The sequence below is a fragment of the Pseudochaenichthys georgianus genome, chromosome 3 (genome assembly GCF_902827115.2).
Source record: "Pseudochaenichthys georgianus chromosome 3, fPseGeo1.2, whole genome shotgun sequence".
Lineage (NCBI taxonomy): Eukaryota > Metazoa > Chordata > Actinopteri > Perciformes > Channichthyidae > Pseudochaenichthys > Pseudochaenichthys georgianus.
Genome location: NC_047505.1, coordinates 25,675,651 through 25,819,829, shown reverse-complemented (window position 1 = coordinate 25,819,829; position 144,179 = coordinate 25,675,651). Strand labels below are relative to the sequence as shown.

The window sequence follows — 144,179 nt, the reverse complement described above, 5'->3', positions numbered from 1 at the left end:
TCCGGATGTTCAGCACCCACTGGTCCAGCCTGTCTGGATCACAGAAAGGAAACCTTTATTCAAAAATACATGAAAACCGACCCAAAGACAACAGGAGGGTTAATGCCATATTCACTTAGTAACGCATGAACAACTTTTACAAATATTTCTATATAGTCTGTGTTGGTAAATGTAATCTAGGTTGTACATTTCCTGCTGAAATACATGCATGGGCCTACCAAGTTACTGCGTGGCACTTTGGTTTTGATAAAACAGTGTAGTTCCACTATATAAACGTTACATTCATAATCAAACGAGATAATATGCAAGATAAATAGCTATTTGTTGTTATTCTTAATGCTTGTCATTCACACGTTAATAAAATAAGTACCGATACATAGCAGAACAATTGTGGCGATGTTCAGCTTAATAAGCCTTGTTCAACATCATTTCTTTAGCTAATACTATAGCGGGCTGCAGGCGAACCAAGTCCGCGTTTCGCTGCATTCCTTGATCTCCAGTTATAACGCCGGGCTCCGCCGCTGGCCGAAGCTACCGGAGCCGCAAAGGGCTAGCTACGGCTCCGGTTAGCTTCGGCGGCGGACTCCGGCGGCCACCACTGGGATAATTGGGTCCCCTTTTAACATTTGCTCCCATTTAGCATTATGGGCGTCATAGCCATAGACTATAAAAGTCTTACCCAAGGCTGAATCATAAACTAAACTGTATATATATATACACATGCATAAAGGGTTACGTCCTTAGCTAGCTACATAACAAGCTAAGCTAACAAGCACACAAACACCTGCTAACGGGGTTAACATGTATAATATTATCATTTTACTCACCGAAAAAAGCTGTGAGTAGACTTCTTGGAAGTTCTGTTAGTACATTCAAGCGCACAGCACGACATCTTAATTGTCTGGTATATCACCACGAACACGGCTAAAGCTAAAGGGTCAAGTACTATGACTAACTAACGTTGTAGCCTCTATGGTTGTAGCCTAGCAGAGTGGACAAGTTGCTGTTAGCTGACAGTGAGGCACGTATCTGTCAATCAAAGTGACCACGCCCTAATGTATGCACAAACTTTAAGACCTAATATAAATAAAAGGGTCGCGTTAGAAAACAATTCACTCACAGATCCATAATCATGAAGGTGGAATCTAACTATATCGATAATAAAATGTATGGAGCCAGGGAGAGAAACATGTTTTTTTCCGCTGTAAAGTTGGGCATTTTAACATGGGGGTCTATGGAAATTGCTCCTTTCTGCAGCCATCGCCTATCGGCCAATATATGAACTGCAGTGTGTGGCACTTCCGTATTGGCTTCCCGGCTCTTCCCCAGAGTTTGCCGCTTGGTACACTCCCTTCTATTTATATGTAATGGTTTGGTCCTGCCTCCAAACGCAGTGCAGCACCGCTGGCACTTTCTAGCAGAGAGTGAGAGCATGTTAGGAGCAGGGATGCTAGTACTTACGTGTGAACCATGTCTCAACGACTCACAAAGTCAGGCTTTCAAAAGAGAAAAGAAAGGAGAGAAAGACAAGAGAGGGACTAAAGGGCGACAGTATGTCACCCAGTTTTTCAAAGAAACGGTGGGTATGGTTTATGAGTGGTGGAAATGTGTCTGTTATCTATGCGTAGTCCATTGTAAATAATAACGTTTTTTTTTTAGTAAGCTGACATTAAGTACTGTTAATATCTATACAGGTTTTTAATTTCATTCCTCTTTTAGCTGACATTTAGTAAATGCAGGTACATTTGTAGCAGCTATTCATACTAAATCAGTTGTCCCTCCCCCTGGTGCCAGGACCAACAGATCCATCTCTAGACTTAGCAGCCCTGTCCCCCCATAAGTGTTATATTTTCACAGCTCAGTGTCAGTAAATATTGTGCAGTTAGTATTGGACTACAAGATAGATGCAAGCCTATACAGGTAGAGTTATTTAAAGCATAAATTAGTCGGTTGGGTTCTGGAGGTGTGGTTACAGCAATTGTGCTTGGTTGGCGTGGCCTGGGCCTAGTGGTGGGGCCCAATGTGATATATTTCCATGGGGCCTAAAATCCCTGGTGTGTAGGGATTAAAATCGATTACCAAATTAGTTGCCAACTAATTCAGTCTTCGATTTGTTGGTGACGTCATCACGTGTGTTTTACGCGCCGTTAAGCTCCAACGTTATTGGTCTTTGTATCGGTACTGGAGACATTTAAAAAATATATGTCATGTATTATTGCTACAAAAACATTATATCGCAGTCTTAGTGTCGCCAACTCGTTTCTAATATGCAAAAAGACAAACAAATGCGTCTATGATGTATTTTCGATCAGACGAGATCTCTCTCCCCCGTCTGTGTGCGAGGGGCGGGCAGTTTACACACACGCAGCTGCTACATGCAGCAACCCTATGGCAGCAACACACTGCGGAGATGGCGGAGAGAACGCGCTCCGAGATGTGGTTAAACTTTACCTGTTCGATGTAGACAATGCTCGTTGCCAAAAGTGCAATAAGAGTCTAGCATGTAAGGGCGGTAACACGAGCAATTTGTCTAAACATTTAGCAAAAGTGCACCACATTCAGACGGAGGAATGCACCGGGTTCGACTGTCTTTCTAGCAGCTCTGTAGCCCCGTCCACGAGTAACGTTTCCACGTCAGGTGTTATGTATGCTAGCAGCAACACACAGAGCTAACTACATTATACAAACATGGGTTAATGAGGTAACTAATAGGTAACTGAGTTATTTATTTTGTTAAAGTTGCAGCTATTCTGTTTACAGTTCTGTCATCACATTATTTAATACGATTTGTTAAAACACTGTTGTTTCTTTTGATGTGAAATATTATGTATTTAATTTAAATAAAAAGTAATGTTAATTTTGTTCAAAATGTGTTTAGTTAGTTTAATAATATATGTATTTTTGAATCAAGTATTCATCTTTATTGTCTTCATTGTTAGTTTCCACATGCCTAAAACAACCTCAAGCTAAATCTAAAAGTTGATGGCTAAATAAGAGCGTTTGAGAAATTGTGCAAGGCATAATAGTCCGAATAGTCGATTAATCGTTTCATTAATCGATAGATTAATCGATTATCGAATTAGTCGTTTGTTGCAGCCCTAAACCCCAGTGACATACACTCACTCAACACTGCAGCACGTATTAGGTGGTTTGTAAATGAGGCTATTTGTATAATGATCCTATACATGTGATTAACCCTAATATCCTCTACAGTGGAGCCAGCGCTCTTCAGAAATTGGTTCATATTTGGTACATCAGTCTCATTAACATCTAAATTGGCCTTCTGTGTGGACCCGACTTCTAGATTCAACATCTACAGACTCCTTCCATTCCTCCCCCATCATCGTATCCCCCTACCCCTTCTCTTTTCCATTCAGTTTCCAGATAACGTGAAAGCATCTGCTATACCAACTTAAATCTGCGGACACAACCCACCCTGGCATGGGGACTTGGCATGAATATGAATGCAGTATAAGCTGGTATTGCTGAAGGAAACACATGGCCGACACAGAATACACGTAGAGACGAACAAGGAAACAGACTGGGGAGATGTCTCACACCGGCACCTGCTAAACTAGGGGACTGCTCATAGAGTCAGATTATTTTAAGATTTCAGACTGCTATACACTATTCTATATAATTTATACGACTCAAAATGACAACATGATTTACCCGAGTTTACAGTTCAGTTTTACTCTGAAGATCTTGCTCATTGTTTCATTACAAATCCTTACCATTGTCTACTTGCAAAAAGTATTTTTACACAGATCAAGAATTACAATTAATGAGTCTTTAAAAAAATTATATCTGCCTAGTTTCTACTCATCAAAGTGTTAAATAAAGAAAGTTATAAATACCCTTTCTATTTATTCTTTCCTTATTTTGGGATGAATTACATAATTTACAAATAACAATATGAGGCCTACCCAAATACAAAGAGGAACAGGATAAAAAAGACAAACATCTCTTAATGGTCATACTCCGGTAAAATATCCAGATACTTTCTATCTGCATCAAATCCAATACATTTTTTTAATGTATCTCTTTAAAAAATGCTGCTGAAGTAGTGCCATGTCCTAGCACTGACCCTTGGTGTACAGAAATTAGGACAAACCTTCGAGGGACTTTTGTTGCCTAACCAAATGGCAGCCACAGCTTGTGGACAAACTGTGTAGGGAAGCCCAGGCAGGCTGTGACAGATGGTCCGAGTGAACGGGTGACTGTGGACAATGTGTGCTGCGTCCAGGAACGCACATTCAGCAGAATGACACAGAAAGAGAAAAACCTGAAGCTTCTGTTGTGTCACTTTAGACAAACATAAACCACACGCACAATGGATGGAGAGAGACACTCAAGTGCAAAACGGCATAGAAAAAAAAGACAAGGCCAGCAGGAAAAGACAAGCGGGACACAGCATGGATTTGTGCTCACTAAAGACATGTTACACTCATACCTGCTCTCTCCCTTACCACAAAATCCTCTCACAAACATCAATCCCAGTGTTCACTCTGTTGTCTTTTTCTTTGTCCTGCTGGCTCTTCGCAATTAAGCAAATGGTTCATTCATTAATAGCCGCAGGCAACGGGACACACGAGGAGTTAATCAGACTGGATGGATGGACTGCTGGGAAAGGGCACGACACACACACACACACACACACACACACACACACACACATATATACACACATACACGACGACTTTCACAAACTATTGACATTTCTGAAAAGTGAGCCTCTGGTAAAGATGTGCATGAATAAAATGAGAGAAAATGGCAGGAGTTGATGAAAAGCAGCTTGATCATTCATTCATGTTGTCAAACTGCTGAGTGGCAGTTCCTTTTAGGGAGGAAACTTTGGTTGAAGCCTTGCCTCGGGCCGTCAACAGTCAGAGTAAGACAAGAGGATATTTTTCTAGCGTGTGATGATACACAGCTCAATCTTTCAGACTGCTGACAATTCATCTTCATGAAGTTTATGAAATACAAATAGGGCTATTGACGGGGGGAAACCACCCAGGGTTAGTGTTGGTCGGATTTAGAGTGAACAGATCGGTTTCATAAGCACCGGCCGGTCCCAGACAGGTGCGCCTCAGTGCTGAGACATCACTGTGGCTGCTGAGACAGAGGCTGATTGTGATGCAGACATGTTTCTCAGACCTTTTCTGCTTCAAAGGTGGGGTTCTCTTGAGGCACATAGAGCAGCTCGTTTTATCTTTCTCTGGCTCTCTCCCTGTCTTCTGAAGTGTGTGTATGTGTGTTTGAGTATTAAATGATGGATAGATTGGGTTAGGACTGAAGTAATTGCATGCACAAATGTTGGGAATGATTTAAATCTGTGCTGCCAGGAGAGAATACCAAATGTGCCCCCCATCGCACAGCAGGAAGGGAAGAAAATAGAGGTTAGATCTATTATTATCATTCATTTAAAAATAAATCGGCCTGCAAATGCCAATTCGTTTTATTATCTATTGTCTGCTAAATTATTTACGAAATGAATGGATTATGCAGTGAATTTAGTGAAAAATGTCCTTACTTATTTCCCAGATCCAAAACAATATTATTTGTACTTGCCTTTTTTGAATAAACAACAATTCCAAAAACTGAAATATTAAGTTTGCTGTCACATAAGATAAAGTAAAGCAATTAACGTTTACAAAGCTGAAGCAGTTGAATGTTTGGGGTTGTTGTTTGAAAACAAAGCTCCATAATCCAAATCCAAGAAAAATTATAAGCCATTTATGACCACCCCAAAACACAAAAGATACAGAACAGAGACCAAGAAATCAATAAACAAGTTGTGCTGATTTCTCACCTCGTCAACATAATGCTGTATTAACATTCATCCAGTAGATGGCAGAATTTAATCACTTCAACCCATTTGGCAGCTACACCAAACCAGTTCCAGCCCTTAAAATGAATTATAAAATGTACAAATAGATGTAAGGCCCATATTTTTCACCAATTGAACGGTCTTTTGAACCTTTTTGTGTGACGCATAGCCCTGTGACATCGCTTCCTTCCCCCGCCATTGATTCAGAGAGGAAGAGGTGCTTCTTCTAAGGACATCCTCTCTTTTCCTTTAACCTAACATGCCGGCTTGCCTGACCCCTTTGCTGGCAGCAAACATGTTAAAAGGACAGGACAGTGCAGGGCAGTATCGACAGCGACACAGGATGAGAGTTGTTTTGTCCGGTACACTCAGCCCTATCTGATCTGCCACCGGGACAACAAGAGGAAGGAAGGGTTGATGACATCATGCAGAAGCTAAGACTGGACAGACCTGAAATACTGCTGCTGTGGTATTATTATGCAAAAAATGTGAAGTAGACTTATCTGATTAGATAATGCCGCCCAAAGACTTAAACCCTGCTGGGAGGAAAAGGAGTTGTGACTGGTATACTCAATATTTGCATCTCATCACTGAGCCATTGAAACTTCAAGAATGTGGAGAAGGGGGGTTATTTACAGTGTGCCAAATACCCGTCAATAATCGGGGGGGTCCCCATCTCCCGTTTATTGCTCAATATACCGGTCGAAGATTTCTCAATATGCAGTAGGCCTATACAATATTTCATGGATGCAAGACAAGACAATCAGTAGTCTATAGCAGCGTTTCTCAACCGGGGCGCCGTCCTTCCGTCAAATAATTCTATATTCTGACGTTCATATGAATGAATTAATACGCGACCGTTAAAGAGCCGTCTGTTTTCGATTCTATGCGAGGAAATGCTTTTGCCAGCGAAAATAGAAGATATTTGTAAATTAATGTTTTGACTTATGAATACTGGACATAAGCTTAAAAACATGTTAGTGATGATTGCAAGTGACAAATACATATTATAATTCGAGACCCCCCTCAAATGTTGCTGTTGAGGCTTTCAGGGGGGCTCAGGTGTTAATCAGGGGGGTCGAGCTCCCCCGGACCCCCCCGTATTTCGCACGCTGGTTATTTATATCTCTGTAAGTAGTTATACTTACTTATTTAAGGGATGTATTTGCTTCTTACTGCACTTTAGTAATCAAGTTTTCACTCTATTCATTAAGATGATTACCTGGAAAGTCTGGGACAACAGAGTCTGAGACAAAACCAACTACTGTAATCTAATTACAAATACTTTTTTTCACTCTGCTGAAGGACAGACAGATAGACAGACACACATGTACATAATGCACATATATACACTTACTATAGCTTATATAACTTAGCCATTTAAGTATACAATCAGTGAAGTACTCTGTTTCACTATGGTTGGGTTTATTACTCTGTACTGTCCACTCAAGCAAGAAATTGCTCAGCACCTGAAACCATGAAATGATCATGGGACTGGCTTGTGACAACTTTTACCTTTGCTTGCTGGGACTGAATTTAAATCCATGCGAATAGGGACTTCCTCCACCAGGTGGAGATGCAGAGCTATGATAAAACATTTGCCGGGACAGACTGACACACAGCAAGGAACATGTGCCTAAAGCCTGAAGATAAAGCGCCTTCCTCATGTTTATTTAACCACAAACATAGCCCCACTTCTTATATTCTTTATTCAGTCCCAAGCCTCCGTGATTATACGTCACCTCAGAAAACACAAGATATTTACTGTGATTAGAGGGTAGGAGCAGATAAGCTCCTCGGCCACTACAGTAGTTAATTCCACTCTTTGATTCCTATCAGTAACTGAAGGTCAAGTGCAGTATTAGAGTACGTCCACAGACTTGTATGCCATTAAATGAAAACCTTCTGACTCAATTATCTCCTTAACAACTGCAATAAATCAAGAGGAGCACCACCGCTGAGCAGAGCGTGCCTCTAACCTAGGGCTCTCCAGGTCTTCCAGCCTGGCCAGTTAGTTCAGTATTGATTCTCTGTCTCGAAGTGATACCACTATAACCATCTGACCTATGAATGCTGAGCTCACAGCACTGGCCTGAAATCCAGTGCATATTGCACTCAGAGGGGAGAGGGAACACCCAGACCCAGCTCACGCTCTGGAAATCTACATCAGTGTTTATAAAGCAGGGGGTGTGTTTAAGGAGGTCCTCTTAAAAATGCGGAATTGTTTATTATTTATAGTTTAAGTCATTATAGAATTGAGTCAAATGTGAATAAGAGTCACAAGAGCGACTTCTCTGATCATAGGGTTCACTTCCTCAGCGGTTATCCATTGAACTGTAGTTGACAACTGTGTAAGTCTGATCTAAATCATATTAAACAACCAAAGTCTCTTTAGATGGAAGCCAAAACTATTGTTGATCAAGGGGTTCTTTTTTACTTAACACAAAATACATTCAGAGCCACTGTCTTAACTAATCTATTTTGTTAGGTTTATAGTCTATTGAAATGTTTTTGCAAAGCCACGATTGTCACAGACATATAACATGAAAAATAAATAGCCTAAAACAATACAAATTAAAATAAACTATGAATAAATGTATGCAATATCTCAAAGTAACGGTTCACTGGCGTCTTTATCTGCAGAATATATCATGATTTCTGGGGTGAAATTATTGTTAAATTTCATCTTGTTACTTAACAAAACAAAAAAGTACATTTCGTGAAAACTACTAGTCATTTAAAAATGTGTTATTTTACTTGGGCTAGGTAAAATATTTGAATAATAACTCAAGGAGCCTACTTTGCTACATTCCAAGTGGCATCCCTAGTGCTTTGAATAACATATTCTGCCTTCACTGCATGCCCTGTTTCTGTACCTGTTTTAAAACGCTCTCTCACAAAGCAGTGATACATTCTTCAGTCCTAGGGTACCTTGCAGATATTTTGAGACTTGACCGGATGTAAAAAGGAAAATTATTATCAGGCCATAGAGGACTATGACCTAAGAAAAACTGAAGGCAAGGCACCTTTTGAGTTCATATTGAAAATCTAAAATATCACACTTCATTCTGAATAAGTAAATAGTTTGTGTGAAATAAGTTAGTAGTGTGACAGGAATATCTAGTGCAGGTCAGGCCTAAGAATCCACCAGAAAGTTACACAAATGGACCTTGGTCTTGACAATATTGGATACTACGAACTCTTCAGCCCTCTTTAAAATGGATCAGTCCTAAAAATGACTCTTTTGTTGAAATGGTTAACTCATGTCCACAGTTTAGACATTATCTATGCTGAAGAATCACACACGACAGACATCACAGGCAGGTCATTATAAACACACATGCCCAAAGTACTTAGTGACTACAGCCTCACACAAATTCGAAAGAAGTCTTTCAATTTCATTACAGTCGTTACTGTGGGTGTACTTCTAAGACACAATGGAAGGATAATGAAAAATAATATTTCCATTCGATTGCCATCCAGCTGCATATCTCTGCTTGCTCGGTCATGCCCTTCTACTTATGTGATATGATGATTATCCAGCTCGAGCTTAAGGTGTGTGCAGATCGGCTCCCACCTGTGCAGAAGTAATTACTCGTCTCCCTGAGTCTTGGGGAACAAGAGCATAACTCCTAAAGTGAGACACTACTTAACTACACATAGACCTGTGTACTAGTGTGTAGTGAAACAAACCTGCACATTCACATTCTTCCACACTCAACATATTCCGCTTTCACACAGGCAGAAGAAACACCATTTTAACAAGCACATATGCTCATGAAGTGGGCCTCATTTTGAGGGATTTATTGTATTCTTATAAGCATCAATGTGATTTAATACAGCAAGAACTATTAATTTTTACAGAACAATTTAAGACTCCTGGAATCTCTCAAACAGTAGTAATAATGATTCAATATAGAAAAATATATCACGTGCCAGCAACCAGCATATCCCCATGAGTAAACAGAAAAATTAAACAATCCTTTTGCTTTATAATTGACAGAGGGACACACTTAATCATGGAATTGCAAGAATCTAAAGACGTGTTCCATAATGTACACATGTGTTGGTTCAGAGGTAGACCAGAGGACATGAATAAACAACATTCCAGATATTTCAAAGGAAAAACATGGAAGACCTCTTCAAGAACAACCATGTGTGCTTGCACATTCGAATCAGCTGTTGTCAGAAGTAAATGCCTCTACATAAAATATGGATAAACCTACTAACAGATAGAAGTTGACATGATTGATATATACATTTCAACCTGCATAATTTCAAAACCCATAACACAATTGCCCCTATCCGACAGTCATTTTTTGTAGTAATATCATCTTAAGTTGTTAGACCTTTATTGCAACATTAAAAAGAAAAGAAAAAAAGAAGTAGCTGGAGGCCAAGAAACTAAAGGACATCAGGTGATGTTTGTGACTCATCTCATCGCAGTGCAATGTGTGTCATACTGTATTTCCTGTTATGGGTGTATTCATATGAGTGTGTTTTAAATCCAGCCTGACATTCCAACATTGAAAATGAAAAAAAAAAAAACATACTGCAATTTAAAATAGAATAGAAAATAATTCAAATTGTTTGAATAAAATGAAATAAATCATGCTGGGAATTTAAAAGACACTGGTCAATTGTGAGGGAGTGTAAGCAATGTGAGCCAACAAGTGTTTTGTTATTTGGCTCGAATGTAAATAGGATATTCAAATCCTCAACTGCACTTCCTCCCTGGTCCGTGAGGAGCTGGTTTGTTTACTATGCAAAACAGTCATTTGACACCGGTATCACTCCACAACTGCTTAGTTTTCGAGAATCAATTCTAACCATCTCAAGGTCACTTTGTGAAACACCAAGACAGACCCCAAGAGAATGCAGCACCAAACTAATTACACGAGGGCCATTACCATTTTAAATCCTTGGGAATTTCTTTTGAAAATATATTAAACCTGCATTAGAAGATGAACATTGTTTCTGCTGTAGGAAAATGGGAGTTTGATTCCATAGTGATGGTTCAGTTTATCCCAGAAGACATTTCAAGCAGGGAATTTGACTGTGTCCCGGTAGGTTGCTGCTCTGTTTCCGTTGTTGTTGTTGTTCATCTTCTTCCAGCCTCCGAGTCTCCCTCGAAGGCACTGTTGTCATAGTGATGCCGAAGTCTCTCTGGGTCAGAGCTCGTTTGGTCAGTCAGTGGGACTTCGTACATGGGCTCTCCTCCCATCACTGTGATCACAGTGACCTCTGGTGGGGCATTGAAAGTAAGGCTCTCTTTTGTTTCCTCCTCAACTCCCAGGGCCTTCAGGATGTCGCACTTACACATGGGACAGGTCCTCCTCTCCAGCAGCCAGGGCTCGATGCAGGGTTTGTGGAAGATGTGGTCGCACGTAAGCACTGTCACCACTTCCCCTGCCTTGTAGGATTCAAGACACACGGCACACATGTTGGACTCAGAGTTAGTTTCCTCATCCCCTGACTTGAGTTTGCGTACTTGTAGACGCCCGATTGCCTTTTTAGCTTCAGACTTTAGCTTCCTTTCAGAGTGCCGGTGCATATTCAAATTGTAGAGACGATTTGCAGAGATGAATACAAAGTAGGCGATGGAGGCTGCTGTCACAATGAAGAAGGAGATGGACAGGAAGTAAAGCCAGTATGTGTCCATCCAGGGTCCATGATCTCTGCCTATATCAATTATCATCTGCACAACTGTCCCATTCTTCACCAAATTAACAACTTCCATTCCCTGAGAATTGCCAATCATAATAGCCACTATGCCATCTCCTTCTGGGTGTGACATCTGCATGGTGTTGTTGCCAGTGCCATCCGCATTATACACCACCACACCAGAGGCTCCTTGACGATAGGCAGCATTGATCTTTTCACTGAAGGTGCAGTTGCCTCTTTTTATCAGGGCTATCCAGGGCAGGGAGCTGCTGTTTGGATTGTAGACAGGATCTGAGCCACAGCCTTTGGGGTCTCCCTTGGGAAGCGTAACAATGCCTGAGGCTTGCTCCAGGGGAGAGTTACGACCAAACACCCCACACTCGCAGATTTTATCCACAGTCACATTGTTGCTGTTAACATAGCTTATTTCCACTTTGGCTGTCCAAAACGAGAAGGCAGCGGAGTAGTGAAAAAGTCCTGACAAACACAGCAAAAGCAGCAAGCAGTGTCGTGTCTTCTTACCCATGGTAACGCTCTTCTTAAAACAACAGGAAGCCTCCGTTAGCTTCTTTAGCTTCTTTAAAACTCCTTTGTTAGTCCCAGTTCCTGGTTTGTCCGAGCAACAGCGGTCTGAATACAGCTACAGTTTCACCTAGGCTGCGGTCTACTGTAATCTGATAGCCTTTAGTAACACAACACCAGCTATGCGTCAGCCACTCACCTATCGTTATCTTCCTGAACCTTGAACACTGAGCACTCCCTTCAGAGGGCAGGGTGCTGGTATTCAACAAGTTAGGTTACACAAAACACACAGACCTGTGCTGTTTTTCGAGAGCCAAGGAACAAAATCCGAGAAGTCAAGGTCCGATAAGCAAAACGATAAGGATAATTCCATGGACATAGGTCAATAAACAGAGCAATCTTGTGAGACTTATAAAAGCTCTGACTTTCCCTTGTGTAATGATGAGCAAAGCAAAGCGACCAGTTTTTCAAGCTTGACTCGTTTCCTTCCCCTTCTGTGGCTGAGATCACTGTTGTGAAAAGCAAACTGACAAGAATAACTACTCTACCTCATGGTTATTTAATTATAAAGACAGACAGTCTGCTGCGACAATTCATTTTAACAAAGGCACATGAAAAGTCACATGAAAGTGTGAGTCAGTTTACATTTGTGCACATCATACAGTATAATAAAGTTGTCCCATGTGTTTAGAAACATAGAGGCACTTCAGTTGTATTCCACACAGCTACATACCAGTGACAACTGAGATGGAACAGTGCATTATTGAGTTTCCATTGTATCTTCTTACACACAAGTGAAAGCACACACACACACAGAGGCTTCCAATGACAAAAGGCATGGAGGTGTTTTTTTGCCAAGCTTGTTGTTCACCTTTGTTCTCCAAAACATACACACACACAAACGTACACACAGCAGTAAGTTGAGCACACTGTTAACCCCTTAATACCGTATTAACTGCAGAGAAAAGCGTTTTATTTGTGTACCAAGTTGGTGTGAATTTAGGAATCACACTATAAGATATCCTCTAAAATATATTCTCTAAGACTTTTTGCTTCAATACTGGCATCTACTGGTTGGATAAGAGTCTGGTCAATGACAATGACAAACTGCTACTCTCACTCAGAAATAAAAGCCAGAAAACTCACAATCATGAGAGCTGATATAATATGTGCATGCAATGAATGCAGATGGTATCTCCAAATATGTTGTAATTGAAAATCTAACAGTAATTGGAGGGGAAATGGTGTTGTTGAATAAAACAAACTTTAGAAAAACTATACTGTGAAATAAAAATGATCTATAATTAACTGATATTGTGAAAAGAAGCAGGAGGAAATTTGTGGTTGAGTTTTTGATATATATAGGGGACATTTAACAATTTCATAGTTATCAGTGTTTCCCGGGGCACCCGCATTTTTTTAATCCACTGGAGCAGAGAGAGGAACTGTGGATTATTGTTATTGATATCGTACAGTAACAAAGTATTTGTACATTAAAAAGTAATAAAGTACAGTGTTACACTGTACTGTATTATTTTTGTTCAAACTGTATGCCCTTCTTATCATGTAGCCTACACTTCTTCCTTTCATTGATACATTTAAATCACCTGACTAACATACCTGCTGCAACCCTGTGCTGCTGCTTCTCTCTGCCTCATCCTCTATTGCTGGAGGCAGTTCCACCTCATCTGATCTCTGATATGAAAGCAATCGTGTTATGATCATATTGAGCTATTGGTGTGAGTCTAACATTAAACAAGCAGTCTGCTTGTCATACATTGCTGACGATACATTTTAAGTGGCAATTTGTTAAGTCACTGCCGCTAAATGCCGGTAGCATCAAGCTAGCAAATCCTGCATTAGCCTCACATCCAGGGGTCGGCAACAGGCGGTCCGCGGTCCGGATCCGGACCCAGACGCCGACCTATACGCCGGAGCTATAATCAATACATTAACTGCCCCCACACACGGCGGCGTGCGTTGCCGCTTCAACGCTTCTGCCCATTCACTTTGAATGGGGTGACGTCACGATTCGCCGAACTGCATTGTGGGAGCAAAGCGTAGCTTCTCTCGCAGTGCTCGCTGCAAAAGTAGAGCAATGTTCTACTTTTGCCGCCTCGACGGAGGCGTCAGCCAATCAAATCCCTCGTATGTAAATCTGACAGTACAAGCACTAGCCAATCAAACCGGGTGTATGTTGGGAGAGCCAGACCGCAGTTATTTCCCATATGTCAACAAAAGGAGGAGAAAATTATCGTGGCGGTATAGGGAATCACCCGGTACTCTATGACCAGTCCCTCTTTACATACAGGGATACAAACCGGAGGAGCCAGGCATGGGGGGAGGTGGCAGAGACAGTGGGTGAAACTGGTAGGTTTTCGCTTGTTTGGGGAGTTTATATCCAGTGTACTTCGTTTGAATGGACAGCTAGCAAGCATAGACAGTATATTTAGCCAGCATGGATGTAGCATGAATGCTTTGCTTTGTATGTCCGGGGCGGGACATTCATGTGATTGGTTGTTGGTCGGGTTGCTCGCGTTGACTCCCCAAGCTCAAGACACGCCCACCGCCAAGCGGCAACGCACGCCGCCGTGTGTAGGGGCCATAATACGGGATTTTTCGGCGCCTCCCGCTTTTTTAATGCTGATTTGGGTGACTTGTGTAATTCGTGGAGAACCGAAGAGTTTTCGTTTTTGGGGTGGGGGGTGAGGAGTCCGTCCGTCAGTCCGACTGACGGACAACTTCTCACTTCAAAAAAGAAGAAGAAATCTAGACCGCAAAAATAATTAAACAAGCGAGTACCTGTTTTTACTGGCCAAGGACAGGTTCCTTGAACACAACACAAGCGTAACGTGTCTTCATGTGGTATGTCTCGTCTGAAAGGAGTGCTGACAGAGAGCACCGGAACGCCGCTCCAGCCCTTCAAATATTGCAGTACCCATAAGGAGCCGTAGGCCTACACATGCCACAGTGTTTACGTGGCTGTGTCTTTAGTTGTAATCACAGTGGCGATCTGTTGTTATTAGCATCTGGTTAGCTAGCTATGCTAACGAATTTAAAGAGCAGCATTATAGCACAGGCCTTTGTCAGATGGTATATTACGCAGTTTTTTTTCTGCTTCGAATAGTTCTCTCTTTTTTCACCATACCTGTGTTTGCATCACTGTAACCAATGAGCACCTGCATGTGAATGAGAATGGCCCTGACACCATTTCAGCCCAGATTTACAAACTCCTGGAAGGACAAGCTCGAGCTCAATTCTCGCACTGAATTTAAAAAAAGTGAGTGAGGGACTGCAATATAAGAGGGAAATAAAGAGAAACTTTAAACGGTTCAATTGTTATGATGTGTAAAGACTGATATTGTTCTATAATCGTCTGAAACTGTCAAGTCATGATGTGAAACGGTTAACAAAGAAAAAGGGAAACTCAAGCTGCTGCTACACTTTATTTTATTTATCTAAAATTAAGCACTTTTAAGATGCACATATTTTCAAAAGCTATATTTATTTTCTCTATTTTATTTGTAAATGCCGCCAGAGAGGAACATTACACATATCCACAGTATTTACTGTATATCTGTATAGTTCAATGTTAATTGACAATACATATTGTTGTTTTTGAATTGTACTTTCTTTATTTGATTGGCAGTCAGTTGTTGATTACATGCAGACGTTGATAAAGCTACAGGTCACTTCAATATATATCACACTAATTCATAAAGCAAGTTAGACATTTTGATGTTCCGGACCTTTGCATGGGGACATTCTCTCTAACTGGACCTCCTTGAATTTTAGTTGAATACCCCTGCTAGACTGTATATATAAAAAGTGTAGACAGAACATCCAATTATCTTGAGCTAATTTACTGAATAAACCAACTCACATCTCCTGTCTTTTTTTTCACCCAACTCATTAGACCATTCTTCTGCTGGCGTTTCATTGTTGTTTTCTGTCAAATTCAATACTGTAGTTCAAAACCGCGGTACCTGCTCACCATCTGTGAGCTATTTTTAGATTGCGCACGCTACGTTCGTTGTCGCGTTCGCGCACGTCCACCTGGGCAGGCGGTGTGTGTCCTTCTCCCGTGACGATAACGGCTTGCGGTTACAAAATAATAATAAACTAATTTGAAACTTGGCGGGGGGGGCACAAACGGGCAGACAGCAAAGCTCGGCACAATAATGCAGATTTTGTTTGACTTTTTTACACTTTGTTGTCCTTTCCTCCGCTCTTGTCTCTGATCGTGAGTGTGTGCATTCGTGTGTTTGTGTGTGTGGGGGGGGGGGGGAGCGGAGGGAGAATGTGAATACGCAAAGCAGTGGACACTAGGGCTGTGCGATTATGGCAAAAATCATAATCACGATTATTTGGGTCAATAATTGATATCACGATTATTCATTGCCCATTTATTGAACTTTAAAACAAATAATATTTTACCAATAAACAAGATCAACAAATATGTTGGAGCGCACTTCCAAAACCATACTAAACATATATTATTAATATGATAAATACAAATAAATTATACCAAAATAAATTAAATCAAATATGATGCAGTGCACTGTCACAACCTACTGAAAACTCCTTAACATATAGCCAACATTTTGGTAAAACATATTCAACATATTCCACTCAGTTAAACGTTGAAGGCTGGCCAACCGTCATGGTCCAGAAGCAACAGGAAATAAATGTTGAACTACAATTTAAGACCAAATAAAAATGTTTAGGCCACCATGGCAAATGCTGGTAGGGCTGTTCATGTCATCTCTTAAAGATTTTTTGCAAGAAACACCAGCCTGTTTACATGGTCTGGTTTCAGAGATGAGCGCAGGCAGGTGACAATATTGCCACCTGTACTGAAGACCCTCAGCCACGCCCCGACACATGGGGTGACGCCGGCCAATCACAAAGCGTTGATGCGTTCAAGTGCATTATTCTGGCACAGGAAGATTATGTTACAGGACATTAACGATAAAACAGAATATTGTTGTTCTATTTTTAGACACATCTCGCGATCGACTGGTTGAGCACCCCTCGGCTAGACCATAGGTCTGTTGTGGTGGCAAAGTAGTCAGCTGAAGCCACATCTCTCTCAACTTCCCCATGGCATTTGTCATATAGTGCAGGCAGCGCAGACCTGCTGAAATAATACCGAGACGGCATCGCGTAACGCTTGTCCAACATGTTGACACGTTGCTTAAAGCCCTGGTTGCTAACAGTGCTAACTGGGCACATATCTTTAGCGATGTGAAATGTAATGGCACCTGTAATATCTCTGTCTCTGCGAGCTCGTCGCGCAGGCCGTTGCTCTGTACAATGCGTCCTGAATCGATGACTGTGATGATGTGGTGGATGAAGTCGAGCGGGCATCTGCTTTTTGTTGTATTAATGCCCGGTCGTATTGCACTTTGTGGTTGTATTTCAGATGATTAAAGAGATTGGTTGTGTTAGCGTCAGTGGCGACTGGTCATTAGGGGCAGGTGGGGCACAGCCCCACCTAGTGTCAGCAGAAAGTATTAAACAATGATTACAAAAAAATGCAAACAATTAATTAAAATATATATTAAATATATTTTAAGATCATGTTTAATCATCTGATTCGTTTGTACATTGCTGTTTTAGTCTGTGTTCTTCTAATTAGTGTCTATAGTGTGCCTATTGAGCTGTTTAGAGCCATGTGGGACAAAACCCGATCCTGCCCCTCCCTCTTACTGTCTAAGTCAATGGTGACTGTAAAAACTACACTGCGCATGCTCAGAATATTTTCCTATTTAATGTGTGTGGCAAAAAAATAATGACCCGAGGGGCATAGTGCTGCCATCCCCACCATACGTCATCTCACATCATTCAGAGCTGATTGGCTGTAAGTAGGTGTGCCGCGAAAAGTGTGGTGTGTGAAGAGGAGACGAGAGAGCTGCAGTGAGGCGTCCTAAAACCCGGAAGTAAGCTGCGCATGGCTTCCCTCGACAAAAAAGCAATGATATTTCTCCATAGGATTTAGAAAATAGATCCAAATAAGATCTGTGGGAAACAAACCTGTTAGATAAATGAACGTTTTGTTCAGCCGGATAATATCCACATACCCTACTTTTATAATTTTCGAATCATAAATCTATTGATTAGATTAGATTTATGATAGACTTTTGAAACTACAAGAACATAAGGAGGACTTTTACAAAAAAGTAATAGCGATTTTTGTCCAGAAGGATAGGCAAATGGACTTCATCTTCAAGTCAAGGACCGCAATTTTATTGAAAATGGGATCTTACTAAGAAAGAACAATTCAATATTTAAATGATAAAATTACATTTTTTGGGTATCCTTCTGTTGAACTGTCTGTTTAAAATTAATTGAAGCATCAGACAAAAAAAGCTTTTGAAAATAATATTATATTTTGATTTGATTTTGAAAATATAATATTTGTAAACCTGAAGAGTCAGTGCCAGTGCGTCACTACTAGCCATGAACCTCACTGCAGAAGCTTATATATAGACATCTAAGTTTGTTGTGCCCCACCACTTTTGTACATATAGAAACGCCACTGGTTAGCGTGTGGTGCCAACACAACCTGGTAACAAATCCTGCACTGTACTTTGTTTTGCTCCACGTCGGACTCCTGAAAGCCAAATTACTTCCAAATAGTGGAAATAGTTTTACCCTTCTTTTTAACGAGTTGCTGCTCTTGTTCTGACATCTTCGCTCGCGCTGAACACTCACAACACATGTCACTCCCACGTGGTCGAGTGGGCTTTTAGGGAGGGGCGAAAGCGCACCCAGCAAAATAATCGTATTTTGTCAATTATGCTGTTTTCATAATCGTTGCAAGCCATAATCGTAATCGCGATTAAAATACGATTAATTGCACAGCCCTAGTGGACACTGAAACATGCACATACATTGGATAAATAACATATAGGCGTTTAGTTTATTTAATAAAAGAGCACATGTTCAATGTGAAAAGTGACCGTAGATAGATTACTTCAGTTGCAATTTGGTGCTATATATTTTATTTTTTTAAATAAATAAAAAAACACCTTGAATTTCAGGCCTGGCGCGGGGCTCCGTTGGCAGGGCGCAGCGCCCGCCAAGACAAGGGGAAACACTGGTTATGTTACATATGTTGTCTGAATCTATATAGTGATCATTTATTTTATAGCCAACTTAAATATTGTTATCGATTTGAAAAATCCTCAGCATGACATCCAGGATGGTCACAAACAGCTACACATTTCTTTAAAGGTCCCATGTCATGGCCATTTCTATGATCATAATTCCATTGTTGAGGTCTACTATAGATTTACATTGTTCAATGTTTAATCCGACTCTTTTGGGGGCCCGTAATCAGCCCACGCAGATCATGCCGGAGACGGAACCCCCACTCTGAGTCTCCCACTGCACGGACCACAGCTCGTCCTCCCAGATCATCCCTTCACCCCCCTCATATCATTCCCATGTTACTTCAATAAACTTACAAACATCACCTTGTTGTGGCGTGGTTCCTGCTAGTGAAATGAGGTTAAATTGTTAACATAGGTTCAGGAGCATGGCCACGCCTAAAACTCCGCCTCGAACCACGGCCACCCCTATTTATATCCGGCAAAACTTCCGGCCACTGCTCGTCTCCATCCTTTCAAAAAATGGAGGGATTGACCAATCAGACAAGGCTCACGTCATGCCCCTGCCAACCTGTGATTAGTCAGGGCCATGCCAAGGGAAGCCAGAGGCGGCTGGCTTCCCTTGCCTCACAATCCAATCAAATCGCATCAACTTAGTGTTGCAGTGAGGCGTCGTAAAACCCGGAAGTAAGCTGCGCTCGGTTTCCCTCAGGTTTCCCTCGACAAAAAAGCAACGGGATTTCTCCATAGGATTTTGTAAAATAGCTCAAAATAAGGTCAGTGGAAAACTAACCTGTTTGATAAATGCACGTTTTGTTCAGCCAGATAATATCCACATGGGCTCCGCTCGAAATAGGATTGAAGTCTATTTTTCGGGCATCTGGCCCACCCCCCAAAACCGGTTCCTTCTCCTCCCCCATCCCTCCTCTGTAGTCTTTCCAGGAGAATAAAGGCCAGCGTTCTCCGTCCTCCTCCTCGGACACAGCCCGACTCACCAGCACCCCCTGGCGGCGAAACTCCGGAGTACTGCCGCGGCTGAGAAAAGATAAGGCTGTGTCTGTGTGTGTGTGTGTGTGTGTGTGTGTGTGTGTGTGTGTGTGTGTGTGTGTGTGTGTGTGTGTGTGTGTGTGTGTGTGTGTGTGTGTGTGTGTGTGTGTGTGTGTGTGTGTGTGTGTGTGTGTGTGTGTGTGTGTGTGTGTGTGTGTGTGTGTGTGTGTGTGTGTGTGTGTGTGTGTGTGTGTGTGTGTGTGTGTGTGTGAGTGAGGAGCTCCACAGATTGGTCCATTTGGACCTGGGCATGGTTACGTCACCATACTCAGGAAGAACAAAATGGAAAAATTAAAATTTCCAACGAGGCGTTCTGGGGCAGCATCAATCCCCCAGGAAGTGCGCCGGACTCTGAGGAAAATATTCATTACATGTCACTTGTTAGTGTGTTAGTATTCATAGTGGTCAAACGGCGGTACTACAATTTCCGTATCAGTCCGTAACGTCACTGGGCCCAGAAAGACTTTTTCCCATTGACTAAAGGCCCGGACATACCAATCTGACAACAAAGAACTGACACAGACGGACCCCGACTGTTGCGTTGCCTCGCGTCTCTGCGTTTTGGCCATGTGTCGCACTGGAACACACCTCAAAGACTTCAACCGACGGCCAAGAAGCATGTACGAACTGCGCATGCGTGAGTGGCAATCACTCTCCTTACCAGTAGGTGGCGGTAGTGTGTATTTGTCTTTCAAAAGAGGCAACAACCGGAAGACAGACTGCGTGATAACTGAGAGAAGAAGAACAGACTGCATGATATAAACAAACAACAAATAGTGTGTGCGTTCCATTTTCACTCTACAGAAGCTCATGGGGCTTTCCCGAACCTGTGTCGAGAGCTGGATCTAAATGAAATCTCAGATTTGCCTTCTTAATAGTTTGTTTGGGTCCATCACTTCCGTTTCGCTTCTCATGCACTGATTCGCTAGCTGAACAGCCAATCAGAGTGATTTATTTTGCCGGCACGGCTGAAAATACCAGACGGTGCGGGACACACCAATCTGAGTAGGGCGTATCGATGCTCATCGTCGACCTGACGCCCACCGAGGCCGATAATCGAGACTTATGTAAATCAGCGGATCATTTTTTTTCAACTAAATAAACTACCCAGTGTGAACTATTGTATAGCCCTTATTAGAATCATTAGGTCCTTAAAGTTGTAAAATGCACTAAAAGCCAGATTTATTTTCTCTCTCCATCTAGTGAGCCGAGAGTGGGAGCTCAGGGGGCGGGGCTTTAGGGGCGCATGCTCTATGACTGCACATAAGGGTTCTTCTGCTCTGACAGCCAGGCATGACGGCGGGTAATCTGTGACGTTTCGCTCTCTCAAAAGTTGGGCTCATGCACCAATGAGCAGCTCTCATAGGAAAGAATGAGACCCTGTATCCATGTCTTATTATACTTCCATGGGCAGCATAGACAGGTATTTTCTGTGTTAGAGTTTTACTCGCTACAGGGTGTACTTTGAGGCAGGGTTTCCGTTAGCCGGTAATTACCGGTTTTTAGATGGTAACATTTATTAAAAACCTGTAAATTCAAAACCTGACGGTCAACATGTCTGGTAATAATTAGGGAGGCTCCGATCGATCGGCCGCCGGTCATTATCGGCCGATATTCACTCTTAACAGTTTGATCGGTGCTCTCTATGAAGGCCGATCAGGAGAGCTGGATCTGATCGATATGGACATAAACGCGAGTGAAGTGTAACCGGACGAGAGAGAGATCAGATCAGCTGCTGAGTCTGACCGAGACACGCAGCTCTGCAGAATCACCTGAAGCCCCGCCCTCTGTTTAGCGAGCTGCAGGAGCTGCTTGAGAAACTGACGTCGTCAGGAGAGAGAGGAAAAGAGAGGATCCGTTTCTCCCGTGTTATTATTCAAATGTAATGTAAACTTTTGAATAATGTACGTTATCTACTACAAGTAGTTTGTTTGAATGTAATAATGATGTTGTTTGTTGTTTGTGGAATCATTTATTGAAAAATGAATCTGAATTTTTCGATCTGTTACGATTATAAACTGAAGCAATATAAAAATGAGCCCGTGAACTGAGTTTTAAACTGAAGCATATCTGCTCATAGTCCGGTAATTACCAGCTAACGGAAACTCTGCTACACAACTCTTATTATTATTGAAATATGACCGGTAAGTTTCAAATTAGTCCGGTAAAATAAATTCTGCCCGGACATTTGACCGGCGAGAAAAAATCCTAGCGGAAACCCTGCTTTGAGGGTCTGTGACTTTGCAGACCGTTTACATGCAGGAAAAGCTACATAACACACAAGGGGACGGGTAATAACCGGAAAAGCATGACATGGGACCTTTAATGCCAAAACATAGTAAAGAAGACAAATGTTTTACAAAGCCACAAAACAAATCTTGTTATACCACATAGGGGCGCCATTTACTCACTATTATATATTATTTGAAAGTATACAACAATGTTTTGACTCAATATTTGCTATTGCCAAAGCCACCAATGACAACAAGAGAAGCATGTTCAAACCTTATGTGTTGAGGTACTGGTGTAATGCAGTCAAAATGTAAAATACACTTAAGGGCATTCATGGGCTACAACTTGTCGATTTCAGCAAATGTAATATTCACAATTCAGTGCCAGGTCATTTAAAAAAATTAAATAAGCAAACAACATACCACTGTTTCGCAGGTCCATTTCTGCAGAGTATATATCCATCTGTTGAGTCTCCCCTGAGCACACACATGTCTCCTGGGGGGTATACTGCGAAGCAGGATTTTCGCTTAGCCGGCTAAATTCAGGGCAAACTCCGGCTTTCCGGTCCTACGAAGCTGGTTCTCTTTTTAGCAGGCTAGATCTCCATGGTAATATATGCTAAGCAGCTAACCTGGTCGGGACCAGGTTAGGTTGCAGGCTAAGAGCTCAACTCAGTGAAAGCACCGCCTGCTGACCAATCAGAGCTCAGTGTGCGGAGTTTAAAGCGATCAAGTCATATTACAGGAGAAAGGAAATACAGAAAAGCTGCCGTCGCAGGAAAGACGGCCGGCAAAAATCACCGACTGTGTGAACGTGAACATTAATAGAATATCACCTCCCATCTTCAGAGCAATCTGACTATTATAACATTAGCGTTAAGAAAGCTTACTTAAATATCGGCCACAAAATAAGTCACCGGATCAGAGTACATTAAGTACAGTCCGCGGCATATCACTTCATAATGTATCATATATTTTATTATCTGAGTCAGCTGAGCCGTATCTGGCCGTGCAACACTCACAGTGTCACATACTGTATGCAGAAGTATTATTTTAAGCAACACATAAGTTGACGAAACACTCGAGACAAATGTAATTGAAGTCAGATTGTGTTTTAGACGGGGCAGTGATATCATAAACCTGTTGATGTACGCATTCAAACACTTTTTCTTTTACCAGCTGTATTCACCTTGCAGGTGCAGCTCTGAGGCTTTTATCCTGGATAAAGTGTTTAAGTCATGGATGTTTAAAGTTTAACTTCTTCATTTTTGACTAGTATTAAAGTTCACTTTTCATTCAGGAAGTATGACGCTGCGCTGTCAGTGCGCTTCTCCATGTTTGTGATTGGTCGAATGCTCCAGATACCACCCCTTTCATGTGAACGCGCACTTAACTAGATAGGACACGGCTGGTTTGAGCGATCCACTTGATAACCAGCGTCGTAGGACAGTTTAGCGAGAGCGCGTATGTTTTGGATTAAGCCAACCGGCTAACTCAAACATATCCAGGCTAGGTTGAACCAGGTTCGCAGTATAGGCCCCTGGTCTGTGGATTTAGGGGAAACTTGGGGCATGTCCAAACAAGCCCGACCTCGTCATTCCACACACACCCCTGTCCCCATTTCATTCACAAAATGCCTCTTTTAAAGATTATAATAAGAGCCTTAATATAAGTAATTTAGTTGGAATAGGCTTTCAAAACAATGTCGCTGTAAAGTCACCTCGAAATCTACTGTAAGCTTATATTGTTATATATTGTCATATCAATATAAACTAAGCAGGGTTGGAAGAGTATTAGAATATTAAAAAGATGAACTAAAATACAATATTGTTTTACTTTTATTTATTAAAGTAAAAAAATAGGTTGGTTAAAATGTACTGTGAGTAAAAGGGAGGTGAGAATATAGTATATAATTATTTTTACATGATATACATCCGGTCAATTGATTCTGAAATGTTGTAGAAATATTCATTTTAGCAGTTTTAAGGAGAAATGTACACTGGGAACATTGGATTAGTAATGCCAAGGAGAACCAGTATGTTTTAATGTTCATCTTTAAATGGACCCTCCAATCATATCGAAAACAGCCGCTTCCATGCATGTGCAATGTAGTTGTGATGAATCACAATTAACAATGAAAGTAGGCAAAACAAAAATACAATTGCAAGGGGGAATGGAACCCTATATAGGCCATAAGGTGAACCCTGTTATCGTTTCAACCCCGCTCCACAGAAGTGGAACTACATAATCTTTAGTTCATAAAAAAGAACGAGTCATGCTTATCCACCAAAAAAAAGTTTGTCGCTAAAATTCCTGCCAATTCTTCTAGGCACGTAATTATTGGCTAAACTAGTCCCTTCAAAGCGTAATAATATATTGGTCCAAAGTAGTGCCACGGTTCGTCACGTGATCGTGCTATACCAATTGGGTAGCTGCATATTGTCAACAGAAGTGAAAGATGGCCGCCTACATGGTTGCGCTAAACCAGACCAAATGGATTCTAAACAGTGCAGTATGCTTGTTTTATGACATGTTTTGTCATATGTCTTAATACATCACTAATTCCGAGGTATTTGCGTTATATACGCGGTATTTGTGAGAGGTTTTACTATCTGGGAACAGAGTTGACCATCGAATCAACATTGACTAGCAGCGTTTATCAGCCAACTCCAGCTACAAACAATTTCCCCACGGGGATTAATAAAGTATATCAAACTCAAATGTATCAAACTATCATTCCTGGACTACCATGTTCGCATCGCTAGGTTCATTGGCTGAGCTCGTGGATTATTCCATTAGACTGAGGACTTTTTGTCTGTCTGTTGTTACCCTGTACACGTTAAATGCACTCTTAAAATGACTTGATTTCATACATAGCTGCGTCCAAGAAGAAGGTTAACTTGTTACGTTAAGTAATTTAGATCAATAAAAAGCAGTACTTCCAGGCTGAAGACTTTTCTTTTTGTCGCTGCTTTTAATTGAACTATTCATATCTTAGACTGCACTGTAACTTTTTTCCATGTATTTTTTCTTTTAATGTTTATTAGCTTTTCTTTTTAATGACTGATTTGAAATGCCATTTTCTTAATGTCTTTCATTTTTTGTAAAGCACTTTGAATTGCCTTGTGTTGAAAAGTGCTATATAAATAAACTTGCCTTGCCTTGCTTTTACCAATGTCCATTGATTCATTTATTTACTCATTCATCCCTCCACAAATGAAAACAACACTGATGAACCATAAAAACGAGATTTATTACAAATATAAAAAGGTATGACGTAGAAAACAGTACAAAACAGAATAAGGACATATAATGGAGTATAATTGATTGGTGTCAGGTGATCGTGATCCGCAGCCACGGCTGGGCGGAGCGGCCGATTGGTGCTGTGATTGCCTCAGCTGGTTAAATGAGTCCTGCTGATTATACTCTGTGTTCTGGTTGGGTTGTGAAGCCACACGGTGTTTTGACCGCTGCATTGCACTGCAGAGAAGAGACTATTTGTTTATTTAAAGGACGAACACTGTTTCAACCTCGTCTGGTAAGATACGATAACTTGGAAATAAATGTACCAAAAACAAACGTATCTCTGAGTGATGTGTGAGCGCGTCGGCCAGGCGCTAAAACCAAAAGAACAGAAAAGAGCTTAAGAAAGGTGGAAAGAAGGCTCTTTTATTCCTATTCCTCACTGTCAGGGCAGTCATCGTTCTCTTCCTCTGTTTCTTTTTTATTTGCACAATTTGAGCAACGACATAAGTCTGTGCAACAGAGTCCTGCAGAGAAGCATGAACATCTGCCTTTCTCACAGGCAGACTCTTTGCAGCTGCAGTGTATCACATGCAACACGCTGTCAGGGGCAGGACTTCTTGTCATCCAGGTGACGTGTAAGTTCCCATCCTCTATTTCCCAACCATATCCAGCAGGTGATGGAGCATTAATTTCTCTTTTGAGACAGGACCTCATTATTGCTGCCTGGTAATTTGCCCTTTTGCAGTGCTGATGGAGGGGGGGTGCTTAATTCTGGCAAGGTCGATGATGCCATACAGAAAGCCTTGTACCTAGCATCATTTACATCTTCTGCTGCTGGCTGATCATATAGGTGACATACATACCGGCAAAGAAGTGCTAATGTTGATTGCTCCAAGTCAAAGTTAGTACCTAAACTTCTAAAAGCCTTAAGGTAGTCATCTTTCTCACATGCAACAGCAAATGACTTTCTTTTACCTTTGCCATAGAAAGCGCTTGTGGAGTCACACCCAGAGAACGTGTGAATTCCAATCAATGCTGTGCAGCATGTTGGGCATGTAAAAACACCCGTGTGTCACATTCCTCATGATCACACTGCAGGTCTTCAACAACATCAACAGTGGTTGTTAAACTTGTGGTTTTCAGCCACCACGTTCCGAGAGTCTCCCTTCAAGCCGAGCCACCGTTGTAAGCTTGTCCTGTACGTATTCCATCTTGTATTGGCAAAATAATCAACCTGTTTGTGCTTCACAGACGTAATATGCATGTAACAATGTTTGTGTGTTGATAATTTTGACTTCGAGACTTTCTGGTGCGTCTGGAGCCTTCTTTCCACCTTTCTTAAGCTCTTTTCTGTTCTTTTGGTTTTAGCGCCTGGCCGACGCGCTCACACATCACTCAGAGATACGTTTGTTTTTGGCACATTTATTTCCAATTATCGTATCTTACCAGACGAGGTTGAAACAGTGTTCGTCCTTTAAATAAACAAATAGTCTCTTCTCTGCAGTGCAATGCAGCGGTCAAAACACCGTGTGGCTTCACAACCAAACTAGAACACAGAGTATAATCAGCAGGACTCATTTAACCAGCTGAGGCAATCACAGCACCAATCGGCCGCTCCGCCCAGCCGTGGCTGCAGATCACGATCACCTGACACCAATCAATTATACTCCATTACATGTCCTTATTCTGTTTTGTACTGTTTTCTACGGCATACCTTTTTATATTTGTAATAAAACTCGTTTTTATGGTTCATCAGTGTTTTCATTTGTGGAGGGATGAATGAGTAAATAAATGAATTAATGGACATTGGTAAAAGCAAGGCAAGGCAAGTTTATTTATATAGCACTTTTCAACACAAGGCAATTCAAAGTGCTTTACAAAAAATGAAAGACATTAAGAAAATGGCATTTAAAATCAGTCATTAAAAAGAAAAGCTAATAAAATAAACATTAAAAGAAAAAATACATGGATAAAAGTTACAGTGCAGTCTAAGATATGAATAGTTCAATTAAAAGCAGCGACAAAAAGAAAAGTCTTCAGCCTGGAAGTACTGCTTTTTATTGATCTAAATTACTTAACGTAACAAGTTAACCTTCTTCTTGGACGCAGCTATGTATGAAATCAAGTCATTTTAAGAGTGCATTTAACGTGTACAGGGTAACAACAGACAGACAAAAAGTCCTCAGTCTAATGGAATAATCCACGAGCTCAGCCAATGAACCTAGCGATGCGAACATGGTAGTCCAGGAATGATAGTTTGATAAATTTGAGTTTGATATACTTTATTAATCCCCGTGGGGAAATTGTTTGTAGCTGGAGTTGGCTGATAAACGCTGCTAGTCAATGTTGATTCGATGGTCAACTCTGTTCCCAGATAGTAAAACCTCTCACAAATACCGCGTATATAACGCAAATACCTCGGACTTAGTGATGTATTAAGACATATGACAAAACATGACATAAAACAAGCATACTGCACTGTTTAGAATCCATTTGGTCTGGTTTAGCGCAACCATGTAGGCGGCCATCTTTCACTTCTGTTGACAATATGCAGCTACCCAATTGGTGGAGCACGATCACGTGACGAACCGTGGCACTACTTTGGACCAAGATATTATTACGCTTTGAAGGGACTAGTTCAGCCAATAATTACGTGCCTAGAAGAATTGGCAGGAATTTTAGCGACGAACTTTTTTTTGGTGGATAAGCATGACTCGTTCTTTTTTATTAACTAAAGATTGTGTAGTTCCACTTCTGTGGAGCGGGATTTCTTTTCTAGAGGACTTTTCGAGATTCACCTTGCGGCCTAATAAGGCAAAAGAAAGCAAACAAATACAACTGAAAGGTCTACATGCACATCATTGCACAATGAGACATAATAACAACAGCACACTTCTGGATGCAACAAGCAATATTAAACCACATACATTACACGAATTGTCAACTCTTAGAATCAACAGCAAATTAAACCATTGTCAGACATAAGTAATAAACAATGTGGCACATGTTTTTCACACACACGCGCACAGACACGACGCTACGTTGCCTAGAGATTCTGACGTCCCCTCCCATGAATGTGTGCGTGTTGTTGTACTCACCTGTGTGTGTGCGTGTGTGACTGCAAGTCTCATGTTGTGCCTTGTTAAATCCTCCTCAATTTGCCTCCGGTCCAACTTCTCTGCTCGTTCATTCATTCAAAGTGCGAAGTATAACCAGGCCTCTCGGCATCTCTCGTCCCAACACAGCAGAAAGTCCTCCTCACACATCTCACTGAAGGCATAAGTTAGGCCGCTTGAGTTAACGTGTATCCCCGCATGTTAGCCAGGCCACCTGTCGATTCCCCGAGGTGTGTTTCATTTGGGCATTAACCTTTTGACAGCGGTTTGAATTAAGTCACGGCTTGATTAAGGTGAGCACACATTTTCCCAAACTGCTAGTCACGGTTCGGTTGCGGAACACGATGTTTATTACCCCGATGAAGGTTATTATTTTGTCTCGGTGTCTTTGGTTGTCGAGCAGCAGGTTTACGGTCAACTAGGCTACTGGTATGAAACTTGGTGAAAGGGTGGAGCACGGGCTAATACAATGGTGGTGCTGATGCGAATCAAGTGGGGGATACATGAGTGCTGCATGTGGTGTCGGAATGTAACCGCTACTTGGAAAATGCACGCACAGTTCAATCAATCAATCAATGTTTATTTATATAGCCCAATATCACAAATGTTACATTTGTCTCAGTGGTCTTCACAGTTTGTTTTTGTTGTTTGTTCACAGTTCATTCCTCGCATATTCTTCCATCAGTCCCAGTCAATGTGTCCAATTCAACTAAATGTTTTTTTGTGAGTGAAGGCCAGAGCTAAATTATTGTTTGATTGTGTAATTACAAGGTGAGAGAAAATAAATCCACATCCTCCTACTAAATGATTTTACTTTTCCCTGTTATAATAATACTTGTATTACAACATGTGCATGTTAAAATAGGCTATATGCTGGATATATTTCCCAGCCTTAAGGAAATACAATACAATTAATTGATTCATAATTAAAAAAATTGAACATTAGAGAACAATTTATAAATTAATAATGTGTGTAATATTTCAAATTTAAATATAAATTATTTGTCACAAAAACCTTTCTAAAATTTCTAAATTATAGTAAATTATTTAAAAATGTTTAGTCAATAAAGGTTTCCTGTCTAAAATAGTTGAAATGGAACGTAAGCTGATATTTTAATAAATATTGCAAAAAAGGGCTCCAAAAAAGGAATAACCTGGCCGGCTTAGCCAGTGTATTTTTTCAAGCACTACAAGATTCAGAGTTTATAAAGTACAATTCTTGGCCATTGATTGTTATTTCTCCAAACACATACAAAATGCCTGGTTTTGAAGCCTTCAAATGGTGCAGGAAAAGGACTTTACATTGTATTATACTTAAAGACAGGACTATTCAGTTAAGAGAAGAGAAAAAAGGAAAGAACATTGTTATAATGGGTGATGTAACATTAATGACATAATATGAGGTCCTTGGCAATCAGACTCTAGAGAGGGATCATTTTGTGATCATGGGGCATCACCCTTACGGCCGCCCCTTACGGCCGTGTGGACCCTTACGGCCGTGTGGACGCTGCGTTCATCAGGACAATATCATATGGAGTCAGACACTGGAAGTGTGCTGGAGGCGTTGACTGGGACTGATGAGACTGAAGAATATGCAAGGTACTAACTAGCGGCAGAGGCAATAATCATATATTAAAAGACAGCAGCATCATAAGAGGACAACAAGAGTGACAAGGCAAAGCTTCAAGGCTTTTTTATTGTCATGTGTGCATAGCAACAGTGTAGTTATGACAATGAAAATCTTAGGTCACAGGCTCCTCCAACAGTGCAACACAATAACACAGATAAAAAGTCAATAAAATAGAATATAATAGAACAGTGCAGAATAGTCTATAGGGTGTGTCACTTTGATGAAGCATAGTTTTTACCAGCTATCCAGGCCAGTCTCTAAAGACTATCCAAGGGGTCGGCATGTAAATAGTAGCATGACCTTCAAGAAGTAGAAAGGGGAGGTGGCTGAAATCGGATTGAGGATTAGGAATTAAATGTAACAATGAATGGGTTCCAGATTTCATCAATATCAATGGTTTGTTTTTTTATGCCGGCAGATCATTTTTCAATTCAAATTCCATAAGCAGGTTTTTCCAAATTGTGATATTGCTTTTTTGTCGTGATTTCCAATTCACGAGGTTAGTTTTTATTGCAATGATTAGGGCTATGGACAGAATTCTACTTAATGTAATGTTGATGTTCACATTGGAAATGTCTCCTAGTAAACAAAGGGATGGAAGAAGGGGGATGTGGCAGTCCAGCAAAAGAGAGAGGTTGTCAGTGAATATGCACTCCCATGTGGCATGCATGTAGGTGTCCGTGGTGTTAAGTGAGCAATGAGGACAGATGTCAGAATCTGCGAAACCCATTTTAAACATCCTCTCCCCCGTGTAGTGCACTCTGTGAATAATCTTATATTGTATGAGGTGCATGTTGGTGTTGGTTGATATGCAGAAGATGTTTCTGCAGATTTGGGACCAGAAGTCGGCATTGGGGGTGATCTGTAGATCTTTTTCCTATTTATTTGAAGGGATGGACATTGTTAAGTCTGCAGTATGAATTAATTTATATATTTTTGAAAACACTGTTTTTTTCTTGATTTGATTTTGAATATTTCTGAGGGGGGGATAAGAGTTCAACGTGTTGTTGTTAACTTTGGTTTGAATGGATGATTTGAGTTGTATATATTCTAAATATTGATGCTCCCTGATGCCGTACTTCTGGACCAAATCAGAAAATGTTTATTTACATAAATAATCTGCTCAAGTCAAGTCTGCAGAGCCAAAACAGTCAGCATCAGTTATGCACTGCAGTCAACATTGTTAGGCACGTGTACTTAACTACTTTTTAATGCTAGTTGTCCACTGCATTTATCTGACAAATAACGTTTTTTGCAAGTCAATTAAGGTGAAAAATGTGATAAGCTTCCAGAGAAAATACATTGTTCAATGACTCTAGTCTTGACAGACAATTAGTATCTCGTCGGCAAGTTGTTAGCTTAGTTAGTTTCACCAAATGAGATTCCCCTTTAAACTTCTCAGGTAGTTTCATTTGAATAACTGCCTGATGACCAAAGAAGTAAACAGACCAGTATTCACAAAGGAATCCTAAACAATTAAAAAGGTATTGTCCATTTGATCTTTTTTTCTTCTTCAATTAATCACCATATGTCTATTTTAGGATCCTTATGATGGGCAACACTGAACTACTTAACTGTTAATAGCGGCGTTTTGTGAAATGCTGTTGCGTTTTGTGAAATTCTGCAGCGTTTTGTGAAATGCTGCAGCGTTTTGTGAAATGCTGTTGTGTTTTGTGAAATGCTGTTGTGTTTTGTGAAATGCTGCAGCGTTTTGTGAAATGCTGCAGCGTTTTGTGAAATGCTGCAGCGTTTTGTGAAATGCTGCAGCGTTTTGTGAAATGCTGTTGTGTTTTGTGAAATGCTGTTGTGTTTTGTGAAATGCTGCGGCGTTTTCTGAAATGCTGTGGCGTTTTCTGAAATGCTGTTGTGTTTTGTGAAATGCTGTGGTGTCTTGCACTTCAGGGCCACCGTAAGATTAAGATTAAACACATTTATTTCAGATTTGGGAACACACACATATACCTATGGAGTTGGCCAGATGTGTAAATTACGGTGCATGGTCATTTGAAAACAAATGCCGGTGTCGGACACACACAAACACACCAAACTTTTTTCAACCGTTTCATATAGCAGAGTCAACAAATATTTTAAGAGGCAGTAATAAAACATCAACACGTTTAGTTTGTTTACTAATCCTGACAGTTAATTTGTAGCCACAAATCCAAGAAAATACATTTTGAGTTATCTCTAGAGTGATCAGATCAAGCATCAATGTATTATTGTAAGCTTTTGAACATGTAGAGCTTCAGCCTTCAGGCCTTTAATTTTTTGTAATTATTCAGAGGGATGTAAATTGGTGTTACCAGAAAGAAAAGAAAATGTTAACAGTATAATGTTTGTTAAGGTGGTGTAGAATGAGGCTACACCCCTGACGCGCCTCAGGCTGGAGCGTGTTCCAGTCGACTGGAATGAATCGCAACTCGTGATCCCCCATTCTCAGCAGCGCCAGGCCTTAAAAGATGCTTTCCCCCCAATAATCCCTCTCTCTCTCTCAGCAGCTTGTAGTGTAGTGTAGTGTTAGCTGCAGCTTCAGCCCATATTCACTATTTTGCAGGCATACAGTTTTAGAGTAAAGAAACATATGAGTCCTTGGAATAATTGCAAATTTAACTTCTTTTTTTTTAACAAAATTGAAAATGAATAAGGTTTCAGCTCTGCAAAAAAAGAAAAGAAAAGATTTTATACCTTACTTTCTAGGATTTGTAATATTTTTATATTGCACCGTCCATCTTGTATCATTTACAGCTCAAACTGCTCAGGAAACCCACTCTACCAGGGTTCGTCGGGCTCTTGGTAAGAAAATCTATGTATTTATATATATATTTGTTTAGCATACTTTTTTGTATTTTGAATGACCCTCATACTCCGGTATATCTTTGTTTTATTTTTCTAATCTGTGTGTACTCACAAATGTCACGGCTCATTTTCACATTTAAAAAGTGTGAGTAATCAATTTGTGCCTGGCAAATGTGAGAGTGTTTTTCTCTCTAGTCCTTTTGTGTTGTTGGCACTAAGTACCATGTAACTGCCATTAAGAGTTCAAACAATCTGGGTGCTGTACTCCAGCAACAAGCTAGTTGTTTTGGGTAACAGATTTTGTCAGTTATACGTGTGTTTCCTGCTCTTTTTTTTAGAGAACGAGACAGAATGTGTCTCACCACAGTCCTCTGAGTTTCCTGAGGGCTTTTTCACGGTGCAGGAGAGGAAGGATGGAGGGCTAGTCATATATTTCATGATTATTTTCTACATGTTTCTGGCTGTAGCAATAATCTGCGACGATTACTTCTTGCCTTCCTTAGAAGTGATCAGTGAACGTAAGTGACATTAAAATAATTTCATCATAACATGAACTGTAATTATGGGAGTAATAAGGATTATAAATTATTACTAGGCAAACTTCACAGGATTAGGCTGCTGAGAATACTCTAAATACGTGGAGAGAGTTTGTAAAAGTCCATTCATGTTATAATCTATATATAGATTTGTATGTATGTTTTCATCATTGATTAATATGTCGATTATTTTCAATCAATCATAAAAAATGTTTAGCCTATAAAAAGATAAAATGAACAAATGAAATTCACAGGAGTTGCAGATAACAATCCTGTGTGATATATTGAAATATATACTTTAGACACAATACATATGCAAGCATGATGCTTCCTTTATCATTGCCTGGTCATTTTCTAGGTTGTAGTTTGTGAATTTGTTGAATTAAATTGACTATAATCAGGTATTTCTTTAAGTTTGTACACACATGTTAATTGCCATGTATTCTTGGTGTTTCCTGCGTCCCTCAGGTCTGGGACTGTCTCAGGATGTAGCAGGAGCCACCTTTATGGCAGCTGGGAGTTCTGCACCTGAACTGGTCACAGCCTTTCTGGGTAATCATCAATATAACAATCATTACAACCAGCATCGTCTTCACTGTCACAATGTCATTTCCTCATCCAATGAACTGTGACTCCACCACCATATGTGAACACAAAGAGGCAGTGACCTTTTCATTATTTGTTTTACTTTCAGCAGCTTATTTGACACTTCTTCTTTTAATCAATGCTCCACATTGTTCCTGTCCTCAGACCTAAGTTGTGCTCTTGATGTGTGTTAGGTGTGTTTGTGACAAAGGGAGACATCGGGGTCAGCACCATCGTGGGATCAGCGGTCTACAACCTGTTAGGAATTTGTGCGGCATGTGGACTCTTGGCCTCTATGGTACATTCTGACACAATCACACACTCGCAATATTCAGACAGAGATTAGCTCTGCTATTACCACTTGTACATAACAGCGGCACCTTTACTGGGTCAAAGCGAAAGAGTCAATGTGAAAATGTGTGTTGTATAAGCTGTTAACCATTTATTTGTGTTTCCGTTATCAGGCCGGGCGCCTCACCTGTTGGCCACTGTTCAGAGACTGCCTGGCATATGCCATCAGTGTTTCTGCTGTTATTGCCATCATTTCTGATAACAAGGTGTACTGGTGAGTGTGCTCTACCATCTGGTTACATGATCTTCAGACCTTAACCCTACATGTCAGGTGGTTGTACAAGACAGATGTGTATTGCTTCTTGTGTCACTAAAAAACCCCAGATCAAAACAGATCACAAAACAAGTATAGTGAAGTACTATGACTCAGTGCCTTTTATTGACAGTACAGAGCAATAAAGGACCCTTAAATAGGACAGTATTACATTATAAAAAGCAAACGCAATATCTTGAGTGTTTATGAAACATTTCCACAAGTACTGGAATTGGTGTAGCACACAAAGACAGTGTTAGCTTACTTTTTGTAAGCTAACACTGTCTTTGTGTGCTACACCAATTTTTTGTCTGCACACAGCTCATGATATGGAGTTTCATAATAGCTGTGAAAAATATATATATACTAAACTGCAATAGACATAACCACAAAAGTAGATCAAACAAGTAGTAAACCCAGTAAACGACAAGCTAACAACTTTTAAAATAGAGACATTCTGTAACAACTTCGAATTTGATCCCTTTAATTATGTAATTATTGTTATTTAAGATGTATATTTTTTAATCACCTGCTTTATTGGTTATTGCCCGGAGCTTTAAACCACATTCCACAGCCCTCTTCAGCTGATGGGACTTGCTCAGATGTTTAAGTCACATGACCAAGTTACACTCTCTGAAGAAGGTCATGGGTTTTTGTTTACCTCCTATAGCTGTCCCCAAGGTCAAGATTGAAAGTCAAAGCTGAGTGTACATTCTGTTTACAGGTACGACGCTGCCTGCCTGCTGTTGGTCTATGGTGTCTACATCGTGGTTCTGTGCTTTGACCTGCGCATCAGCGAGTTTGTCCTGAGGAAGCTGAGCCCCTGCTGCACCTGTCTGGGCCACGGATCAGCTGAGAAGACTGAGACACATACTCTGCTGGGCTGGAGTAAAGACACCACTCTGCATGTCCACAATCGCTCCAGAACTGACAGCGGGATCTTCCATGACGACTCGGGATACTCCAACTTGTCCCTCAGTCTGCATGGCCTCAATGAGATTCCAGAAGGTAAAAAACACTGCTTAGTGCAATGTTTTTCACTGTTTTTAGCATGTCTACTTGGAGTCATCCACCTGTCGGTTTGACCTTTATGACCCCTGATGATCTGACATAATACGACTCATAACATTGCTTGTCTGCTTGGGTTCCAGCAGAGCATAAAAGCGTGTTTGCTGTGCCGGAGAGCGACCTGAAGCGGATTTTCTGGGTTTTGTCTTTGCCCCTCATCACTCTGCTCTTCCTGACCATCCCTGACTGCAGGAGGAGGTTCTGGAAGGGATGGTTTATGATAACCTTCCTCATGTCAGCTGTCTGGATCTCAGGTTTCACATACATTCTGGTCTGGATGGTCACTATTGTCGGTAAGATTATTGTTTTCACTTTTTTATTCTATGATGAGTTGTCAAAAATCTGTACCTTCCCCCAGTGTTTTCCCTTTAGTTGTAGGTATAAATCACCCGGTCACGCACCAGGCCTTTGTGGATCACATGTGTTTGAAACTTGTGAGAAAAAACTGTCTGATTCGCAGAGAAGAATCACATGTTGGTCTGCTGGCTAATTCCTGAGATGCCATTGTCCTAGAAAGTTAAGAGGGGGGTTATTGTAGCTCCAGTGAGGCATGTGCGTAAACCGGGATTACTGCCTGCTTCACCCCTAAGGAAACAGTCATGTGAGCCATGGGTATACACAGAACAACCCACAGGCACAAGTCTAACAACATGTAACTGACCTAGAGTCAGGCTGAAAGGACAGCTCCATCATGTGATGGTGGTACAGTAGGTCTACTTAAGAGATTATTATCCTGTAGTTGTCAGATAGGCTCATTCAAGGAGAATAGTTTTATGAATGCAGGCATGAGGCCAAAGTACAACTCGACCATACAGTACGTTATTGATCATATTGGGAACACTTCCATGTCTGCAGTTAGATGTCAAAATGTGGTTAATATTTGGGTATTACTGGAGCATAGGAGTAACTAAAAAAAACATGACCCACAATGGCTTCGAATCATTTAAAGCTGCCATTGGAGATACAATTATATGTGTTTAAAAGCTCAAAACAAGTTAAGTTAGTGGCTAATGGATGGGGATGCACTCGTTCTCAGGTTATGCTTGGGGAATTTGGTTTTGTGACCTCAGTATTTCTAAAACCCTGCTATGACCCTGGCTCTAGATTATTGAATAACCCTATAGCAACAGTTAAGATCAGCTGATGTTCTCTCTTTAGCTTTATGTTGTTGGAGGGGGGCTCATTCTTACTGTGTTCTTTTTTTTAACAGGAGAGACCCTTGGCATTCCTGATACAGTTATGGGACTCACTCTGCTTGCTGCTGGGACCAGTATACCTGACACCATAGCCAGTGTAATGGTAGCCAGAGAAGGTAAACATTTCATTTCTTAAACAATTCTACACATATAAATGAAAGTATGGTTTAGGCATTAACTTTGACCAATCAAGCATTTTAGAACTGAAGAAGAACATGTAAATACATTCTGTATGAAAATAGACTTGAACTTGTTTTCTATGTTTTAGGGAAAGCTGACATGGCCATGTCCAACATTGTGGGCTCTAATGTTTTTGACATGTTGTGCCTGGGCCTGCCTTGGTTCATCAAGACTGCCTTTGTGGATACCAACAACCCTGTAGAGGTCAACAGCAGCGGACTGCTCTTCATTTCCTTCACGCTGCTACTTTCCATCATCTTCCTCTTTGTAGCTGTTCACATTAACGGATGGAAGCTGGACAGGAAGTTGGGAATCATTTGTCTTTTCTGCTATATCCTGTTTGCCACTCTGGCCATCCTGTACGAGCTGGGGATTATTGGGAATAATCCCATCAAACTGTGTGGTGACTGAGATCTGATCTCCCCAACACTGAAGCCATATTTAATTAGACTCAAACATTCCAGAAACAAAACTAATTTGAAGCATGGTCACATACTTTCAAAGACATTGTGCCATGGAAGACATGTGCTGGTCACATCTCAAGAAGAGGATGATCTCCAGTAATAATATAATGTATTTTTAGCTAAAGGTGGATGTGTGCCAAAGATCATTCTGTTGTGTGAGCCTGTCCGATCCGTACCTGCCTTATCATACAAGGACCTGTTGTCACGTTCTGAGAAGTCTTCTCTTACTCAAGGCCCATAAACAGAAAAGAGGCTGCACAGGAGTGACAGCTGAGTTCAAAAGAATCCACGACTGACCAGTCAAGAAATAAAAGTATTAACTAAACTCATTTAGCCCTGTCCTTTTTTAAGTGGGCGAGTTAAACAAAGAGGCAACATCTACACAACTCTGATAAGCTTTTATGAGCAAGCCTTTATTATCAACAAACCTTCCACTTGCCTTAGATTAACTAAAAAGTAAAACTACCATTATCTAAGTTTTTATCAGTTGTGTTTCCAGCTAACCTACAAAGCCCACATGGACTTTAGACACTGATTTAAACTGTGTAACAATTGCAATATAATCAAAAGTGACTTCTATTCTACTGAAGCCCCTATCATGGATATCTGGGAATTGGAATAGCTTCCTGTGATTAGTGTTGGTATTCACGCCTGATATAATCCATGCCCATTCTGTTCTCACCTTATTCCAGTAGCTGCCTTTGTGATTACTGTGGAATTTCCCCACTGCATGGCAGTGTTGAGCAATTATACTGAGCAGATTCAGGTTCATTTTACAGCTGTAAAGAATTTAGAGACTTTGATCTCAGGAGATTTTACAACCACCAGGTTTAAAAATTAAAAAGTTTATTTGTTCAAGTAACTGCCTGAAATTAAAAAGGGTTTACAAAACAAATACTAGAGCTATGTAGTATCTATAAACAAAACAAAAGTGGCCACATGGAGATATGAAGTAATTGTGTTTTTAAAACAAAACAAAAAGATCATTGGCAAGGGGGCTGAATGTGGAAGTGTGTTAGCGGACTTCTACAAAAGCTTTATGCGTTGCGGTCGATACGGACGTCCACCTCTCGGCCGTTGATCTTGGTTCCGTTCATCAACCTGCAGGCCTTCTCGGCGCTCTCTGGAGAGTCGAACCTCACCGTCCCACAGCCCTTTGACTTTCCATTCTCCATCTTGATCTCTGCGAACATTACCTGGCCTGCAGTAAAAATACAAGTTATTATGAATCCATGTTTGACAAAGTGTTGATGTTTATCCTGTGATTTTCGCATTCATAATGAAATGTCAAAAAGAGTCTTTGAGTATTATGTAAATAATGCAAAAGAGATTCAATTCCTTCTAAACAAAATACGTACCGCAGTGACTAAACTTCTCCTTAAGCTTTTGCCATGTCAGATCATAGGAAAGCTGCAAAACACAAATAAAGAAAAATACTTAAGTTATTAAATAACATATTTCAGCTTTGGAGAATCCTTCAAAACCTTCCTTTGAAGGGCAGCACCAGTCAATTCATCAACACACCAATCATGAACAACTCTTACAGCATCATTACCATTTATATTAATGCCCGGCAAGCATGGGCGGTTTGCCATTAGCGCATTAGTCATTACTGCAGCACCACTGCATAAAGAAAATGTATTATGTACATCAATACAAGTTTAATTAAAAAAGGGGTGAGGTTTGAAAATCTCTGTAATCCAATCCTATTTAACGGAAGTCTAATTCTCTTCTAGCAAAATTCTCAATAATCTGACACACACTTACATTTCTAGCAAAGATCTGACAGCCTCCTTTAGACCCAAAGCCCCTGTCAGACATTCCTCCACCCATATGGCCCGGCCCCCCACCTCCATAGCCACCAAAGGCACGATTCATGTCCATCCCTGACATGCCCATGCGGTCAAAGCCAGAACCCATCCGGTCCATCGACATGTTTCCCATTCCACCACCTGAAGTTATCAAACACACACAGGGACACACGTTCTGAGAAATGAAGGGAGCCATTTACATCCATGTAGTTGTATACTTTCATACCTGCATATTGTAACTGACATACACACTCATCATGATGCCTTTCATCACATTGGGCTTTTCATTCCTTTAATCCAAAGACATTTCACTGAAGTGTGTATAAACAATATAAACGGAATTGGTATTTGATCACTTGAAAACATTAGTTGTCACAGAGTCCAATGTCACTGTTTGCACAAGAAAATCTGACTTTGGACCCATACCTATTAATAGTCACCAGACAACGCCTTAAAAAAGGGTCCGATGAGAAATTATTTAAATGATCTTGTGAATGCACCATAAGAAGTTTCTCTAACACCGGTTATTTTGTATTATGTGTACAACTCCAGGGGCTGATTTTAAATCATGCTACAACAAATGCAAAGCTGCTTGTTTGGGGTTCATGCCCCCTTTGAGCCTCCCCAGGCACACTTGCTGCTTTGGGGTATGCGCGTGAAGCAGTGCAAAGGACCAAAGGGCTGGCTGAATCATAACAGAAATCTGGATAAAAAAAAAATGTTGTACAATGATGATACAAAAATAAGTGTTTCTTATTTAAATCCTGTTGTTTGTATGCATCAATGGAATACTATTCCGTTTGAATCCAATTGCATTCACACCATAAATGGTCACATTATATCATAATGTGAAACAGCATTATTCAAGAACAAACCGTGAGAGTTCTTACACAAAAGACAGTTTGATTGATGGGTTGCCATCATCTGCATACACGGCTAAATTAGATCTGTCTCATGCTTGTAGAAATGCAGTGCCAAAAGTATGTCTTCACTCTGTACTCACAACATGCACATTGTATTATCTCTCATGCCTGTTGTGATAGAAATCAGGAATTCTTTTTTTATTTGTACAATGATGATTTAAAAATATGTTAAAGTCTGTTGTATGCATGCATCAATCTGCCTGTCTGGTTGGCTACCCACAAGCATGAATGTTAAGGCTTTCAGTGTGAAGGTATACAGTGTGTGATGCAGAAGACCATTGATCTTACTTCACTATGCGCCGTACACCTGTGTTCAGGAACTTTAGGTTCAGTTTAAGAACAACACATGAGGAGAGTCAATCCCTGTACTGAGTTCATCAGTTTCTCCAGGTCATAACTGTAGCTCTAGGCCAGTGTGTATGTATAGTTTTAGGGGAGGAATTAATATAACTAAACAGATTTAGAAAAAGATGTGGATGGAATATCTCATGTACCTAATCCAGTCCCCATATGCCCCATGCCACCACTGCCCATGCCTCCTCCAAAACCTCCACCTAAAGAAGAGAATGCAAGTGAGTGCTGATTAGTTTAGATCATGACAACATTTTCAAAGCAAACACAGAAACAATCACCCTATATGAAGGCAAAAACACAAAAAGCAAACTAAACCACATCCACTCAAAACCAAAGTTAACAGAATAACTATTGTATTGCCTACCCATTGCTCCAAACGAATCACCAAATCCTCGACTCATCGGCATGTCACTGTGGCCAAAGTCTCGATCCATGCCACCCATTCCTGACCGGTACATATCTCAACACGGAGAGAAATGTAACATTAGACATGATGACCAATAACACAAATGTACAAAGCAATGTTTGTAGAACAACATCCTGGCAGATCTCATCTCTGCTCAGTAGGAGTGAATATGCTCACTTACCTCCCATCCTGCCACCTGGCGCCATGTCCCTCCCTCCAAAGCCCCCTGTGTTGCTCATGCTCTCCATGCCCCCAAAGCCGCCGCCACCACCACCCATTCCTGTTGAAAGTAAAACCAAGTTTCAGCATTGGTCTCTCCTTTCGTCTACAAAAAGATGACATTAGTCTTTCAGCAGAACCGTACCTCCTCCATGTCTGTTCATTCCACCATAACCTTGAGCATCCATGCCTATGGAAAAAGATGATATCAGTCAGGCTATGCCAAAGCACATACTGTATCCATTTATATCCAAAGGGTATACATCCACGTAAAAAGGTACTGTGTGTACCCTGTAGTAGTGTTAAAGTCAACTGGTAGAGCTTTGCTCGTCTTATCGCTTTAACCCACATTGAGGTTGCTGCAGGGTCAACAGATGAGCCATGAAAATGCCAACCAAGACTTGAACGGTGAAAAGGTGTATGTCGGATTGCCGGGATTTATTTGACAGAATGGTGTTCAAAATGCTGCCTTATGGCGTTTATGTGTTGGACAGGCAGTTGAGATGCGTCTGATTGTCTGTGATAAGCATCGTCTTAATAAACAGACCAGTTTGCAACACACTATGTCATGTGCATGCCAAAATATAAGTACAACATCTGAGAGATGACTGACCTCCTGGCCCCATGGAGCCCATTCCTCCTCCACCACTCGGACGGTTGGCATTAATAGGATGGCCTCCTGGTCCCAGTCCCATGCCAATTCCACCTAGGCCCCCTACAGACAAAATATACAAGAAAAAGAGGAACATTTGAACTAAGTAAATCACTAGTAACAATGGTACCTTACTTAGTATAAGAATCAATACAAAAACTAAATAATTAATCAATGATGCTAGGGACAAAACACATTGAGAATGTGGTGTTCTTAATACAACATTTGTTAAGTTAATTGTGTACAGATGTAAAAAAGGTACACAGACATTGCTGTAAGGTAGAATAGATGTTATTTATTCTCCTGTGTCAAGTCAATTTGATTTATATAGCACAATATATATACATAACAATCTGTACAGCATTCGAAACCCTTTATGCATTTTGACCTTCACTTTGGTTAGAAAAAAAAAAAGTCTGATCGAAAAGGAAAAACTCCTTAAATAAGGGAAAAGAGGATGAAGGCTCAACACGAGCAAATGAGGAAAAAATAAGGGGGGCTAAAAGCCATCATACTTCTTTCTCACATTACTGTGCAATATATATGCAATTTTACTTGCATCGTATTTGTTCCCAGAGGATATTATACCTCTTACACTGACAATGTTTCTACTATACACAATTCACTGAGCATATATTACTGTGAATGTCTTTAATATCAACAACCGAAAGGGAGACAATGAAGTACTCACGTGGTAACTGAGGTGTTTTTTCAACCGGGCGGAAATCATCTGGGGGGACAGATTTCTCATCCTGTAAAACCACACAACACAGGTGTAACTTCATTTGTACAGAGGATGTGAGAATTCATTTTCACAAGAATTGAAAGAATCATACCATTTTCACATGCATCTGTCTGTCAAACAGCATCTGTCCATTGAACATGGCTGAGGCCAGAGTCAAGGAGTGATAGCGCTAAAAAAATGTAGAACATTACTTCGATTTACTAGTGTGCCCTTGTGAAGGATACATATGGCCTGCACAGCCTCCAGAGACTGCTCAAAAGTAACGGTTCCCATCCCGCGGCTCTTGCCGTCTTTATCTTCCTTTACATCGGCTCGTTTCACCACACCAGCCATGCCAAACACCTCCTTCAACTTCTTCCAGCCCACTTTGAAATCCAGCTGCAAAACATCAGATACGGATATTAGTACTCATCATGATTAGTCATCACTATCTGGATTTGGTGGTTGTCTATTTCTATGTTCTCACATTGGCCACAAACACAGTGGTGCCCAGTCGTCCAGCCTGCAGTGCATGGATGATCTCAGGTGGGATGTTAGGGTTGTTGGCAATGGAGTGAGGGATGTTGACCCCCCCGGGCCCCATCTCCTGCCCATGCCCTCCCTGTTGAACTCCACCTATGCGCTGCAGCACACGCCGAGCGTGTTCACCATCAGGGTCCTTAAAAGAAAATACGTAACAATTTATTTCTGTTCCTGGCTATTCTGACAAATCCCAAATCAATCAAGAATCAATAAGGGCTTTTGTACTAATAATAGCGCATTTCCACTACAGCGCGGAGCGCGGTTTAAGCGTGCCGTGCTAGCGGGTACTATTTCACAGTTTTTCTGGCCCCATAAAATTGAGGTTCTTAGCGGGCCAACAACCAGGCTGAGTCGGGCTGAGCATGCTAAACTAGAGAGAGAATTGCTGGCAAGGGGGCTACAACTACAACAAGATGAACATATTTGACCGTGATTTAATTGTAATACACGTTTCAAAAGGATGCCGAAGTAACAACATACTGATATCGGTTAGTAAAAACCATGAATTAATGCTTTGACAAGTCTGCAGACAGACGGCAGGCGAAAAACCTTTTAAAATGCGTGTTTTCTAAATGGAGATCGGCTAAGCTAACGCAGTATATGCTCCGACCGTCCACACTCACAACAACGGCCTATACAGACATAAATAAACCAGCAACTGTATTCGCCATGACACAGGCAGTCTGTGGTTTGGACTAGTTTAACTTTTGTCTAGTTTCTGAACAGATATGAGGAGCTGTGAGCTTGAGTGCTAACAGCTAACGGCTGATGTTGTTTTTCTGTGGTTCGCATTGAAGAAGACGTCACGGCTCCGCCTACACTGCGTTACTATAGTTACTGCCCCAGCTACTAAACTGTAATGGAAACGCAGCATAAAGTGAGCCTGGCCTAACTATACCGTACTAAACCAAGCGAGGCCCTGCAATTGAAATGTGCCATAAGACAATTGTTAAGTGCAACTCCATGGTTCACTGCATTATTTGGTGCAATTTCAGCGTCGTTAGATCTTCACTAAACATTTTATCCGGTTTAAAATGTACAATTATAAAACTATATAACAACTATTACCACTTATACTTTTACAGTATAATCAAGTCAAGTGTTTGTGATAGGACTATTTACTTTTATAAAATGAGAACCTGCAAATCAAGTAAGAGAGTAAAAATGATAAATAACACTTATATATGTGCCACGACACTAAAAATGCATTTATTATTACGAAAAAACAAAAGGATAGTTACTTCTTGTGGCCGAAACAAGTCGTTTTTAAAGACAATAAAATAATCAGCGTTTTCTGTATCGCAGAATCTGCTCTCACCTCCTTGATGTTGAGTGGCCTTCCACTCAGGTCATGCTTATTCATAGTTTCTATCGCCTTCATCACAAACTCCTCATCTTTGAACTCCACCACACTGTTGAATCAGGGAAACAGAGGACTCGGTTAACTCCATGCAAGTGTAACAATGAAAAACACCATCTTTTAAAAAGCAAGTTGATGTCTTACCCACAACCCTAACCAGGTGGCAGCGTAGGAGTTCAGGGAGCACACGTATCCAAAGTTGAGGGAGTGAACAAAATACAGTTAAAATCCAAACAAAGCAGTGGAACATTATAAATCTGAAGTATCAACATGCTTCTAATATTTTTCTAAAGCGCACGTCAGACATTTTGCCCACGAGCTTGAGCCAGCAGGGGTTTGGTTGTGTTAAAGTATATTACAAATATTAAAAGGTTAATAAGATAATTTTCCAATGTTGACAGTTAATACTTTTTGGATAATAAAACAATAACTGTTTAAATTATTACGTTTTGGTAAAAACATTTAGCACTAATGCAGTGTAATTTACCTTAACACTTTAGATATTTTTGAACTGGACACAAACACAAATGTAGAAAATAAAATACTTTAACATGTTTATTTATTGCATTGTTTAGGATTGAAGTTTTACCACTAGCGCTATCCACCTTTACTTCTATAGTATGCAATTTAATAGAAAAACATAACAATAGAAAAAACACTACAGGATCTTTCAAGAATGTTTTGTTCCTTTGAAGAGAGATCTGTGCCATATAACATAATTGTAAAATAAGATTGTGAGACATGAGGGTCAATAAATAAGACAAATCACACAACCCACATTTCCCTTTGGAAAATGGCCAAACGAACAAACTTTTACACCAATTGAAATAACAACAACAAAAAGCAAAGGTGCACTCTTAAAAGAGTTCATTATGCTACTTTACCAAAATCAACAGGACATCTCCCTCTTTAATGAATATCAATCATTAGCCATCTATCAGGCTCTAAACACAACCCACAGTATCTCCAGTTCAGTAACTTAGTAAGACCCAAAGGATCAAAACCTAAAAGAACACTTGATTAATGAGAGCCTGCTGAGGGCATTTAAAACCTCGTGCAGCACATTGGCCACATCACTTACCCTTGACTTTCCTTCTGCATCCTTAAAGAGCTCCACGTATGTAACCTCACCAACTACATGAGACATACAAAGGAAAAATACCAAAAGAACAAAGGAATTTAAGTCACCAAGTCTTCAAGTCGCCGTTGGCCTTGGCAATGCCGCCAAAGATGGAGATGTCCAATTAATGATCAACAGTCAGCCCAGACCAACATCCCACCAGACAACACCATGCCTTTCTGGGCAGTGACTGAGACACCATAAGGCCAAGGCCAGAGAGAAACACAGCTACATTAAACCTGGGAAATTCAAAGAGCTTCAACATGATCAGTTTTATCAACAGATTCCATTCATGGCATTAAGAGTTGTAAACTATCCTTTGACCTTTCAAAAGGCTTATTGAGGCCCCATAATTCAAAAATGTAAAACATTACAACATTTTCATTTACAAATCAAGATTCACCTTGCAACAGATGCAACAAAATCATTCAACACTCAATTCTACTACTAGTGGTTTGAGGTTACATTTTGGAGCTGACAATGCCATAGAACAAGTGACAATGTAACTAATTTCATCTTCCATTTCTCAAAGAAATATCAATCCAAACTAAATTGGTGTCCATCCAAATACATTTATTAAAACTCCAATACCTTGTGTCAAACTATGTTGGTTCCCTTATATATGCGATAAATACATCCAAAAAAAGCTGCACACTAACTGACTACTGCTAGAAGCAGGATGCAACATCTGGTAATGGAGGGAAAGAGGTCAAAAGCTTCTGAAAACCTGAAAAGTGGAAAGAAGATGAGACATCATCCCCATAACTGGAGACATTACCTTTATCACGCATTAGATCTTTAATTGCCTGCCACTTCATATCATAAGGGATATTGCTGATGAACACCCGATTCCCATGAGCCCCCTTCTTTTCTCCACCATGTTGGTCTTTGTAGGGATGGAAGCGGTTTCCTCTTCTGCTCCCAGAGGACTTCTCTTTATCATCATGCTTTTCTTTGGGAGAATTAGTTTCTTCAGCATTCCTAAAAATGCATAATGTTAAAAGTCAGAGAACAGTCTTTCTCAAAACCACATTCAGAGATCACACAGTGTAGTCTATACTTTGAAAGACCTGTCATACAAACGTACTTAACATTTCAATGTGACACTACTTAACTTGAGGACACATGTTCATAAAAAGGCAATTAGGTAGCATAAAATCTAAATACAATTTGTATACAGAACCATGAATGGAAAAGTGCTCAGACATCTTCACTATGAATAAAAAGGGGAGATTATTTCGCTTAGAATTTGCCTTTTAAAAAAAAAATGTGTAGTCACTGAGTTGAGTAATGTTACATGAATTTCAACACTTATTTGTATGATATAAAGGATTATACTGCTGGGGAAAAAACATGTATTGTTACAAAAGTAAACATAGTACTTATGGTGAAATACGCACTTTATATTGCCTCCTATTTCTTAAATTAACACATTTGATCTAATGGAAAAATAACCATCAGATAAGGTGTGAATAGAAAAACAACACAACGTTTAGCTTGCTAGCGTTGTTCGTTTGCACCATACACCGTACATTGACTTGAACTAGCTTAGGGTTTAGCTAACTTAACCCCAGTTAGTTTTACATAATGAAACGTGTTTAAATAGACATTAACAGAAATGCTTTGGCCAGCTGTTAATGTCATTTGGGGGGGAAAGGCTATAGGGTATTTGATATCCATCTCGTTGGAGGTGTAAACTAAATTGACAAGAGTCACCTGACCTCCATATATTCGTGCAGAATCAGATTAGCATCCAGCAACGTCAAAGGTTGGCCCATTGCACCATGGTTAACGTTATAGCAACAGCATGCCATTTTGATTCATGAGTTAGACATTGTATATCGCGTCATATGAGGCACATACATCACACAGATACATATAGATACAAATTGACAACAGATGTTCAAAGAGGCTAACAATAGCAAGTTAGCAAACAGGACTCCATTTTAGCTAATCCAGCTAACGGTTGCACTAGCAGGGCGGACAGAACAATACATAATGTTCACTCACGTTTTCACACCATTGGGTGTTTCTTCAGATGCCTCTTCAGATTCGGACTCGACGGATACAGAAGACTCCTCTTGCTTTGGCTCCTCGTCAATACTTACAACATCTTCCATGTTGAGGTTTCCCCCAGACAACGCAAGATGCCCCGCTGTCGCTACGCAGTTTAAAATGTGGAATGAGATTCGTGCCTGCAACGCGAGAATTGGGAGCTGTTGCCCGGCAGCCTTGGTGAATGCATGGATGTATAAAGGCTGAATGGGGGGGGGGGGGAATATTTGATTGAAAAGGGAATATTTGATTGAAAATATTTTGCACGTGATTGCAAAGCACCATATGAGGGATACAATGTACCACAGCTGAACATCCTCTTATTATGAGATATTAAGGAAACATTTAAAAAAGATCTTGTGTTCTCAAATATATATTTGTTTACTAAACACTACCCAGTCATCAGAAAGCCATAGACATGTGCAACCATCAAAGCAGTCAGATCCATGCACATTTAAAGAGTAGACATTTTAAGTTTCAACTGACCCTGTAAGTTCCTTATTACTCTGCAAATGTTGTTATGCTTATAGTGCAACATTATCCAAGAGGAATAACATACTTTTCTTTATACAATATGCTTCAACATTTGTAGAGAATCTGCTCACCAAATGTGTGCAGATTCCAATACCAAAACCAACCATTTCAATGAAACACCTGATCTTTTAATACATCTGATGTAGGCTACTGTTTTGTAGAAAACCTTTTATTTTTTTTAGAGAACTTGTTGACCTTATTTCTTTATTTCTTTCAATAGGTAGGCTACCTATAGCTCTTAATGTAGCAGGAAAGTCTCAAGATCTATCTGAGAAAACAATAACAATCAAGTAAATGTATTATAAGTGTATTGACTTCTGTACTGAACTGTATGTTAAAGATTAACTTCCCTGCTACGGGTCAGCATGACCCATGGTTGTAATTGACAGTTTGCAACATGTCCTTCTTTGCACCTACATTGACTTTTGGCAGTAATGGATATTCACTATAATTTCACATGAACATAAATATTCTTGTGTTTTCTATCGATGAAGGGGCCCTTCATATTAATACAGGAAGAGAGAAGTATTTATCAGAGTCTACAATGTTGTGAAACAGTGAAATTAAATAATTGCTCTTGAGAGGGCCCTTTCGCATTATTATATTACCTGCTGAGGTCCTTTGTGATTCTTCAACAGGCTTCCAAACGTAGAAGTGGAGTGGCATTCAGCTAGTTGCTATCTGCAAACTCACCACTAGATGCTACTAATACACATTGGTGCTTTCTGAGATTTTGCTCAGAACATTTTTATCGTCATATTTAATGGCTTTACTGTCGACTCCTGCCATATTTCTAATCAATTTGGAAATCTGTCTTTAATTACAATATTGCAAATATTTATATTTATTCTAAAAAGGAAGACCTCCACTTGCATTTAGTTAAGTTGTCGGCTACAGGATGATTCAAATTGCAGCAGTAAGGCTAATGGGGAGGCCCAATAAAGTATTATAAATATTAAAATCTTTCAACGCTAACTTAGTACTCTCTTGTACAGATTGCATATCACTCAGGGGTGGGGAGTAGAGTTCAATTACATTTGAGAGGATACCGCTAGAGCAGTTCAATCCTCGTTTTACAGTTTTCAATATCAGTTTGCTCCTGACCTGTTGTCTGGCTTAGATAAAAGAGTAACAAACTTTATCCGTTTGTCCTATGGACACTCAAGTGTTTTAATACGCTTTATGCAACAGGTTTAAATGGCCTACATTCATCTTCCAGTGCCAAGAGAGTCCAAAGCACATCTCTTGGCACACATATAAAAGAGTGCTTACAGTCATTTTAAAGACAATTAAGAAGGAAATACTATTGTAAGTCGTTGAACTTCTGTATAATTTCAAATGAATGGACATATTCAATCATCTCTGACAGCAAATTCACTGTTTTGGATTGCTAATAATAACACACTCATCATTACTGATAACCAAACACTATTGGGCTGTGACCATGTCTTTACAATTGATGAGGGCAATGACGTATAATGTCTTACAATATCATGGTCTTTGCAGTGTGATATCTCTTAATCTATTTAGCAACAACTGTCCTTGAAGTAAATGGGAGATATAAATGAAGTAGCTGGCTTCGTCGACAAGTCACAGTACAGCCAAACTAACTATTTATACCCAAATACATTCAAATGTTAACAGCACAGCAGAGCTACAAGAAACAAGGAAAATATAACTTTGAAGCGAATATAAATGTGAATAAGACCTTTCTCCTCTCTTTCAAACTCCCAGGGAATGTTTCTGCTATTGACGTAAACTAAACAATAAGTGAAATAAGCTTATTTTCATCCATTAGAAATTGCTTTACATCACACCCCAGTGATGACCCTCTCCCTCATGGCATGCCTTATCCTTGAATCAGAGTCACTGCACCACTGTGATTAAACCGACATGGCTGATATGAATTTGCACTACATCGAAACAGATGGCCAGACCCTTCACTGCTGCATTGTGTTACAGTGGGCAATCAGAATACCTGCTGTCTGCCTTTTGTTTACTAAAGTAAGTCTCTCACCCCTTTCCTTCGTAAGCCTTTAAGCAGAGGGGTTAATTCAATTTGAACACAGCACACTGCATCAATTAAAAACACAACATCAAACCGGGCTTAAAGAATAATGCTGTGCTAAAATACCTTTGCAGCAGCATTTACTGACCAGGATCAGTGAGAGGCAGCATTGTGTTGGCAAAGCCCTGCTATTCCTGTCACATTTTCATTTTTAGAAATGCCAAATAAGCCAGGGGAGGGGAGAATGAAGAGAGAGAAAAAAGAGGCGGATTACTTGTTTATGCTGCTGCATCCATCCTGGTGTTGCTGAGGAGGGGTATGTTGTGAATGACAGAAGTGAGACTAACAAGTGGTTGCCATGCAGCAGGAGCAAGCGTGCGTGCTTCAGGTGGGAGACAAAGAGAAACAGAATGATAATGAGTAGGAGGCAGCATGAAAAGGAGCATGAGGAGAGGAGCTCTCTCCCCTTGAGCAGCCTCTCCCCTTGCGTCTCCGTTTCTTTCTAGCTTTTTGTTTGGATGAGAGGTTACCCTAAAACATCCAGTATGTCAGCGAAGGATGGTTGAATGGATATGCGTCTCAGGGCTGCACGAAAGAGGAGTTGTTCACAAGAAACAGCAGCAACAGGTCTGTGAGGATGGAACGATAATGACGGTGAGATGGCTGCTTTTTCTTCCTCAGACATCCTTACTATCTGTCAATGCAGTCTCTGTCTTTCACCCTACCTCCCTCCCTTCCTCTCTCCTCCCTGACTCCCTCACCATGCATACTTGTGCAGTGTTCCCCTCGTTCTACTTCCTTCTCCCTTGCCTGTCTATCCCAGTTCTGTCTGTATGTACCCTCACTCTCTCATCCAAGCCCCCTCCCTTGCTCTAAACTAAAGCCACCTGCTGCTTGTGTTCACAGGAAAGATTAGGGATGACAAATGATGACAGAAGCAGACGTCCACTTGAGTGGCTACACCAATATTGTGAATTAGTTTTGTCACCGTCGCTTTCTTGTTTAATGGAATCATGCAGTCTGCTCGCACGCAACAGGTAGCCCTCTCTTCTAAACCAAACATACATCACATCATCATGAGATTTTACGTGTTCATTGATACTTCAGCGCTTTGCCTATGTTAAACATCTGGATATGCACTGCGACAAACTGTAATTCTATCCTGACTTAATGGAAAGAATCCCTATTGGCTCTTGTTATTGAACCCATTTTCCTGCAGTGTCTTTGACTCTTCTGTTCATGTTTGCTTTTTGTCATTTTCTGCAAAATTCCCAGAGGCGCAGAGTGAGAGAGAGATCGAAGTCTGCAGGCAGGCAACAGTTTGATAGCACATTAAAAAGAAGCTATTTTTAGATACCTGTAACCCTTCACATTTCATGGTCAGCTCGTTGAATTGGGTATTTTCTGTATTTTCTCTTTCCGATATCTGTTATTCCCCCAAAGCTTACACACATTATGCATTAAGCGGTATATTCAAATAGGTTCTTCAATGGATTCTCTCTGCCCAATAAACAGCAGTAATCTGAAGCCATCATGTAATCCCTGTCCAGGTAACATGCAGGCTTCTAAACGCCTGACACCATCAGAGGCGAGATGAGGCAACTCGATGTTGGTTTACCATGTCTAGCGTCCACTACAACCACTCCCTTGCTGCAATGAGCGGAAACGACATGATGGCGCACTCCCTGACTCTGGAGCAGAAGACAGCGTTTGCCTTCGTGGGGATGCTGCTGGTGTTCCTGGGGATGCTCATAGTAAGGTGCTTCAGGATCCTGCTGGACCCTTACAACAGTATGCCCTCTTCCAACTGGACTGATGGCATTGAGGGGCTGGAGAAAGGGACATTTGAGTATGCTCTCACTTAACACAAGGAAACACACATCCATAGATGTATTAAAAAAACTAAAATGCCTAGAAACACAGACATGTACACATATGGACGCCAATACACTTGCACATATTCAAACACACACAGGCCCTGCACAACCACTGCACCTGACACACCTCTCTGTGTGATGGACCAAACTAAGAGACTGAAGCTGTGTATTTTTTGTATGTGTGTGCACTTTTGGTTCAGGGCCAGTGTGGATCCTCTCTACTGTATGTGATTACACATCTGGTTTGCGTGTCTGAGCGAGTGTGATGCAGATGCTGTGTCATTTTCATCGCCCTTCTGCCAGGGGGTCTGCATTTCAGCTCATCGATTGACACAGAAACGGCTGAAGCACCCTTTAACCCATACTTACACGTTGAATGTCTGTAGAGGATAAGAGGTGGATGCTTTAGAACAGTGTGGGGAATTAGGGTGCAGTGGGATTATTCAGATGTATTTTGAAGACTCAGGGACAAGAATCCTTATGTGAACTCAGAGTGGGAAACAGAGCGGTTGCACCTCTGCATGCATAGCTGTTCTGCACAGGAATGTGAATGGTTGGATACAGGGTATTGTGTCAAGCTTGTGTTTTGTGGACTAATTAAATCCAATCTGTTGGTGATCCAAAGGAATGCTGCTGCTGCTGCTGCTTAGTGTGTGTGTGTGTGTGTGTGTGTGTGTGTGTGTGTGTGTGTGTGTGTGTGTGTGTGTGTGTGTGTGTGTGTGTGTGTGTGTGTGTGTGTGTGTGTGTGTGTGTGTGTGTGTGGTGTGTGTGTGTGTGTGTGTGTGTGTGTGTGTGTGTGTGTGTGTGTGTGTGTGTGTGTGTGTGTGTGTGTGTGTGTGTGTGTGTGTGTGTGTGTGTGTGTGTGTGTGTGTGTGTGTGTGTGTACGGGATGGTCCATTCCGCGGACACATGCAATGAAATGCAACTGAACAAACTGTGATTTACATTATGGTGTTACTGTTTCTAAATGATGCAAAACCAACTCTCAGAGTTTGAACTGCTGTTGTATTTGAGTGATGGTATACCGTATGTTGCCACGATTACATGTCTGAGTGAAAGAAACTGTTTACCTTTGACAGTATGTCTGTATAATGTTGATTAATGGACTCTTAATTATTCAGATTGTTAGCAAATTGTTGGCTGATGTGATCAAGCCAAATAACTGTTAAAGGGGAAAGAGGATTGTAAACTTAAAGGACTCTCTAGCTCTTCGCTGCTAGATTTCTAATGACAAGGATAAACTCTCACTACGTGTCTGCAGAAGAAAATGTCACATGGAAAAATGGGCTGGGATGTCTGTCAGCCCTGGACGTGAACACCCTTTTCTCAGCCATCTTCACCCTTTCTCACCTGCGCTCTTGCTGCCAGACAGGGGAAGACAGGACAGTCCTAAACAGAGATCCTGTAATATGGCAGACTTGTCAAAGTCTAGAATGTTTCTTTGCTAATTTCTACAGTATACGGTTTCTCCTTAGTGCTGTGAATCTGCCTTACTGTGACCTTCAATGGGTTTATGTGCCTTCATCTAGAAACATAAGAGCAACTGTGTGTGTATATGTGTGTGTGTCCGAGCGTGTGTATGGCATATCATGATGACAGATAATTCATCTCCTGACCTGGTGCTTGCACAGATGATGGTAGATAATTCTCCATGATATAGATTTGATTCAATTATGTAAAATAAATAGAATTTCTTCACTTTGAAATGTTTTTTGTCAAATGTTTGCTTTTTTAAATCTGTGGATCACGTTTAACAAGGAAGTAATGTTTGTATCATACAAAAAGCATTAAAATGTAGGTCAGAGGCAGAGTAGAGGCTCACAATTCCTCTTGATGGAAATGTGAAACTTTTTTTATCTTCTCTGCTTTTAAACACTGGCATTTGTTGTCCATCATCGATGTGGCCAGTTCACACTCAGAAGGCAGGACATCATGCACTCCGTTCTCGACACGTCATTTGTCAGGAATGCAATCATTATTGCACCATTGTCTTCTTTGTCACCTATATGACATACTTATCTGAAATCTATTTCAGTGGAAAAAAACGCTGCCATTTTCCTCCTGTGCCTGGAATCTCACTAATCTTAGACGAAGAACAAACCAACTTGTAAAAAGGGGTTATAAATCTATCAAATATTAACAGATGTGTCTGCTTTGCTTTGTATTTTTCTCAGTGTGTATGTTCGCAGAACTTGATTTATATAAAGATAGAAAACCTCATCCCATCATAATTGTGAGTCACATTTTAAAAAGGGCCTACAGTAATATTATGCCTATTTAGAGTAATATTCCTCTGCCAGCATCGAATATATATCAGGAACAATATAAACGATAAGAAATATTCATCTTTTGGTAACTTCCTTCGTATAGAGACACAGAATTATTAGGATATTAATGCAAAGCAGAATCTTTCTTACATGACCAATGAGTCAACTGAATAGTGAACCTTAGCTTTTCTGGTTATCAAGCATCAGCTTTATTACCTGTGGTCTTCGGACCTCACAAGCTATGTCCTTGATTTGCTGTGATAAGATGAGGAGATATAATGGCCTTTCTATTACCCAAGTTATCCAAACAGCTCTGTAATCTACTATTAATGCAACTTTTAGTACCGTAATATACCAAAAATAGCTTGAGGTGATCACGTCAATGAAATGGTGAATATTTTAGCCAATATGTTTTTTAATTACTGTTAGTATTAATAATAAGGCTATGTTTTGTAATTCAGTTTAATATAACTATAAAAATAGCACACTACTCTCCTGATAAAATAGATTCTGCCCCTCCTGCAGATGTAGAGAAAGCGGAAAGGAACTGTCCCTCGTCAAATACCGTTTCATGGTGTTATGCTGGACACAGGCTTGAAATCTTAATTCAAAGCCCTCAGGTCAAATCTGAAGCCAGAGCTAAGGCTGGGTTGGATTTTAGACCCTGTTGAACACCTTTGAAAACCCATATGGGTGGATAAATCAATGATTAACCTAGATGTCCCTTACTGCTTCATATCAGTTATTAGTGAGACTATAGTATAAACTATTATGCTTAATAATTTACTTTTAATTGATTTGAAACGGCCCAAAATATATTCTAGTTTCTTTAATAACACACCTTTTTGCAGATTTCTTAAAAAAAATATTATAAAAAATGTCTTGATTTTTCAATAAAAAAATATATGTAAATATTATGGATAATTATCAAATTGAACAATTAAAAAAAGAGTAAAGGTGCCTTTTACACAGCAGGCCACAGTCAGGCGTATCATTTAGTGTTGAGTCCAGGCTGTGGGACAGTTAGTCTTATATTTGATCACTTGACTTGCCAGCCTTTAACCCTACACCTAGAGTTATTGACTGACCTTTACCTTTATCATTTAAAACTTAATGAGATCTATTTATCTGTCACTATAAAGATTTTTAGTTTAACAATTGTGATATGTTTAATAGGTTTTTCTATAACGAAGCATACATAATAATAAGTGACTGGAAATATTTCATTGTATTTGTGATTGACAGATAGGTGTATGCTGATCGGAGTGTATGCCTGAGTAGATGTAGTATTCGGTATCCGGACTGCTGGTATCACTTTTGCTTTTAATCACCTTTTCATGTTGCAGTGAACAGCAGGGTTGAGGAATTCTGTATTGGGATTTTATCTGCATATTTTGAGCCCTTTGGACGTTGTGCAAATGACCTTGTTCTGTGGAAATTGGAACATATGCAGCTGCTGCCAAAGATTCAACATGTATGCTCAACAGATCTCAGAGGAGCACTGCACTCTGAATGTATTCAAGCACGGCATACAAAAGTCTACCATCCCTCAAAAATAAAAAAGTAATCACCTTATTCTCAAATTCAGACTATGGGAGTGTCAGCAGGGTCTGAGGATCTTTATCTGCAGTAAGACAACTGCAGTGTAGCACGAAACAAGACTCCAACTCAAAATAACTCCATATCAATCTGTGCTCCTAATTGTGGATTCTGTAATAATCAGTGGCGTTTTCTCCTGGAGGCCAAGGGAAGCCAGGCTTCCCCTGTTTTTTTGGATTGTAGTTATAATTAAAAATTATATTAAAATGTATTGAGTGGCCTGTGTTCGTCGTCCATAACATACGCCTGCCCATACCATAACCCCACTACCACCATGGGCCACTCAATTCACAACATTACCCTAACCCTACCCCTAACCCTAATCCTACCCCTCACACCAGATACTGACTGGTTTTCGGACCCCCCCAGACCCCCCCCAATAAAGCAAAACTGCACGTTTCAGAGTGGCCTTTTTATTGTGGCCAGCCTAAGGCACACCTGTGCAATAATCATGCTGTCTAATCAGCATCTTGATATGCCACACCTGTGAGGTGGGATGGATTATCTCGGCAAAGGAGAAGTGCTCACTATCACAGATTTTTTTCAGATTTGTGAACAATATTTGAGAGAAATGGTTATTTTGTGTATATAGAAAATGTTTTAGATCTTTGAGTTCATCTCATGAAAAATGGGAGCAAAGACAAAAGTGTTGAGTTTATATTTTTGTTCAGTGTATGTTGAAGCACTTATTTTAACTGATATTATACATATGAATTATACTCTTATGTATGTAGATAGTATAAGAAATGTGCAGAATATGACAGTTTAATGGTGGAGGTGCACACATATTGATAGATGTCTGTTGTAATGCACTGTTGAGGAACCTGTGACCCAAGTTTTTCATTCATTGCATACACCGTGTATATGATTATGTCAATAAACCTTTGAAAATCTTGAAATCTTGAAAGGGATGTGCAAAATAGCCATAATATACAGTCTTTAATTAACTATTAGTAGAGAATAACGAGTAATGAATATACTTTATTACTCGTTTCCATTCATGTCAATTAAAGATAAATGTTTAGTCTTCTCAAGCACCAACTATCAAATATCTCTCCTGATTGTTGGCACTTGACAATCACCTTACCTGAATTTTACTGTAACTAAACTCTGATTTAAGGGTTGTTTATATCATTATATCATTAATCAGAATCTGCAAAGTAACTCAAATAAGTGTAGTGGAGTAAAAATACCAGGTTAACCTCTGAATTGTAGTGGAGTAGAATTACAAAGTAACAATGAGCTGTCATGTGGGTATATTTTAATGCTGCGCATTATGGACACAAGCGACCCATTTATTAATTATTATGTTTTACATTTGATAACACCAATGTGTTTAATACTGGCAACTTCTAATTGTGGGAAAAACGAAAAACGTTCAGTAGAGACGTCCCATAGAACATTTTGCGAAACACAATAGTGTAGTGTGTAGTTCTGGGGGGGCGTTCGATTCCAGTTTTGGATAGTCTGGCGTGGTTTCATTCCATTTCACACAGCTGTTTGACGCTCTGCGTAACCTTACGGGGACTGTAGTCCTAAATGATAGCTGGGGATTATGGGTAGTTTAGTGTCTTCGGCCATCCTAAACTCAGAAATGTTGACAATCGCAATGTTGCTCGAAATGTCCCTTACAGGCCTACGTCTGTTTCCGGTTATTTTTATTTTGAAATTCAGTTCCTGACGGACACCAAAAAAGCCAGAGATTATGGAATTAAACCAATAAATAAAAGCAAGGATAATTGTGTGTTATTGGTGAGTAAATAACAGTGTGTTATTTTGAAAAGAATTACGAATTAGAAGGAAAAAAAGATTGAAAAAATACAGATTTCAGTATCCTGAGGCTCTGAGCCCCATTTATTTTCCTCACAGACGGCAACAAAAGTCAGAAATTATGTTTTTATTAACCACACAGCTTCCGGTCTTCCACGACCCGACCGGAGAAAAAGACGTGCTGCAGGCACGAAACACATTACCAGTAGAAATACATTGCTTTTAAAATCGTGCTGTGCAACACGAAAAAAAGGGGGAAATTGTGTTGGTGAACACGAATCAATAGACTACAAATCGTGTTGGTGAACACGAAATGCCGTGAGACTGGGTTGCCACAACACACAAACTGATTGTGCTGTTACAACAAGTGCACGTTACTGATGCAATATGGTTGAGACCATTCGGGCTTAACGGGTCATTCTACAGAAAAGGTGGAATCTGGGTGATACAAATCTGCTGAAATATATTCCTTCTAAAAACATCTAAAACCTATTAAATAGCAATAACTAACTCTTAACTTGATGAATCCACAACAAGTAGAGCTTAAAGTATTTTTTTTTTTATATATACTTTATACAAAGCTTATTTGTATAGGAATGTCACTGGTGTTATGTGTTACCAGGAAGAAGAGTAACACCAGTGACGGTAACACCAGTGACAATTTGGAAAAAACACTACAATTTTAACAAAATGGCTGCAATGTGTCAGACCAAATATGGCTTCAGTCAATATCAAAATCGTTTAACTCTTCAATACAATACATTTTCCCATTCAAATGTTCACCCCTAGGGCTATGCAATGAGTAACACTAATGACAGACTTGAAAGACGCATGTAACATTTGGAGATAAAATGACACCTTTAACAAACAAAGTAAGAAGTATCTGACTTTCCTTATGTCTTTGTCCACTGCACTGCCTCAAATGATCTCTTGTTACAGGAGGCACTTCAGAGACAGTACATTATTTAAAAAAAAAAGCGTTTTGTGTAACAGTAATACCAATGACGTAATTTTGGGTGACTGACATTTATTTGATATTATTAATAATAATTTGCGTTTTTTTTACCATTTCAGTGTTATATTTAATGTTTGTAATGTTATGTAAATATAAATTAGATTTATATATTGAAAAAAAAATCTTTTAAATTAAAACTATAGGATCCACTTCCATGTATGATCAAAGTGACAAGGCAGTTCCTCGAACTTAGCATTTTAAATAAATTGCAATTTACGTATAAAACCATTTTTTATTTATTTTTTATTTAGTACCATTGCAAAGACAATCTCTATTTATTCAACATATATAATGAATGTGAGTATACCGTCAACGTCATGTATTTTGGTGTCTGCAAAAGTAAGTGACAGCACTTCCACTTTTTCTGTAGAATGACCCGGGTGCAAGGAATAGTCTAAGTAGTGGGGGAGTTTTATACACTAAAGGTGTGGAAATTCTCTGGCGTTATAATATCAGCGCGGCCGCGGTCAGATCATAATGCAATTTGAATAGACCTACAGCCAATCAGAGCAACGAAACGTTGGGTCTGCGTCATGCCTTACTGATTGAGATCAATCGGAACCGCCATTCAGTATCCCCATTGGATCTTCTGTGTACTATCATACGTGAAGATAGTACACGTGATCACAGTGATCCCTTTTTATTTACTACAAGACAAATGTGCCATTTTATTTCATACAGTTACATTTTGATTGAGACAGGGAAATAATCTAAACCTCAAGTGTGGCGTTTCACTGTCAAGGGGGCGATATAGCGTGTATGTAATTACATTAAAAAATACTGACTTGAGCCCCACCACTGTATGGGTTAGCCCTACCATAGATTACCCAACAAAAATACTCTGGCGCCGCCACTGCAGAGAAGTAAAAGAAAAGCAGAGGGTTAAAAAAAACAGCTGTATATTACATTCCATGTGGAAAATGTTCTTTGTGAGCATGACTCAGTCAGCATCGTTCTTGTAGAAAATCGCAACAACGTTGAACTACTGTGTTCTGAATCTGATAAGCATTGTGAAATAGATTGCCTCCTTTCAATTTGCACATAAAAACAAGTGCTGGAGTATTTTTCTCAGCCTGCAATACATCCAAGGTCAGATTTCAAGTCATAACTCTGTCTTTCAATGTGTGCATAAATCACTGTGGTGTATCAGTAATAAGGAAGTGTACCTGTTAAGAGAACATTTCAAGGCACTTTAGAAGTCATGTGGCAATGAAAAAGTGCCTCCGGCATAACTGCCATTTTCCTCATGAATACAGCCATTTCTTCTGTGTTAGCTGACCCAACAACTTTACCTGTGAACACGTTGTGGCAAAGAGAATGATTAGAGGAAATGTTTATTCAATCAGTTACATAACTGTTATGTGCACAATATCTACAGCTATTGATTATATCCTATTGCTTATGTGCTCAGCCAATTTATTGGGTGCAGCTCAGAAGAACTGATTCACTCTAACACAACAATCCCTTTAACCAATCATCCCGCCATGAAAGTTGTAATGTTGTTATTGAGTAAGTTTAGAGAGGGGTTGATTTACCTTAATGCACATTTTGGAGGTTGTTGTTTCTTGTATTGCTATTGAACTATATTCGGTTTTATGGAAAACATAATAATCTTCATAGAATTGATCACAGAAACAGATCAAATTAGTTTTAGCTTTGTCCAAAACAAACTGGCATATATGTTATTAATATCAAATCATCCCATATTAGCTTTAACCTTTTCTTCCCCAGTAACGCACCCTTTGAATAATCTGTAACCTTGAAACTTTTCCTACATAGTTTTATATTCCTCTGGTGGGAACTTCCATGTGGATATGTCCTGATGATTCATCTAAAGGGCCAACGGGTCTGAGGAAATACTATCCATAGCCCCATATATATTGCAACAACAGGACTACATGTGCTGTTGCCTGCACACCGACAATAATATTAGTAATCAATTCTCCAGAACTCAGGCAATGAGCGCCTTTATCTCTCGTTTGGTGTTTATGACTTGGTTAATCGTTAAGCAATGCCTTTGTGTCCCCTGGGATGGAGCAAGGACATTTTTGACACCCCTTGTTGAGTTTTCTGAGGGTTGATCCAGAGAGTCAACCAATGGCTGGCAGCCAGTGTTTGACCCTGAGATGCAGGGTATAAAGGTAGGCCATCTGAAACAAACCCAGTTTATGCACCACAACTTGGGAGCAGCAGAAGAGATTTCTATAACCCGACCAGCATATATTTCATTTCACAAGGTCAACCACACCAGTTGATGCAGTGCTCTGCTTTTTGAAACACTGTTGGATGACTGAAGACTTTAAGACCCACACGTCTGTTTTAAATCTGAGAACCTCCTTCAGTATTCCTGATGGAGAGGCTCAACAGCGGAGAGCACGTTAACTCCGCTTATGATTCTAATCTGGATGAACCTCCGGTGTATGATGAGCACCGGACGGTGCGGCCCTCGGTGGTCAGTGCCTTTGGTCACGACACTTTGGACCGGCTGCCCAACATTGACTTCTACCGCAATGCAGGCAGTGTGAGCGGCCACCGGGCCGTGAGACCATCTCTGCAGGAGCTCCACGATGTCTTTCAGAAGGTGAGTGCTTGTATTTCTGTGAAGTTGGTAAATGTGAATGATTCAGGTCCTCTTCATATATGTTATTTTTTTCCTGAAATACATGGTTTGCACTCAGTCTGACCTTCTGCAGAAAGTTTTTTACAGCAGGTTTTCTCCCTGAGTCCTAATTTCAATTCACTGACTATTTTACTGCAGCCTTTGTTCTGCGTCTCACCTACACAGTCCATTCACTCAGGTCAAAAACTCCAGAGTAAATCCGATCTTTGACAGTTGATTGTTCATTTAAACGTCATCACTTTCAGTGTTGACTGTTCAATCATTAAATTAAGACCGAAAGACTTGTATAACTACAAAGGACACCGAAAGTTACATTCTGGAGATCAACAGCAACTGACACACTTAAAGAGCTTTAGTGCTTTTTTATTAGGCCATTATACTGCCTTGTGTTGCAAAATAGTTGGGGTTATAGGTCATTTGAGTTTTAAAAGTTGAACTACATTAGCATTTCTAAACGGTGAAAAAACAGACAGATGATTGAGCATACTTTCTGCACATAATGAAACTATGTGTCATTCCAGTTTAAAACTGTGCAAGGCAAAAATGCCATACATCACCCATCATCATTATCTTGACAACATGTTTTATTCGTCTGAGAAGAATAAACAAAGGTGATTCATAGTTGTGTTACTAAAAATATGATGCGTTTAATTCTTAAACTATATACAAATGAAGTTACATGTTCCAGTCTCAGATTTGTTCTCAATAACTACTGCAACAAAAATGTTGTCAACTTGTTGCCATAATCTCTGTCTTTCAGTAAATTAAACACATATCATGTCTATGTTGCAAATGTATTATCTTTTCAATTTACACATGGCAGCTATTGCACGTCTGTCCGTCCTGGGAGAGGGATCCCTCCTCTGTTGCTCTCCCTGAGGTTTCTCCCATTTTTCCCTTTAAACTGTGGGTTTTCTTTGGAAGTTTTTCCTTGTACGATGTGAGGGTCTAAGGACAGAGGGTGTCGTATTGTCATACTGATATTTTGTACAAACCCAGTTTGTCTATTTAGACACAAGTTTACATGTTTCCTTTCCCTTACATTTTCCCAACAGAATGGAGCGATCTCTGTGCCGGACACTGTGGAGGACGATGAAAAGGACGATGAAGAGGATCTGGAGTCTGCCGTTCCCACTGACAAAGGACCAGTAAAGTTTGGCTGGATAAGGGGCGTCCTGGTGAGTTATGCAGGGTCCTGATGGACTCCCCGTGCTTTATGGAAGCAAGCTCTTTACATAACTGTGACCTGGCAAGAGGAGGCTACAGTATGTGTGTCTATAACACAGCAGGGTCGAGGGGGGCTCTGGAAACTGAGTCTGGGAGATGTTTGCATTTACTCCAGTTGCTGGTTGATGATTTGTGCTACTGGCACGAAGATAACCCCAAACAGTTTTTGTGCTGCTTAGTTCTTGTACTTAGCTAAGTTCTTGTAAGGATGCTTCTATGTTGAAGTATGCAACTAATTAACATGAACTTGTTTCCATTTGTCCTTCTGTTTTACAGATAAGATGCATGCTGAACATCTGGGGTGTCATGTTGTTCATCCGTCTGTCCTGGATCTTTGGTCAGGCAGGCTGGGGTGAGTGAGATAAGGATTAGTGTTTGTCAGAAAAGTTATTTATACGTACCCAAGATTTATATTACCAAAAAAACGTAATCATTTGATGTTTTGAATTGCCTTTCTCGCAAATGCAACCCATAGACATACAGATATGTCATTCCTGACAGATACTCAGAGGTAACCTAATTCTAAGTTTAGACAAATAAGGATAATAAATAGTCCTCCAGTCGTTGGCAAGACGTGATTGAATAAGGACAGTTTGAAGTAAACAAACATTATTTAGGTCCATAATGATCTAAACTCCCAGAAACTCTACTTAAAGGGCCAGACAAATGTGTGTGTGTGTGTGTGTGTGTGTGTGTGTGTGTGTGTGTGTGTGTGTGTGTGTGTGTGTGTGTGCGTGCGTGCGTGCGTGCGTGTGTGTGTGTGTGTGTGTGTGTGTGTGTGTGTGTGTGTGTGTGTGTGTGTGTGTGTGTGTGTGTGTGTGTGTGTGTGTGTGTGTGTGTGTGTGTGTGTGTGTGTGTGTGTGTGTGAATGAATGGCTTTATGATTTTGTTCATAGCTTAAGAAAGTATCGATCGAACAGCAGCTTTTATTCATGCAGTGTAACTAAAGGTTGTTAGAAGCAGAAAACGCTGCAGGCAGTTGGTACAGCAGGTACAGCAGACAGCCTTAACTTATAGCCTCCAGGACTTTGACTTTCTCTGTCTTTAGAGGTGACTGTGGGGAGAAAGGTTTCATTTTGCCATGAAAATGTGTTATGCCTGCGTATTTAATATAGTGCTTTAGTAAGTAGTTATTACAATGATGTTGAGCTTTTATCTGTGTGCATTTCAGGTCTGGGAATTATGGTCATTCTTCTCAGCTGTGTGGTCACCACCATCACTGGCCTTTCCATGTCTGCCATTTGTACTAATGGTGTGGTCAGAGGAGGTAAGATAATGCAACATTTTCCTAAATACTTGATTCTTAATGGATACTTATACAACAGAGCCACTGTGAAGGGCTGTTAAAAGATTGTTTATAAATGTATAGCCCAAGATAACACACACACTCATCCTGACATAACGTCTTTGACCGAGAGAAAGGAGGACAGTTTATAGATAAAGACACATGGCTCAAAACGTACCTGAATGGCACCTCTTAAAGCCCTTTTTCTGTTTTACAGCCCTCTAAACTTGCTCTGACATTACATCAATAACGAAGTGATCAGGCGATTAATCATCCACCAGTGTTATTTATAATGTGCGTGCTTCATTTTGTCATATTAGGAGGGGCCTACTACTTGATATCTCGCAGTTTGGGACCAGAGTTTGGCGGGTCGATTGGTTTAATTTTCGCCTTCGCCAATGCAGTTGCTGTATCCATGTATGTGGTGGGATTTTCTGAGACCGTGGTCGAGTTGCTCAAGGTGGGTGATGTTCAGTGAATGTCTTGTAGAAATGTCTCTCACACATAGTTGACTGTACACTTATCCTTGCTCCTTCTCCCCACTTAGGAAAATGCTGCCATCATGGTGGATGAGATCAATGACATCAGGATCATTGGATGTATTACGGTGGTGTTGCTACTGGCCATATCAATTGCTGGAATGGAGTGGGAGGCCAAGGTGGAAGATAATTCTGGTTGTTGGATAATCTCTGAGTTTGTTTCGGTGAAACGTCCAACCATAACTAATCTGTTTTAATCTTCTGTCCACATAGGCCCAGATTCTTCTACTCATTATCTTGCTGGTGGCTATAGTGAACGTATTTGTAGGAACCTTCATTCCTGCAACCCCGGAAAAGAAATCCCAAGGCATCTTCGATTATAACTGTGGGTTTTACAAAACAATACACATTCATAGGAAAAGGTTTGACTTATTCACAGAGTACTCTTTACCTAAAGATCCTTCTCCTTCTCTCTTCCCATTCTCACAGTGAAAATCTTCTTGGAGAATTTTACTCCAGACTTTAGGGAAGGTGAAAGCTTTTTTTCAGTGTTTGCCATCTTTTTCCCTGCTGCAACCGGGATCCTGGCTGGAGCCAACATCTCTGGAGACTTGCGGGTAACTTTTTTATAGAGAGGTTATTACATACAGTCCATGCATTCAAATTAGTAGGTGCTATGGATGTGATTTCTAAGCAGAAGGCCTCAGCGGATAAAATAACTTTGTTGTATTGTATGACTCATTGGCTAGAATCAGAAGCTGTTCTATTTTTATTTTTATTTTTTTGGTATTAATATCTCTTCATAGTCACCATTATGCAAGTCATGTCTTTGTTTTACAGGATCCCCAGGCAGCCATTCCTAAAGGTACCCTGCTGGCCATCCTGATAACTGCTATCACCTACCTGGGTGTAGCCCTCGCTGTCTGTAAGTAGGGTCATATTTTCTTTGTTTTGTAATAAAAAATACAACCATTACCAAGGTATTTATGTGAGGTCATGAACAAAAACCTAAGCAATGCATCTGTTCTTCTCTCTAATTGGTCAGCTGCCTGTATAGTTCGGGATGCCACAGGAAACTTAACTGACATCATCACCAGTTCAATACCATGCAATGGGACCTCAATCGTTGCTTGTGAGCTTGGATATGATTTCTCTTCTTGTGCAGAGACTAAATGCCCTTATGGCTTGTTGAATAACAATCAGGTACACACTCTTTTACATTCTATCTGCACATCACAAGGAGCTCTTCTTGCATTTTGTAATACTTTCCCTGGTTCAGATGATGACCTTCGTGTCTGGGTTCGGCCCCCTCATCATTGCTGGAACGTTCTCAGCCACCCTTTCCTCTGCTCTGGCTTCTCTTGTCAGTGCTCCTAAAGTTTTCCAGGTCAGTTACTCACCACATTTTTGTAAAAATGACTGCAACTGCAATGCAAAGTTTTAGAGGAACTCTGCAATGATTTACAACTAGAGCATTGATTTCAACTTCTGTCTCTTGTCAGGCACTGTGCAAAGACAACATCTACACCATCCTGCACTTCTTCGCCAAAGGATATGGCAAGAACAACGAGCCAATCCGGGGCTATGTGCTCACATTCTTTATTTCTGTGGCCTTCATTCTCGTTGGTCAGTTAAATTGTCTTTCATTTCTGTCTAAACTAAAGTATTATACTATTTCCTTAAAGGTTAAAACAAAAACAGTTCAAATATGAACAAGAAGATCTATCTGCTTGTTCATATTTCATTAGCAGGATTGTTAATGCTACAACATGGCTAACGTTGCTATACAAAGCAAAGCAAGAATTAAATGTAAAAATCCCAAATAACAAAAAATCCTGATCTCAGTGTTATGATAAAGGCAGTGTTGAACACCTGGTAGCATTTTAAAGAAGGCAGGTTTTTAAAATACTTTTTTTATGACTGTCCATCTTGTCTTCTTTGCCCTGTCTGTCAACGGGCAGAGTTTCCACAGTTAATGTTACCGGTTGTTCTGCAACCTACTGTAAGCGTTTTATATGAGTTTCCCAGTTAGCAAAAGGCGAGACAGGGCAGTGATGCGATAAAGGTCTAGATTTTTTTTTAATGAAAGATAGACGCAACCCAGACAGACAGAAAGGCATCTAGAAACCAACAATTTTAGCGAACCAAGCTTAACGCAATGTGCAATCAACATTGACTTTATAATGATAAATTAATGCAACAATGTTACCCATAACCACCAAACTACTCTTATGCATTGTAAAATAATCTCAGCTGAATTACAATTAGACTGAATGTTTGCGTTTTTAATGTATTTGCAGGTAATCTCAACACCATCGCTCCTATCATCTCAAACTTCTTCCTGGCATCTTATGCTCTCATCAACTTCTCCTGCTTCCATGCCTCCTACGCCAAGTCTCCAGGTGGGTCTCTACTGATAAAGAAACTTATTAAACATTCTGTCAGTAGGCTGAATTTATTCTACATGTTTCCATCCATCTATACCTCAATTTATTTAAGTAAAAGTGATTGTGAATATAGCAAATCAAAACACCATCAAAACATGGTTCCAGCCATAGGACAGAAAGATATAATAAGACTTTTAATGTTTGAAATTTGCAGTAAGATTAACATTACCTATCACGTTTAAGAGAAATTGACTGTACAGTCTTTTCAATCACTTGTCCATGAGCCTGAAGTTACTCAATGTGTTTCTTCTTTTGTCATGCTTTTTCCAGGTTGGAGACCGGCATATAAATACTACAACATGTGGCTATCTCTGATGGGCGCATTGCTCTGCTGTGTTGTGATGTTCGTTATTAACTGGTGGGCTGCTATTCTCACATACGTCATTGAAATCCTACTCTACATTTATGTATTAGTCAAGAAGCCAGGTGAGCTGCATGTGCGTGTTCGCATGTTTGGACATACATTAATGATGCCTGCATGCTCGATCTAACCTGTTGGACTCTCATTGTCTCCCCAGATGTGAACTGGGGTTCGTCCACGCAGGCGGTGACATTTGTGAGTGCCGTCAGCAACGCTCTGTCCCTCTCTGGTGTGGAGGATCATGTCAAGAACTTCAGGTAAAGGTTTACATTGCACAACTGTGTACTTTATTTGGTACACTTGCACAATCTAATACAATTCAATGCAATAGCTCTGCAATAAATTCTACCTTGATAAAGTTTATAATGATTAGTTCTTATTGACAAAAACTGAAACTTGATGCACCATAAATGTAAATCATATGCAGAACTGTTCTATGGGATTATATTGGACTGAGACATTGTACTGAAATGTTTCCTTATCAATGTGACATATACATAGCTGAAGTATTTAAATCAAATGACATTCCCTGAATCCCAAACATTCCTAGTAACATCTTTATGTCTCTCTCAGGCCTCAGATCTTAGCCCTCACAGGTTCAGCGCGGGCCAGACCGGCTCTCCTGGACCTGGCTCACTCCTTCTCCAAGAACTATGGACTCTGTCTTACCTGTGAAGTGTTTGTGGTAAGATTACATTGTTATCTCATTAGTGGCAAATGCAATGGATCTTAACAAGGACACACATATGTTCTCAAATATTCATTTATATATTAACCTTTTATTCAAATCAATATTTACACACTGAGCAAATTTAAATTGCATTGAGTGCAAAATTCACATGAAATGGATATTCAAGGAAATAATAGGCAGGGAGGAGAAAAAAAACGAACTGTCTGGTTTCCTGAAAACACAGTTTAGGGTCAGTTGTGTCTAATGAATATGAAAAAGTTGTTTTTCATCGTTTTACTCTCTCAAACACACTCACACAATCACTTCCACTCACATAAGTATGTATGGTGTGATCCTTTCAGGGCCCGAGATCAGAGGCCCTCGAGGAGCTGAACGCTGGCATGGAGAAGAACCAGCTGTGGCTTAGGAAGACCAAGCGAAAGGCATTTTACGCTGCTGTGGCTTGTGACAGCTTCAGGGAAGGGACTGAGAGTCTGCTGCAGGTCAGTATGGTCATGATAACAACACATTTCCTCAACTGAAAATGGAAAAAGCCAGAGCTGATACCCATAACAAATCCATCCGCTTAATGTGTAACCTGTGAGTTTTGATCAGAGGGAGACTGGGAATTCAAACTTTGGAGAAATAAGATGTATTGACCCATTTCATCCTCACCACAGCGAGTATCTATTGCTGTGTTATGACTCTGGGACTGTGTTAGGGATCTGGCAGAACATTCGTAGCAGGTAGAAAGAAAGAGTTAATAAGAAGCAGAAAAACAGTCTTATGGCTCTGGCCATTGTGCTTTGGAGATAAGGCCTCGGTTCATTGTCAGGATGATTTACTTCAAACAGCACAGCAGATTAAAAACTGTAATTGATTAACACCGCATTGGACGAGTCCCTGCAGACAACGTGATATCTGCTCAGTGATCGGGTCATAATTTCTGGCAGTAAAACAGCTCCACATCCTGCTTGTGTAGGACATGTTGTCTTGAGTTGTTTTCTTTCCTTCACCAGTTCATGAACAATCCAGGTTTTACAACCGCAGGGAAACATTGTGCCTGCGTTGCTTCACTTAACTGATTCAAGGTTTTATCTTTATGTTTTGAGTGTTGTGCTTTTCCTTCCAGGCTTCTGGTCTCGGCCGTATGAAGCCTAACACATTGATGGTAGGCTTCCAGAGAAACTGGAGGATTGCCGGTGCAGAGTCAGTGCAGAGTTATGTGGGAATACTGCAGTAAGTCACAAATAATGGAATGCAATAACGTTACCAAAAATAAAGATATGTGCCGCACTGGTGTCCTCATTGTCTTTTTTCTTTTTTGACAGCGATGCTTTTGACTTTGAGTACGGGACAGTATTGCTGAGGATGAATGAGGGCCTTGATGTGTCACACATTGTGGAAGCTGAAGGTCAGTATCTACAGGAATGTCTGCATTAGTATGACAATTATGTAATTTAAGCAAATTGCACAAATATAGGTTAGGGTGAAACACAACAATAATAAGGAAGAAGGAGGTGGCTTCTTGACAGAAATTAAACAATAAATAAACGAGTAGAGTGTGCACGGCTGTTGGACCTGTTACAACCCACAACCGAACAAATAACACTGATAAGCCAGGGCACTTTATTCTGTAGATTACTAATCATTTATAAAGGTCCGGTAGTTAATAGATATGATGGTAGAATAACTACCAGTTATCTGCCTCTGTAGAAATGTTTACAACAGCAAAGATAAGCCCTAATAATGTAACACAATTATGATGTCTTTATCAAAAACAGGAAATGTGATTCTGTCTTTCAGAGGACATGCTGAAGGCAGCAAAGGAACAACAGGACAATGAGATGATGCCGAACGGAGGGAAGTCAAGAGGACTGTTCAGGAAGTCCAGGAAATCCTCTCAGCAAGTGCTCACAACAAGAGGTATATCTCTCTAGAGGTCGCGCCTCTGCGTTCAAATCCTAGCTGACATTTCAGAAAGGCTTCGATCAAAGCTATCTGAAGAAAAGTTAGCAGATGTGTATCGGTATTTTATTATGTAGGGAAAGCAGGTGTCTACCTCACTCTGCTTCTCGTTGCACCGAGATACCCTGCATTTAACAAATGAAACAAATGGCACACATCTTTTTTCGGAAACGTTCCCTCACTCACATTGAGATGTAATTTAATCAAGCACTCCCACTAAAGATGTCTGTGAGGGTGTAATCCAATAATATGGTCCCTTTTGTTCCAGTTTGAAGAGCATCCCTTAAGAGCGGCCCTTTAACCCAGACAGCAGCGCCTCTCCGTCGATCTGTCTTTGTCTCTACATCACACAAACACACGCGGGCACACACACACACACACACACACACACACACACACACACACACACACACACACACACACACACACACACACACACACACACACACACACACACACACACACACACACACACACACACACACACACACACACACACTCACACACACTCACACACACACACACACACACACACACACACACACACACACACACACACATACACACACAGACACACACACACACACACACACACACACACACAAGGCTGCGACAGTTGTTAGTATGCAATCTGGATCCCATTCATTGTAACATTAAACCTGAGAGAGTTGTAGAGTCAGCTATTAATGTTGATTTGAGCTAGTTTTCCTATCCAACTTAACTCTCTGCACGTTGCCAATATATTAAATTCCCTCCTGCGGTTCTTATCCCTCATCCACTTCTCGTTTCTTGTATTTTTTTCTCTCAGTGTCAGTGTGCGGCCCTCCACCCCCGCAGGTGGCCAAGATGAATGAGAGGCTGTCGGAGGCCAGTTCTCAGTTCCGGAAGAAACAGCCTAAAGGAACCATTGATGTATGGTGGCTGTTTGATGATGGAGGTAGGTACTGGTTCCCCTAGGCAGCCTGCCTTTATGCTTCTTGCCATAAAGATTAGATTAAGATTACAACCAATATGTGCACAGAGACACATCTAATTTCCTTGATACTAATGCCATAAAATAAAAATAAAACCTGAACAATATAAAATAATAAAATAGGACAGAAAAGGTAAACAAGAAGTCTTCAACTCAAGATCTGTTTCACAACGAAAATCTAATCATTTGTGTCCTGCCTAAACTTGATCTCTCCTCCAAATGTGCAGTTGCTTTATTAAGTGTTTGAGAGGTAGCAAACAGATTCTGATACATGCAAACACATTACATTGGCAAATGGGACACATCAAATACATATGTTTTAACTGGATTAATTGGTTTCACAATTTGAAAACTGCATCTCCCTCCCTCAGGTCTTGCCCTGCTGCTCCCATACATCCTCACCACCAGGAAGAAGTGGAAGGACTGTTCATTAAGGATCTTCATCGCAGGGCAGCCGGGACGCACTGAGCAGGATAAACAAGAGTGAGTCAAATATTTTTAAAAATAATAACAATGGAGATAATATTTAACATTACCTGAAAGTAATTACCAACAATCGTTGTTAAATTAATCTGTGTATTATATGTTGTCTTTCAGGATGAAGTCTCTGTTGCAAAAATTCAGAATTAAATGCACTGACATCAATGTCATTGATGACATCCATGTCCAGCCCAGCCCTAACAGGTAATTGCGTTTTTGCAGTTATAATACTGACAGCAGACCAGATAATAGGTCTGTAATAGGCTACAGTAATAGTCAAATGTAATCACCTCACCCTATTTGCATATTATACAATTTTTAAAAAAATGATATTTTTCACAGTCCACTCATGTTCTTATATGCTTTCTCCAGCTTGAAGAAGTTAGAGGAAATGATTGAGCCTTTCTGTCTGCACGACGGGTCTAAGGACACTGCTCAGGCTGAAGCCATGCGAAAAGAGCATCCATGGAAAATCACTGATGAAGAGCTGAGCTCCTTTGAAGAGAAGGTAAAACCACTAACACCAAGTTAAGACTTATATAAAGAAAGAGAAATGTGTATTAGTTTGGTTTTGTCGGTGCATTTAACAGCAAAGTAAGGTTGAAAAGCATTGTTAAAAAAGTTTCTGCTGTTGTATTTCAGACCAACCTCCAGATACGACTAAATGAGTTGCTTCAGGAAAACTCCAAGTCAGCCAATCTGATCATTGTGTAAGTAGAACAAACTGTCACTGAATAACATTTATAGTGCCAAGTTTGGAAGAAACATTGTCTTACATACTCTCTGTGCTCTCGCCCTGCAGGAGCATGCCTATTGCTCGTAAGGAATCTGTGTCTGACTACCTCTACATGGCCTGGCTGGACATCCTGACAAAAGACCTTCCACCAACTCTGCTCATCAGAGGCAACCACAAGAGTGTGCTTACTTTCTACTCCTGAGCACCTAGTAGGATATAGGTATCTACAAAGAATGATGGACCATGTTCATAAAGCTAACCATAACCTCAGATAATGTTATTCAGTCCTCTTGACCAAAACCACAATATATCACACGCATTTTTTTTGGCATGTTTGGCCTGATTCATGCTGTGCTAAGACACACACATTTAAGAAATACCTTTAAAAAACTAGTTGTTAGCCGGAGTATTTAGCAAAGGTAGTATTAAGTCATTTTCAGTCAAAACACTAAAGATGGGTTGCACTTTGTGAAGTTTCTGTCAGCTTTCCTAAAAAGGAGCCTTATAGGCTACCAGTGCTTCCTGGTGATCTTGTATATATGCTTTCAGTGAAGAGCAAGACTAGTCTCAATAAAGGGACATTTATTTCTGATTTTGAATTTAAAAATGTCAGCCTGAATGTGAATTCAGAAGCAGAGTCAACGTTTTAAACACACTGCAGCAGTGGACAAGTACAGATTTGTTGGTTTAATCTTCAGATATAATATAGATAAAAAAACTAAAAACATTCTTGCTTCCTAACTTAGTCACCCCATTGAAATGAACAAAGGCAGTGACACATGTCGCTTTCATGTTGAGTGACTGTGTAACATGCTGCAGTCATCGTAACAATGTATGTACATAGTAGATGTCTGGATTCAGAAGTTTCTGGGCAAAAAACCCTTCCTTTCATAAACAATCATTAACATCTATTCTTTTGAAATGCAGTAGTAATGGTTTGATTCTTTTTTTCTAACACTCCTTGATATTCACTGGGTGTAAAATACACTGTTCTCATAAAGCTGTTTACCTGTTCCACATTATGTTTAATGTTACTACCACAGCACACTTTGTGTCTAAGGAAAATATAGTGAATGATTTTAAAGGAAGACTTCTGTATATTTCAACCTTTTCTCTATCTTCTTATTTAAATATCTAATTGTGTGATAACCTGAAATAAAGGATTAATACAATTTTGAGCTGATCATATTTTCGTGTCTGCCATTTAATGGGTAATTAGATGAGATAATGTCACATACCTTGTCCAGAGAAATGTGTCAATAGAAGGGAAACCTGTGTTTCGAGGCACACAAGCCGTTTTGTTTTTAAGTACTTTAGCTCGTTTTATGTTACTCTGAAGTGAATTATTTATTTCAAAGTTGAACATTACTGCATGACGATTGTTTTGAGAACACTGTTACACAAGTATAAAGTGTAAGCATTAGCAAACTGCAAGTTTATGCAAGACCAGCTACAAATAGCCTATAACTGCATGATGTCTCTCTGTTTCCAAGTCAGAACAATCTGGGGGCATCTGGTACGGCTAATAGAGACATTTGGACACTGCAAATATAATAATAATATATAAAATAGTAAGACGACATTATACAAATGTTGAATATAAGGACAACATATTAATCCTCCATATCCTGTATGGCAATGCTGATATATTCCCAGCAATGCACTTGAGATCTGGCTCTGACTGTATATTCTCACGTAATGATCAGTAATGATACCAGATAATAGAGAAAAAAGTCATACAAATGTATTTGCTGCACAATCGGATATATCTTTCCATAAGCATAACCTAATAACATATGAATATGTCCACATGAATTGCTTTTAGTGACTTCTGTTTACTGAATCTATTTAATTACAAGACGACGAGACAATCCATAGACACGTTGAACCGACAAACGTTTTTTCCGTATTTCAATAAAAATATATTTCTTTTTATACATATAAAAATAATATCTTTGTTATTATTTGTTTCAACATTGCACTGTTGCAGTGTGAGCGAGCAGCTGCATGACAGGGGGGGAGCAGGAAGTGCAGAGCAAACAGCTGAGCGGATGTTAGCCTGCAGACAACCTTAGCAAACAATATGATACGAACGTTGCTAAAGCTAAGGAACATTCATCTACAATGCTCTGCGATTTTTGATGCTGCTCCACGTTTCGTAGGAAAGACATTTCATATTCAGACAGTCGCTCTTAACAAAGGCAAGCTGGACCTTAGGATGGATAACGTATCTATTAGCATGTCAAGTGCTTAATGACGTTAGCTTTGCTAGCATGCCTAGTACATGAAACCGGGATGGTTTTACTATGTTAAGTTCTTTCTGTCTTGTTACTGCTCGTAACACCCGCAACACTACGTCTGCTATATTCTGGTGCAATGCGTAAGTAAAGTGAGGCTTGATATTGACCTAACATGTTCCTGTTCTTTAGTTATCATTGTGACGGGAGGAGGCGGTTGTTTACATCAGCAGCTCTCGCGAGAACTTTGTGACCAATGGGTTGGCATAGTTACAGAAACATACTTACTTACTTTCCTTTATGTTTATTGAATAGGTTTTCCACCAAAGGCATTCATGAAAGTTGTGTAGCTTTTATTAATACGATGTTGGAGTTACTTTCATTACACTTGCGCTGTATAATAAAGTATCTGTTTGAAGTTTGGGTTTTCTAGGGGAGGGGCTAATTTGGCGGTACTTCCAGCGCGGGAAATTCGTTTTTAAATAGCAGTACCGCGAAGAAACCGGAGTAGAAGCAAGCTTGAGAGGTTGTATACCTTGTAGTAGTCGGCGGTTGTTGTCTCTTGGTTAGCAAGTAGTGCGTCTTAAGTCACTATAAACAATTTAGTGTACTATCCGTTTTAACTGTAAATATTTGCCATCATGCCCGCTCTAGAAGTTAAAGATGCATCTACAATTTCTCCTTCGAAGAGGGCAAGGACCGAGACAAAGCCTGCAGAGGAAAGATCTGTCCTCAGGTTTGCAAAACTCTCTGAGCATGCTACCACACCGACCAGAGGCTCAAACAAAGCAGCGGGATATGATCTCTATAGGTTGGTTTTGCACTTTGAATAAAATGCTTGGGTTCTGAATTGACTTAATGACAATGTAACGTTTGCGTAAATTAGGTTTAGTATGAATATTGTGATCGTATATTCCTTACAATGTATGTTTAATGACTTGGTATACATTTGTTAAAATCCAACTGTTGCAGTCATTTAAAATGTTTGGGAACAATAAGCTCATGCATCTACAGAGGTTGAATTTACTTGCTGAAGTTTAATCCTGAGTACAACAAAATAAGTATTTTATATATTGTCATGTAAACAGCAAACCATATTTCTCTGAATTTAAACAGTGCCTATGATTACACCCTTGGTCCTATGGATAAGGCCATTGTGAAGACAGACATACAGATAGCAGTTCCTCATGGCTGCTATGGGAGAGTTGGTGAGTGTTTGTCATGCTGATGCAACTCCGGCATTACGTGTTTTTCCTGCTGGGTGACTACAGACTGTTTTTAAGTTTTGCTCGGTGTATGTATATTCAAGTTTAGATATGAAACCAGTGGCAGAACAACGTCTTAATTCTATCTTACCATTTGTTTTACTCAGCACCGAGGTCTGGACTCGCAGCCAAACACTTCATTGATGTTGGTGGTGAGTCTTCACCTGTTTCGTCTACTTGTACTGAGTACTGTAATTTGAACCTTTTGTCATGCATGTCATTTAATTTCTCTGATGTCTCTGATCTCCTCAGCTGGGGTTGTAGATGAAGACTATAGAGGAAATGTGGGAGTTGTGCTCTTCAACTTCAGCAAGGACACATTTGATGGTGAGTCGTGGAATTAGTGACGTCCCTGAGTAACTTTTGTTTATCAGCTAAATGTACCCTTAACCCATTCGATTTGTATTTTTGAGAATTCACTATACCAACAGTAAACATAACTTGTTGAGTTTCAACCTTCCCTGCTTTTAAAATTCATCTGTGTGAAATGGAACATTTTCCCAGAGTATTTTTTTTAAATATGCACACTGTTAATAGAATGTAATTGTTTCTCTGAGCTGCCTATTTTTTTGTTGTTGTTGCAATTTTACAGTTTGTAACATTTCAACTGGCTAAAAGTGATTTGAAAATAAATTGTACATCTTAAATGATCATTCAAATATTTTTAAATTTAGGTTGGATTTTTATTACAGCCTGCATTGATGTCATGTAATTTTAAGATATGCAATGTAAAAACCATTGTCTCATCTCTTGCTATTCATCTTCACAGTAAAAAAGGGTGACAGAGTTGCTCAGCTGGTCTGTGAGAGGATCTGCTACCCCGATCTGGAGGAACAAGAGGTAAACTGCAAGAACAATATAAATGTGTACATGCTCTCAGTTTGATGAAGAACACTTTGCTAAGACGAATGCAGTTGTAATACCCTGCAATATATCTGAGCTTCATGAAAGTTACAATGTTCAGCTTTATTAGAAGTTTGGTATTTATTGAAGCAGGTTTTTTCCAATGTCCTCCGATTTAGTTTTGAATTATTAAATCTACTTTCTGCCTGTTCTTTCAGACGCTTGATGAGACAGAGCGTGGTGCTGCAGGTTTTGGATCAACTGGAAGCAATTGAGAGCTCCAACTAAAGATGGAGATGTACATGCTGAATATATTAAATAAAGTTTTGTTTTTGTATTCTGGAGTCTTTATTTACTGGGACTGTCACATTGAGTTCTGTCTCATAAATGTATTGTCTGATCCTCTTCAAAGTTAAACAAATCTACAAAACCACCACATGGGGGCAGCACAGGACAATAATTGCATCTTGGTTTTATAAGCTTCACACCGCCCACACATCAACAAATGAAAGCTCCATTCATAGGTGTCTTCCAGAGATTTCTGACATGAAGCAACTGCCTGTAGCTGAATGTGATTACAAAGTAAATCTGGATTAAGGGGAATCACAGCAGTGAATACTTGTACACCAAAAACATGTTTTTATTGTGAATTTACAACTAAACCCTCACTGATGTGAACAGAGAACACAGACTCGTGTCAGGCTGGTCCGTGGCAATGCAGCACTGATTGTATTTGTGAGAGAATGTGTGGCCACTAAGACCTCAGTGCATAATCATGAAGGCCCAGGTTAGGCATTATCAATGTGTGTGTATGTATACACAGTTTACAAAGGAAGTAGTTGGTCATTATAAGCACCATTACAAACCCCTCTATTCCAGGGGCTTCCTCTAGTTTACAAATGCTTCATAGATTAAAAGTGGCATCGATTATTACAGTATAAACACAATTTACATGTAGTATAGAGAGCAGACAGGCTATGAAGCTAGCTGTTACTGTTGCAAAGACATGACATTTTCAGAACGACCAATGGAATTGTATAATTGTTGACTACTGAGTTTTGTATAGTAATACAGTGCATTCAGATGTCTATGTAGTTGTGTTGCTAGCACCAGTAAATATGAATTATTCTAGTCCGTAGGGAAGATGGAAAAGCATAGTTTAAATATGCAGTAGGAGTCATTCAAGCTCAGACATGGCTACATCTCAATAGTTCATGGTTGGTTCCTTTCCTCTCCTAAACCTTCCCATAACATTCTTTCATCTACACTCCATGAAATGAATAACTATGGAAAGAAGAAATGTGTTTACTTTCATGTATGCAGGTTTGTTCGGTTATTTACCTGAGGGGAGGAAATGAATTCATCGCAGACTATTGGGACTCACTCTTTCCTCTCACCTAAGCTTGGTTCTAAAAAGTTCTTTCTGCAGTCCTCATGCCCTTTCAAAGTGGCACTTGATTCCACATATCATCTTACAACGTTAAACCCTATCCTGAAAAACCATTCACAATTTTTCTAGTGCTTCACACACTGCTGATGTTGTGTGTTAGGGCAATGTGTTCTTCATTTGCCTGAAATCTATCATATCGCCTTAATCAGCTGGCTTTTTCCACTGAGATTGTATCTATGATATGTAGAATCATCTTTGGCAATCTCTTGCATCTTTGTATCTATGATATGTAGAATCATCTTTGGCAATCTTTTGCATCTTTGTATCTATGATATGTAGAATCATCTTTGGCATCTTTTGCCAACCCTCCTTCTTGTCTCTTTGGTGGCGAGCCGATCTCCCTGTGGGAGCAAGTAGAAGTTGCCCCTGACTGCTGATCCAGAGTCAGAGATGTTTTAGCTTTTTTTGGAAGTGTGAGCCTGACACTGAATTAGCAGCTGCCTGCAACATCTGCCTGTTTCAGTCTTGTGATGGTTAATGAAGGACGATCTGCACCCTCATCTTCAGTATGTCTCCCAGCTGTCCTGTGAGGTAGTCTTTATCGTGTCGATCCTCCAGCTCAGCCAGCTCCTTCTTCCTGTACGTGGGCACGCTGCTGATCTGAAGGGAGTATGCCCCTGAGAGCAGGGCCTTCTTCTTGCTCAGATGCAGGTAGCTAACGCCCTCTCTCTGATTTATCTTGAAGTAGCCTTCTTCATTTCCGTAGTCAATGCTGTAGCGCACATGGTCACTGAGCGCGGATAAGGCCGGGGTGAACTCCAGGATGTGGTCGCGGTTGCTCAGGTCGCTGATGTTCAGGTGGATGTGCAGCGTGTCCTCGATGTCCACACTGGCCAGGCTCACCATCTCCTCAGTCAGCTGCAGAGAGAAACGTGGTCCAAGTGAATGAAGTGGATAATATCACGTGTTCTACACAGTATGTTTTCCTATTCAAAAGAGCAATAGTGAGATTCTTATTTTTCAGATTCAATCCCTAACATGTTAAAAGATGGACCAGAAACGATAGAGAAGGTTTTCAACACTTTTCCAGTGATAAATACTGAAGCCTTTACTACGCTTATTATTTTGTTGGCCTGAAATTTGGAAAATGGTCTGGAATACGTTTTCTAAACAACTCTTTAAGTCTGAATTGTTGATGTATTTTTGTGTCCTTATTGGTAGCTACAGTGGTGCATATTGCATTCAGGCAGCCAGGTCACCTGTGAGTCGTCCTGAGGATCCTCCTGTGTCGAGTTGGTGCTGCGGCGTTTGCGTCCCTTCTTGGGATATCCGTTGATCTTACATTCATAGCAGGCCTCGTGAGACAGAGAGTTATCATCTGCCTCACCTTCCGGTCCAGCACTGGAGCCGCCACTAGTGAAGCCCAGACCTGTGACACAGTGCCTGAAAACAAGACAAAGCTGTCAGTAACTGAGAACCATCTACAGAGAGATTTCTCACAGCCAGAGATGGGAAAAGTACACACAGCCTTTACTCAAGTAGAAGTACAGATACTCGTGTTTAAAAATACTCTGGTAAAAATAGAAATACTCACTAAACTTCTTTACTCAAGTAAAAGTAAAGAAGTATGGGCTTCGAAATGTACTTAAGTAAAAAGTGGCCATAACTACCAACTGTTTTAAAGAGTAACTGACCGCAATGACTCTAAACAATAATGATCACGCCACCTAACACAGATCAAAACTAAAGTAACGAGCCTGTTTTGAAAGTACAGGTATTTGTGTTAAAAATGTAAGAAGTAAAAGTAAAAAGTCGTTAGAAAAATAAGTAGTGGAGTAAAGTACTGGTACCAGAAAAATGTACTTAAGTACAGTAACAAAGTATTTGTACTCCACTACTTCCCATCTCTGCTCACAGCCATGCATTACCTTACCCTTGTCCTGCACGGAAGTAACCAGTGGGACATCCACAGAGGTAGCCCCCGTCCGTGTTGGAGCAGCCGAACTTGCAGGGGTTTTGGCTGGTGGAGCACTCGTTGACGTCTGAGCAGCCCGCGTCTGTCTGCTCGTAGTTAAAGCCGGTGGGGCAGAGGCAGCGGAAGCTCCCCAGGGTGTTGTGGCATGACGCTCCGCCGCAGATCTGGCTGTTCTGACACTCGTTCTCATCTGGGTCACAGGAAGTAAACAAACAAGAGGTCATTCCAGTTAAAGGACACACAATGCTGGGAAAGCTGGCCATGAATGTGTATATGTGGAGGGATTCAAACTAAAAATAAAGCTTTAACTAACAAAAGCTCTTCATTTGGGGGCACACACACACACTGTACCATACAATTACTTTATCTAAGCCTGAATTATTTCTAATTATGTTCGTCATAGGTTGTATTTTAAGTGTGTGTGTATATAATATCTTATCTTTTGAGCATTTATTTTTAAAAACATTTCCTTTCTCATGACCTTACCCCAGCAAAGGAAGGGTTGAACTTCCAGAGGAAAGGAATTTCCTTTTTGACATATTTATATCTTAAGAGTGACAGGAAAGACATGAAGAATGGATGACTTGTTTTAAAAAGGCTCGAGGCTGGGCTCCAGTCCAGAACATCAAGGCTGCATGGTACGTATTTTGGCAACAAGGCATCAGGATGTCCCAAAAGGAAATCGTTTGTATATTTGCAAATAAAAAATAACGGCAGTATTACGCACCTACACACTGGTTCCACTGGTAGTGCTGCAGGTAGCCTTGAGGACAGCTGCACCTGTATCCACCCACCAGGTTCTGACAGCCATGCTGACATCTGTGGTTTCCAACACACTCATCCATATCTGTGAGGGACAGACACACAACAAAACTACAGTAAGAGCCTACTTTTTGTAATGAAATAGCGGATACTCAAGTTGTTAAAAACTGTTGTCAGACCTTCACAGCTTTGTCCATTGGGATCTAATGAGAATCCCCGCTGGCAATCGCAGTTGAAGCTCCCTGGAGTGTTCTGGCAGGCCCCGTTGGAGCCACACATGTTGGGGTCGGATGCACATTCATTGTTGTCTACACAGAAGGAAGGTTCACACAGGGGTAACACATCTTATTATATGCTGATTTGAAAGTGGATAGTCAAATTCGAGTCGACATTGGTTCCATTTTTTTTTAAGGGCCGGTCCATTATGGACTGTTCATACAAATGATCTCATAGTCTGCAAGGGTTTAGGAATACAATCTCTCACCTACTGATTCCATTTCAGACCAAAGGAAGTAATAACAAACATTTGAGTGAAATTGTGAATTGTTTACTTTGGGAATAATTGTTTGACAAAATTATCCAGCACAATGTCCATTTACAAGTTTTTCCCGAGAAAGAGTCATTTAATCACAAACATGTTTGGCTGAAGTGACGGAAAATCTGAACCTAATTAGGAAATTCAAACAATTTAGCAACACAGACCCAAGATTAGATCAGTCCGTCAACACAATCTGGAAATGTTTCTTTCAAATGCAGAACATAGTGAGTGTAGTATCAAAATACATTTTGTTTTACAGCTTGACCGCTGTTGGTAACTGCCAATTAACATCGAGCTGTGTCTGAAGGGCAAGCGACAATGAGAAAGATGGGAATTTGTTGTAACTTTTTAGATAGCCATTTTGGGACGGTGTGTTTGATAGATAATATGGACAGTGAGGGATTTTGTGGCACTTATTGTTCACATGGATTTACGCCTTGATTTTAAGAAGGCATTATTGTCAGTCAGTTTTGATGAATACAGCTACCTTAAATAACATTATATTAAAGAAGGATTTACACTTCTTTACAGTGGCAGTGATAAGGAAAAGGTATATTAGAAAGAATAAAAGGTCTTTATAATAAGTCTTGGCCCTTGAGCACCTGTCCGGGAGGAGTTTGGGTTTGGTTTCCTACACTAAAGCCCATCAGTAGTATTTACATTAAGTTTTCCTAATGTCACACCCATGTTTCTCCAACCTCCTCACTCTGAAATGAATAACACGTCTGCTGTATGTCATCAGTCTGCTGTTGCTCCTTTAGTCAAAACTGAGGTTTCCCTGTCCCTGATTTCATGTGAGGTCATGGGAGCTGCTTTATGGTCCGGGAAAAAAAAGCTTGTGGTAGTCATGGCGATCTGCTGCAACGTTCCATAACAAAGCATTGCTAAGCTGCCATGACTCCAAACTGGTGCAGCCTAATAAGATCAGTGTGATATCAGCCGGAGTCCATTAACGGGAGTTAGCAAAGGTTGGACAAAAGGCTGGTTCAGGGCTCCTTTATGAGCTGGGCAAGAAGATACTTTTAGAAATTACTGTGAGGGAACATACTGTGTGTATTTGACACAATGCTTCTGGGAATACACAGACATTTGTATAACGAGTATTACAATTTTTTTTGGATGTGCAGTGCATCTTTAATATGCATATGTTTATTTACCTATGCAGGCTGTTTGATGCTGGGTGAAGCCAGGAGGACATTTGCAGGTAAACCCTCCGATAGTGTTAACACACAAGAACTGACAGTTATGCTGCTTTGTCGAACACTCATCCAGATCTGTAAATAAGAGAGTTGTACAATATCAAACCTGCCATACATTGAAATAAAGTCATTTTACATAATACATTTTAGTTGTGGTGGAATTTACTTAAGTACTGTACATAAGTAAAATGTTCAGGTACTTATTTCATACAAATGACAAATATCTTACTTTTATATTCGTTTTATAACTAATGTTACATTTTAATTTGTGGATTAATAATACAAAATATAAATCAATTAATAATGATGGTGTAATAAAATCTAAGGGTTAGTGTTAAACTACCTAGTAATGAGATCCACATTTACCAGCTGCAAATTAAAGCAGTGAACAAATCAAATGCATCAATAATTAAAATGAAATAATATAATGTGTCCTGAAAAGGGCCTTTCTGCATAATAGGTATTGTCACTTTTGGTATATTTAGATGACAACACTTTTGTACTATTAGGCACGATTTTAAATGCAGGGCTTGTACTTCTAGTAAAGTCCTTTTACTTCCTCTTCTGCATCAACATACAGTGGTTGGAGCTGTGTAAGATACTGTATGCTGCTATTTGCTGTGAGTAAAAATTCCAGTCCTTCAACAGTCGGTGACCTACAAATGAACTGCACATGAACCAGACACCGGAAACACAGAGGGGGGCTGACGGGGGGGAAACTACAGCTATGGTAAATAAAGTTGAAAGAGGACCTGAAAACCACCACGAGCATGCACTTGTTTAGACTCACAAACAAGCCTGATAAACAGGGACACTGCCAGATGCACGGTGTCACAGGCTTTGATGCAGAGTACAGATTCACTAACAAACACATTGACACTAGCAAGTCAGTGAAGGAGCGTCTTCACACAGTGATTCGCTGTTCTGCTCACTGCCTCCTTCCAAGAGCACCTTGCTGAACTCAAGTAATGTGGGCTACTTTTGAATATTTAGATATTTTTTGCTTTGTGTCCCTTACCTCTGCAGCTCTTTCTATCTTCCTGTAGGATGTATCCACGGGGGCAGGAACAGAGGTATGCTCCCTCTGTGTTCTTACAGATGAAATTACAAGGCTTTGGTGCTTGTATGCATTCATCCACATCTAGAGAGAGGGTGATAGTGAGACAGTGAGAGTTTGATCCTGAAGCCAGAAATTCCATAAGCGGAGATGACGAGACAGACAGACGCAGACTGCATTTTTTAGAGGAGTGCAGTCCACCCACGTAGTTTCGGCTCTTTACTAGACAGCAGGAATGAGGATGGAAGTAGGCATGGGAGGAAAAGAGTCCATAAAGTGTAAGTGCTGGAGGTTAAATTAAGCCTTACCCACACACTGTGTGCTGCTGATGTCAGTAGTGTAGCCGGTTTTGCAGGTACAGCTATAGGAGCCCAGAGTGTTGAGACACTGACCGTTCTTGCACAAGTTGCCCATCACACGACACTCATCAATATCTGTAAGGTAACAAGGAAAGTTAGCTCCAGATAAACTCATCACAACTGAATTACAAGGAATATATACTAATACAGGGCTGGCTTATCTAAAGCCAGTTGAGTAGCACTTGAAATGTTTTTGCTCTATGAAGCCTGATGTACTTATATGATTCTGTTTTCTTCAAGTTTGTATTTTGTTGGTCGAACGCACTTATTGTAAGTCGCTTTGGATAAAAGCGTCAGCTAAATGAAATGTAATGTAATGTAGTATTCCTGAGTAGGAACAACAGTGTATTCTTGGTCCATGTCTTTGTTTCTTTAAGACAATATTCTTTGCCAAAAAAAAAACACAAACCTAATTATTAAACACATTTAGTTGTACATCAGTGTTGTGTCAAGTATAAACGTTTTGATTTTTACCGGCAAAGAAAAAACAATGCTTTACAGGTGATCAAATCAGCAGACTGCAAACAACAGGCATCTTAAAGGTCCCATGTCATGTTTTTCCGGTTATTACCCATCCCCTTGTGTGTTATGTAGCTTTCTCTGCATGTAAACAGTCTGCAAAGTCACAAACCCTCAAAGTACACTCTGTAGCCGGTAAAACTCTTACAGAAAAAAGACCTGTCTATGCTGCCACAGAACGCCTCGTTGGAGATTTTTCTTTTTCCATTTTTTTATTTCTGAGTACAGTGACGTGCCCAGGTCCAAATGGACCAATCCGTGGAGCTCCTCACACACACACTCACTCAGCCTTGTCTTTTCTCAGCCGCGCTATTCCGCGGAGTTTCGCCGGCACACACACTCACTCAGCCTTATCTTTTATCAGGCTGTGAGTGTGTGGCAAACTGTGTGGCGAACAGCCTGGCTGTGAGTGTATGTGTGTGCTCAGGCTGAGTTTCGCAATGTCTCGCAGACCCCACGCAGCAACCAGGAACCGACACCAGTAATCCAGCTCACACTGTCCGCTCCTCGAGCCTCAAAGGGCAGAGTAGCGAGCCCCGCAACGTCCCGCCAACATGGCACCCAGACCCCACGCAGCATTCTCATCTGTTTGTCATTACTGGTGTCATTTTCTGGTTGCTATCAAATGCCATTGTAACACATAATCACTGATGTTCAGCTGTAACGGTGGTGGACTCATCAGAACAGAGTGGGCGAGCTGACCAATCAGAGCACACTGGGCTCATAGGGGGGGGGGAGCAGGAGCTCCAACAAGCCGTTTAGGACAGAGAGTGAATACACATACTATACAGAGATGCTGTATGAGAAGCCAATGTGATTTTGGAACATTGAACAATGTACATTTATTCTAGTAGACCTCAACAATGGAATTATGATCAGTAGAAATGGCCATGTCATGGGACCTTTAACTTAACACCCACCGTATCAGTGGTTTCATGCAAAATGTATTCAGCTGACAAATTTAAAAAGCATATCAATACATTTCGTACTTTTCGCGCAGTCATTTACCTTGGTGGTAACAACCCAGAACGCAGAACATAACTCTAACCTTGTTAAGATAATCCATCATCTTGATCATGTCACTGTTTTATTTTACGTTAAGATACTTTATGATCATTGATTAGTTTAGAAACACTGCCTGCTGACACAGGTAGATCTTTTATGATTTTTTGTTTATTGTCTTCAAGGTTTATTCTGCTCATATCATAGCTAATAAATGCAAAGATCTTTCTAGAAATTAGTTTTAGACTTGAATGCTGTAGACTCCATTGAAACAAAGAAAGGTTTTCAAAATGAATACCAGCTGTCTGTTGCAAGTTACAGAACTGAATATAAACCAGAATCTGTATAATAACTAAATATGTAAACTTCTAGTGGCTCGTAGTTTTGGTTTACATCATGCAAAACTACCAGCATGGTCAATCATCTTAAATAAAACACGTTCTTAACTAGAATATTGTCATGGAAATATCCACACTCATCAACTGTGGAAAATGTGCAGTCAGTTGTTAATCGATTCTCAGTTTTTCACAGTGATCTAATTTGAACTCCAGTCTCCTCAGCTGTAAGATACCTCTGCCATCGGTGGTGTAGCCGGGTCCCAGAGGACACATCTTCTTGTACTGAGTGGTCCCAGGCAGGGGGCAGAGCTCACAGCTTGTGCCCCAGCCTCTGCCTCCGTCACAGCAACACTCGGACTTGGTCACCAAGTTCCTGTTGCTAGAAGTCATCTGACACAGGGTGGTCAAAACCTCAGTGAAGCAGAAGCCTTCTCGGTTATCTGGAAGGTGGAAGAGGCAGAGAAAGTAATGTGAGACAAACAGACAGAAGACAAATAAAGAGGTGGGCCAGAGGAAAGCAGACCAAACCACCCAGACATGACCTGGCCTCGGAGAACCAGACGATAACAGACACTGCTCTATCACTACTGTCTGTAATGAGGAAGATAGCAATAGAACCACAGCGCTCACAAAATCTCCCTGGTGGTTTTCTCACCAAATTCGACACATCACGTCTATCCAGAAGTATATATTTAGATTAGGGAGGAAGGCTGTGAAAGGATTTCCTCTCCACTATCTTGACAGTAACAGACACATGTTTTTTAACAAGACAGTGTTATGGAATAGCTACATTTACTTGACATGAAACAATTACTTGTACGCCTAGTTAGCCAAGATTCAATATCATCTTTTATCCAAATATACAAGGACATACATGTATGTTAAGTCTTTAACATTTAAATATTATTTGAGTGTTGTCAATCTGAGAGCTATTTTTTTCTCTTTAAACCCATACACATTCCAGTGGTTAGACTCCTGAACTGTCCATCCTATAATTATATCCCATTTCTTCATCTTATTCACTCAGAGGTGTTTGAAATACAGAAACAACATGCCACTAAGAAGTGTTTTCTATTCAGTTTTATGGATCTTTTATAAATAAACGTTGTGTTAGAGCACAGTAGGTTACGTATGTTTAGGGGCAAAGTGAAAACAAACATACAGTATGAGCAGATGTATATATTTCTAATAATATACGTACCGATACATTCAGTCTGTGTGGGGTTAGCGACGTATCCTTGGTCACATCTGCAGCGGAAGCTTCCCACTGTGTTCTCACAACGGCCATTCTTACAGGTACCTGGTTTGGCTGTACACTCATTCAGATCTAGCAGAACAAACAAATCAGGGAGAAAGCCTATAATAAAGAGACCAACATCTCACCTCAAACACAAATGATATCTCTCTAAATGATATCATCTTCAATCCTGTGGAAGGGTTTATTACGAAGAGTCCTGTTTTATGAACATTCTCTAATGTATAATGATGCAGCTGGTTGCTTGTATTTTAAAGCAATATTCAGAACTTAACATTTGATCTTTATGGCGAAAACGAGAAGGATAAAGTATATTCACAAGAATTGTACTGTTAAGTTTCTTAAAAATCTATTGTATGACTGTCACAAATTCACTTATTACATGGACAGAAAGTGTGTGTGTGAGGGGGGGGGGGGGTTAACAGCACTTAAAATTGAATAACATCCAGAATACACAACTGGCTTTTTACATGCTTACAGTGTATCAACATAGTTTTTATTGTATGCACAGTGAAGCCAAGATTAAAGGCCATAAACATGAACTATGTTTCATTATTTCCTACAGGTGGACAGTATGATATTCTTACCAATGCAACCATCTCCGCCGGGCTGCCGCATGTATCCAGGGGGACAGATGCACATGTATGTACCAATCAGGTTCTTGCAGGTCATGCCTCTGCCGGCACAGTCATCTATACCGTCCTCACACTCATTCTGATCTAGAGAGCAAAGAGTAAACTCAGAATAAGATAATGCAAAACAGTGATGTAAGTAACACAGACGGTCAAACAAACTGCGGCCCTCAGGAGTTTAATGTTACCGCCCAATCCAACATGGCTCTCTGAAGTGCTAACAGGCGTGCACTGGGAGGGTTGGTGGTCTGTTTGGAGCTTTAATGTAAACAGTGACGCTACAGACACTGACATGTTCCTCCTGTCTCAGCGCTCCCCTCCAAATACAACCGTTGCTATGGTGCCCAGCCTATCTGAGAGAGCGGAGGTGTAAACAGTGACTTGGCCGGCTACAGTTTCCAGAGAGTTTAAGGTTGCCTGAGACAGAGAACTCTTGAGGGTCTCACAGAGATATTGTGTACTATAACTTTATAGACGGGGCCAGCATGTCTCTATGAGGTGCTTTTCTAACAACACTATTCAGTAAATAGAGTGCATGAGTGTATTACCTTTACACATCCTCTTGTCATCGCGCAGCACGTAGCCTGTGGGACATTTACACTCGTACGAGCCCACCACGTTAACGCAGCGGAAGGCACACAGCAGAGGATTCTGGGAGCACTCGTTGATGTCTGGTCAAGGGATAGAAGGTTAACACCTTACAGTATAATAGTATAGTATAGAGACCACAACGACTGCATGATGGAAGTGCATACATAATTGTACATACCTTCACAGTTCATCATTGACCCAGGCTCAAAGCCGTCATCACACGCACACTCAAAGCCACCAACGACATTAGTACATGTGCCGTTTCCACATGGATTGCCAATGGCACACTCATTAGTGTCTGTATTCAAGAAAGTCACAAAAAACTCCATTAAGCACGTAAGTATAAGAGTCATAGAACATCTACTTAGTACCTCAGTAAAGTATGATGGCAGAAAGGGAAACAGTGAACCTGCCTTCACACTTGACTTTACTGATGTCCAGATTGTATCCCATGGGGCACTCGCAGCGGAAAGCGCCGTCTATGTTGATGCACTCGCCATTGATGCAGGGATCATTGAGGCATTCATCAATATCTACAATAACAAAAACATCAACACCAACTTAATTACATCCAGCACTATACCATGAATGTACGACAATGTCAAAGACACACAAACCTTTTGGGTGGTCATCTTTCCCCCGTTCGTATCCCACATTGGGACAGAGAAGAGGATAACCCTCTGGAAGCATAAGAGTCATGATGAATAACGTTAAACATTATTTTGTGCAAGGTCTTGTGTTTCCCTGCATATGTGGGTGTATGTGATAAGAAGTGTACACACCCTCTCCCTTGGTGGGGCAGATTTCACAGGGGTCTCCCCAGCCTTGACCTGGCATCATAGTGCAGCAGCACTCTGCCTTGGAAGTGTTCTGAGGCTTTGGAGCCTGGCAGCGGCCATTTTCAAACCTGGTGTAGCAGTAGTTCACACGGATATCTGAGGGTTCAAAGACAGAGGACAAGAAGAGCGAAGAATTAGAGGGACTGAAAGATTACTGAGTCGTACAGTGCCCAGTGTTATGCTTACCGGTCAAACGTTTAAATAATTGTGATTAATAAGAGCTACATTTAAAGTGTATGGGTTATTATGGTTACTTATTATTAGCAAAGATATCATTAATAATAGTTTAACTGTATGTTGTTTGACACATTTTAACATTTTATATCCCGCATTAAGTACAAGGTAATGATTACCAAATTATTTATAAAACAGCTTAAAAAAAACGTTCGATATGCACCAGATATTAGTAACACTTACAATAGTTGGTTTATAAACGTCCATAAACATTATCGGGATGGATATTAAACTTCAACATATGAATATAATACATTATTAAGTATCAACAAAATTAGGATAATCAATACTTTTTCAATGGTTAATAGCTGGTTTCTGGTCATTTATGTACTTTTTATAGATATTTATAAAGCAAATAATTTACAAACATCTTGAAGGTCTCTTAGAGGTTACCAAATAATTAGGTTATAATAACAAACACTCAATAAAACATCTTATTTACAAATGAATACACCATACATAATTTTACAATTCATGTCATTTTTACAAGACAATAACAAAGTATTTTACTGTTGAACCACATTTTCAAATGTTTTGGGTGAAGTATCGACAGTGAGGGCAGAGGTTGGCTATAATCCTGAATGATCTGTGTTTGTTAGACTGGAGCCACACGAGAACGGTAACGCAAACGAACCAAATTCAATATCAAAAAAGTCTTCCGCCCACACGCAATAGGCACTAGAAACGTGTCCATTCACATGAGACCGCTCGAAAGCGCTGGAGACGCTGTAGAGCACTGTAGCGGATTCCTCCTGAACAAGGAGGCACTTACTCATAATGAGAAGCATATGGTCGCGCTCTCCTGCTAGCACTGGCCTTCACTGAACTCAACACAAATAAGCTTTCTGACCACCATAGATCACACACACACATGCACACACACCTGGCTAAGAGGCAAAGATCACATACATGAGCACCTGGTGCTATGAGGAGAATGTCAATGAGTGTCATGTTACTTTCCTCCATGAAACTGATTTGTCAGCCTTTCCGTGGAAGAGATTTATGGTGCTCTGTGCACGGCTGCTGAGCAAGTGTGTGTGAGTAGACGCACATATGCATCTGGATGTATGGATATGTCATTCTGACTTTGTAGTTTGTTCACTGAATGATACAGATGTCAAACAATTGGGATTACTCGATAGATTCCCCTAAATTGCCAGTGCTATGTAATACATTTAAAAAAATCGAATTTCATTAAAAAATTACTAATAAATAACAGAAAATTAAGCTCTGAAATAAATCACACTTAACAAGGTTTGACATTGGTGACACAAATCTAATGGTGGTGGGGGTGGTGACAGATATTTGGAGGTCATGATTTTGGAAATTTGCACAACCACTTCAGCATTATAATTTAAAGCATATCATTGATTAGGGAATGGAGGCCTAGTGATTAGACACATACTGTATACTTCATATCCTCGTGGATTCATCTTCTTATTACAGACACATGCATTTCCAAACATTTGGTCTACCTATGTTGTAAATGTATTATCTTTTCGATTTACACACGGCATCTATTGCACGTCTGTACGTCCTGGGAGAGGGATCCCTCCCCTGAGGTTTCTCCCATTTTCCCCTTTAAACTGTGGGTTCTATTTCGTCCCTAATGACCGCCAGAGGCGGTGCTTATAGCACTGGATATGTCCATCGCACGCATGCGCAGTTCGAGTACCAATAACAACAAAGTCACCTGTGACCCACGTGACTACGGCTACATAGGCCGGCGTCATTAGTGGATCGGTTCCTTTTCATCTTCTCGCTTCGTGAGAGTACCGCGGCTACATTCTTGTAGCCTACAGCGTTCAGGTTTGAACGTTTGATCTGAGGGATTTCTCTGCAAGCAGCTGGTCGCGTGCAGCTTTGCGACTGACAGTCGGAGCTACGGGTTGTTAACGCGTCCTCCAGGAGCTGTGGTCGGCTGTGCAGAGCCTCGACGGACAGGTTTGTGTCAACTTGTTGCTGGTGATGGCTGTGTTCCCGCACCCTCTCCCAGCTAAGTTGTCCTGATTGCTGTCTTATTTATTGTTTGGCTTAGACTTTCTGGTGACGACAGTGTTCCCGCTTCCTCTCCCATAAAGTTGCCCTTATTATGCTCTTTTGAGAGTTCTGCTTGTGGCGTTGTGCCCGAGCTATCATTAGCATTTGAGTCCCAGCTTTGGCTGCATCCCTCATTCAATTGTATGGAAAGCCAAGTGTGCCATAATTTGCCCGTTTTTTGTTTAGATGCAGAGAGTAAGGTAAGTACTGGCCATAGTTACTACTGTAACTACGGTCCTATGTAAGCACTGGCTATGGTTACTAATGTGACCATGGCCTACGGTTCATGCGGGCTGTTCTATTCCATAGAAACTAATTATCTGGTCTTAACATTGTGTTTTGACTTGGTTGCTTGATTGTTAGCAGCAGCCGCTTGGCTAACACCTTGCATGTACTGTTAAGCTTCATTATTTAACTCAGCCGGTGAGGGCAGTGCTCTCGCTGCTGCTCCCGGTAATGTATGGTTTTGATTGCAGTAGCGCTATATCGTGGTATTTACTGCTCCTAGTACTAGACTCTAGTCTACTACCACTGTACTAGGATGATATGCAGAGAACAATCTTCACTGTGTGTGCTGTGTGCTCTGCATGTGTGGCCATTAAAGAGGATTTCATCCTCCCAATATTATATTATCTAGGGTGCAGCCGTTGGCTGACACTTTTAGACGCCGGCCACAGTTACTACTATAACTACGGTTGTAAGCCGGGTACGCTGCACCTGGCATTCGTTATGAACTCAACCAGTGAAGGCAGTGTTCTCGCCCCCGCTCCTGGTAGACGTGTTGCTTGATTCTAGCAGCAGCCGCCCGGCTAAACTGTCCTATTAAACATCTTTATTTAATCCAGCTAGGTGAAGGCAGTGCTCTCGCTCCCGCTCCCTCTGCCGGTAACGTGGGTGTAGTTACATCCCTCTTTGTTTTCGGCGAGTAGGAGCATTTCTCTACTCTTTCCGTTCAGCAGGTAGCTGGGGAAGGCTGTGTTCTCGCGCCCACTCCCGGCTACGCTGCATCCGGCTACCTATAGACTGGCTCATTCATGTCGCGCCTGTATGGCTTCTCTTGAGCCAGAGGACGGCCATGACCGCTGCCCCCCTCTGCCTTGGCCTCGAGCATTTGAGGGAGGGTCTCACGCAAAGCGCCTGCATGAGCTGTAGACTCATGCCTCGGGCGCTCAGAGTGGCTAGAGTTGCAGAGGTGGCACCTCTCCTCGTCACAACTTCCTCCAGCTCAGTCTGACCGTTCCCGGCGACTTGATGGAGGGATGGCTATGGGATGGCTAGAAACAGGCTGTCCTCTAAGGTGGGTCGGTTAGCTGCCGTCATGGAGCAGACGAAGTCGCTCCTGTTGGCCTTTCAGCCAGGGGCCGGTGTGGGGGCTACTAGCTTGCCTGGCCCTCCTTCGGTTGCCACACCTCTACTTGAGGATGCCATGTCGCTAGCGGCTCCGGACAAACCTCTTCTATGAAGGGGGGGGCGGAGCCTCCTCACCCCAGAGGAGGCTTCCCACTCCTCTGCTCAGAGCTCTCTACAGAGCACGGAGGACGCCTTCATGGCGGCCATTATTCGTGCAGCCTTGTTACGCTTGCAGCTTCAGGTTCCGCAGGCCGACTAGGCTCAGGCTCGCGCCTTTTTCTGGCATAACCCTGCCCCTTTTCACTCCCACTGTTCCTCCTTCAGAGGAGTACCTGAGGGACCTCCATGCAGGCTGGAGAGACACCAGGGCCCTCTCCCACTCTGCTGCCAGGCAGGATCCGGCGAGGGTGGGGCTGGGTCGCTTGCCATCCATTGAGCCTGCCATCGCCTCCCCGATTCGGGCTCCTGATGCCAGGTGCCCTCGAACTCAGTGCAGGGTCACAAACGAGCTGCTCTGTAGGGCCTACGACACAGCGGCACGCATCTGATACTGGCTTTCTCTACCTCTCTGCAGCAGGCGCCGGCTGAGCCTTCTTTGCTGGGCCTCAGTGATGCATCACTGTAAGCCTTTGCCCTAATGTCTAGGGAAGGGGGACGAGTTATGTCCTTATTGGTGCAGACTCGTCGCCAGGTCTGGCCTACGACCGTCGTAGGCTGCTTTCCCAGTTACAGCTCAGTTACTGGGCTGTCTGTACTTCCGACCCTTGGGTGGTTTCCACCTTAACCCAGGGGTACGAACCGCAGTTCCGGCCCCTAGCCTTCGGCCCGGCCAAAATGACAGTCGTCAGCGATCTGGCAGAGGCCCTAGCTGGCCCAAGAGTTGTCCGTCCTTCTGTCCAAGGACGCAATCGAGCCAGTAGACCCTCTGCTTAGCCCAGGGGGTTCTACTCGGCGTACTTTCTCGTGAGCGAGAAAGTCGGCGGATTTCGCCTGATCTTGGACCTCAGAGGAATCAACAGATTCTTGAAGGTGCTGCCACTCTATATGCTGACCACAGCACATGCACAGCCGTGGAATTGAGGGATGCCTACTTCCACGTGGGCCGGGCAACATGGGGCCTTATATTCAGTTCCTTCGGCCCTTGGGCAGGCTGCCTCGGCCATTGTGCCCTTGGGCCCGCTGGCGTTGCGCCCCATGCAGATGTGGCTGAACAGCCTTCACTTGGACGCCAAGTGGCACAGGCGCAGGGAAGTCAGGGTGTCGCAGCGTTGCCTCCACTCTCGGTCACACTGGAGGGGCCTATCTCCTGATGGACGTGCCCAAGGGTGCCATCCAATCCCGCCATGGGGGCCGTCACCATAGGTGCAGGTCTCTCAGGGTGGGGTGCAGTACGGCAGGGCAGGACCGTTCAGGGTCAGTAGTCTGCCCAGGAGGGTGCACGCCATGCCAACGTGCTAGAGCTTCGGGCTGTGCAGCTTGCACTCACGCACTTTCTACCCCTACTGGGGGGCAAGAATGTGCGTGTTCCTTGGGACAGCAGGTACGCTGTTGCCCAGACAGCAGTCCCTTCTAGACAGTGGGCATTCTCACTCCACCTTGAAGGTCTATACGGCTGCTATATCTGCCCGTCATGTGGGAGTGGACGGCGCCACAGTGGGGCGCCACAGGTTATTGTCCCTCTTCCTGAGAGGGGCTTTACGGCTGCATCCGCCTAGCACCCCGAGGGCTCCAGCTTGGGACTTGCCCCTAGGGCTGAATGCCCTGTCATCTCCTCCCTTCGAGCCCCTAGCCCAGGTGGAGCTTAAGTGGCTGTCCCTGAAGGCAGCATTTCTGCTGGCCATGACCTCAGGGAAACGAGTTGGAGAGCTACATGCCCTCTCTGTGAGTGATACATGCCTGAGGTGGAACTCCGATGGCTCGAGTGTTGCCCTCTGGCCAAACGTGGCGTTCCTGCCCAAAGTGCTTCCACTAGCCCACTCCAAACGGCCTATCCAGCTGGCGCGCTTTAATGTCCCACAGGAGAACGGCACAACTGAGTTGCTGTGCCCTGTACGCGCCCTAGAGGCGTATATTGGTGCTACGGCCCATATACGACAGTCAGAGCAGCTCTTCATCTGCCATGGCGGCACGAGAAGGGGCTGTGCTCTCTCAAAACAGCGGCTGTCCCACTGGGTTGTGGATACAATCACACATGCCTATGCCAGTGGCCGCCCAGTGGCCGCCCACCGCCATCAGGGGTGAGATGTCACTCTACAAGGAGCATCTCAAAATGTTGAGCTGCCCTGAGAGGGGTGTCCCTGGAGACCATCTGCGCTGCGGCGTCGTGGTCATCGTCTGGCACATTCTCCAGGTTCTACCGGGTCAATGTCGCCACTCCCCATCCTTTGGGCGTGGTCCTGTTGCCGAGCTCCGCTGCTTCCAGCTAGGTAAGCAAGTGTTCGGATTCTTAATGACATGGTTGGTATAGTCATCCAGTGCTATAAGCACCGCCTCTGGCGGTCATTAGGGACGAAATAGAACGATAGTTACGGCTGTAACTACGGTTCTATGAGTCCCGGATGACCGCCAGAGTTTCCGGTCACTCAGAATTCTTGTGTGCTCGCGAGAAGATTCTGGGAACCGATCCACTAGTGACGCCGGCCTATGTAGCTGTAGTCACGTGGGTCACAGGTGACTTTGTTGTTATTGGTACTCGAACTGTGCATGCGTGCGATAGACATATCCAGTGCTATAAGCACCGCCTCTGGCGGTCATCCGGGACTCATAGAACCGTAGTTACAGCCGTAACTATCGTTTTCTCTGGAAGTTTTTCCTTGTACGATGTGAGGGTCTAAGGACAGACGGTGTCATATTGTCATACTGATATTCTGTACAAACTGTGAAGTCCACTGAGACAAATGTAACATTTGTGATATTGGGCTATATCAATACACATTGATTGATTGATTGACTGTATACTGTTATCGCAATATCTCAAGCATGACTCCAGCCAGTGACTAATGTTACTCTGTCTCGCCCTGTATTCTTTCACTATATGGTATCAATAAAGGCAAAGAAAGCAATAATATTGACTAAATGTATTTAGGCTTTTAATCTGTCACTAAAATGGAGCTTCGAGTTTTTTGGACAACATTTACAGTGCATCAGTTGTTGGCACTGATGTTCTTGTTAAAGGCTCTACTACAATATGTAGTCAAATAGAAATATGCAAGTTAATGTGAGATCCAATGTTAATCAATAGTCACGGGTTTAGTTTAACTGCAACGAGTGAGGTGAAAGATTCTCATTGTTCTTATGACCAAGCAATAATTGGCCATCAATTTAATTCCAAGTGTATCTGTCTCCCATCATGTTTTTAATATAAAATAATTTGTTGTTGTCATCGGGATTTTAGTTCATTTTGTTCATGTCAATCATCAGTTTTAATAAAATAGCAAAGGTTTTCTCAGTGGGACAGGGTTTGTCTCTTTTACTGCCCATGTAGCTCACTCTCCACCCAGTCCCTCCTGTTTATCCCCCACCCTCAGTCCAGCACGTCTGACACTGGAGAGAAAAGTGAAATTCAAACTGTAACTGATGATGTCATCACTTCAGTGTTTGGAGGGGGAACTCCCTACAGAGGATGCAGCACGCCCCCACCAAACTAAAGACACACATATGTACATAAACACACACACACACACACACGTGAGGAAATGGAAAAGTGATCTGTTCAGAGCCACCCTTGGCTGGGTTGAGGCAGCAGCAGCAGAACCAGCTGGAACACAGTGTGCTATCATGAAAAAGCAGGAGCAGTCTAAAAACCTCTGACTGCTGCTATGTCTCCACTAGCACTTAGAGACAGACTAAACAGATACACTAGTATTTACATTTTGAACTTGATGCATAAGATAGTTTCATAGCCCCTTTTCCCCTCTTTCTCTCACACACACACACACACATACACACACACACTCAAAATTACCTAAACATCTGCGTCCGGAGGCAGAGACCTGGAAGCCGTCGGGACACAAGCAGGTGAAGCTTCCTTCATTGTTGGCGCAGGTTCCAAATATACAGATCTCGGGCGACAGGGAGCACTCATCAATATCTGGTACAGAAAGAAGGACTCAATCAAACACTTCATGAACATTTAAAATGTATTTAAGAGCCTCACCCTGCAGCACTTTATTAAATACGGTATGTTGTAGGTTAACTTTACAATCATACTGCGAGCATAAAGTTATACGAGAGGGTCAAATCCAAACAAATGTGATGAAACAGAATGTAATCTCACTAATGGATGGTTGGACAAAGTCGTATTAGAGCTTTTATGTTACATGTTCGCTCATCTCAATAACTAGCTGCTGCTGTTACTGATGCTGACAATTTAGTGCTGCTCCTCCCTGCTTCCAGGAACAGGGCACAAAGCAGGAATGTGTTGAATATCTCTTCATCAGCCCCACTGTATAAACAATCAAAGTATTCTGGCTTGAGCCCACTCCCATGTGTGAAAGGAGAAGATGGGTGTTTTCTAGCAGCGAGGCAAATGAAGAGAAGAAGACGTGTATTCTATTCTTGTTCACCTCAGCAGAGTTTGTGCATGTAAGCTGGTGTTATTGAATAGCCTGAGGTGAGATTCAACCACAAATGTAGATATTTTATTACATGAAAAATGTATGTTGGATTTTTTATGTCCAAGCTTATTTGTTGATCGTGATGCAGAAAGGACTTCAGGCTGCTGTACCTTCACAGGTCTCCTCATGGAGATAGTAGCCCAATGGGCAGATACACCTGTAAGAGCCATCCAGATTCACACAAGTTCCAGCACCGCATGTGCCTGGATTCACTCCACATTCATTGATATCTGAGAGAAAAAGGAATACACAAGGGTTACACTGTAAAGTATACTTATTTCATTTAGATTAAGAATGAAAAATGGAGGCTCCTTACCTGTACAGAGTCTGCCGTCTTGAGTGAGCTCATAGCCGTCGTTGCACACACAGAGGAACGAGCCCAAGGAGTTCAGACACTGCCCGTTTCTACAAATGCCCCTCTGCGTGGAACACTCATCCACATCTGATCAACACACAAACATCACAATTAGTCATTTGCTTTATCCTCTTTTCCTAACTCACTTCCAAATGTGCCGCAAGTACCTATGCAGTCCCCGTTGTGTGAGTTCTGGAAGCCGGGGTAGCACAGGCAGTTGTAGGAGCCCACCGTGTTCTTGCAGGTCCCGTTGCCACAGGGCTGCCTCTCACATTCGTCCACGTCTGAAACCAGAGGGCGTCGTCACAGTTTTACCTGGAACAGCACTCACATTACATGTCCAACACAAGGGAGATCATAGCTTACCAATACACATGGACTGGTCCTGTGTTGTTTTGAAGCCGTTGGGGCAGTGGCAGCGGTAACTCCCCAGCATGTCAATGCAACTACCAGGATTGCATATACCAGGGTTCTCATTGCATTCATTACGGTCTGAAAAAAGAAGAAAAACAAGTATCACACAGTGTGAAATTCAAAGCCAAACCACAACCATCACAGCCAAGTGTTAATCTTTAGAGTCCTTATAAAGTAGCAACATGTATAATCAAATGACTAAAGGGGAGACACAACAGGTGAATTTGTCTAGGTTGATATATATATATATATAATACGGTTTTCTGTATTGACAGTTTTCTGAAATGTTATGTTCAAATATGGAATTAAGGCATTATCTTGTGCTACCCTTTGGTGAAATCAGGAGAAATCTGCAGAGGCAAATAGATATTGTTAAAAAAAGAACGTTGGATGTTTTCTAGCTTTTCACTGTTCACACTGTGATAACTTAAAAGGCAGTTTACATAATGTGTTGAAAGACATGGAATAATTCACTGAAAGTTTTTTCATTTAAGAGTCTGGCTACAGACAGATAACATTTGAGGAGATCCAAACAAACCCTAACATCATACTATATACATTACTTAAATCCTGTGGGTAATTTGTTATGATAACATTACAGAGATAAGATTTTTAGATAAATATACTGTAGGTCATGAAACTTAACTCTGTTGCATTATCCAAGAGCAACATCATAATTTGTAATGGTTTTAAACAGTCATTAACTCATTTTTAATACCAATACCATTTCAAAGTATGCCTTGCAGCATGCTTAATTATTTATTTGTTAATTGTGTTATTTCCTTTTTTTCAAACGTCTGTATTATAAATCACTGCCTTTAATAGATTGTGGTCGTCATTGTTTCCAGCCACAGCTTCAGTTTGCCCTCACTGGGGTCCGACCGGGTTTGTTGTTAGGACTTCAGGAAGAAAAACAGGATGTGGATTTAACATTTGCTTATCGGGGAGGATACTCTCCAGTCTGAGAGTGACATGTTTCAGATATACAACAGCACATGTTCAACAGCTCAACACATGCTTCACATTCTCACTTCCCTAATAACAAGCCCACCATGAAGAGTTCCTCCTCAGCCCGACTGTCACTGCCTCTGGTGCTTTATCTTTGGCTGGCAATAATGTGCAGTTTACTGTGTGCTCTTCTTTAATTATGCTCTGTAAGGTGTCCTTGAGAGTTTTGAAAGGCGCCCATAAATAAAATGCATTATTATTATTATTAGTTTAAAGACTTTCGTGTGACTGACTTTGATACAATAGCTTGAGAAGGCAAAAGAGAGTGTAAGGCCACAGGAGGATCCAGAGAAGTCAGACTCATCCTCATGGAAGACAGAAGTGTTTTGGCTGCCTGCTCCATGTTTCCACCTATTCTGTTTAATCTCTACTGAGGCCTTCAGGAGTTTGGCTGCGGGTTGCATGAACAGTGACAACAATGCATTTCACCAGTAATTTACTGTATAATCTGATGACATCTTTCACCTTTATTTGGTTGATCACCACCACAGTCTTACCTTGACATTGCCCAGTGGAGGTGAAGCGATATCCGGGTTTACACTCGCAGCGGAAACTTCCGGGGAGGTTCAGGCAGGCCGCGTTCTGCTGGCACACCGGCCCGTTCTGACACTCATCGATATCTAACCACAACAGCAGGAGAGAGCAGGGTTCAAAAACGGGTATAGATTCATGTTACTATATGCATACATTTACTCAAGATGCTCACAAATTCAAGAATTTGTATTTTACTGGAGTATTTCAACTTCATGTAACTTTTCTACTGAACTGCAGCTCAGAATTTTAAATCTTACTTTTTAATTCCACCACATGTATCTGACTAGATACCAAACAGATTCAATTGTTTTATCCCCTTGCTGTCAAGTGAAAACCATGTATCTCCAGATGATTTTGAATGTTTGTGATGAACAGGAGGATGAAGTGTTTCTTTATGTGCTGAGAAAATCCTTTATTCTTCACTTTATAAGCTAGGTAAACAATTTTAAATGCCTCTTGGATCCGCTGGGAAATGCATCAGCACAAAGCTAAAAGCAGGGCTGTTTTCCTGCTGAAGAGTGTTTTTTTTTAGAAATATATGGTTTTCACAGGACAGCAACGCTACACACATTTAATGATCTTAGATCTTAGATTAAACTACATAAAAGCATAAAAAGAAGGTAAAATGAGCACAACCTTAGTCATCAACCACATTAAAAAGCAATCTACACATTAATGCAGCATATATAAAAGCAAAACAATGACAAGATACAGTTCACTGCATACGGCTTTATATAAGTACTTACTTACTATACTGTATGTAGATTATGCTGATAATACTTTCATATGGTACTAAACAATGCAAAGTTCCACTGTGGTATTAGTAGTTTTTCTAAGGTTAAGGATCTGAGAACTTTGTCATCACTGTAATTATAAAGACACTGTCTTTTATTAAAAACCTGAGATGAATTCACTAGATTTTACATTTGTCATCACTTTCAGTCTAACCTAAATGTAAAGAAGGCCTTACCTTCACAAATCAACAGCTTGTCGTTGTAGATGAAGCCGATGGGGCACTCACACCTGAAGCTGCCGATCATGTTGATGCACACACCGTTCTCACACACTCCTGGGATCTCCCTGCACTCATCAATATCTAGCAAATGAGGGAGAAACAAGGGACGAGGTGAGGACAAAACAAACCTTCCTTTTCATCGCAATGCCTTTGATGGGCAGATCTTACCAATGACCCGTCCAGTGGTGATGTCGATGTAATATCCTGGTCTCTCACTGCCGCACAGGTTCGCAAACGCGTCTGATTGGACATAAGACATTAGGTTATTAACGCTCACTTTAAGTATCTTATCAGGGCTCCTACAGCCACATTTTCTAAATGATTTGTATACTATTCAGAATAAAATTCAAGAGTTTTTGATCCAATGAAAAAGTAAGATAATCTACTGAAAGCAAAAATAATGTGTTTCACTTTCCAGACCTTTGTAACATTAAGGGGGAGAGGCATTCGGTAAATTATTAAAAAAAATAGATACGATTTATTTTTTGTGGCATTTATAAGACACATTTAATAGTCATTTAGGAGCCAAAACTTCCTTTATTATTGGTATTATTATTATTTCTTTACATAACTTGTATTTGTATTTGTTGAGCACTTCCGGCAATTATCACATGGGTGTGGTTTGTGTGTTGTTTAGGTCACCTGTTGCAGGCCGGGGTTGGTGAGGGTGCGCTGATACCTTTTCTGTTGACCGTTTGGTCCTAAGTTATTGTTGTTTTTATTTTGTTTATTAAACATCGTCAACATTTCGACTTAAGTATGGGCTTTCTTCTTGAAAACGTATCATAGCCTAAAGCCAAGTTTAGCCTCTTGGCAACTGAATTTAATTGGATTGGAGTCAAGTAATTAAGGCCTTATTTTTAGAACAACAAATTAAATACATTTTAAGTTTTCACACGGGAACCCTGCTTAAACCTTCTGCACATACGTGTTTGAGACCTCACCGGTACTGGGCACGGGACACTGTTCACAGGGTTTATTCCATGCGCGGCCAATGTTGTAGGAGCAGCAGCACATCTTTTTAGTCATGTTATAGGTCAGCTCTCCATCACAAGTTTCATTGTAAGAGTAAAAGTTCCTGTAGCAGTAGCTCTTCCTCATGTCTGTGTGTCAATAAGAAAGAAAAAGTCACTGCATGATTGCATGTCCCCACCATTTAGCTGATTGATAACATCATGATAGTGCATGTGCAGACCTACCCATGCAGTTGTTCCCTCCATTGACCTGCATGTAGTCCACAGGGCAGATACAGGTGTAGTTCCCGATGGTGTTGTAGCACAGGCCTGGGCCGCAGATGCCTGGTCGTTCACACTCATCAACATCTGTACACAGAGAAAAAGAGAAAGAAGCAGAAATGAGTTAATTGTTTTGAGGAAAACATAGTCTGATGAAAATGTGTTTATTTGAGGTGCCTATGTCACTTATTAAAAACATATGACTTAACTCCTTTGTAATTGTTGATTTGTTTAACCGTCACTTACTCTGCTTTTACTGCTGCCCATGTCTATGTTCTTCTTAACGTGTGTCTGTGTTTCCCTTATAACGTAATGGATTTACCTTACGTAATATTTATTGTTTTGAACTTGTTCCTTGATTTTAGGCTGCCAACGTCACACCTGGCTCAGGCCGACAGATGTAAACAAGCCTCCTGCCTAAATGTGGCATATATACAATCATGTTAAATGAATAAATAAAATAAATACACTTGATAGATGACATGTAATCTAAATTAAGGTGGAAAGGTACAAAAAGGAGTATTCCAAGATACTGATTTAATACATGGATGATCTACTTATCTGCAAAAATATTCTGATCATATTTTTTGTGTTTTTATTGTTTGTACAAAAACCCAATATAATCATCATCTTTTGTAAAAATACTGTACATCCAACATCGCAGCCACTACAGCTAAAAACAAAATACTAAATATACTTTCTCTATCCTAAATGTATTCTCCAATAACATTTCTGCCAGACAGAAAACACATTTCTTCTTCCTCCCTGGCCAGCTAGCAGCTGAAGACATGGTGGATGTGCAGTCTGGGACTTTATAGCGCAGACGCCCGCTTTTGTTCTCATGGCCAACAAACACACACTAATTAAAATGCCGCCAGCCACATGTCATTGTCTAACCCTTAGCCCCCTCCTCTCCTCTCTTTGTTCCTGTTTCCCTTTTCTAAACACCCTTCTCATTCATCTCTTTTCTCCCCCTATCTTCTATTGCTTCATCTCTCCCTCCCTCTGTCATCTCTGGCCTGTCTTCGGGGGACTCAGTGTTCTCCCCTGAGGAGAAGGCTGACCACATCAGAGCCTCGCTCCTCTGGACATAGTTAGGCGTTCAGCTGCCTCATCATCCACACTGAGCTTTAGTAGCAGACGGGGAACTAGAGCAGAGACATACTGAGCCAAAATGAGCTGCTGTGTCGTATGCAGGACAAGAGGGTCCAACGCTTCCTTGTCTTTCTGCTCTCAGTGCTTTTTCCTACCTCTCCATGTGTCCTCGCTGAACGAAGGCCTTGACGGCTGAACTCAATTTCCTTCCAACTGAAACCTCCCAAGGCAAGAGCTAGAGAGGAATAGGTCACCTGTGTGTTCATGTGTTGGTGGGGTTGCAGTGAAAAACACACAGGTGTCTTACCTTCACAGACTCTGGTGTCAGCGTTGAGACTGTATCCTCTCTGACACTCGCACTGGAAGCTGCCAAAGGTGTTGATGCACTTTCCTCCCTGGCACAAGCCTGGCAGCTCCTGGCACTCATTGATGTCTGCCAGAGGAGAAAAAGGTAAAAGTCAGTGGGCATTGTGGGTGGGAGGTGTGTGTTATCAGTGTGAGTGTCTGTAGGTGTGCACAATGCCTCCTTTCTGATCTCCTATAGCATAGGGTTCACTGCACCATAAAGGACAGGAGAAAATGCACAACTCCTCACAACAGTAGCATTTAAGTTGACTAGAAAACGTCCTTCTTGGGAGGTTTGATTCTGTTTCTGCTACTTCTGAATTGTGGAGCATTACGTTATCAGTGTGCTCATTTTCTATTTGTGAAAACAAGTTGCTTAAACTTCCAAGTTTAGAGGGTTAGGGTAAGTTGGCATGTGGAGTCAGATTGTCTTTTCACTGTTGTTTTCCTTCTTTCTAATTTAACACAAATCCTGGACTTCATCACGTTTCCAAGGAAAAGTGATGAAGAAAAGACATGAGAAGTCATTCCTTTGACTAATCAACTGCAGCCACGATAGCATGTGTGCTGTCTGACCTTCCAGGATGACAGTGATGGGGTTTGGTCTGAAGCCTTCTCCTCCAGGACACAGCGTCTTGTACTCAGCTGTAACACAGCAACACAACACATTAACAAGCAACAATGACACAACAGACAACCCACAGTCAAGGTGGTTTCATTTCAGGATTTGACAGTAACGTTTTGCTGATGGTGAGATGTTGAGTTAAGTCTCTCTCTGTTGTGCTTCTTCTGATCAGTGATCTCAGATCACAGTGGACCTGACATGACTGCAGCTTCTTAGAATTACAAAGCACAAAGAGAAAGTTGTGTGCTTGTCATAGAAGCAAGCGTTTCCTCAAGCTGCAAGGGATGAGTCATTCCTTGTAATGTTTTAAAACATCTGTTGGTAATTTCTAGTAAGTTGTACAAAGCTGTCTCATCTTTACCAGTAACAACAATTAGAGTAAACACACACTCTTTGCATGTTAGGAGCAGGCAGCATGTATCCAAATGTCCGCAGCTAACTCGAACCATGGTACAAAACAACTTGTAGATGGGTTTGACAGGATTGTTAAATCCAGTAAACCCTGAAATGACTTTTCCCGATACTGACATTTAAAATTCATTTAGCGTTTACATCCCTCCTCACTTTGTAGTCAAAAGTCTACTCTCATCTCTACATATCAAGTGATGGAGGACAACGTTGGGAGAATAAACATTTAAAGACAAATTAGCAACATAGAGTAAAACATGTTGGTCTCAAGGGAAAAAAAACACAATCGAACAACAACAATTTGGTCATTCAATAGAACCATTACATTTGTTTAATTATAAGTCAGTGTATTAAGAGTTCCGTGGTTGAGTTGGATTGGTTGAAATATAATCACGTCTATATTGCACAAGTTATCAAACAATAAAAGAGATAGTCCAAAGATACTGTAGTTTTGAGAGTCATTAACGAATACATGCCGTAAGAGAGACCTTTTTTTAAGTTATCAATGTAGTCTGAAATTACAATAAACATTATATTAGGGTGTTTAGGCTCATTTGTAAAGTGTCAAATAAGATAATCATGTTCCCACAGTCAGGGAGGGATCAGTATCTATATATCTTTGCAGTGGCACCTCTGTATATCTTGGCTTGAACTGAAACATAAAAATGAACATACATAAAGCAGGCACAGTCTAAATAATGATGGGTTGACTCACTTGAGTTCAGAGCGGGGCAGGATTCACACGGGTTCCCCCAGCCCTGACCCAGAGAGCAACAGCAGGACGCTTTGGAATTACCAACTCCAATCTCATTGGAGCAGTCCAAGCTCTCTGAAGCATCTCCACGAGAACGCACATCCAGGTAGCAGCTTCCAGAACGAGTGTCTGTGACACACACACACACACACACACACACACACACACACACACACACACACACACACACACACACACACACACACACACACACAGACACACACAGGTGTTCAGGAATAGACATTGTGTACTGCCCTACTTTAGAATTAGTTGAATGATACGTTGAAATCCAACACCGACAATGTGTGTAGAGAGAACTTGTTGAGTCTCACCTACACAGCCCACCCGGGTGGGGTTGAGCTCAAAGTCTGCAGGACAGTTACAGTGGTAACTTCCAGGGATGTTGACACAGACTCCATTAATGCAGATGGTCGGGTCTGCACATTCATTGATGTCTGAGATAGAAAGACAAAGAAACAGTTTCAACAATTATATCTGAAAGTCTTCAATCGCTGTCAGTAACACGAAGAGGAGCAGGAGTCTGTATACCATGGGAGATGAGAGCTGTTCACTTGTGTTGCTCCACTTCTTTTACAACCATTCAAATCTCCATAGCTTGTTGGGGCATAAACTGAGCTTCATTGTGCAGGCGGTGGGAGTGGTGTCTTACCTGTGCAGTTGCCTCCACTCCTGTCCAGTTCATAGCCAAGACTACAATCACATCTGAACAGTCCTGGAATATTCTGGCAGCGTCCATTGACACAGATGTCAGCAAAGGTACATTCATCTATGTCTGTAAAAAAAAACAGAGAAAGAAAAAGTGATAAGAGAGGGAGAGAGGGAGAGAGAGAGAGAGAGAGAGAGGCCCAGCTGTGAGGGATTAGAGGATCATGGGATCATGGTGGAAAATTGGCAGCCAGCAATAGGAAGTGAAGGCCGCTCACCTCTGCTAAAGAATGACAAATCTGGGGCAAGAAAAATGCCCAGACATATCCAGACAGACGCACACATACACTATCAGAGCAGCAGCCAAGGTTATGAAATTCTGCTCTTCCACATCATTAGACTCTGCATAAGTCATTACTGTCCGGACCTGCCTGAGTTGAGGCAGGGAGGACAGGACAGGTTATTTCAGGATGTTTGACACATCAGCACAAGGAGGTCAGTCTGCTCGTTCAATTGAATCCAGCAATGTCTTATCAGTGGAAGCATGACTCACACTCGCTACTTGGCATGAAAGACTCTACAGAAGCTCAGCTCAGGATTTTGGAAAAGATCCCTCCTCAGCTATTTTGGTGAACATGTAATCACCTCGATATTTTATTCTATTCAGTTATAATATCCCTGAAAAGATGTACCTAAATAGGCAAACCTGGATCTAATGTAAGCAAATTATCAAGGTCATGAACCAAGAGAAATGCCTGTGGTGTTACCTTGGTTGGTTATTGGCCAATGGTTACACAAGCCAAAACATCGTTATGACATCATAAAGTGTCAAAAATCTGATCAGCTCATTTTCAGACAGGTTTTTATATAAATGGATCAGGACAAAAAGTGAGCAAATCTTTTTTCCTGAAACTTCCAGAATCTCTTTACACAGAGGGGACAAATGTTTATGTATAAAAGACATGAAAAAGTGGATTTTGAATAATGGATGACCTGTTAAGCCCCACGGACCCGCCGAAGGGGCCGAAACCACAACATCTGCAAGCAACAGTGTCTGAGGGCTTCTTAAGATTTAATAAACTATGAATGTTTCATATCCATGTAACGGGAAGAAACTCAGCTAACTGATGATATGAAAAGTTTTTAGCAAAAAAAAACACAAGACTAACGCTGAGCCTCTGAATTAGCCCTGAGCAAAAAATGCTAACGCCGTTAGCACAGAGCTCACGGTATAAACACCCTTATTACTTATCGTAACTGCACATCCAACCCATCGATTAGCAACATGAGATTACACAGATTCTATAGGTATCAGTATCATTACTCCACGATAAAAACGCTGCTGAAGGTTAATCCATAGGTTAATCCAATGTGTCTGTGTCACTTTGAAATGTTTTCTGATAATCCATCAGCAATAAAGCTAGCTTTCAGTTTTCAGATTTCAGTGCGTAAAATAGGTTTCACTTTGGGCAAACTGCCTGCGCATAGCCCCCACTTCTCAATGGTAACGTGTGTGTGTGTGTGTGTGTGTGTGTGTGTGTGTGTGTGTGTGTGTGTGTGTGTGTGTGTGTGTGTGTGTGTGTGTGTGTGTGTGTGTGTGTGTGTGTGTGTGTGTGTGTGTGTGTGTGTGTGTGTGTGTGTGTGTGTGTGTGTGTGTGTGTGTGTGTGTGTGTGGAACTTCTCCTTCGATTTTATTGGCTCTAACGATTCAAAATAGATGTCAATCATCACAATCGACCAATGGGTTCCAGAGAAACGGCAAATACGCTCAGATCAGCCCAGATGACCCCAGAGGTGGGTTTTTTTGTGCTAAATCTCTCTAAAAATGTCAAATGTCACTTGTTTTGCATCAATCTTGATACAGGGTACTTATTATATGTTGTACTTTGGATTCCTAAAGCTTTTAGTCTACTAACCCATCATTCAAGGGTGGTTTTCACTATAAGTAATGTTTTTAGTTTGGGCAGACACTATAATTTACATTTTTTTACTATGTTCAATCTGAATTTTCTTTACATTTTTTGCTAATGTAGGCACTGAAGAAAGCCACATTTGAAAAGGGAAGAAGGCAAATATTGTAAATCCATTGTTGTTGTCAGTCTTTTAGAAATGTTCTCACAACTAAAGCCATTTAAGTCTTGGGTTTATTGTGTGCTTCCCATTTCCAAAATACTATCTCATGAGTCCCATAGAAGGCATCGGTTTGTTTCCCAGACAGAAAAACAGGCAGTCATTCGCCAGAGTAACACCAGACCAGATTAAATCATAATTTAGGATGTAAGCGATGTCTGGAACTCAGATAGTCTAGCAGTGTCGATTTGTCTTACCCTCGCAGGACTTCTGGTCAGGAGTGGGTATGAAGCCCATGTCACATTCACAGCGATATCCTCCGGGGAGGTTCAGACAGTGGCCGCTCTCACACAGGTTGCCGTTCTCTGCACACTCATCACTGTCTGTAGTGGTGATCAAACACACAGGCCGTAAACACACAATGCACATCTTTTAAAAAACAAAAAATGTGGTTTTGAGTGTGACCTGAGCAGTAGAATCCATCTCCAGAGAATCCCTCCTTGCATGCACAGCGATATGAGCCCATGGTGTTGAGACATTCAGCGTTGTTGTTGCACATGTGTGTTCCGTTGGAGCACTCGTCTAGGTCTGAAACACAACAACGTCCCATCACATGATCAACATAGATACAACTCAAATTGTTGAGGAAAGGATAAGCATTGGGATATTTTCTTACTGTTTACAAAACCCATTCAATGACCAAAAACAAATGCATCTATAGAACATTATTACTTCTCAACCATTTTGTGGAACTCATAAATTAATTGCTAATTAATTGCCACTGACGACATACATCTTAGAAAATAGCTCAGAAATAAAGATTTGTCGGCTTGATATTTCATAAAACAGCTGGGCACTGTAGTTTTTAACAAACCCTGACAGGGGTAAATAGCGCATTTGTAGGGGGAACAACAAATACACATGTATATTCAAATGTAGCACACTTTATAATTAGACTTTGGCTACTTATGAATATGATCACTTGATGGTTTTAGTTATGTCAGACCAATTTTAAGCAAATCTTAAACAATCTTTTTCCCCCTTTTGTTTGTTTGTTTGTTGAATGAGACTTATTTACAAACACGTTTTTCCTCACCTTGATATACTAAAGATTATAAAGAAGACTTGCATCTTGGAAGCTGTGGAATTCTCTACACAATAGTTCAAAAGGGTTGTTGAGTTGTCATCTATTATGCATCATGAGGGAAACCACTACATATAAAAAAAACGATTTCAATGTACCCATTGAGTGTCGGCCATACCTGTACATTTGACGCCATCACCAATCCATCCTGGAGCACAGTGGCATTTGAAGCCGCCAGCTGTGTTGGTGCAGGTAGCTTGTCTGTCACAGTTATGGGCTCCGATCTCACACTCATTGACGTCTGAGGGGAAACAAAGGAGAAGCCATGTAAAGAGAAATTCTTGTAGACACTGCTCTGATGGTCTGATGATTTGGGTCTGCATTCTCATTCCAGTGGGGTTCTTGGCATTGTGGAGCGAGTTGATGCTTGGTTTGAATCACATAGAGACAGCAGCAGGAGATGACAGGACTAAGTCTTTCTGGGTCACTGTATTCATGTATTTCAGAGCAGAAGGCACTGGGCACATTCTCATGATCTTTGATACTAATAGCCTTCCTGCAGAGGGTTAATGAGCACACCCAGTCCCTGGATTTTCATTGTGCAAGTGTGTCCAGAGAGAAAGGCCAGGAGGGAGAACAATATACCAACACCAAGGTCTTGTTCTGTCAAAACTATCATTTCTGAGGTTTTTGTAGGCAACATTTTCCATTTTTGCACACAGACACCACACCTCTCACATGAGGCTTTTTTAACAGCCCTCTTTAAATGCTCATGTTTGGTTTGCTCACCATCCCAAGTTTGGACATATAATCTTACCCAAATATAATTTCCATAACAATTCGATGAAGTAATGTGCCAACTTTACAAGATAAAGTCATTATAATTACATCAAAACTCAACGCAATCGGGATACTTAGTCGATAATGTGTTTATAAAAATACCTCCCCAAATGTGATAACCCATTGTATGTGGATTTGGATTCTAATAAATGAACAACAATTAATGAGAACAATTAAATTGGCTACTATTAAATTCTGTCCTGCCAAAAAAGCCGTTGACATCCTGTGTAGAGTATAAGCAATAAGCATCTCCATGAAGCAGCTGGGACTGATAAGATGCTGTGAATGAGGCTCATGTTCCTCAGGCAGTTCTGACACAATTGGCTACATGGCCCAATGGAAAAAGCCTGTATGTTGCTACAACAATGAGAACTGCTCATAAGAGCCAAAACAACCCTGAGAAACACCGACACAAACAATACCTGGCCCTGAGCCTGACTGAGTGTTACAGCTTTGATATAGTGATGTTATGTACAAAAATGTAAAAACAAATCTTTTCAAACAAATCTTGTTAGTGTCTGTACCAGGTGAACCTGTTTGAGGGGTCATGCATTCTCAATGTTTCCCACTTGCTATAATGCCTGCTATTAGTGAAGTCGCTCATGTCTGAAGTTGTACATTATGACCAGTACTGCATTTAAGATATGTTTTATGGAGGCAGAGCTAGCAGGTGTCATATCGAGTGTCACAGAGAAAACTGACGTGATATTATCAAAAATATGATGTTTTTTATAGTTTTCCATGTATCAACTCAAAATAACACATAGGCTACTGTGAAAGAGTGGGTCTGCATATCACTACTGTGTGTGAATGCATGCATGTGTGTGTGTGTGTTCCTGTACATCAAGGGAATTTATGCTATGAACTCGATCAAGATGTGAGGACTTATCAGCCAGTGAGATACACTCCTCTGAGTGTGTCTGTCTTTGTGAGGGTAGTAATTCAAAACACTGTCAATTAGAGATTAATGCTGCTGGTTTACAGTCTTCCTGAGGAGAGGGTACGGTATATTTACTCTACAGATGATGACAGGCCTTAATGTAAGGGTTTGGAGCAAACAAATCTCCCTGAATTACAGATGGAATTAAACACCATTTCCTTCAAGCCTTTGATGACAGAGAGCACCAAACACACACACACACACACACACACACACACACACACACACACACACACACACACACACACACACACACACACACACACACACACGTTCTCTTGTGGAAATGTAAAATGCACAGAGGTTGTTGCATGCGAGAAGCATGACATCTGTTACAGCTGGTGTCAAAGAGGAGGCTTGATTTAACTAGGACTAATGTTTGAAAGATGAAGAGCAACACATTAAAAAGGGATAAAAAGGGATAGCAGAGAATTACACATCTGCCTACCTGGCTGTCCAACTGTCTCCTAGTTTGCATACCTGCCTGATTGCCTGTCTGTTTGCATCTTTGTCTGCCTGCCCGTCTCGCTAGTAGCAATGGGATAGGCAGGTTTTATATCAGATCATGTGTGGTCATGTTTCGTTCAAATGTAAAGCACATTGAGTTTCTTTGCAAGGATATGTCATATGCCTGCTAGGATTGGTGCCTTCTTGACAACCTTGCCCCCCAAGACATAGCTACAAACCTAAATATCTGCCGATCCAAGTAATATTAAGCATCTTGAATATCAACCGTTTTCTGAATAGACACTTTTCATCTTCTCCTTTTGTCTTTTTATAAATAAGTATCATCTGAGATTGTGTCACTTTTGAATACATCTGTAGCCACAACACAATTAAGAGATAATTGTACAACTTATAAGCAGTGTAACTATATTACGAGTAGAGAAGGATCATTTACTTAGCAAGCTAACTCAGAAATGTCATTTAAACAACAATATAGATGGCTAACATTAGCCACCACAAGCTACTGATCATACCAGACTAATTAAGACTGTAGAATAAAAACCCCCGACTGTGTTGAGTTTAATAAAGTTTATTTTATTGCCTTTTTTTTTTGCATAGCCTTCCTTTAGTTGATAACATTTTTGTACAGTTTTGTCATTCAGCAGGACGATGATAAAGTCAACATGCTTAAAGCCTTAACCCTGATCCTCTCCAGCCCTGTAAACTCCCCCAGAACATCTCCACCCAGTGCTAACATTTCAGTACACACGCAAGGCACTAAAGTGCTCAAATGTACAAACAAATACCCACACCCTGCCCACTCAGTGTTTTGGATTCAAAAAGGGAAACCATTCTTGTGGGAGACTCATCATCAGCTGGATCAGGACTGGCTTAAAAGTCACACAGGAAGATACATGCCAGACTCGCCCCATAGGGCATACTGACAATGTCAACCAATTCATTTAGCATTTTTGTTAGAATATACCAGAGGGGGATTCTCTCCAAAAAGTGTAGCATGTTTGTTTCCTTGTCTAAAACAAGACATCCTGCCTGCCTGTGAGGAATTAGTGTCTTGATTCTTTGGTATTTTGGGGCTGAAATTCCAAACCTGTGAATCAGAAGTAGCTGCAGCACCAGCTTTCTCAAAACAAGGAAAACCCTGTATGGTGATTTTAATGGGATTAGAATGAGCAAGAGTGTGTGCGAGTGAGGGAGTGAGTTTGAATCATACTTCAGACAGATCTGTTTATTTGCGTCTGAAGGAAGACGTGCTTCTGCTGACTCATTTCCATCACGGAGACGAGGCCAGATACGGTCACTGACCAAGCTCTCCAAACTTTTAACTGAGCATGTAAATCAGACTTAACTCTGACTGAACGAGGAGTAAGTCCAAACTAGCAAAGACTCTACCAGCCGTAAGGACTTTGTATTTATGTGTTCTGGAGTCCTTTCCAGGGATTACGTGCTGCAAAACTCTTCCAACAATCACGTAATGTTTAACTGAACTTAATGAAGGGGCAACTTAAGAATAAACAAAGATGCAATGTGGTGCATGCTTCTGACACAAGATAGTGATCTCACTGCTCCCGCGCCTGAAGCTGATGCATGTGAGTGTGCGTGAACATTGTCGTCAAGTCACACAGGAGCTCTCGAATGAAGATGATTAATTTAAGAGCTGTGGGTAGCCAGACAATCACCTTACATCCTCTAATTTCTCACCCTTCTATTTGGCTTGCTTTCACGTCACACACACACGGGTAGGAATACTTAAATGTGCGTTTGTTTCGCTAACCTGTGCAGCCTGTGGTTCCCTTGCGGACCGAGTATCCCGGGTCACAGTGGCAGATGAAGGATCCCTTCGCGTTCTCACAGTTCCCACTTAGGCAGATGTCTGGATTCAGCTCACACTCATCCACATCTAGACAGGGGAGGGAACATAAGAGTGGTTCAGAGACAGAGCAAGAATTTTAAATTGCTGAATATAAAAACAAAAAGAGAAAAGTTCATGGCAATGAATTATCTTTTGTTGGTTCGGGCCTGCCAAACAGGTTTTGGTTAAGCTGTGATGTATGCACATGAGTCACAAAAGAATTACATCATGACATATATTAAGGCTTTAAAATGCATTTACTTTCAATAAATAAACCAATAAGAGAGGATGTGTTTGTGCAGACCCGTTTAGAAGTCCTTACATCATAGATGGCAGGTTTTTGTTTTCTCACTCAGTGGAACCAGATGCCTAAATGTCACAAATTCCTCCCTACTAACACAATGTTCACTGTCTTGTGAATCAACAACAACAACATATCACTTTTCTCTCTCACACACACATACTCATATATCTGAGTCATTAAGTCTTGTTCTCATGACTCATGTCTTGGGGTAACCTTTCGAATGAGTTTTTTTAGTATATCTCAGAAAACCCTCTGGATCTTATAAGGGCTGAGCTGCAGACAGGAATACTGCTGCAGTCTTTTGAACAAAAATGTGCATCCATTACCCAGGCAGGTCTTCATATCCTCAGATGACATGAACCCGTCATAGCACAGACACTGGTACGTCCCTGGGGTGTTGGTACACTGGCCTCCATCACAGATGTCTGGGCTCTCCTCACACTCATCAATATCTGGAGGTTGAAAAGGGAGAGGCAAAAAAAAGTAAAGAGAAATGAGAGCAGACAAAGTGCAGAGGACAAAAGAAAAAAGCTCTTAGTAGTATTTATCCAGGATTGAAAGTTGATGTATTATTTACCATACAATTATTTCAAAAAGAACACATTACGATTATATAAAACAATGCTAGGACTTTATTTAGGAAATTATTGTGCCAGAGTAACAAAGATACAATAAACACAGCAGCATAATAATAAAACTGTACACTAACAGTGCAGTCAAAAAAAGCGAATTAAATAGCTACAAGAAACATAACGGTAAAAAAATTCATATAAAAAACTGTAAATAACTGTACGAGCAGTATTGAATAGTGCAAAAAAGTAGATACGTAATTGCACGTTATTATTGAACATTATTGTTAATATTGCACATGTTATATAGCAGCGAGTGTTTAGCAGAATACCGAACAATACAATATAAGAATGTTTACTTTGTCACTCATAAATGAGTCGGGTGAATTCAGGACACAGCTTGAGAGATAAAGTGAGTAAAGTATTTGTAGGCTCTTCTTTTGCACAAACTACACTGAAAATACCCTTGTGGTGCTTTGATCTATATCTGAATTTACCTCTGGTAATTAAAGGTAAATACATACAGGAAAGCCTAATGTAAAGATAAAACTTGACTACGCTACAAGGAAGAAATACCATGAATTGATTAATAAGCACTATCTACCATTATTTGACAGCATTTTGGACCTAACAACACATCAATCATCATATTTAACCTAACCTTTGTTCTCTGCCTTCCAACGTTTGCTTTCTTTGAACATGTGCCAGTCAAATCACAGCAGTGATTATCTCTCTTTGTTCCTGCTCTTAAATCAGGGCTCTCTGAACCCAGCCTTTGGAGATCTTCTCTTCTACCACATGTGCAATCTTTGGAAAAATGTTCTGACTAGTCAAACCTATCATTGTAAGGCAGTTTTCTTTAGTAAAATGTGGAACTAAATGTCAAAGTCAACAAAGTTTAAGTGTGACAGACGGATATGAAGCTACTCACCAATGCAGCTTCTCAGATCGGGCATCAGGGCGTATCCACTGTGGCAGCTGCACTCATAGTTCCCCTCTGAGTTGGTGCAGAATGTCTCACAGCCACCATTCTCAATTGTACACTCGTCGATGTCTGAGAGGCAGAAAAACACAGGCTGTAACATACCGCTAACATTTATTCTTCAGATAACCACAATGACAACAGAAGGAAATAATCAGCGAAATGTTCGATACCCACCAACACACTCCACTCTGTTCTCTGTGGATTTGTATCCAGTGTCACAGGTGCACTGGTAGCGGCCGATCATATTGACACATTGTCCGTTCCTGCACAGCCTGTCACTCAAGTCACATTCATTGATATCTGTGAAAAAACAATGCAATTTTCTTACATATCGTTTAAAATCAATAAGGATAACCGACATTTAAAGCTGAGGGCACCAGTATGATGTTTGTAGCTGGAGTAAATTAGGTAAATCGCATACTCCTAAATCTCAATCCAGTGCCATTTAAAGCGCCATTGAGCCAGGCACCTATCCATTGCTGTCAGCAATTATTTTCATAATTGAATTTGTTCAGAGGATTCAGTGTTTTATGGTGATAAATAGGACATTTCCAACAAGAAATCTGACATAATTAAGCACACTATGCCCCACCCTATTATCATCATTTGAGCACTTGTTACTTCATCAGAGATAATGAAGACCATTGTCTCAGATGGGAGAAGGGCAGTTTTCAGTAATGCTTTCATTGTTTTTATTACTTTGGGAGGTAATAAAGAAAATAAATGAGTGTGAAGGGCAGTGGTTAAGTATTAAGTCATGGACTGAAAGCTTCACACGCTGCATTAGGTCATGAGAATGACACAGTGAATAATGCATGATCAGCTCAACTCTACTAAACATGGGGGCTGTGAAACTATAGAAGGCATGGGAAGAGTCTTGTTCTTGTAGGAAGAAAGTTCTGTAAACACACTTGAAGTCCAATAGGTGCTTAATTGACCAAACTGAACTGAAACTGGAGGAGCCTGCTTGTTATTCTTCACATTCAGTGCTGAGTCATTGTAATGTAACTTTATAGAAAGTGCAAAAAGCTGCCTATGTTAACACAACAAGATGGCTGAATCTTTGTCAATTATCCAATGAGAGTGAGAAAGAAGGATAATGCATCCAATCTAAACACAACAAATAAATCAGAATAAAGCACAATGTTACATTATTGTAGATTTTACTGGTACCAAAATATAATTAAGGAAATAAGATGACTATTTAAGATATTTATAGAAACATTTGGAAAAAGTTTGGAGAGTTTGCTCGGATCTCCTCTCTGATGACATCATCACTCACCTAGACAGGCTGACCCGTCGGGGGCGATCTCGTGTCCATCGGGGCACAAACACTGGAAGCTGCCCTCCGTGTTCAGACACTCACCACCGCGGCACAGCAGAGGGTTCCTCTCACACTCATCGATGTCTGTGGAAGAACAGCATAAAAAGATTGGAAGAGTTGCTATTTTTTGTTTTAAAAAAAACTAGATATATTTTCCAAAATAGTGAGACTCCAATTTAGGAGAGACTGTGAATACACATAGAAGGTATTTTATTGCTGTTTTCTAAAATTGCACAGTGAAAGAATACGAGCAGCAGCTTCAAAGCTGGAAGTGATGTTAAGAACTGCCACTTACAAACAAAAAGCGTTGCGAACCCACTGACTGCAGCTCTGCAGTTTTTGCCACAGCCTATAAGTAATTTATCAGCCAATTTTCGTCTAATTGCAGCTTTAGGCCAACAAAAGCATTGAGACTCTCCATTTTGTGTGTAGTATTTTTCCCAAGAATTAATCAAATGGTCTCAAAAGAAGAACAGAAATAGAGCATTAAGTATTTTCACAGATGGCAGAAAATTACGACTTAGAGTTACGGCCCAGGAGGGAGTGTGAGGACAGGGCTGGGTTGTGATTAGAGCGGCGTTAGTGTGGAGGCTCTATAATTGAAGAACTTTAAAGTTTGGCAAACCTCTGGTCTGAGATGCTGCCACTGAGTGTGTGAAAGAATTGTTGACCAAGTTTCTCAATCACGTTCTCAAAGACTAAATTATTTCATTTTAAAGAGAGCTGTCTCCGGATGTAACTGTACCAAATAATCTAATGCTGAAGGTTCAATGCATGTGATTTAAGTGTGTTGTTGTGTGAGGATTTGACACTCACCCATGCAGTTTTTCATCATCATAAAGCCACTTTCGTATCCTTCGAAACACTCGCATTCAAAATCTCCGGCTGTGTTTACACAACTGCCCTGCCCACACAAGTCCACAGAGATGCGGCACTCGTCGATGTCTAAAGGAAAGGAAGGATCAAAAAACATCTGTTTAAAACAGCACAAACATTCACGCATGCAGTGGGCCCCTGTATTTTTTTAAACAGAAGGATACAATTAAAGAAACCTTATCTGTTGCCGTGAAACATGAGATTTCACTCTCAGTAACAAATTAATTTAACACAGAAGAGAGGGACCGATAAGATCCCTAGCAAAATCATTGAGGCTAAAATACATATTATAATGTAAGGCAGACAAAGCATTCAATATTTGGACATCATTTACGACATGAAAGAAAGGCTAAGGACATTAAAGGGGAAGATGATTTAGACAGACTTAGCTCTTCAAGCAGATTCTTCTAGTACTAAAACCATGATCCCCCAATGTAATCCACATTTTTGAAACACTCATTCATATGGGGTTAAAAGGTCCCAGATATAATTTACTTACTAAGAGCCTATAAATTATTTAAGAATAAAGCCAATGAACTGGCGTTTAAATCTAACATGATGTGTTCACATTTAAGCAGAGCACATATGCAGCTAACCAGACTACAGGGACCCGCTCCAACAAGTCAAAGGAAGCCAGGCTGAAAGAGCTCAAAGTAGGCCATGGCTTAACACCACTTCACTGTAATTAGTGTTAGCAGAGGGATTCAGAAAGAGTGACTGGTGAAGAATCAAGCATACAGTGGAGCTGAGATATAAAGCAAATATTCTAGGCCAAAAAATCAGGAACATGTATGTCAGCTCTTAAAATATTATCAAGACTGTAGGTGAAGAGCTAATTCATTCGGAGATGTTTTAGGTATTTTAAGATGTTTTAGGAAGATAAATCAATAATTTTTCAAACTATCAATAGGATGTTTAGTTTCTAAAATGTCAGAAAATAGTACAGTAGGCCCGTCACAATTTTCAAGAACCACAGCAGGTAAAATAGTCCTAAATTCCATTTACAATGGTATTGAACAGAGTTGTTTTAGATGCTGGAGCCAGCAGTTTTTTACCTTTTCATTCGGATCAACTATCAAACTGTTGTTGTTGACTGTATAGGTATTCAGCTGATTGCTATAGTACAACTTACCAGTGCAGTTCCTCTCATCAGAGTCCAGAGCATAGCCGTTATCACAGCGACAACGGAAACTGCCGATGGTGTTTCTACACCTTCCATTTGAGCACAGCGTGTTTATCATTCTGCATTCATTTAAATCTAAAGTATAGAGCAGAGAGATGAAGGCAAGTTATAGAGTATTCATGAGACACAACACAGGCAGTTGTGCAGTGTGTGGAGGGTACAGTACCTTTGAGGAAGGGTCTGCCGTTGATGAAGTCGCCCCTGTGCGAGAAGCCTGGTCCACGAGGACAGAGCTGGTTGTACTCTGGAGTCCCCTTCTCGGGACACTCGTCACACTCAGGGCCCCAGGCTACACCCACGGAGCAGCAGCAGGCGTCTACTCGCTGCTTACCAGAGATGGGAGCTGCACAGCGCTCGTCCTCATGGGTGAGATAACAGTGCTCCATACGCAGGTCTGGAATCATGTTCGATGCATTTCATATAACAATAGTGGTATTCATTAAACATCTAACACGTGATGAAATAAATTATTTGTTTAAAACAATGAATCAAATATCACGGATGCTGATGATGATGACCTAAACTTTTATTTTCATGAACAATGTACGCTAGAAACGTTTTTAAGGTTCTTCTTGCCCCTTTTGAACATGACGGAAACTATTAAACTTGTTTTTTTTATACCGTGAACGTTTTTAATTTTTAATTTTGCTTCTCTTTGTTATAACCATTATTATAATTATTATTGTTTGTTTTGTTTCTAACATGTTCAATGCATTGACTAATCCAAATCAAATAAAACACATGACATAAACAGTACAATTATTTCAATACCACTACATGAAGACAAGGTCTGCACAGAATCTGAAAAATCCTGACTTTCCAATATTGTTTTTTCTTTCACAATATATTACTCAACAAACCAAGTGCAACCAAGATCTCCTAAATCTGAGTAAATGTTCTAGCAAACAGACGCCCTTGTCATGGAAAATGAGAGTATTACACGTTTTTTGTTTGCATAAAGTACAAAGAATTTGTAGCATGGCAATTTTAATTTTCCTTGCCTGACATTGAACGTCCTGCAATGTGTCTACTGCTCATATGACATATCACGGCTATGCTGAAATACACACACACACAACCTACCAATGCATGTCCTGCCGCTGATATCCACAGTCATTCCTGGAGGGCACTGGCAGAAGAAGGAGCCCGGTGTATTGATGCACTTTCCATTGATACACACTCCGGGAAACACTCGACACTCATCCACATCTGACAGTGAAAACAGAGCCACGTCAACAACAGGTTCACTGTTTCTCATTACTCAAGTGAATAGCTGGGTCTACGTAGCAATCAAAGCAGATATTACCTTCACAGATATTTCCTTTGACCCTAGCAAGGCCTTTACCACAGAATGGATCTGAAAAAGAAGGACACACAACACATTGTCAGTCAATGCGGTATGTGCGGTACACTCAAATATGTAAAATGGTGCAAAAAGGTCACCTCACCTCTTTCACATTTGGCACACGGGCTGTTCCAGGCTTCTCCCAGTGTGGCGCAGCAGTGGGACTTTAGTGTGGCCCCGTTGATGTTGACCTCACAGCGATTATTGACTATCTTCAGCCAGCAGGTGCTCTTAGTAGTCTCTGTTTATATGAAACAAATCTTTCTAGTTACTCACATTGTGTATGCAGTTGATCACTGAGCAAAAAAATAAATACTTCATTTTAACACCAAATCAAACTATTTGTATTTGTTGACTTTGAATGAACCAAACTGGGGGTTTCATTCGCAATTTTTTTTTTATGTTGAATAAATAAAGATTTTAATAAATGTTTCCTGTAATTATATACAATTTGAACCCTTACCTATACACTCCATCCCAGTGCTGTCCAGTGAACTGCTGGTTGAACACAAACACACAAAGGACCCCAGGCTGTTCTTACAGTCTCCGTTAATACAGGGGTTGGACAGACACTCATCCACATCTGTCGGAAACACAACAACAGCAGATTATTGTAAATCTGATACAACACACAGCACTTTCAGTGATGTAGTTACAACAGAATGACTGAGCCTCTAACCCTCGCAGACGTCTGTTTCGGGATCAAAGACGAATCCTTTGGGACAGTGGCAGGAGAAACTGCCCGGTGTGTTCCTGCACTGACCGTTATCACACAGCAGACGGTTCATCAGACACTCATCAATGTCTGAGGAAACAGAGAGACATCATGACACATATCACACTGGCTCTTCATATCAGGGCTGTATTATTTTATAGAAGACAAGGACATTACAGAGCAGTCAACCTACCGACACAGTTTTTGCCCGTCAGGTCTATTTCAAAGCCTTCATTGCAGGTGCATTTGTATGTCCTCAACATATTCTCACACACTCCATTCTGGCAGATATCAGGGTTGAGGGCACACTCGTTAATATCTGAGAAGGCAAAGAATAAACTGTTCAACATCAAAGCAAAGGTGAGTAATAACCAAATGTAATTATATATGTAACCATTGCGTTGGTTACCTCTTCCATCGCCGCTGATGCCAGGGCCACTGGGGCACAGAGCCAGGAAATCAGCTGCAACAAAACGCACAAACAGCACAGTTAGGTTGACAAAAAGAAGAATTAAAAGTGTTTGAGAAAATGTCACATTTGCCAAAATCCAAGAATTCTCAAAGCAGAACATCTAATACCATGTCATTATCCATTTCTACGCTTTCTCATTTAGCCTGGATGTATATAAAAGCCTTCTCTTTCATGTGGTGCAGCTCTGGCGTCTTTTGATATGGAAACTTTAATTGGCAGGACTAATAAGAAGTCACTGGATGGTGTGTGTGTGTGTGTGTGTGTGTGTGTGTGTGTGTGTGTGTGTGTGTGTGTGTGTGTGTGTGTGTGTGTGTGTGTGTGTGTGTGTGTGTGTGTGTGTGTGTGTGTGTGTGTGTGTGTGTGTGTGTGTGTGTGTGTGTGTGTGTGTGTGTGTGTGTGTGTGTGTGTGTGTGTGTGTGTGTGTGTGTGTGTGTGACATCTAAGCTGGTATATCAGAGAAGAGGAAACCTTTTGTTCTGGTCATCCTGACTTTGACAGGTGTGTATTAAATTAAACTCAAGCTGTGTGTGTGTGTGTGTGTGTGTGTGTGTGTGTGTGTGTGTGTGTGTGTGTGTGTGTGTGTGTGTGTGTGTGTGTGTGTGTGTGTGTGTGTGTGTGTGTGTGTGTGTGTGTGTGTGTGTGTGTGTGTGTGTGTGTGTGTGTGTGTGTGTTAGTTAGGTGTTAGGTGCCAGGAGGCGGCTCCATATGTGTAAAGGGTGGAGTGATTTGAAGATCCGTACCAGAGCTTTGTGGTGGGCAGGGTTGGCAGGGCTCTCCGTAGGCGTACTCGCTGCTGACACAGCAGCACTCCGACTTGGTAACAGCTCCAAATAACGGTCTAACACACTGCCCTCGCGTGTAGCCACCATAACAAGTACTGCGCATATGTGTATCTGTGAAAAAGACAAGTGCGTGTGAGAAACAAGGATGATGCAAGAGATCTGGAAAGAGGCTTAAAACAAAGCAAAGCAGAGAGAAATTGAGGCGGGATTCCACAGCTCTAATAAACAACAACACTGGCAAAACAAACTGTTGTTCTCCTTCAGTGATTTGACGCACCCTCCTGTGCTGAAATCATTCTGACGAAGAAAACTCACCCAGGCCAGACCACAGCATTTCAACATTTAACACAATACACAGTGTCATTTGGGGGAAATAGGAATGTTTAGAAAGAAACATAACCAGGTCTGCTCTACTAGTGCCAGTCCAGGAAATGGGAGCACGAGGAAACAGGAAAACATATATCAACACATCAAAGCTCATTAATGATAGTGAGTGTGTGTTGTATAAGCTGTTGGTAAAGTAAATTATAGCGTGATTATACTGTAATTAGGAAACTTTGAGCTACTATGAGCTATCAGTTTCTTAAAAAAGAGGGATAATTTTGACAAAAGCTTGTTCTAATGACCAGTAGTAGAAATTAGTTTTAGAAACAGAGAAATAGTTTTAAAAAACAGAAAAGTAAGTTTGTATATTTTCTGTGCAGCACAAGAGAACTTTCCCCGAAGTTTCAGCCAGACTCAAAAAGGAGGATACATGCCGGATACTGAAAGAGGGAGTTTGTTTGTCTTTCCTGTAGGTTTACTGTTTGCCATGGTCTCAAAAATGAACACATTCCTGAAAACAAAATATTTACTCACCAACACAGACCCGTCCATCCAGGCCCACTGCCATCCCAGCCATACACGCGCAGCGGAAGGAGCCCTCCGTGTTGATGCAGTGGCCGTTCATACACATGCCTGGAGTCTCACACTCATCAATGTCTAGAAACAGATGCAGAAAAAATTACTTCTCTTTACAAAATAAATGGTAAGAGGAAATTCACAATTTCGTGCTTAAGCATTATTAAAGTCCTCAGGTGCTTGATTCATTTAAACAAAGATTGAGCCTGAACAGTTTCAGTTATATGACCTCAACTAAGAAAACATTATTTTCTTTCCCCTTGATCCCATCTGCGTATTACAATCATTATCATAATGAGCGTAAACAATGATATTGCATGCACGAATAAGAGTGCGTGTGTGCTGTCTGGGTGTGTTGTGGAACAGACTGCAGACTGTAGATATAAATGATGAGGCCCCGGGGCCCCTTTAGACTACACATTTCATTAATGACTGCATACATCAGGACACTTCACCCTCTCCCTACTCTCCTATTTATTTATTCTGCAATGACTTAACAAGGTCAGTGTCTCAGAGATCTAACGTCTGTATCTGAAGCCATGTGGAGCACAATGGCCGCAAAATACTTGTTTTCAATAGAAATTGTTTTGTAGTTTTACTGTACATTTCATTAATTTAAACTTTGTTGCATAAGGTTCCACTCATCATTATAATATTTGACAAAATGGTCAATCCAAAACAATTGTTAGGTGACTCACAATTTTGCAATTGAACAAGTTTAAGGAGATCTGTGTGTTAGGATCTAAAAATAGGCGGGGCCCAACAATGCATGTCCAGCTGGCCTGCCGGGACACTGGGGGACTTTTCCAAAGCTTGTAGGGGGATTTTTGGCTTGTTTGCTAAGAGCCACTAACATGCAAGAGAGGTAGCCATCTGCAAGCCTTGTCAAAAGTTGAGTAACTTAAAGTATCTTCTAGTGTTGTAGCCTGGTATGTTAGAATTTAGAGATGTGTTGGTAATAATCTGTGGCTCCTTCTGACAACCTACCTACACACATGCGTCCATTGCCGTCAAGCAAGAATCCAGGTTTGCAGATGCATTTGAAGCTACCATCATCATTGATACACAGTCCATTGAGGCACATGTTCCTGATCAGACACTCATCCTGGTCTGTGGATACATAGAAACAAATGAAAATGCAGTGGTTAAAGACCCAGTTGGGGTGGGGTCTATTCACAACACATTTGCACCGAGCTCTATAATTATGGATTTTGGAGCACGCTTGACAAAAACAACAGTCATGATTTTGAATAAACTCTATTCCTATAACCTAACTATAAGTGTAAATAATATAATCTGACTAGAGATTTGACTAGTGTTTATAGCTGTTCCTAAAGCCACAGTGGAAAGCTGGTGAAACCTGGGATACATTTTCAGCTTTTGGAAGCAATTTATAAATTAAGTTCCTAAGGTATTTGATCATCCATGGCTAAAGCAAGTTTGCAAGACTTAACAGCAAACTCAAATGAATGGAAACGAATAGATGCCTGCATGGTAAGCAAAAATAAATAAAACTAACATGTGAAAAATATGGAAAAAGGTTGGTAGTAATATAAAATGATCATATTTTGTAGTTAATGGGCACAAACACATAAAAGCAATACCGTGATTATTTAAGATGCTGTCTATTACGTCCATGCCTCCTACAGGCATTGGTATTAAAACCACCCATAACAAATCCACGGTCCATTAAATGTAACCATTACATACTGTATTAAATACAGAAAAGTACCCGTGTCTAAAATCCATAAATGTGATGTCAGTACTTGACAGACCTTGACAGTTTTTGCCGTCAGATGTAATTTCAAATCCAGCATTGCAGACACAATGGAAGCTGCCAACGGTGTTCACACAGCGGCCGTTATTGCAGATGCGACCGTTGGCAACACACTCATCCAGATCTGGCAGAAACAAACAGAGTGTACAGTTAACACATACATCTTCTTCGTGATTTGGCATGCACATGTGTTTGTTTGTTTGTGCGCGTGTGTGCGCGTGTGTGTGCGCGCGTGTGTGCGCGTGTGCGTGTGTGTGTGTGTGTGTGTGTGTGTGTGTGTGTGTGTGTGTGTGTGTGTGTGTGTGTGTGTGTGTGTGTGTGTGTGTGTGTGTGTGTGTGTGTGTGTGTGTGTGTGTGTGTGTGTGTGTGTGTGTGTGTGTGTGTGTGTGTGTGTGTGTGTGTGTGTGTGTGTGTGTGGTGTATGTGTGTGGTGTGTTACCTCTGCACTCTGTCCTGGTTGCAGTAGTCTGGAATCCAGCAGGACACTGACAGATGTAAGACCCTGGGGTGTTCACACACTCTCCGTGTGCACATGGGCTTCTCTCACATTCGTCATCATCTGGAGAAAAAACATAAAGGTCATAAACCTTCTTCACCTTCATGTTCCTCCAGTTTAGAAACGTGTTCCCTATTCTATCAGGAACTTACCCAAGCACTCTCCTCTTCCATCCAACTTGAAGCCCATGTTGCACTCACAACGATATCCAATGCCCGGCATGGGGATGCACCTGCCATTCAGGCAGAGGTTACGGAAGGCCTGACACATGTTGGTGATGTTCTGCGTGAGGATAATCCCGGATCCTGATAGAATCATTCACACAAAAATGTTACCAAACAAAAAAGTGTTTGCGTTAGTTGGTTTAGCTTTTTTTCCTTATATATTCATTTTGAAGAGGCTTAGGTAATTATAAAAGTATTAAAGAATGATGTAACAAATCAAAATGAATGGTACCCATAAGCAAATCAATATCAATCTGATTTGGGCAAGAAAGCTCTGAGTTGTTTGATCTTCTTAAGAAACGCCTAAACTGTGCCAAAATGCCTTGCAAAATGGTTTTGAAGGAAATGTTATTGCGGAAGATTAACCAAAAGAAACAATTCCTTTAGATAACCATTTTCTGCACATATTAAATCCATATATTTGCTGCAATACCCAGAGGTTATAAGTAGCAGTGAATGTTTTCCATCATTGAAATAGACTTGTTAGCTAGAGTGTTGTGCATGCTCAAAACTGGAACACACAATAACAAAAGAGCAGTTTGAGGTTGAGTATTGCACATCCATTGATTAGGACCAGAATAATAAACTATCTATGCACACATACACTTTTAAGACATGCTGTGAATGTGAATAAAACAAAAGACAGCAGGACCATACCTGGTCGAGGCTGTAATGGTAGTTGTCCTGGAAATGGGAATTGTCCTGGGATCTGGCCAGGATTTTGACCAGGATACTGGGGTATCTGGCCAGGATTTTGACCAGGATATGGAAGTGGGTAGATGGCAGGGAGGTCGGGACTCCCTGGGACACGACCAGGAATCACTCCATTGTTCCCATCAGGTATCTGGATGCACAGTTTCTGGTACTCTTCTAAAATGACGAAAATCAATAGGAGGTAAGCTCCGTGTTGAGACATGGAGACAGATAGCTGAGAACAAGACATTGAAAGCATTGTGATGGTAAATGGCCCCACCTGATCCACGAATGGGACACATTTCTGGGGAGGATCCGTCAGACCAACAGCGTCCACTATCACAGCAGCACTGCATTTTGGTCAACAGCTGCGAGTTTTGGTTGGCGCAGCGCCCATTCAGCACGCTAGCGTAGCAGTACCCTCCACGAGAATCTGTGGGAAATGGCACAGCATGAAGTTAAATTAACCATGATGTATGGAATATGGCATGTGTTGTCTGCATGTTGAGCAAATTGGCAGGAGAACAATCAAAAGCAGTCGTGGTTGCTTCAGATTTTCCATCATTTGGACGATGGAAGCCATTTCCAATAGTCATCAATTCATATTTATGAGAACCTTTCCTACATCCTGCAGTTTCTGGCACTGTGCAGTAGCATGACTAACACTCAGGTTCCCCATTAACATAAATATATCATGTCGTGTTTCACACCCAACCCATCCAGCGCATTCACATGGAGAAACTGACTGCCTATACCACTGATTGCTTGGTTAACTTCGACAAGATGACAGGCAAGCAAAGTGGCTGGAAGAAAAACAGTTGGGCCCTGTCAGGGTTGGAGTGGACTGTGCTGCATGGGAAACAGACTCAAATGTTTGGTACAACAGTTTTCTGGAGCAATAGACTCAGACATTCCTTCCTCACAAACATCCTCTCCTCGGGGGGTAATGTGAGCGTGTGTTTGCATAATAGGTTTGTGTGTGAATCCAAGTGTGTATGCATGCGCATGTGAGTCTGTGCGTGTATATCTAATGGACTATTCTGACTCAAATTCCTCCATAAAGTAGGTCTGTTTTTGGTCAAACTGAGCTGAACTTGAGAGCTTTGCAGCCTTTTTTGGTGATTATGTGTGCATGTGTGTGTGATACACACTCTTCACTGTTCACACAGTCTGACAGACACAAGCATATTCTACTTCTTCCAACTGAGTTTACCTCACTCTTCATGTGTCCTCCTCAGTTTAAAGAGAATATAGCTCATTGTTGTGAAGCTAGAAACAAGTGACTACTGACCTAAATCCTACCAGCTGGAACGTTGGATTGTTTTCAGCTCTTTCTGCTCTTAGTCACAGGCATGAAGGGAGAAGAACCAAAATGGGGTGGAAAAAGGAAAAAAGAAAGAGGCGGCCCCTTTTTCACTCAACTTCTTTGTCTCAAATATCAACTACCCTAGTAACAATGAACCAAAGCAAATACAATGCAGTTGATTATACTTTACAGAGGCGTGACAGCTAGCGCGACAGGTGGCTCACCTATACACTTGGATCCATCCAAAGATGTGTAATATCCCTGGGGACACTTGCAGAGGTAGCTGCCAACAGTATTAGAGCATTCACCTACACCACAAAGACCTTGGATGTTTGAACACTCGTCCAGATCTGCAGAGAGCGGAGGAGAAGACAAAAAACGATCAAGTATTTTTTCCAAACATTTGAGATTGCTTCCTGTTTGTTAAAAACTGCACATAAATCATAACTGTTGGGGTAAGCGATTAAACTGAAATATGAATGTCTTCAAGAGTGACTAAAACACATGTTGGCAATGACAATGGAAATAAGGCATTGTAACAGGATATTAAATCCAGGGGCCTCTGTAGCTGCTCTTCTGTTAGCACCATTGCATAAAGTCTGTTAAGGAACTGTAACGTAGACCTGTTTAAAATGTCTTATACAAAGTCAAGAAGTTTTCCACCAATTATTTCTGGCCATAAAGTAGCACATTCGAGTCTGCAAATGAGTGCTACAATAGCCTGTTCAGTCTGTTTCACAAGAGTTAAGCTTCGTCTGGAAATTGTCATTTTCATGTTTTCATAGCCAATATTTTTCGCAGACTAACTGTGGGTCTCTGTGTGAAGGAACAAAGGTGATGCCGAGAGGAAGATGTTATTTCAGATTCTTTGGAGCCTGACACATTAAAAAGCGTAATTTTGCCTCCAAGTGTATAAGTTTGACAAAATTATGATTTTATAACTATGTAAGTCAGTCTAAGGTTGATAATCAGGATCCACAACTGAGTCAAAACAACTTGTTACTGTCTCTGTACATACCTGACCACAAAGTAACTCAGTAATAAGTATTACATGGCAATACTTATATGAACTAGCATTAGCCTCCATAAGCCACTGGGCATAACAGTAAGTAAGGTTGTAGCAGCAAATCCCCTGAGTGCATTGAATTTAGCAACAGTGAATTGTACTGCTACTTAATTCAGCTATGTGTGTGTCTTTCAGAGTTAACATAGTCTCTCTTTACACATGTACACGAGGGGAAAGCCTCTTATACGCATCACAATTAAGTATTAAACAGGATTACTGGGAGAAAGCTGAGTGCTGCTTTGGTTTAATTAAACCTGTTTCAAGGGAAGGGCAAAGTGGCATATGTGTGGTCTTTCCCCACAAAGTAATAATCAGAATACCACAACTGAGGTAAAGTTAACCATAAATAGACGGATTTTGTTAATTAAAAACTTTTAAAATAATTGATTCCACCCTACTCTGTAATTCGAGTTTACACTGAAAGTCATACATTTCGCAGTTTAATGTGATGGCTGTTAGGTTAATTCTTACCATCACATTTCTGTGAGACCTCGTTGAACTTGTGCCCAGCGGGGCATTTACATTCAAAGGATCCCACTGTGTTGAGACAGTTTCCTCCTTGACAGAGGCCAGGGATGGCTTGGCACTCATCCACATCTGTACATACAAAGCATACAATTATTTCACACTCTAACACACACACACACACACACACACATGGGATCACAGACTCCTGTAATGTACAAAAAAAGGAAAATGACACAGAGATGGTAATGCAATTCAGTGCAGGGGCAAGAGAGCAATTTTAACATAGAAATCTGCACACGACTGGATAAGCATGGATTTCAATTGGGTCTGTTTTAACAGTCTGGCTCAGACTTTCCTGCGATCAACAGATTGACAAGGGAAAAGAAAAGGGAGAGAGAAGAATGTCTCCTGCAGGAGGAACAGAAATGAAAGCCAAGTCGACCAAGGAAGAGATGGAAATACAGAAAGGAAAGGTCTAACGTCAAACAGAAGGTTATAGTCGTGATCACACACAATGACGTTTGTGTATGAAAATGTGTTTCATGAGGGTCGATATGTAGTCATCAGAGAATTGAGGACTAGGTTTTGGGAACTTTTGGGAAAAACTTGTGACTGATTTGATGATCAAATTAAATGAAATTAATGTATTTGACAGATAAAAATGTGGGTCTCATGCTAGAAAGCCCCAGGAGGCTGTGACCTGATGCAGTCAGAGCGCTGCATGTTCCTCTGGGTTCTGGCTCCGATCCGCCTCCCCTGCAGAGGTTCTGCTGTTGTTGGGTCTGAGGCAGACAGGCAGAGGGCCGTCTTACCAGGAATGAGCTCTCCCACGTGGCACCTCCACTGACCCGTGTTACTGACTCTGACAGTCCCGCCACAGTGTGTGTCTGCGGGCATTCCATACACATGTGGGAGGCACTGCCACCCACCCCAATTTAACCCAATTAGAACTAATCCTCTGGAGAGGGGTGGATGGGTAGAGATGAGGGAACGACAGAGGAAGAGGGGTGAAGGCAGACAAGGAGGGGGAAGGAGTTAAAGCGAGCAAAATAAGGATAGAAGCAGCACTTTTCTCGCTGAAGGAGAGAGGAGGGAGGGTGACAGAGACAGAAAACAGAAAAAATACAGAGAATCTGTGGAACAGACTTTACCTTGGCACGCCCCGGTGCGGTGATTTGGTATGAACCCTCTTCGACAGGGGTGAGGCTGGGCAGGGCACATCTCGCAGGGGTGACCCCACGCCCGTCCCACTGTGGCGCAGCACAAATTCTTTGTGCACACAATGCCTGTGAGCTGGCCCTGGCACATCTGGTTGTGCACCGAGGCGAAGCACGGCCCGGTGCGGTAATCTACAAAGCCAAAGCAGGAAACGTTGTTGGAAACTTTACTTTGTTTCTCCATTTTGAGTACAAACACAATGCTAAATTGCAAATATGATAGCCGTTCCAGCACCTATCAATCACTTCTATTGGTGGAAGTCCTTTAGATTTAAAACTAGTTTTAAACAAAGCATTTGTGAAACATTTTATCCAAAACTGTGAAAAGAGAGCTAAAGCCAAAGTTGATAACACCTCAAACATTCACTTGATTCTGTGAGTTAAACACTTAATGGCTTAAACAAACAGAAAGGCTTAATCTGAATGAAATGTAGCTTGTCTACGACTCACTCACGTTATGAGTGATGCCAGAATGGACAGTAACACACACCATAAAGAAAGCATTGTCTTTTCCTGGCATTTTAATCGGTCTGGCTCTCAGGTGCATTGTCATTTATGTGTGTGTGTGTGTGTGTGTGTGTGTGTGTGTGTGTGTGTGTGTGTGTGTGTGTGTGTGTGTGTGTGTGTGTGTGTGTGTGTGTGTGTGTGTGTGGTGTGTGTGTGTGTGTGTGTGTGTGTGTGTGTGTGTGTGTGTGTGTGTGTGTGTGTGTGTGTGTGTGTGTGTGTGTGTGTGTGTGTGTGTGTGTGTGTGTGTGTGTGTGTGTGTGTGTGTGTGTGTGTGCGCTAGAGAAAAGCACAGATAGGGAAAGGGTCTGGAAAACCTTTTAAAGTTGTGTGGGGGCGGCTGTGGAAAGTAATCGAAACGAGCTAGAATAAGTAAAGAGACACAGACAATAAAAAATCTGTCTGGTGCACATATTGTATGATCATCGGTTCTTCAGTAACATGTATTGTGTTTTAAGGTAATATGACTCATTAACCTTGTAGTGTGCTGTTTTCTATATTTTATTATTATTCACAATCGATGGAATAGGTCATCTCCCCTAAGGCCGGCAGAGGCTGGGCGTGTCTGTGAAACACAGTAGGTGATTTCCCCACAGCTACAGCAGCCTAGAGTTAAAACTAAACAGCTTAAATAAATATGAGCTCAAAAGTGTGAAGAAAGTCCCTCCTTCGAGATTTCTTCACCTCTCCTCCCCTTCAAAATGGTTTCATAGTCATTCCCTTGATCCCACTGCTTGCATGCATCCACCTTCCACTCCACTCTCTCCAAACACCACTCTTTAGTTGCATACTCCCCACTGATATAAAAAGATCACTGAAACTAATCAGGGGAAAAATTGTAAGATGGCGAATCAGAGATAGGGACGGAGAGAAAGAAAGGGTGAAAAACTCATCCCTCCCAAAAGAATCTGGCCCAGATCCAAAAGCAAAAATCATTTCCACATTTCACGGCAGACAACAGACAGCGAGAGGAAAGAGGGAGACCGGTTCCAACAGCGCAGTCGTTTAAAACAAACGAGACATTGTGCGTTTCCCGTGCGGACCGGGGCCCAGCCCAGACCTGTCACGTGCCTCCACGGTCTCTCCGCCTCTGGCTCCAGCGCTGTGTGAAACAGAACTGGGTCATCTCTCCCTCTCTCTCACTCCCTCCTGCTCAGCCTCTACAGGATACCAAATGCTGTTGATTCTTTGTCTCCATCCACCCAGTGGGAGAAATTAATTAAGGACATTTACTCAAGTACAGGTTTTTTTGTATTTATTTGAGTGTTTCCATTTTGGGAAACCTCTTCGCTACAATATTTCAGATGGAGACCTTGTACTTCTGAATCACCTATATTAGTTTGAGAGCTAGCTAGAAGTGAGTTATTGTTATTTTGAAGATTTAGTTGCATGCTAAACACAAGATTTAGTTGCATGCTAAACACAAGATTTAGTTGCATGCTAAACACATCTGATTATATGGTGCATTGTAACATAATATATATATATATATAAAGAACTCACACGACTTGAGCTCAAAACAACACTATGTGTTTTTCTTAGATTTTTTAGACCAGACAAAATCCAAAAAGACTTGGAACTTGACTCTGCCCTTTACACAAATAACTCTAGACTTCACTTGGACTTAGACGTTTTTTGACTTGGGACCTGTAGTGGAATATTTTAACTGAAGTAAGGGATCTGAGTACTTATTCAACTGTTGCTTTAAACAACATTCAGCTTTAAGACAAATAAACCCAACCAGTTGCCAGGTAACTACTTAAAGCCTACATTACGTACCTTACCTACAACAGCAAAGCTGTACACCTTATATAGGAAAAAGCAATGACAGGAGCTATGGAAAGTTTGTACATGGCGCCCGTATAAGCTGAGTACAGCAGACAGAGTAAATAACTCATGTTTATCTTTTCATCAGAATAAAGTTTATATGTCATTACTTTCAAGATGCCACACATAATCCATATGACATAATACCTGCTCATTACGGAGGAGCGCAAACACTGAAAAACTAAAAGATCTGAGCATGAAATAGAGCAAAGACAAGCGCAGCACTTAAACAGTCAGCTGACGTAAACAGGGAGAGGCGGACAGCTGTAGGAAGAAAGTGGTGTCATTCTATCTGTCATCTTACTGTCTCTCTGTGAACTGCATACAGCTGTGGGATCCACCCATGTCCTGTACATCTGGGAGCAATCACATGTGTTCACACACAAATGCACTCTAACACACACACACACACACACACACACACACACACACACACACACACACACACACACGCACACGCACACGCACACGCACACACACACAGAATTTCAGCCAATGTCCCAGCCCCTCACCAGCAGTCTAGCCAGAGATGATCTCAAAACAGACCAAAATTTACAAAAATGCTTCACTTGTTTTTGCTGCTTTCTGGTAGCTGCTTCAAAAAGCATGCATCTGATGGAGGGCGGATAGTTTGTTTTGACTCTCATTAGCAGGCTTGTCTGTGCAGAGCTTCAGTCCCTTTTGGAAACACAATTGTGAAATGCTGGACTCCTCAATAACCAGTGAGGTTGTGCACAACAACAGCCTCGATGTGAAAAGGAGGGAAGCCGTCGGGAAGAGGGTCAAAAGGGTTTCCTGGATTAACTCTAAAATGTTTGGACACTTCTTCTGGCAGATGGTCCTTACACGCCTTAGCATGTGCGTAATTTGTGCAAATGCACCCGTACGTTTGTGTATGGTGCCATGCATGGGTTAAAGGGTCTAATATCTGGGTGGGGCCTTCCTACTTGGCCCGTCAGCAGATTTCTCCATCCTCTTAGGACTTACAAGTCGAGCATGCACACATTATGCACACACTTGCATACACACACTCAGTTAAGTTGTGGGATAGTTATCTTCTGAGGTTTGCACTCGGCTAGAAGAGAGTGATGATGAGTCACTCTCTTCTAGCCGATGCATTAAGAGCCTACTGACTGTGTGTAAATCACGTATTGCCATGTTTAGTGCAAATCTTTCATCATCATCCCAAGTGATTTCAATGGAGTCACAACGAAGGCTCGACCTTACAACTTCATAGCTACATATTTGTTCAGCAGGAGCAAACATTCCTGCGTGCAAACAGCAGCAGCGTGGCTGGATCTCAGCAATCCCACATTCCAACCTAAATCACATTTGTAACCAACAAAGTGAGCGTTGATATACCAGGCTGCATTTTCACTGCAGTCAGCTGTGCCTGGTGGAGGGGCCGCTGGCCGGCAGATCACCAGCCACTTGGCAGCACACAGCTCTGCAGTGGTGGTGTGTTAATGTCGAGCCCTGATTGCTCCAGGATCTTTCCAAAGAACCCCTGAGTCCTGAGTGCAGCTACCTCTCCCCTGGTCAGAGCATGTGTTTGTTGAAAACCTTGTGTTCTTGCTAAAGTGATAAGATCAAGCCATAATTGAGGCACTGTTCTGTAAATTGCATTAACAACAGTGCGGGGTTGTGCATGTGCTCATGTTTGTGTGAGAGCACAATGGCTTTCCCTTGGGAGGTGGTGATGGATACAAGCCAAGGAAATTCCAGTGAAAGTAACTTAACCCAAAACATGACTGTAAATGTTGGCCTACTTTCCTTACCTCTATTAGTACAACCAAATGCAAGATGAAGGACCAAATAACTGATCAATTGACAGTGCAGAAAATATTATAATGCTCATTATTGATCCAACTTGTACGATTAGTAAGATGACAATATGAGGCATTTTTTCTAAATAAGAGTTAACCAAGTACCAACATATTGTTTTTGAAAACATTTTGGTTCCAATATTCTATAGATATTGCGATACTAGAGTTATAGTGAATTATTATGGCCACGACAAAAGGTAAGCCTGTTTTACTATGAAGTCCTTATCAGCAAACGTAAAAGTAAATACCAGTGGCAAATCAACATTTTAAAACTAGATGGGGTTAAATCTTCTTTCCATTCAACATTTATTAATCAGAAACCAAAACAAAAGACACCAACAGCTTTGTTTAAGAGGTTCCTTGTAAACATCTACAAGATACTGTGTGCTTGATTTGAATTCCTCACGAGTCTCACAAACCCTTAGGCCAAGCTTCCACAGGAAAGGGTGAAAAGCAAAGTCACAGCATGTACAAGTGTGCTTCAGCAGATAAGTGCTGGCACTAACCCACAAGACAACCAGATAGTGACCTATTAGTTGCAAGATTGAAGAAAGCACTAAAGTAAAACAAGGACCAATCCACACCAAACTGACAGGCCTCTCAAGAATGGCCTCGTTAAAAGGGATGTTACTAATTAGGAGTTCTGCTGCTAATCCAAATATTAGCTTTACAAGGTCACCCCTTTGACCTTTTCAGGTCATCACCACCACAGACCCCCAGCACATACATAAACTGCACACACATTTGCCTGCACATGCACAAGTTTCACTCACAAAGTGCAAAGAGCAGGCTGCTCTTGCATGTGCTTGTATACCTTGAATCTTTTGTTCACATATGCCAGAGAGCAACCACAGGAGGTTGGGAGGTCTTCAGCTAACAAAGACATCACGTTCCCCTGGGCTGTGCTTCAGAGCAGATGTGGAAAAATTGGTCATTTGGTAGACCAAGCTCGACATGCAAATGTTCCACAACAAACCACATCCATGGAGCCGGTGGCATGACTAAGCAGGAATTGTCTTTCGTCACAAAAAACCACAGCCATTCAGCACAGAGTCATATTTTCACAGAAGCAGCACATAATACGCTTTGAAAACCACTTCCACAGTTGTAAGTAGTGAACGTAGAGTAAACAGACTGTGTGATGTAAGATGTTAGTGTGGCGCTCCTTACCTCTCTCACACTGAGCCCCGGTGAAGCCGTAGGTACACACACATTTGTTGGGAGCCACACACCTTCCTCCATTAAGGCAGCCATTCTCACAAACCGCTGGAGAAGAAAAGAGAGAAAAACAATCTCTGTGACCTCAAAAAACACATTTTAGACCATTCCTCAAGTATTCATATGGTATTTATGATAGTTTCACTCAAATGAAATGAGTAAAAAATGATGACGTGATGACATTTTGGAGACAATGTATTTTTCATCATGAATTATCTTGGTAAGTACAAAGTTATTATAACTTATAGGAAGGATGGCCAAAACTACAACAAGCTAGCAGCTCTGAGGGGCTGATCTTTGGCTGGCCAGCTTGAGCTGAATGTTTACTATGTTTAATTCTAGCGCTTTCACAGGAACATGCAAACAATGACAAGTAAAGGCTCAGGGTTCAGCTTGATAGCATGCTAACATTTGCTAATTAGCAATAAAAACAAGCTAAAAAAGTATCCTTACGTTGCCCGCAGTGGTTCCCCACGTAGCCTTTCTGACACTGGCAGTTGTCCTCAGCACATGTTCCCCCGTTCATACACCGAATGTTACAGTTCTGGACTGTGGGCACAACAACAGAATTACACACAAACAGACACACACACACAGGGTTATGTTAAGAGTTAAATTCAGAGTACACAAACATACGCTGCATATTGGATTTACAACATAAACACAATCCACTCTGAACTCTTAAAGTCATGCTGGGATATCATTTCATAGAAACGTATGGTGTGCAAACAGATGAGCACATTGGGTTGAAGCGCTGTGAGCTGCAAGAAGAGGAACAATGAGGAGATGTTGACTATGGACCTCTTCCAAAGCACACCCAAACGACTCACACACACACAAACAACCTACGAAATTGACCGGTATTTTCAAGAACGTGATTGCAACATAAAGTATATCGATTGCTTAAAGCAGTTTCAAGGTTATTTTTTCAGGAAGTTTTTGGCTTAGTATCTCATATTTTATATACCATGCTAGTTAGTGCTCATTACTCCTGATGAGGAGATGGAAATGTAGGAAAAAAATGCAAAAGCCATAGTGTGGTTTGAACTACAGGAATCTGAGCCAATTAACAATCTTTTTCATATCCTACAGAGGAAAGCTACATCTACGACTGCATGGTTTTCATCATCCGTCAGTGCTTGTCATTATTGTTCCTGCAATATATATTTTTCTTCAGATTAAAACTCCTTTCAAAAAAAGCAAAAAGCCAGGGAGGTAGTAAGCACCGTACTTTCCAAGAAACGCTTACTTCTGACATACACTCCTATTTACATAAATCATCAACCAAGTCAAATACCAGTTAACTCCCTCATCTATGTACACTATATTATAAACCCATCAAGCAAGCTTCAAAAGAGTTCACTCCTTGGGAAAATGGACGTGCAGATTAATGACCTGACTTGGATCCACAGGCTGGGGAGATCTGGCCGGTGGGGCAGGTGCACATGTTGGGTCTGGAGCAGAAACCGTCTCCACATGAACTTCGGCAGATCGCTGCAAAGAGGAACATGTCACTTGGTCAAAAAACATAAAAAAACATCCTTTGTCAGGTACAATATTAATCAGCAGTACAATGCTCACTTTATAGTGCCACGGTGTGTCTTGAGAAATTCTATGTTGTGTATCTGTTGCTTACTGAACTATAATGTATAATATTTTAAAACTCATACAGTCCAAATATGACCAAAACTTCCTTTTAAACTCCATCATTGCCATGCTAAAGAAGCCCACTTGGTTGCTATTAATATGTTCCAGTGGGTGTTTTGAGTTGGCTAGAGGTTTTTCGCTCAGTTGTTTTCTTTCCCACTGACTAATGTTGGCATGGTCCCCCCCCCTCTCTCCCATCAGGTAGAGTCCAGCAACTGACCCCTGTTCCCTGAACCCCACTGCTAAACAATGTCATTAGAGCCGCAACAGGCATTTGTCCAGCCGACCAGCCAGACTGCAATCACACAAATCTACAGCCTCTCAGACTTTCCTGTCTACCAGGGGGAGAGAGGGGGAGAGGGAGAGAAAAGAAACAACCACTGCCAGAATACTAGGGGAAATGGACCAAAATTAATAACCAATTCCCAATTACTTTATGTCATGTTAAGAGCTCTGTTAGCAACATTAACTCATACTGATGTACATGTATTGGGTGATTAAATAGCAATATTTGAATAGAAATCTGTGAAGTGTTGGCAGTCCGTTTTTGGAATCACTGAATAAGTGCCGTAAAAGGCAACATTAAATACTAGGAATAATAGTCCTGATATAGTCATTTGATACTGTTCAAGAATAAGGACAAATTCATTTCTTGTGCTGTCAATCAATAAATATTCAAGACCGGTTTGCCCTAAAGTCAAATTCCTGGTCAAAGATAGTTTCAGATAATGACACATGCACTCACTTTCCATCCCAATTATATAATACTCTGTGACTGGATGGCACCAATAAACACAGCTGGACTCTGGAAACTACCACCAGTGTCAAATATGAAGAGCTCCAAGTTCTACCTGAAGTGAATTTACAACAGAGAAATGTGTGATACTTACGAACAATGCACTGGTTTCCTCCAGTCAGAGTCTTCCAGCCTGGGCAGCAGTAAGCGTTGTTCCTTGATCCACACACATTAGGTCTGTGGAAAATGCAGGGTAATTAATCCATGTCACACAGTTCAAATCACTTAAATCAAGTTAATTGTATTCATACAGAGCATAATCACATATTTGTTTTCGAGGGCTTTACATTCTGTTCAATCAACATGCAACACTCTCTCTCTTAGAACCTCGATAACTGATATAGCAACTGAAAGATGACAATATTCTGTCCAATTTCTATAATAAGCAAACACACAGCTTCTCCGAAATTACTGAAATTAAGATTTCACAGCCCTCTAAAAAAGCAAATGCCCATTACATTTCTGAAAACATCCTACAGTAAACGTGTTTTGCTTTTGACGACATAGTATGAAACCAAGCCTACATATGACCCCTCATTATGGGCGTCATGAAAAACTTCATCAAAAGGGATTTTTTTCGCTTCCTTTTTAGTTAGGAGGCATCAGACAGAAACTCAATATCGTTATTGGCACAAATTTGCCAAAAATTCCTGGATCGTATTCTAGAGAAGAATGAGTCTAGACTAGGCCAAATGTAAGCATCCAAACATATTATTAACATCTTAGTTGTTAAAAAGAGGTCATAAGTCAGTATTAGCATCGGATATGACAAACTGGTATTGCTCCATCTTAACTAGCATTTCACAATAAAGCAGTTGAAAGATAAACTAAAGAGTGTTCAAATATCTAGTGACCTCTTAGATTCCTCCTGTGATCCCACTGTGGGATCTTGACCCTTAGGTTGGATTAAAGCATGTTACAGTATGTTGTGCTAGTGCTACTGCTACTCTCAGACGTAGCCTAGCATGCAGCACTTGGCACTTCCCAATAAAACATTTTTTGTTGATGGATGAGAATATTAGGCTGCACAAGGTGTTGGAAGAAATCTGATGCACCTGTGAAAAAAAGCATTCCATCTGACATGGAAATGAATGCCTGGACCATCCTGCCACCTACAGGTCTGTGACAGGCCTACATATGTGAATGTGTAACCACCCACTGAGCATGTGTTGACCCGGGGGTCAGAGTATATACTGTACAGTGTAACTCTACACAGAGCTAGGCGGAGAATAATTAAGCCTGTTGGATCTCTGAAACATTCTTATTACTGTTAAATCAGCGTGACACAGTATGCAGCCTGTATGCACTTCCTTCCTCTAAACCCAGATGTTCTGATAAATTAACTTAAAGCATGTCAAATAAAAATGCCTGTGGAGAATGCTCATTGAGCTGTCTACTGTGTGACCTTCGTCAGCTGTTTGCTGTCATCACTGGACACAGACGTGCTTTCTCTTCTTCTTTCTCTCTGTCTCTCTCTCCCTTTCTGAACACGCACATGCACACACGCACACACGCACACACACACACACACACACACACACACACACACACACACACACACACACACACACACACACACACACACACACAACCTCTCCAGCAGTGACCCACTGTGTACAGCTGCAGATGTGATTTATCCATAACTGGGGTGTGGTGTTTTTGGCCAGAAAGAGGATTAGGCTGTTAGTCTCTCTCTCTCTCTCTCTCTCTCTCTCTCTCTCTCTCTCTCTCTCTCTCTCTCTCTCTCTCTCTCTCTCTCTCTCTCTCTCTCTCTCTCTCTCTCTCTCTCCCTCTCTCTGCCACAGCCACACACGACCAATGGCCTCCTTTGTTTGGATTTAATTTATTATTGCAGTCAGCAGGAATGTAATATTCTTGCCAGTATTTAATTACTAAACGTTGCTCCAAACTTCCCATCACCGACTATGTCACCCATGGGTCTTAGTAAGCTTTATTACATATTTTTGAAGGAACAGCAAGTCCCACTTGAGAATGGACACCTGCTCTTACTGTACACAAACTGTTAGACGCTCACTTATATTCAAAAAGCTTGAAGGGAAACTGGCATGCAGGACATTGGAGAAAATTAAAAAAATTCCCAAATTGGATTTAGTGGGATTATCATAGTCACATTACCCTCTGAGGACGTCCGACCCTCCCCTCCTCTTGGCCCTGCTGGCTCTGGAGTCGGTCTGCTTGGCCTTCAGCTCGCTGTCCTCGGTGTCCACCACCTCTGCAAAGTGTCCTAGCTCAGCGAGAGACAGCAAAGTCACCAGAGCCACGGCCAACTGCAGCAGCCGTCCTCCACACTTACTGTCCGGCATATCCACTCTCAAGTGTATACAACTCCAGCCCTCGGTAGAATAAAAGTCTCCTAAACTCGTTTCCTAGTCTCGTCGACCTCTGCAGTCTGGAGTCAAAGCTGCAAAACAATAAAAGTTTTGAAAAGACGCAAAGGGGAGTGCAGGAGATGCTGCGCACAAAAGAAAAATGACGCATTCTATGATTTATACCGTTATAGGTAAGAAGCTGATAGTCGCAAAAGCATGCAGTGTAACAAAAAATGAAAAACGTGCAAAATTGCGCACGAGAGAGTCGTTACTTTACCTTGTCTCCCGAACAGGAGATTCGCCTCAGACCCGACAGAGGACTTCTTAACTCTTTCCTGCTGATATTGCTGAATAAACGTTTAGAAGAAAACTGTGGAGAAGAAGAAGAGTTACTCAAACCTTTCGCTAAGCTGCTATAAATAGATGCGCATCGTAAGGTTTGGTGTCTGCTCTTGCGCATCCAGTTGTGTGTTGCCTCTGCACAGATAAGTTAGAGGAGCTGATGCATTCCTGAGGATGAGAATGGCAGAACTCACTGTGGCTCTCTCGCAGCGCTTTCCTCATCCCTGGTCTGATCAACTTTCCCCCAAACTTTTTTTTCTCCGTTCTTCCCCTGCTCTCGCGATACAAAAGCTGGAGAACAAAATTGCACAAGAAAAGCTGTAGACCTTTCTCTTGATATCTTAACGGTTACATTTGAATATACCCAGAGAACATTGAAAGACGAAGACAGAGTTTATAAAACCCTCTAGAATCTGTGTCTAAATTTGGTCATAAATGGTTGCATTTTCTTTTTCTTTTTAAATGCACCTGTTCACTATTTACTGTATATTGTGACTTGTCATGCTAACAGGGAAAGGGAATACTGTAACCGGTTGTAACTAATAACCTTTAAGCATTGATGAATGATTTACAAACTCAATATATCAGTTATGAGCCACTAATAATAACTGATACCGAGTTTTGATGCTTAGGCTGGTTTTTATTCTTCGATTTTGCTATGTATTAGTTATAAATGTTGGTATATCAAGTTAAAAAGTGGTTGTGGGTTTATCACTTTCTATAGATTTCTCAGATATCAGTTCTTCCTGATCATATAAGAGAACTAAAAAAGAATATAGCTGTAGGAGAAGAGTGCAAGACTGCAAATGGGAGTCTTCATTATCTCTAAAGGTTTTTGATAAAATGCTTGTTTACTGTAGAAATCCAAAATGGGGATTATAGCTAATGTGCATTACACTTGTCAAACCCAGAAGTCAGGGGCATTTAAATAGATACACAAAAGCTCAGTCTTGTCTGAATAAATACATTTGTTTGAAACAGTTTGATTCCTGTTAATTTAGTATTGAATAATGTCCTATACATATGTACATGTGCCCACTGTATACTGTATTATGAGGAATTTTGTCCAGTGCAGTGATAGATTTCACACACACACTGCTTCATGTCTACAGCCACACCCAGCAAACAGAGTCAGCCTGGCTGCGCTCTCCAGTATGCTATCACTCCAAAAACTCTTGACACTGTATATTCAACAGCATTCGTTTCCACTATCAGATTCTTTCCTTTCCCCCCCCCCCTTATTATTATACACATTCTCCTCTCACACATGTCCGAACACAGCCTCAACCTGCACTTATACATACCATATGTGTTGATGTTGCTCATTAGATTCTCAAGTTTTGATCAAGACAAACGTTACACAAAACATGATCACAGGATGTTGCATTGGCATAGTTGAGACAATTGATTTTCTCATGTCGTTGAACCACACCGCTGTGCTTTTCAGACGCAACACTCAGTCCCTTTCTGCACCTCTTCTGTAAAGAAAATGGCAGTGACCTGCCTGAGCTGCTTTAACAGGCGTCTAACATTATGTAGTACTTCATCTGGTGCACAGGGTAGTATATATATCATTATATGCCACAACTTCTCTTTTCCATCCACTGACACTCAGGTTGAGGCAGGCATGCACTAGCCTCGCTGACATCTCCAGTTGGATGTCTGCCCACCACCTCAAACTTAGTCTCAACAATACTGCTCTGCTTTTTTCCCCCTGGAAAGTCCTGCCCTCTGCAAGGCCTCTCCATCACTGCTGACAAGACCACGTTTACTCCTGATCCCACTGCCAAGAGGCTTTGTCTGCCTCGAGACAACCAACTGTCAGGCAGCACCCAGAGTGCAAATACATTTGAATCCTGCAGATTTGCTTTCGATAACCCCCATCCAATTCTACATTTTCTACAGTCACCTTAAAAAGTATCCTCATTTTCATAAAGTTATGTCCTGTTTAGGCTACTGCAGCTTTTTATTACACACCCTCTCAAAGCACGACCACCAAAATATTGGAGGACGCCCTATCTTCAGTTTCATTGGTTTCTCAATGTACTCCCTCTGTAAACTCCCTGTCCCCCTCCCTTCTCATGACCTTCTTTAAGTGATTTGAAATGATGACGCTTGCTGCTTCCATATCTTCATGTCATGGTCCAACATTTCTGCAGCTCGCATTACCAAGTTCGCAATTCATCTTTTTGCTAGCTGTATAATGGAGGAAATAAATCCACATTTTCATCTGACTACTGTAGATTTCTTTGTCTGCATTTCAACCTCAACCTCACTTCTAAATGTAAATATGTAATTGCTGATGACAAAGAACTTCACTTATAAGATCCTTAGGTAACTTCGTCACTGTGGACTGACGGCTTTGGGCCTTGTAACTCAGCACTTTAGTGAACAGTTTGCACTTTATTAGCACGATTGCACAGTACAGTTTGGGATTACATATTTGCACATCATTTATACTAATTATTGAGGTAGTATTTATTAACTGATTAAACCGTATTGATTGGAATGTCGTCTGGCAGGTGCTGGTCGGGTCCTCGGCTCCGCCTGAAAAGATAGGGGAGTTAGCGAGAGCGCCGAAAGTATTTATGCTGGTGTAAGAATGACAGCCGTTGAGAATAATCAGGGTGCAAATAATATGTTGAGGGTGTATAAATGATGACGTTAAGTTGCATTAATTGTACAAGTTACCACTGTGTAACTGATTGTGTGCACCTGGTGCCCTGTGTTGTCTCCTCCCCCCTCACCTGTGTCTTGTTGGTTTGATTGGTCTGGGTCTATTTAGGCTCTGTTTTCCTGTCAGTGTGGGTAAGATCCTTGTGGTTGGTGATGATGTTCACATGGACAGTCAGATTGAGGCTGTGTCATGTGTCTATGATTAAATAAATGCCCACACCGGGATATATGTGAACTCTCTGCCTCTGCCTCCTTGCTTGGTCAGGCCGCTCAACGGTCAGTCTCACAGATCCAAATACTCACATAAATTAATCAGAACTTTATCACTAAGTTATCACTTAATCACTTTATTATTAGTGTTGAAAACAATCAATGCATGCATTTTAACTTTTATTTTATTATGTATATCATGCATCATTTCCTATTTTGTAGAACAAAACAAATATCTCATTATGCAAATAGGCCAATTCCAAAATAGTGTATATTATATAATTTTATAATAATTATTGCCAACTCAATGTGTATCTCATTTTATTGTTGCAGATTGTTAATTTGGGACTAGTTTCATTGACTGTATATACATATGAAGGTTTGTAGATTTCCCTCTGACAAAGTCTTATCTTCTTTATTTTTGCTGTAGATAAAACATTATTAAGCCAAATTAACATGTTAACTATACTTTGTATTATTAATCATGATCTTTAACTTAAGCACAGTACTTGTTACTGTTATCTGTATTGGTTTCCAATTGTAATGACCCTTGAGGCAAATTTATGATTTGTGATATTTTGCTTTATACAACAAATTTGACTTGACTTTCCATCAATGCCAACATCTATTCATATCTACGTGATTTAAGAGGCTCGACCAGAAACTACTTGTATAAGTCAACAAGATACATTCATGATTCAATATCAAACCTCCTCTATGGACTTATTTGTTTGGATGTAATGCTCTTGGTGTCAGAAGATTGTAAATGAGACCAGGAACTTATCTTAATACTGGACTCGTCAGATAAGAACATCAGTAACTATAAAATGCCTTGAGGTGAGGAATGAGAGAGTCTGGGGGAGGGAAGTGGTCACTGTTGAGTGGATATTTTGACAGTAAAACAGCCGCTCCCTGGTCGTGTTGGAGCTGCATCTTTTCTCTCTCTAAAGGATCAGCCTCTGACACACAGCGAGTCCTGGGCGTGAGGGGCTGAGGTGAGAGTGCAAAGTGGTTTGTGGTGTGTCCAGTGAGTCACAGCTCA

The 144,179-nt window shown here is 41.0% G+C and overlaps 7 protein-coding genes across 10 annotated transcripts; 4 read left to right on the top strand and 3 right to left on the bottom strand.

Annotated features, from left to right (window-relative positions):
- Window positions 1–9,586: 9,586 nt before the first annotated feature.
- LOC117465080 (RING finger protein 148-like) lies at window positions 9,587–12,494 on the bottom strand. Its single transcript, XM_034107965.2, has one exon. The coding sequence runs from the start codon at window positions 12,018–12,020 to the stop codon at window positions 10,932–10,934; it is 1,089 nt and encodes a 362-aa protein (XP_033963856.1). The 5' UTR covers window positions 12,021–12,494; the 3' UTR covers window positions 9,587–10,931.
- A 20,543-nt stretch (window positions 12,495–33,037) lies between these two features.
- On the top strand, window positions 33,038–38,568 carry slc24a5 (solute carrier family 24 member 5). The gene is made up of 9 exons (XM_034107839.2): window positions 33,038–33,194; window positions 33,536–33,715; window positions 34,202–34,285; window positions 34,513–34,616; window positions 34,783–34,883; window positions 35,647–35,930; window positions 36,077–36,283; window positions 37,201–37,302; window positions 37,455–38,568. The coding sequence occupies exons 1-9, from the start codon at window positions 33,038–33,040 to the stop codon at window positions 37,775–37,777; spliced, it is 1,542 nt and encodes a 513-aa protein (XP_033963730.1). The 3' UTR covers window positions 37,778–38,568.
- A 91-nt stretch (window positions 38,569–38,659) lies between these two features.
- Window positions 38,660–48,171, bottom strand: myef2 (myelin expression factor 2). The gene is made up of 17 exons (XM_034107810.2): window positions 47,953–48,171; window positions 46,721–46,923; window positions 45,904–45,956; window positions 44,967–44,974; window positions 44,781–44,874; window positions 43,407–43,598; window positions 43,165–43,318; window positions 43,032–43,081; window positions 42,887–42,947; window positions 42,157–42,258; window positions 41,689–41,733; window positions 41,506–41,604; window positions 41,283–41,378; window positions 41,059–41,118; window positions 39,598–39,782; window positions 39,189–39,240; window positions 38,660–39,031 (listed from the first exon to the last, which is right to left on the bottom strand). Exons 1-17 carry the CDS (start codon window positions 48,060–48,062, stop codon window positions 38,868–38,870), a joined length of 1,728 nt encoding a protein of 575 aa, XP_033963701.1. The 5' UTR covers window positions 48,063–48,171; the 3' UTR covers window positions 38,660–38,867.
- A 2,823-nt stretch (window positions 48,172–50,994) lies between these two features.
- Window positions 50,995–53,084, top strand: ctxn2 (cortexin 2). Of its 2 annotated transcripts, none has more exons than XM_034079033.1 (2): window positions 50,995–51,193; window positions 52,090–53,084. In XM_034079033.1, exon 2 carries the CDS (start codon window positions 52,159–52,161, stop codon window positions 52,402–52,404), a length of 246 nt encoding a protein of 81 aa, XP_033934924.1. In that variant the 5' UTR covers window positions 50,995–51,193; window positions 52,090–52,158; the 3' UTR covers window positions 52,405–53,084. The 2 variants fall into 2 exon arrangements, with proteins under 2 accessions (XP_033934924.1, XP_033934929.1); XM_034079038.1 differs by lacking the exon at window positions 50,995–51,193 and adding an exon at window positions 51,532–51,576.
- An 8,165-nt stretch (window positions 53,085–61,249) lies between these two features.
- On the top strand, window positions 61,250–73,485 carry slc12a1 (solute carrier family 12 member 1). The gene is made up of 26 exons (XM_034110973.1): window positions 61,250–61,648; window positions 62,743–62,865; window positions 63,191–63,266; window positions 64,086–64,181; window positions 64,520–64,659; window positions 64,747–64,857; window positions 64,952–65,063; window positions 65,168–65,295; window positions 65,519–65,603; window positions 65,724–65,881; window positions 65,958–66,065; window positions 66,181–66,304; window positions 66,979–67,080; window positions 67,396–67,551; window positions 67,644–67,743; window positions 68,060–68,171; window positions 68,519–68,659; window positions 69,289–69,395; window positions 69,488–69,570; window positions 69,963–70,082; window positions 70,933–71,061; window positions 71,469–71,580; window positions 71,695–71,781; window positions 71,950–72,085; window positions 72,220–72,287; window positions 72,380–73,485. The coding sequence occupies exons 1-26, from the start codon at window positions 61,418–61,420 to the stop codon at window positions 72,513–72,515; spliced, it is 3,081 nt and encodes a 1,026-aa protein (XP_033966864.1). The 5' UTR covers window positions 61,250–61,417; the 3' UTR covers window positions 72,516–73,485.
- Window positions 73,486–74,340: 855 nt separating this feature from the next.
- dut (deoxyuridine triphosphatase) lies at window positions 74,341–76,995 on the top strand. 3 transcript variants are annotated; one of them, XM_034107767.1, is made up of 7 exons: window positions 74,341–74,514; window positions 75,205–75,361; window positions 75,667–75,758; window positions 75,923–75,967; window positions 76,068–76,142; window positions 76,585–76,655; window positions 76,877–76,995. In XM_034107767.1, exons 1-7 carry the CDS (start codon window positions 74,397–74,399, stop codon window positions 76,931–76,933), a joined length of 615 nt encoding a protein of 204 aa, XP_033963658.1. In that variant the 5' UTR covers window positions 74,341–74,396; the 3' UTR covers window positions 76,934–76,995. The 3 variants fall into 3 exon arrangements, with proteins under 3 accessions (XP_033963658.1, XP_033963677.1, XP_033963668.1); XM_034107786.2 differs by having other exon boundaries at window positions 74,422–74,693; XM_034107777.2 differs by lacking the exon at window positions 74,341–74,514 and having other exon boundaries at window positions 74,720–75,361.
- A 279-nt stretch (window positions 76,996–77,274) lies between these two features.
- fbn1 (fibrillin 1) lies at window positions 77,275–140,449 on the bottom strand. Its single transcript, XM_034107753.1, has 66 exons — window positions 140,187–140,449; window positions 139,716–140,001; window positions 137,674–137,756; window positions 136,532–136,630; window positions 135,590–135,685; window positions 135,089–135,184; window positions 129,696–129,893; window positions 128,548–128,673; window positions 127,235–127,360; window positions 125,985–126,137; window positions 125,669–125,881; window positions 124,940–125,092; window positions 124,731–124,850; window positions 124,290–124,415; window positions 123,502–123,624; window positions 122,473–122,595; window positions 121,573–121,725; window positions 120,770–120,823; window positions 120,554–120,679; window positions 120,325–120,450; window positions 120,109–120,228; window positions 119,749–119,886; window positions 119,607–119,657; window positions 119,384–119,509; window positions 118,467–118,694; window positions 118,250–118,375; window positions 117,058–117,186; window positions 116,200–116,325; window positions 115,092–115,217; window positions 114,864–114,986; window positions 113,690–113,815; window positions 112,982–113,107; window positions 109,141–109,263; window positions 108,344–108,466; window positions 108,136–108,261; window positions 105,813–105,935; window positions 105,475–105,597; window positions 105,104–105,271; window positions 103,932–104,000; window positions 103,318–103,443; window positions 101,880–102,002; window positions 101,625–101,783; window positions 100,849–100,920; window positions 100,636–100,761; window positions 99,629–99,751; window positions 98,076–98,201; window positions 97,877–97,993; window positions 97,671–97,796; window positions 97,465–97,584; window positions 96,703–96,828; window positions 89,058–89,210; window positions 88,893–88,955; window positions 88,689–88,808; window positions 88,454–88,573; window positions 88,233–88,355; window positions 87,640–87,771; window positions 86,999–87,124; window positions 86,031–86,237; window positions 83,888–84,013; window positions 83,541–83,663; window positions 82,481–82,597; window positions 80,965–81,093; window positions 80,751–80,870; window positions 79,982–80,213; window positions 79,308–79,491; window positions 77,275–78,966 (listed from the first exon to the last, which is right to left on the bottom strand). The coding sequence occupies exons 2-66, from the start codon at window positions 139,901–139,903 to the stop codon at window positions 78,583–78,585; spliced, it is 8,685 nt and encodes a 2,894-aa protein (XP_033963644.1). The 5' UTR covers window positions 139,904–140,001; window positions 140,187–140,449; the 3' UTR covers window positions 77,275–78,582.
- Between the last annotated feature and the right edge of the window lie 3,730 nt (window positions 140,450–144,179).

Excerpts from the sequence above, each read along its gene's own strand:
- LOC117465080 (XM_034107965.2), bottom strand. The coding sequence starts at position 12,020 with ATGGGTAAGAAGACACGACACTGCTTGCTGCTTTTGCTGTGTTTGTCA.
- slc24a5 (XM_034107839.2), top strand. The coding sequence starts at position 33,038 with ATGAATAAGGTTTCAGCTCTGCAAAAAAAGAAAAGAAAAGATTTTATA. Across the intron at positions 33,195-33,535 it reads CAGGGTTCGTCGGGCTCTTG|AGAACGAGACAGAATGTGTC; the intron begins GTAAGAAAATCT and ends TCTTTTTTTTAG. Across the intron at positions 37,303-37,454 it reads TGTAATGGTAGCCAGAGAAG|GGAAAGCTGACATGGCCATG; the intron begins GTAAACATTTCA and ends TCTATGTTTTAG.
- myef2 (XM_034107810.2), bottom strand. The coding sequence starts at position 48,062 with ATGGAAGATGTTGTAAGTATTGACGAGGAGCCAAAGCAAGAGGAGTCT. Across the intron at positions 39,241-39,597 it reads GTCAGATCTTTGCTAGAAAT|CTTTCCTATGATCTGACATG; the intron begins GTAAGTGTGTGT and ends TGTGTTTTGCAG. Across the intron at positions 39,032-39,188 it reads GGAGAAGTTTAGTCACTGCG|GCCAGGTAATGTTCGCAGAG; the intron begins GTACGTATTTTG and ends TTTTTACTGCAG.
- ctxn2 (XM_034079033.1), top strand. The coding sequence starts at position 52,159 with ATGTCTAGCGTCCACTACAACCACTCCCTTGCTGCAATGAGCGGAAAC.
- slc12a1 (XM_034110973.1), top strand. The coding sequence starts at position 61,418 with ATGGAGAGGCTCAACAGCGGAGAGCACGTTAACTCCGCTTATGATTCT. Across the intron at positions 64,858-64,951 it reads GAATGGAGTGGGAGGCCAAG|GCCCAGATTCTTCTACTCAT; the intron begins GTGGAAGATAAT and ends CTGTCCACATAG. Across the intron at positions 65,064-65,167 it reads AGGCATCTTCGATTATAACT|TGAAAATCTTCTTGGAGAAT; the intron begins GTGGGTTTTACA and ends CCATTCTCACAG.
- dut (XM_034107767.1), top strand. The coding sequence starts at position 74,397 with ATGATACGAACGTTGCTAAAGCTAAGGAACATTCATCTACAATGCTCT. Across the intron at positions 75,362-75,666 it reads GCGGGATATGATCTCTATAG|TGCCTATGATTACACCCTTG; the intron begins GTTGGTTTTGCA and ends GAATTTAAACAG. Across the intron at positions 75,759-75,922 it reads TGGCTGCTATGGGAGAGTTG|CACCGAGGTCTGGACTCGCA; the intron begins GTGAGTGTTTGT and ends TGTTTTACTCAG.
- fbn1 (XM_034107753.1), bottom strand. The coding sequence starts at position 139,903 with ATGCCGGACAGTAAGTGTGGAGGACGGCTGCTGCAGTTGGCCGTGGCT. Across the intron at positions 129,894-135,088 it reads CGGGGCTCAGTGTGAGAGAG|ATTACCGCACCGGGCCGTGC; the intron begins GTAAGGAGCGCC and ends TTGGCTTTGTAG. Across the intron at positions 105,598-105,812 it reads GAGTGGAGGCAACTGCACAG|ACATCAATGAATGTGCAGAC; the intron begins GTAAGACACCAC and ends TTTCTATCTCAG.